The 141,427-nt window shown below is 41.5% G+C and overlaps 8 protein-coding genes and 1 long non-coding RNA gene across 20 annotated transcripts; 3 read left to right on the top strand and 6 right to left on the bottom strand.

Annotated features, from left to right (window-relative positions):
• Nucleotides 1-6,015: 6,015 nt before the first annotated feature.
• On the bottom strand, nt 6,016-13,579 carry cnih2 (cornichon family AMPA receptor auxiliary protein 2). The gene is made up of 7 exons (XM_034550536.1): nt 13,503-13,579; nt 12,429-12,525; nt 10,619-10,687; nt 8,040-8,087; nt 6,394-6,506; nt 6,166-6,309; nt 6,016-6,043 (listed from the first exon to the last, which is right to left on the bottom strand). Exons 1-7 carry the CDS (start codon nt 13,577-13,579, stop codon nt 6,016-6,018), a joined length of 576 nt encoding a protein of 191 aa, XP_034406427.1.
• A 10,237-nt stretch (nt 13,580-23,816) lies between these two features.
• slc8a4a (solute carrier family 8 member 4a) lies at nt 23,817-41,874 on the top strand. 10 transcript variants are annotated; one of them, XM_034550161.1, is made up of 10 exons: nt 23,817-23,879; nt 24,345-24,595; nt 24,899-24,974; nt 27,524-28,945; nt 29,059-29,573; nt 35,575-35,681; nt 36,514-36,632; nt 38,126-38,225; nt 39,219-39,491; nt 40,162-41,874. In XM_034550161.1, the coding sequence occupies exons 4-10, from the start codon at nt 27,602-27,604 to the stop codon at nt 40,539-40,541; spliced, it is 2,838 nt and encodes a 945-aa protein (XP_034406052.1). In that variant the 5' UTR covers nt 23,817-23,879; nt 24,345-24,595; nt 24,899-24,974; nt 27,524-27,601; the 3' UTR covers nt 40,542-41,874. The 10 variants fall into 10 exon arrangements, with proteins under 10 accessions (XP_034406052.1, XP_034406058.1, XP_034406059.1 ...); XM_034550167.1 differs by lacking the exons at nt 23,817-23,879; nt 24,345-24,595; nt 24,899-24,974 and having other exon boundaries at nt 27,752-28,945; nt 35,575-35,676; nt 36,497-36,632; nt 40,162-40,541; XM_034550168.1 differs by lacking the exons at nt 23,817-23,879; nt 24,345-24,595; nt 24,899-24,974 and having other exon boundaries at nt 27,752-28,945; nt 35,575-35,690; nt 36,517-36,632; nt 40,162-40,541.
• A 40,842-nt stretch (nt 41,875-82,716) lies between these two features.
• Nucleotides 82,717-86,215, top strand: gng3 (guanine nucleotide binding protein (G protein), gamma 3). Its single transcript, XM_034550558.1, has 3 exons — nt 82,717-82,911; nt 83,811-83,910; nt 85,380-86,215. Exons 2-3 carry the CDS (start codon nt 83,812-83,814, stop codon nt 85,506-85,508), a joined length of 228 nt encoding a protein of 75 aa, XP_034406449.1. The 5' UTR covers nt 82,717-82,911; nt 83,811; the 3' UTR covers nt 85,509-86,215.
• A 976-nt stretch (nt 86,216-87,191) lies between these two features.
• On the bottom strand, nt 87,192-89,816 carry banf1 (BAF nuclear assembly factor 1). The gene is made up of 3 exons (XM_034551024.1): nt 89,696-89,816; nt 88,630-88,794; nt 87,192-87,885 (listed from the first exon to the last, which is right to left on the bottom strand). The coding sequence occupies exons 2-3, from the start codon at nt 88,753-88,755 to the stop codon at nt 87,739-87,741; spliced, it is 273 nt and encodes a 90-aa protein (XP_034406915.1). The 5' UTR covers nt 88,756-88,794; nt 89,696-89,816; the 3' UTR covers nt 87,192-87,738.
• Nucleotides 89,817-90,439: 623 nt separating this feature from the next.
• Nucleotides 90,440-92,924, bottom strand: prdx5 (peroxiredoxin 5). Its single transcript, XM_034549725.1, has 6 exons — nt 92,597-92,924; nt 91,578-91,712; nt 91,361-91,492; nt 91,180-91,218; nt 91,035-91,099; nt 90,440-90,816 (listed from the first exon to the last, which is right to left on the bottom strand). Exons 1-6 carry the CDS (start codon nt 92,690-92,692, stop codon nt 90,711-90,713), a joined length of 573 nt encoding a protein of 190 aa, XP_034405616.1. The 5' UTR covers nt 92,693-92,924; the 3' UTR covers nt 90,440-90,710.
• Nucleotides 92,194-97,788, top strand: LOC117742408. Its single transcript, XR_004611026.1, has 3 exons — nt 92,194-92,440; nt 96,355-96,625; nt 97,677-97,788. It is a non-coding gene; the product is annotated as an uncharacterized LOC117742408 (long non-coding RNA).
• Nucleotides 93,860-108,313, bottom strand: esrra (estrogen-related receptor alpha). 2 transcript variants are annotated; one of them, XM_034549724.1, is made up of 8 exons: nt 107,738-108,313; nt 106,074-106,177; nt 101,429-101,812; nt 100,820-100,936; nt 100,601-100,714; nt 99,225-99,392; nt 97,619-97,888; nt 93,860-96,604 (listed from the first exon to the last, which is right to left on the bottom strand). In XM_034549724.1, the coding sequence occupies exons 3-8, from the start codon at nt 101,805-101,807 to the stop codon at nt 96,351-96,353; spliced, it is 1,302 nt and encodes a 433-aa protein (XP_034405615.1). In that variant the 5' UTR covers nt 101,808-101,812; nt 106,074-106,177; nt 107,738-108,313; the 3' UTR covers nt 93,860-96,350. The 2 variants fall into 2 exon arrangements, with proteins under 2 accessions (XP_034405615.1, XP_034405614.1); XM_034549723.1 differs by lacking the exons at nt 106,074-106,177; nt 107,738-108,313 and adding an exon at nt 105,077-106,067.
• A 5,315-nt stretch (nt 108,314-113,628) lies between these two features.
• On the bottom strand, nt 113,629-118,630 carry LOC117742886 (potassium channel subfamily K member 4). The gene is made up of 6 exons (XM_034550535.1): nt 118,442-118,630; nt 115,907-116,021; nt 115,637-115,797; nt 115,348-115,534; nt 114,309-114,451; nt 113,629-114,222 (listed from the first exon to the last, which is right to left on the bottom strand). The coding sequence occupies exons 1-6, from the start codon at nt 118,628-118,630 to the stop codon at nt 113,629-113,631; spliced, it is 1,389 nt and encodes a 462-aa protein (XP_034406426.1).
• A 7,406-nt stretch (nt 118,631-126,036) lies between these two features.
• Nucleotides 126,037-134,163, bottom strand: adssl (adenylosuccinate synthase, like). 2 transcript variants are annotated; one of them, XM_034550579.1, is made up of 13 exons: nt 134,072-134,163; nt 132,729-132,831; nt 132,192-132,260; nt 131,605-131,655; nt 131,461-131,527; nt 131,198-131,305; nt 130,581-130,662; nt 129,967-130,093; nt 129,724-129,878; nt 129,024-129,148; nt 128,797-128,894; nt 127,013-127,162; nt 126,037-126,905 (listed from the first exon to the last, which is right to left on the bottom strand). In XM_034550579.1, exons 7-13 carry the CDS (start codon nt 130,653-130,655, stop codon nt 126,853-126,855), a joined length of 783 nt encoding a protein of 260 aa, XP_034406470.1. In that variant the 5' UTR covers nt 130,656-130,662; nt 131,198-131,305; nt 131,461-131,527; nt 131,605-131,655; nt 132,192-132,260; nt 132,729-132,831; nt 134,072-134,163; the 3' UTR covers nt 126,037-126,852. The 2 variants fall into 2 exon arrangements, with proteins under 2 accessions (XP_034406470.1, XP_034406469.1); XM_034550578.1 differs by lacking the exon at nt 134,072-134,163 and adding an exon at nt 133,375-133,970.
• Nucleotides 134,164-141,427: the final 7,264 nt, after the last annotated feature.

The raw sequence follows: 141,427 nt of genomic DNA, 5'->3' as shown, positions 1-141,427 counted from the left end.
GTCAGGGTATTTTATTTATGTGGTTTAATAATGCTTGCTGCACGTGTCGCGGTGTCCATAGTTTGATTCATTATTATTTTCATTTATTTGTCTGTGTTTTGACTGAGTTTTCTGGTTAATTCAATAAAGGTTACAGATTCACTGTAAATAAAATAGGTTGAAATATTTCACATCAAAATCCAAGATAAGGATCAGGAAACCATTGAACTGTATGTGGTTATCTAAGAATTGAATGCGTACGAATACATCACTCAAGGACATTTTCTGCAGAAGGCATAATTTTACTTTGATACTCTTTTGCTCGTAATACCACCAGGGTTCTAATGGTATTTATACATTATTGTATTGTATTTTACTAAAGTACTTATTTCACCACTGATCCAAACACACAGCTCTATTGAGAATGAGAAACTTTGACAAAAACACCCAAACTCAAATATTCTGACCACGCAGTAAATACTTTATTAGTTTATTATTGTCTAAACTGACTAAATATTGTCATAATCAGGTACATGTGTCTCAGTTTGACACTGATCTGATTTACTGCGAAAAATAGCGGTAGCATCTTTTTTACTTCCAAGTGTTAAATCACGGTATGTCTGTCATTGGGGTAAACTGTCTCGGTCATTTCTAAGAGCAGAAGAAGCATTGCAGAAACATTTGTAATTGAAAATGATCTCAGTATTCAGTTACAGATGCAAGCGATGGGTATTTTTGTAAACGAGACAGCAGCTGACAGTCGGAGTGAGTCACGCTCGAGTCTCTGTCTGGACCGACGAGCCGACCTCCAAATAAAAGCACCAGTGCGAACTGTTAAGAAAGCACACCTGCTCCTTTTTGTTATTCTGTGGATGAAAACATGTATTTGGTTGTGTAACTAACAGAATGTAAATGTGTTGCCCGGAGTGTATTTGTGATGAAGGTGGAGATTTTCACTACAGGACATTCTGTGTACGGAAACAATTAAACAAAATCCATTCTGTGTTCGGCAGGATTTTGAGTGTGAAGACGACACACTCCACTCAACTGTTCAATTTCCCCCTTTTTAATTAAATATCTTCTTTTAATCAAATGATTCACCTTTTGATTTAATGTGCTTTCACTCCTCAGAATCATAGTCTTCTTGTTACCATCATTGCCGTAATATACAGTACAAGTATGTCCCTGTGGCCTTATGCCTGCATGTCCGTACAGCCATCATAATAATATGCAACATCCCAGAGTGTCTTGCATAATAATGAATGTGTGTGTGTGTGTGTGTGTGTGTGTGCGTGCATGCGCGCGTGTTTTTGTGTGCGCATCTAAGTGCAGAGGTGCATGTGTGCGTGCGCTTTCCAAATGTGTATGCCAGTCGTGACGTTTCAGGCCCATCAGTTGTAGCCAGTTTCCATGGTAACGTCTCTCTGAGAGCACAGACGTAGGAGAGAGGGGAACGGAGTTGAGACCAAACGGGAAGAGCCCAGGATGATGAGTGTGAAACCGTGGGATGAGACCGAGCGAGAAACAGATGCGCGTGTGTGTGTGTGCGCGTGTGTGTGTGTGTTGCGGTGTGTATCCTGTAATAAACAGGTGTCATGAATAGACGCTTTGGGGTTGTGGTCGTCATGACTACGCACACAAACCTGATATACATGCACCAGATGGAATATGAATTTAAGGAAATGCACTGTGCAGCAAAGCAGTGCTGCAGGCCATGTTAACCAAGTGGAATTGGATTTTTCTGTGTTTTGAGTGAGAGCCTCGCAGTGAGTCAACAGGAATCTCAAACACAATGTAGTTTCCATGGTAACAGCAAATGGTCAGGGAATGATATGTCCTTTTCAAACAGCGGCTTGAAGCCCCGTTGTTGCTCTGCTTTCTGTCTGAATCATTATTTGAACAAGTGATAACCCAGCAAACCTTACAGACCCGACAAATGACTCCCTGAGGCGCATTTTCTGCTCTGTCTCTTTTTTTCCCCTTTTGAAACCAGAAAGAAATGATAATGTCGCGGAGCATAAAAATGTCAGAAGATGTCTTACAGCTGCAGTGACATTCTCATGAGTGATCTCTTGCCGTGGAGATGTACTCGTGTCAACTAACTTTTGTTATGCAATCCATTAGGCACCCAGTGCTCTATAATTTGATATGTTAGTATTCTGGAGGCGCAGACAGTAATGAAAGGCTATCATCCTCTCTCTGCCGCCTCTCCAGTGGAAGCTCCTTTCACATCTGTGAGGCATTTTATAGGCAATTCTGTTATTTTGGTGCTTTATAAGAGTTTGGGTGAACGTCTCTGAGACCACTTCTAAATGCAGCTGTTTTTTTGACAGATGTCGATGTTCCTCTCCTCTACTCCGTCTAATGCACCACTCGGCATCCTCGCTTATAAATTGCCCACATCATGCTCAGAGTTATGTATTTCTTGTGTTGGCAGAGCATCACATCTGAAAAACTCCAACACAGATGGCGAAGACACTGACCCTCAACACACAGGAAGCAAGACACTCGTAGATGATCTTTTTGGCATTACTGTTTTATTAGAATACGGCATGAGAATCGCTGTTTATTAACTGTACATCATAGTGTAACCTAATAAATATATAAAGTAATCCACCAAATTTACTGTAGCGTACATTGATGATAAATGTATAAAAGACAGATACAAATAGATATACTTAAATACAGTTTTCTAAAATGCTTCGTTTAGAGCAACTACATCATGACATTCATCTGAGCTGTTTTCTCCTCCTTTCCACGTGTTCCTGTGCTTTAATAGTGATTGTCCACACACTCATATTGTTGGCAGAGTTTTGAGGTTTCAGAGTCCTGTGATTACTTTCATGGGAGCATCATTTGGCACAGTTTGTCCCGTCTACTGTGTGTCTTCAGGAACACTGACACGTCCGTCACACACGCCGTTTGAGTTGCTCCTTCGGACCTTTTCATTTGTACCAACGTGACATGAAACAGACTGTGATAGACACAAGACGTGTGTGTGTGTGTGTGTGTGTGTGTGTGTGTGTGTGTGTGTGTGTGTGTTCAACGTGAGAATCGTTTGCAGTGAAGCTCTCATGAGGGATTCGTCTCGAAAGGTAAAGCGCGTGTAATGTGCTGTATGAAGCAGTTACTACAGATTCATTTTGAACACCATTTCGACAGCGATGAACATGTTTTTTTATACACGTTTTGATTATTTAAAGATTTCTTTTCTCGTGTGTCAACAATCCTATGAAAAGACCCAAGGCGACTCTGCCTGTGTAGCAATAGCTTGACCTCGCTTATTCCTCTGTGCTATAAAGCATCTAAATGTCAAGATCCCATCAATGACTACGCTGACATGCACAAAATATATTCCAAAAAAGATGATATTCCTACTAAGCTGTTTACATGCCTCATGAAAATTAATATCCCAATAATATTCTCCTTCATATGCTACTGTGCATACTCTGATTACATAAATAATCAGACTTCAAACGAGAATACACAGCCTCCCTCTTTCAGTCCTTCAACCACCTTCTTGAAAAGGGCGATGCTGCGTTATTTATAAACACCCAAAAACCTGTTGATATTCTATCATAATGTTTAAAAGTAGGTTTATTTCACATTCCGAGGCTTTTCTTTTGAGCATGAATCTCTGCAGTGTCGTCTGGTTGGTGCAACACACACAGCTTGCCTTAAACAGTTAAGTATATTCTGAATGCCCCCAAAACTCAAATAATATCAGCATATATCCCACGTGTTTAAAAAATGCTCCATTCAGAATTAGGACTAATTACGAGTATCCAAACATAAAAATAATAGTGGAATATTAGTGGGCATGTGAATATAGTCATTGAGCCGTTCCTGCATCACGATTAACATGAGCACTGAAGTTTGTTTTGTCCTGTGTTGTAAATTCTCCTACAGAAAATATGTATTAATCCGCTGCTAAAAATAGTCCCCAAGAAATACTCTATTTACGCCTCTTTTAGTGGCATTTCCTAATAAACTAAAATGTCCAGCTGTTTTAGTAAATAATTCTTCTTTGAAGAAGTTTGTAAAGATTTATACTTTAGTGGAAACAAATATTTTTGGGGCTTCCGAGGAAAGGGAAGTCAAGACATATTAGCACATTGTTTTAGTCTTTTCATGGGATTTATTGACACCCTTAAAAAACAACAACTATGCCAGTCTTATCCTATTGCCCAATTTGTTTTGGTATCCATTGTTCCAATTGAAATGTGCTTACACGGCTAAAATGTGAAGCAATATTCTGTATGCACTCTTAGCCTATTAGTCTACTTTGTTCTGTAGTTATGTTGCCTAAAAAACACCCAAAACAATATCAGTATCATCACCAATATCAGTGACACAACCACCGTTGAATCATCATGTCAGCTCATGTTGAGGTGTGAATTTTAGTTGTAAAGTTGTTGACATATTTTGAAACTTCGTCAATAGGCTCCAATAAGACATATATAATAGAGACATGTCATCACCACCGTGTACTACATGTGGAGCGTATGACAAACATCACACTTTGTAGTCCCTTTTTCTTTAAGGATGTTCAAATCACACATTTGAACCATCACTTATCGACTGATAAACTAGATAGATCAAATAGATCAAACTTATGAACACGTGATGGCGGAGGCAGCCCCAGCTGATCAAATCTTGGTCATCAGCAACATTAACGTGTCACGTCTGTCCCTCCTGAAGCTGCACGATTATAGCGACGTATTGATATGAGTTTAATGTCTTTACACTCCTGAAATACCTAAAACATTGTCAAAGAGTCCTTATTGTGTCATCTGCCACTGTTATTACATACACTGAATAACACTGCGTCGATATGTCTTATGAATCATATCACGTTGCTAGTTTGCTGTTTTTAATTGCTTTTTGTACATTTCTATATTCTACCTCGGATCAGAGAAAAGTTGCTGAGCTAAAATGACCAGAGTATAAATGCAGATGAGTACGATTAAACTGGAAAGAGGAATAAGGCGCTCCCTGCTCACTATAAATACAACAGAACTAAGCTAAGTCTATTTGTTCAAGAAAGAAAAAAACATTTTGCCACAATGAATGTGTGTGACAAAGAAAGACAATGCATGTCGATGCCCTATCGTGTCCATTAAGATACTGCATCATCATTTGTTTCTTTTCACTGGTCCTAATTGATTTTTTAATTTGGCAGAATGTTTTTTTCTTTTTTCAGACGTAGACGTTTGGCATTAAATGTCTGAGCATGAAGCTCCTTGGAAAGCATGAACCTATCGGCTGTAGCATGAAGTATTGTCCTCACAGCAATGGACATATTATTCTGAATACACGGTACAAGCACTGACCCTTGCAGTCAAACTTATGATTAATTCCTTGTTCTTGTTACAGCGTGACGTTTGACTTTTGGCCGAGGCTGGCATCAGGGAGATGTTTATGCTTCGTCTCACTCTTGGTTCAAAGCGCACACACCAATCTGTTCCCCTGCCAGGCCCTCTGCATCTCTTACAGTGCTTTAAGTTCCTCCCATACATTTTAACATGCTCATTATAGTTTCACATACCTACAACGCGATCAAAGCAGTGGTTCTGAAATTCGAGGTGGTAAATACACAGAATGATACCCAAACGATCCGGCTTTTTAGTACATTTTAAATCAACGAACACAGACGCGTTATTTTTGTTCTCCAGCCCCTAAGTGTTAGGAGATTCACAGTGAGTTGAGCGACTGGATCAGTAAGAGCAGCATGGGAAAACTCCAGCCCTTCACAAATATATTGTTCATTCGTATAATTGGTCAAAGGCAACACACACCTGCTGCGTCCTCGTTGTGTTTTTTCGTTGTCCAGTCGTCCGACAGCAGTATCTGGTTCAAACGGTATTATGGAGTTCAGGCCTTTACATTCACATTATCACTCAGATTGGTCTTCTCGTTGTGTCCACGGTTAGCTAGTGAGAGGGAGGATGGAGAGAGGAAGAGTGTGTGTCCCCATGTGTTCCTCTGTGTCCTTCTTACAGATACTTCCTTTCATGTCACCAGATACCCCGTCTGCTAGAAGCTCACCAGGGCGTAGACCATACTGCAGCAGGAAGATGGAAACATTGGGAGAGAGAAGTCATTTTTGCAATAAGTTCGTAAAAACATTGCAAGACATTTGAAAAGCCCCGACGAAGCAACAAAAGATTGGGATTTTGAACTGACCTGTAGAGATAATAGAAGAACGAGAGCAGGTAAAAGCCCATCTTACACCAGGACTCCTTCTGGCAGTAATTGAGAATGTCTGCGTTCATCACACTGACGGGATCGTACATGACCTCTGACCCGTCGGCTGGCCGATGAAGAAACCTGAAAAAGGCAGAGAGGTTATAGCCTCACACACGTGGCACCGGATCACCGGGAGCGTGTCAGATATCTTTTATGGGACTGTACCTCCACAGATGGTAGAAGAGCAGCGGGATATTCAGGCCCAGTGTGACCCACTCTCCAGCACACATGAACATCAGGCAGAAGAGCCCGTGGATGGAGTACTCTGGTACCACCAACTAACCAGAGCAGACACAGGGAGTCAGACTGCAGCCACAGTAACCAGTTCAACAACAGCTGGGGAAACACTGCGCTCACTACAATCTACGAAAGCAGAATCGCACTGCGAGGCAAACACTTTCACACACAGGGTGTTAATGTTACTCATGGCTCGCTGCTGTTACGAGTGCAAATATAGTTTCATATGCATGTAGGCTGCTTTTAGAAGTTAGTAGAGATGGATGTCGGCTAGTTGCACATGGATGGTTCAGGTGGCTCAGAATCAGTGACATATTATATCCTTTTGAGTTGATTTTCACATCCAGCTGATGAGCAACATTTGTATTCATTTGAAGCCATTTGGTCACGTGATTGGTGTAAGTCCGATATTCACTCTCCTTTTCCCTCGATTTTTGGTCTCCACCAGCTCCTGAGGAAAATATCTGGATATTTAGTGGCTAAATACTCCACAATGTTCATGAGCTAGTTGCTGTTAGTGGTCCTGAAATAAAGATGTTGACACAGCAACCTTTTAACTGGTCCAGGCTCAGTTTATAGCCTCCCTTTAACTGGCAATAGTGTCTATGCTGGAGATATGTGACCACTTATTGATTGGGGCTAAAGCTAATGTGCCATGTCACCATGATAGATTGATCAGCTTTCTATTTGAGAATTGATTAGGTAACACTGCATCATGTTCTTCATTATGTTTTTAACGTAATAAATCCATGATGAAGATATTAAGGGTACCTCCTTTACAGTTAAAACGTTCCACTTTAAAATATATTTGCCTTACATAAATTAGTGGCATTTAAATGAAAAAGAATTAATCAATAAATAAACTACTTAAATCAGTCAATAGCAAACATATGTGAATCAGTAGCTAAATAAAGGTAAACCTCCAATAACCATTTTCCTCTTTATTAACCTAATATTAAATTTTTCAATTAAATTTAATTAAATGTATTTGTATAGCCCAACATCACACATTTGCCTCAGAGGGCTTTACAATCTGTACGCAGACGACATCTTTAACCGACTCCCTGCTCATTCAATTCAATCATTAACATTCATCTTTACACTGATGTAAAAATACATTATGATTCAAATTGTGACCCTCGGAGCTAACTTTGTAAGATGATAATGTACAACGTAAATAAATATACAACATGGGCCCCAATAGTGCAGTTAGCGTGCTACCTTCCCCAAAGCTCATCTTGTATTATGTTCATCTATTGATTTAATAACTTGAGCTTATTTTCCAGTGTTCAACATGGCCTCCACAGCATGTCACGTTTCATATCAGGGGACATTGACTTCTCTTTCTGAAAGCCTTGAAATGGGAAGAAGAAAAAAACTGAAAACACAAAACCTCCCTGACGGTATCGCTGTTCTCCGTCTCCGTGTGAATGCAGAGCGGTTGTGGGGACGGGCCACGTGTGAAAGGAGACGTTGTGCGTCACAACGGTTAGAAATGCAAATGTTCACGGTGGTCTGAAGCCTCTCGGTTTTAGGCATCCGCCATCAGAAGGTAACGAACAACTTGTACTTACTTTGCGGAGCAGGTTGCAGATTCTTTCGATGTTGAGAATCCTTTCCCTCTGTAGAAACAAAGACGGGCGGATTAACAGTCTGCATGTTTCTTCCTCCTCTTTACTAGTTATGAATAGTCTATGCATGAAAATAAACCTCAAGGCAGAGATAATACACACACAAAATAGACCTAGAGATTCCTGCTTAAATATCAATGTTATGACTTGATAAATATGTACAATACATATTGATTATCTCTCGACCTAGCCACTAAAAGATAGATTTAACTAAAGTTAATGAATACAAAATAATTGTACGTCTCAAACTCTCCAGAGTATTTGACATGCAACCAAGTATGACAAATATATATTGTGGGCTTTTGAGAAGCCGAACTGTTGGAAACACATTTGAAGCAATACGCGCAGTGATGCTTGAGAGCCACCAGAGAGGGCTCAAAGATCAGTTTTACAAATGAAAAACATCCGTCTCTTTGAATGATCTTTTTGGGTGCTCATTGATTAGCGAGCAAGACAAATGAGATGTTTTGCTTTAGTTCATCGACCTCCATTAATCTGGGTCCAAAGTAGCAACAGGAGACGGATTGTTAATTAAATGGTTTGCTTAATTTACCTTGTGAAACAAAACTACGTCGAGCAGATGAGCATCGTGGATATGTTTAGCATGTGTAAACCATAATGGTGTTTCTGGCCTCTTTATTTACTGAAGGCTCAGCTGGAAAGAGTCGAGTTGTGACTCATTGAGGCATCTGTCTTAGTTCCAGGATGATGGCTTCCACTATTGAGGCCTCTGTGATGTCCGCTCCTTTTAGGCCACCGGCTGCACATTTTATGAAACTGTGGACATAAATTCAAACTCCCCCGGTGATCTGAAAGTGGATTTTGCCCTGAATCTACAACCAGACACAGCATCACTATCTATTTGCAGTTGTTGGTGTTGGTCTAAGACGTTTTCTTCCTTCTGCTTGCTTCGTGCACTGGGATGTTAAACAGGAAGAGGATGGCGCTCCACCTGCCAGCTAAGCTACTGTACAAATTATGGTCTGTAATTGCACTTGAAATTATTCTCCTGCTGTAACTCTGGTTACATTTTATAGCCTAAAGCCTCCCCGAGATGCCCTGATGAGTAGCAGGTCATACACTTCACCATGAACACCATTACATTGTTCCAACAAGACCAAAGACAGTGGACATTTCACAATATACAGAACCAATAAAATACAAGTAGAGCAATCAGCATCTAGCTGATGAGAATAACATTATTGATTTCACTGTCAAACAAGCCTGGTAATTTATTAATGAAATGTGAAAGGCTTGACTTTTGTACCTTTCTATTTCATGTTATGGCGATGGCTTCGCACATAAACCCGATTTGGAAACACATGTTTAGTCTCTTTAGTCACAATGTTTTGGAATTTCTTTTTCCAACAAATATTTACCACTTTTTTGTTTTTTTGTAGACAACGGCACACTTTGCTGTCTGCTAACATCAGAAAGTAATTACTGTTTTTTTCCCCCCAAGGCTGTTGACATGTATGTCTTTTTCTGTTTGTGCAGTTTATTGATTTTGGGAGGGACTGGCAGTCTCACATTCTTTCTAAACACATCTGACATGCTGACAAATATAGATTGTTAGTTACAGATTGAAAGAGCGGCCTTGTAACGTTGTTACGTAGCCTTCCTGTTGCCAGGAAGCTTGTGTTGCCCACTATTTGTTAGCGCTCCATCTTTGCCTGAAGGGAAAGATAATGCATCCACTTTGAACTGATTAATCACATTTATTTCAGAGCTACTGTTTTTGGTTGCATTCTCTTTTACAGGTGTTGCAGTTATTGTGTCCACCCCCCTGTAGCTGGCATGCCTCCACACTCCCACAGTCTGCTTTCACAGGTTCCTCTCCCACTCCTCATCACTCAGTTCAGATGCAGGTTCACGTGATTGCTAGAACATTAGATAACCTGGAAAAGGGCATTCACAGCTGCTAAATTAATAATGGGAGTCATTATTGACTTATGATGATGTCATTTTACAGATTTTTTACAATGCGACTTAAGTATCTCACCTTGTGCCCTCGTATCTGCACTGTTATTGTTGCGACCACACGGCATCTCATTATAAGAACATCTAATTGATTAGGCAAACTCTGTCTTTAAAGAAGGTTGATTGCTTCAATCTGCATACAAATAAGTGCTTAAGGCAATTGGGGGGTCCTGGAATGGGAGGAATTATATTAAAAGTAGTACAAATATTTGATTTAACTAAATGTAGCTGAATAAAACATTTGAAAGAGTTCATTTCAAAAATCACAAAAATAACCCTAATTTACAAGAAAGATGATGGCTTGCTTTTCCGGTGAGATGACAGGCCACCGTGGCATTGTGCCGTTTCTCATGAAAAGGTCATTCTTTATAAACTCAGTCAACATTACAACATTTACTAAACAGAGTTCAGTTGCAGACTCCATTTGTTCTTTGCATTTAGGTGCAGATCATTGAATGTTCTTCTTTGAACTGAAATGAAGGGTTTTCTGTGTGCACACGAGCGTTTGATGGTTGTTGAAAGGGAAGCGGCCCGGTTCTTACCGCTCTCGTGGGATTGCTCTGATCAATGGGGTTTTTGAAGTCTGTGCGAAGCTCATCAAATGCAATGATCTGAAAAATAACAGACATATGAGTTTGTTTTCAGTTAGTTACTTTCAGAGCTCTAATTAATACACATACTGTAATATTTGTGTATATGCAAATTAAGACATAGTTGGTCTCTTTTCAACACTACACTCAAGTCTCAGCCTGTTGTACAATATACTGTTACAACCATCGTAGAACAGCTTACTGTACTGCACACCCGTATATATATATATATATAGACATTTCTATTAAGCCTGATGGTTAAATTTACATTAGAAACTGTGGAATATCCATTGAGGCATACACAGCTGTCAAAAGAACCAATTCCTAATGATAAATGTATTCATCTCAGATGTACTTGTTGTTTCTTTGGGAAACTAAAGGTCACTGTAGAGAAAATACTGTGAAGGTATGGCGATGCTGATAGTTTACTCTCCGCTCCATGTGAGGCGAGCATGAGTAATAGCTTTTCTCACCAGCTCCCTGATTAATAGGGCTATAAAAGCACTAATAATTCTCAGTGTAGAGGTCACCTGCTGTGCTTATCATCATTTAAGCTTTTAAAACAACAAAGCTCAACTTTGACCTCTCGTGGAGAAGCAATAAAAAGCAGACATTTCTCATCTGATTTGCGTCAACAATGACTGATGACATGAAAACAGATCCGTAACGGTGCTGCAGGTAATTTCCCAATCGGAGTCTAGAAGGCTCCCCCCTCGTCTTCCATCGCACTCAGCGCCGTTGTAAACAGATGCAGTTTCCATGGCGACGTGGTGAGCCCCTCAGTGAGCTCCATGGTTACTACAGCTGTGAACAAACGTTCTGATTGGTGGAGCGCCAGATAGAATTGGGGTGCTGCGCCCGTGGGTGGAGGCAGACTGGGGGAAGGGGCGGACATAATCATAGTTCGATAAGCGTTTCGATCACACGGTTGAACGCTGAGCCAGACACACGCCTCTACCCGTCTCTTTCACACACTGACTCATACGTAGTCTCACCCACTTAGTCAATTGCTACATTAGTCATTTCAAGTCTTATGTTCATAATGATGTGTTTTGTATTTCACATGATTCCTGCCTCCATGGATCCAGCGTTAAGGGCGAGGGATCACAGCGTCTGGCAGTGAGACGTGTGATCCTTGTGTTTTGCCCGCACACATTTTGTGCAGTTTGCTGAAGCCTGAACACCTCGCTTGAGGAACTGTTTATCGTCAGCTCGGTTGCTGCACTGTGAAGCGATGGGAGCTGGTTGGAATCTGTCTTTTTGTTGAATGTTTCAGGGTCGGACAAGCTTGGGTTCATTATACTGCTGATAAACCAGTATGCAAGCAGGTCTCTTAGTCACATACATCTCCTCTGTGGTCTGTTTGAAATTAAAGGGAACAAAGTGTAATTTGGTGGCTTTTGACGATTCAAAATGTCAGTCAGGTACAAATACACTGAGATTCAGTTGACACATTTATGCCATCTCCTAGATACCTAAGCGAGGTGTGCGTTCGCCGTGTTCCTGTCGGTGTTGTACAACGGTGCGTTGGTGGATGCGTTTGTCTGCCTGCGTGGGAGTGAGCGTGGTCGTTCACAGGCCCTACATGTGCCCTATTTTAGTTTCGCTGTGTGTGTGTGTGTGTGTGTGTGTGTCTGCGTGTGTGTGTGTGTGTCTGCGTTCGTGTGTGTGTGTGTGTGTGTGTGTGTGTCTGCGTGTGTGTGTGTGTGTGCATGTGTGTGTGTGCGTGTGCAGTGGCTCCAGTGTGCATAGTGCTACTCACCTGCCATATGACAAAGAAGATGAGGGCAGCACACAACACCAAGGTGAGCATGTAGCAGAAGGCCGCAAAGGTGAACGCCGTGGCGGAGCCCGCCAGCCTGATGCCGAGATGGGTCGAGAGAGAGAGAAAGGGAGGACCCCTTGCTCTCTATCTCTCTGGCTATTGCTCTCCCTACTTTTAGTGGAGGTTGTCGTTGGCCTCCCCCTCCGATGCAAGCGGAGTCCGTGTCGTCCAGGTGGGTAGATCACTCAACCAATAGCCTGCTTGCTCTCGTCTCTTTTTGTCTCTGGGCCAGCAGGACGACCCCGGCTTCGCTTCGATGGAGGAAGCACTCGTTTGTCTTTTCACAGCCACAGTTTGTCTGTCGCCGGCCTGGTGCTCCTTTTTTTCTCAGCCTCTGACAGGCAATATGTCTGTCTCCTCCTCCTCCTCCTCCATGTAGTTTCTCTTTAGACAAAGCCTACACATTTCTTTTTTGTCACAGTAACGCGGGCCACAAAGTGTCTGACAACAGGAGCACAGGATTCTAGTCGATACTAAGCACGGCGCTGCGTTTTAATAACTGAGCGTTATCGTCTCAGATGGTTATGGCTTGTGATAGTTCAGTAGTTTGTCGTATGGCTTTCAGTTCATCTGTTGCTCTAAATCTAGAACACCATTAATGACGCATATGTTCTAAGTCACATTTAACACAGTTGTAAACAACCATAGTTTGCAGATTGTCTTATAATTTACAGTCTCTTGGTATATTACTTGTTTTATTACAACATTTTGATTTGATTTATCACCACCACATGCATCTGGTCATTTGCTGAAGATATAAGCTATTGCTTTGCACATTAGAGAGTTAAGCAAATTTCTGGTGAATTTCTCATAAATTTGTATATTATAAAATAATTATATAATAATAATAATAATATTGGAATCGGCTTTCAAATGAAACAACTATGAATCAAAACAATGCCATTATCACGCAGCCAAGAGGACCTACACATACAAGAGAACAATATAGATAATAGTTTGAGTTAGGATGGATCAATATTTTGACCAATCTTAATATCGAGTAGAGAATACCTGTGTCTGGTTGGAGACGTGTCTGCCACTGAACAGTCCACTCTTTCCTCGTCTCTGTCAATTTGGGTCGGCACCATGTCAGAATTCTCTGATGTGCATCTTTCTCTCAGACGCATCCCTCAGATTTCTCCCAAAACATTGAGATTCAATTATGAAATGCTGGGTGGGGGGAAGAGGAGATCTACATGTTGAGTCTCATTTATTCTGACTTAGAAATCTCTTCTGTTCTGAAGCAAAAATCTCCATCGCCCTCAGAAGTCATGAGTTAATTAGTCCACCTTTCTATGGTCTCCCCCTCTTTATTTCCCCTTCTTTCTTCCTTTCTAGTCCTCTTTTTGTATCTCTTCCAGAGATTTAGAAAACAGACCTGAATGTTTTCCTGAGTCTCCGTCTGTCTCTCCCTCTATTTCTTAGACCGCAAGAGAAATATTTCTATCACGCTTGATGTTATAACGGCCAACCAATGGCATCGCTCTGTCTCCCTCCCTCTTATTTGCTCTCTTTCTCCTCTCTCTCCTCCTCTCTGTCTGTCAGTCGCCCTCTCTCTTGCATTTCCATAATCCCTTGTTCCCCAGGGAGTGATGAGGGGGCAGGGCAGGCTGCAAATATTTTTCCTTTTGTCTGCATATCTCTCTCTCTCTCTCTCTCCATTTCTCTACCTCCCTCTGTCATTCCCTTTCACCAGAGCCTTCAGTCATCCGTCATTTCATGAAATGTACTGTAATTATGTTTCTTAGAGGGTGTTGCCCTCAATCACCTGCCATTTCTTTCAATTCTCCGCTCTATTAGCTATTCACTCAACATCTATTAAATTGCACAATTTTAATATTTTGTAATATTTTGTAATATTAGGTAATATCGTCTTTTTGAACAGACTTTTTTTAAACCACAATTGCCATCTAATGCACATGACTGACACATCTTTCAGTATCACAGACTCTCCATGTTTATCTGTTTGTCAAGTCTGCAAGGAGCTCCTCCAAAGACACCAAACTTCACCGCTGTCTCATCACAGTCGTTGTTCTCTGCTGTTGAATTAATTCAACCATTTATGCATTACTTTAAGTACATTTTCAACCATTTATTATATGATCTGTTATTACTTTTCAAGTAAATATATTTCTATATGTATCTATGTTACCTATAGCTAACCATTTGCTCTTCTTCAGGTCAGGTGGCAATAATGTGTTAATATTACCACGTTATAAAAAAAGGTATTTTTTATGAAAAATAAATTTTTATGACATATACAATGACTTGTATGACATAATACACTATGACTTCTTTATGACATTTCTTTGTGTGACAAACTATACTATGACTTTGTTATTACATTTATTATTATTCGACAAACTACATTAAGACATGTTTTGACATACTATAATCTAAGTTTTATTTTACTTCTTCTGCCATACTATACAATGACTTTTATTCTACGTCAGCATTTTTGGGAAAAACTATACTATTATTTGTTCCGACTTTTTAGTGACATACAGTACGATTATAGTTTTACTGACAGCCATAATATTACATTTTAATGACATTTTATAACATACTATAGTATTAACTTTTCTGCCATTTCTATTATACAATGTAAAACGTTTCTGTTACATTTTTGTGAGATACTATACTAGGATTTTAAATTTACATTTAAATAATGTAATGCTATTACCTTTTTTCTGACATCTTTTGTGACGATATAGTGACCTTTTTATGGCATTTTTATTTTTCTGATATTTCTGACATTGCTGATATAGTGTTATATGAGCTTTTGTGACATACTATACTAAGACATTTTCACGAACTACTACATTTTCAGGAACAAGCATACTATCAGAGTGAACACTTAGCACCTTCACTGTGGTTCCTCATTTCTTTGCAGACTCTCTCTGGTAGACTTTAGGTGAAGGTTATCCATAACTACCTTTAAAGATGTATGCTTTGATGAATATCATTAAACATTCATATTAAAGTGGCCATAAAAAGTACCACTGTAAAAGTCATAGTATATAGTGTATCATAAAAATGTCAGAAAGTCATAGTTTAGTGTGAAATCAAGAAGTCATTTAAATGTTGTAAAAAGTCATAGTATAGTACCCCTTTTAAAAATAATATTATTCCATAAAAAGTCATAGTATATAATGTAAAAGAAATCCCGGCATTGTATGTTTAAAAAGGTAATTAAAAGGTTGTAGTATTTATGTCTAAAAGGTGTCTTAAGAAAGTCATGGTGAAAAAATCTAAATATCTATCCATTTATCTGTGTAAATAAGATATAGACTAATATAAAAAACAAAAAGTCATAAAAGGTCAAAGTATTGAATGTGGGAAAAAAACTAATAAAAGTCAGTGTCTTTTCCCAATGGCAAAAAAGAAAATAGTAAAAAAGTGATATTATCCTATGTTGAAATGTAAGAAAAACATAACCATATACGATGTACAAATAGCTATAGTAGGGTATATTAAATAAGGTAATAGTATGATATGTCAAAAAAAGTAAATAAAAAGTTTAGTATTGTAGTATGTTGGAAAGTCAAAAAAGTCAGCGTAGAGCATGTCATTAAAAAGTCTCAGGATATGTTTAGCTTGGAGAGCAGGCAGCAGCTTCTTCATTTAATAAATGAATTACTTTCAAATCAGAGTCCAAAAGCCAGCCGGTAACAGGAAGGTAGGAGTAGGCAGGTTAAAAGCAGACAAAACTCTATGTGATAACTTAAGAAGGAACAAAGGAGGTATAAATAAGGACTTGGGGAAGTGGGAGCAGGTGAGCAGGAGGTCTGGTGACAAAAGAGAGGTGAAAGTAATCAAACCAAACCTTTCCCTCACCTGATGAAGTGGTTTCCTTTGAAAACGTAGGTATATTTTAAAAAACACTGGGTGCAGAACATTTTGGAGTAACTTTTTATACAATATATACGATATACGTCATAAAAGGTTATTGTATCGTATGTCAAACAACATTTGATATAAAAAGTCATACAAATGTCATAACCTTATGTAATAAAAATGTAATACAGAAGTAATATTGTAGTTTGTCATCAAGTTATTCAGTCCAAAAAGTAAAGTTGAAACATTAAAGAATTTGCTGCTTGTTGTCGAGCGATTGAGATTCAACCTTTTAAAAGCTCGATTGTTCGCTTTCCAACGGTTTCACCACGCGCACACTGGAAAGGGCAGAAAGAGGCTTGCATCCCAATGAGCAACAACTCAAGACAGGCTTTCTGGTGCCATTGCTGGCATTAGGCTGCCCACTAGTGGTGATGATTAGTAACCGCATCTCCCGACCCACTGCAAAGGCATCATATGAGATGTGAGTGAAGCCCCAAAATACTTGAGCAGGATTATCTGGTGAACACACATATGCTGCAATCTGGCTTTATGATTTTTACTTTATTCAAAGCTGCCGGTAACTACATGAGACAGGCATAAGGGGAGGGGGGGTTAAAGGTTGTTAAGTATATATGAGCTCTTTATAAAAATGTGAATGGAAAGACCACGGCTTTTCAGCCCTTAAGCCAATTGTGCAGCTCTCATAATAATGTTCATGTCAAAGTGAGATTATTTAGTCTGACATTCGTCTAGTTTGTTCACTGTATCACTGACAAGCTGCTAGTTTAACACAGTTAACATCAAAAAGCTCAACAATAATTACTTCATAATGAAATTCTTCCTATTTAAAAAAAAATATGTTCACAGTTGGACTTTTGTCAGTTTTTTAAATTTTTTTAAAATTAAGATCTGCATAATATTGCATTGCAATCCCAAGAACATTTAAATGTGTGTATTAATGCAAAATGAAGAGTGACACATTTTAAATTGTCCACAAGATGGCAACATGCGAGCAGCAGAAGCAGCAACAGATGGTCAAATCGGGCTAACGGCAGCATCGATCTTCAAAGGACTCACTCTCAAGGCAGAATTATACATTTCCACTAATGGGTTTATGTGCTGCAAAGTAAAGCTTTAAGACATCCATGCTAATTAATTTGAGGGGAAAGCATCCTTATTGATAATTCAGATGAAGGACCGCAATAAACCTGTTATGTAACATATGGATCGCTATTACCATGAAAAAAAAGAATCAAGGTGAGCCAGCAAGGCACCCAAGGGAGATAATTAAAATAATGCATATTTGAACCTACAGCACTGACAGATGTACAAGGTCAGACAGCTTGATATTGTGGTTAAGAAGATGGATACTGGGGTTAATTGTTCACAGATGTTTCCAGCCAAGAAGCTCCTGGAGTTATTGTGTCTAACAGGAAACAGTCCAGACAAGCTCACTCCGTCCTCGGGACACAGCAGGAGTGTGATGCCTATCTCCACGCCATCCAAGCAAACATCTGTAAAAGCAATGAAGTAAACAGCTTTGAAGCCCTTTTGGTTTGATGAGGAACAATTAAGACACACACAAGTATGAGTGTGTTTATTGACACCACATGTGTTTTCATTGACCTTCATGCTGGAAGTCAACAGAGAATACAAAAAGAAAGCTGGAGAGCGAGCACACATCAAGTGGTTCACTGAACACTATTCCATTTCTAACGAAATGATTCCAAGAAATAAATATAAAAAATACACAAGTGTATGCCAAAGAAAAGCTCAGCAAGATGTGAAACACGTCCTTAACGTCCACGGATACATAGCAGCGGAACGGTTACTATAGCAACAGAACCACATCCTGGAAGGTTGCTTTTCTGCCCTCAAGCAGAAATCAAATGTGTTGTGCTCTTCCAATAACGTCGGGTTCTCCACCTTTTGTAACTTAATGCCCACTAGATGGCGCTCTGAGGCGCTCCCGTGGGCCCTTGTTTAAGAAGAATTGATTTATATAAAGCTCAATATGTTTTAATAGAGGTTAGCTGTATCATTAAGGTATCGTTAACATAAACATGAATTCACATACCATGTCAATTATCACAATGTGTTGCGTTTCACTAAATATATTCCAGGACCTGTCCCTTTCTAAATCACAGTGAACCTCACGACACCTGGCAGCTTCTTTTCACAGATACTGTCCAGAAGAGCTCTGTTACATATCGAATGAATATTGATATGGTAAATGGACTGTACTTGTACGGCACTTTTCTAGTCTTTTGGACCACTCAAAGCGCATTAATACTACATGTCATCATTCACCTATTCACACACATTCATACAATGATGGCCGACCTGCCCACCTGCCCATCGGGACTATCTGATCATCCGTTCTCATACCGCAGGAACAGCCTGCGGGAGCAATTTGGGGTTATGTGTCTTGCCCAAGGACATGTCGACATGGACTGGTGGAGCAAGAACAACCCTGCTCTCCACTCAGCCCCAGGCGCCCAATTAAGAAAACAAAGAAATTGAAGAATGAAACAGTTTGACATGTTGTCAAGGAGGACAACAACAGATATCAGCATTTACATGTTTTAAAGTTGTGAGGAATTTGAGGATTTTCTTTGTAATGAGTACTTCTGTCGTGCAGAAATATTTGTGAGAGAAAAATGAAAAAGGGCTGTGTTGTCGTCCTGCCACCTGTTGCCATCGTTACTTGTAAAGATATATCTCTGGCTTCACACTCTAAGAATCCGAAATGTGTGCTTTAACTATTCATAAATCCTCATTTCATTGTCTTACTAACTAACACAAAAGGTAACACCACCTGACAAAGCATGCAGTACTTGCTGCCAAATGGGTTTGACCCTCAGAAAGATGCAATTCTGGCCTTTGGATTCTTAAAAAATAGTAATTATTTACTCATTAAATAAGACTTAAATAAATGATGAGTCACTTGAGAAAATTGACAATCAAATAACGAAGCAAAGATACATTTCAAATACTCTGTGTAGGGAAACACTTTTGGGGAGACGATCACTTTCTAAAGTTTTATCAAATATAATTTTGTATACTTTGATGCAAAGAGCAACCTAACAAGATGCATTGAAATGCTGCTCAATGGCCAGACCATATAAATGATAATGTAGGTAAAAGGTCTCACAGCAAAGTTTCCATGACGGATGTCGTCAAATTACCGTAAAACTGCAACACAAGATTGCATGTTATACACTGTAAAAATACAGTAATAATAGTATATTGTTGTTAAAAGGGAAAACAGACATTATGTTGAAATACTTTAAAAACAACTACCTTCCAGGTTAATCTCTGTAAATTGAGGATATTTATTAGTTACACCAACCCAGTCCGTCTCCAGTATTTAAAAAAATAAAAATAAAAAATAAAAAACAAAGACAAAAATCTGCATTCCCTCCTTTCATCTTCAATCTTGGGTCCAACACTAGCTGCTAACAGGGTCTGAGCTTCTTCAACACACTGTGCTTGTTATTGATGTTATCTCGACTAAACTCAAGTCAGATATGGGTTCATTATTACAACGTGTTTGTGTGTCTCCTCCACAGCTCTAGAGGGCTCACGTAGCCAAAGAAGACAAGAGACAAGACTCGGGTGCTTTCGTGAGAACCCGGACTCGATAGCGCTGCGGTTTCTCCGTCGACATTTTGTGTCTGTATAAAGATAAAGATTAAAAGCTCATTCACACATCCATGGTCAGTGTATTTGAAGGTCCTTGAGATAAAAAAAAACATTTAAGATTGCACTCAAAATCCCAAGAGTGCTCGGGATCTTCTGGCTTTTATTTAAATTGCTCACTCTGTGCTCCTCTAGGAAGAGAGGAAAAGGTTTATCTATTTACTTTGATATATTATAACAGTATGCAGATCTATAGTATCTTTTTGTTAAACCACATGTTAAGCCATTTCGGTAGAGACATTAAATATATGACAATAGAATGGAAATAATGTAGTTTCCTGGCGTCCTTTGATACATGGTAATCACATTCAGTCCAAAATGGCGGAGGCGTAGTGCTGCTGTTAAATAGAGAAAAGGACCGTACTTTGCACTTGATTTATTACCTCAGTGAACATTGTAAAAGTGTCTCGGCAGGGTAAATAAATCCAAATGGGAGTAGCTTGAGACCTTTGGAGGACTTGGTAAGAAGCTTGGCAGCAGCATGTTGGACCAATTTTAGAAGATTTAAGGAAGTTTTGCTAAGGCAGGTAAAAAGAGATTTCCAGTAGTCAAGATGGGAGGAAATGAACACATGAATAAACATTTCCAACGCAGCTGGGGACACAATGGGCCTGAGGTTAGCAATGGTCCTCGGCTGCTAGAAACAGGAGTGAACCAAACAATTAACCAATTAAAAAGCCCAGAGCCTCTAACTTTCTATTTCAGTCACAGAAACCCACACGTTCAGTTGTTGTTGACACTGTCGAAGAGGCATTATCTAATCCTAATGTATATGTTTTACTATTGAGATCATAGTTATTAATGGAGTTGTATTAGACTGCATTATATTCACAGGTGTTTTCTAACATTCTGTACAGAAGACACACAATTAGAGCCGCTTCACAGATAATGTAATTCAGTACAACACCACCATTAACTGTGACCTGAATAATAAACATATTATTGAATTTACATATTACCAACAATACCACCAAAAAGTGAACCTTAAAAAACTATAAAATGGCCACCGAGTGGATACTTTTTCTCTCAGTGGAGTTTGAGGACCTGTCCATGGTGCTGAATAACAGCGTCAGAGAAACATGAAAGATGGATAGTGACATTGTTGATACAGACATATCTGCTGATTTGAACACATTGGAGATTGTGATAATTTGTGCATCTAGAGAAGCACCCATCAGTATCACAGGTTATCCTGAGTAGCACCTCCTCCTCTCATAAGCGTTCGTCACATACATCTGAATCTGCCCCCATTTAGTAGTATGTCAATGTTCATTTTTCATTTAAAAGATCACTGAACGCGTTTCTTTTTCATGCACATATTTATTCTGATTAAATATGTTTGAGTATGTGAATTCTTGTTTTGAGGCTGCGACCCATACATTTGCAACACACATGGGAGAGTCCATCCCTTGATATTAAAGCTAGGCTCGGTAACTGTGAGAAACTATCAAGAGCATGCTAGATTTATTTCAATTATCCAACTGAAAAGCCCAGCCCAGTGTTGCTAACTCTTTTGCAATGAAAGTAGCTATCGGCAGTAGCCTCAAAAGTCGCCAAGGTGGCAACACTAAAAGGCCCTCCTCCCTCCAAAGCCACGGCCCCAAAATGATTCTTGTGAACATAAACAACGAACATGGATATTGTCAGTACGCCCAGCTGTCAAGCTAGCAACTTGTGGAAGACTCCGGTCCTCACAAGGTGTGTTGGAGTGACACAGTTGGGTAAGTGTCTCGCTCGAGTGAAGCACCTCCACGCGTAACAGCTCAAACATTTCCACACGTTTCATCGTGTCATTTTAAGCCAAGTCCTCTTTTAGATTCCAGTGTGCTGCACCTCCTCGTGCTGTTTGGGGTGGTTCCCCTCCCCCGGCGTTAAGTGTCCTCCAGATCTCAGTCTAATCTCTTTTATTTCTCTCCAAGGTTTGCCATTATCATCGCTACAGGTGGGAGATCCACAGCCTCCATTCTACAATTATTGCAGGCAATCATCCACCAATAAAAACTAAATTAATTTCCTCCAGATGAAAGCTATATATTTTTTGTTTTGGTCAGCGTCGCTCCAGGGATGACGATGCAGGACGTCAGCAGTTCAACATTTCCAAAGTCAACAACCGGTGGAGGCTATTGGATACAGACATCAATAGTACCCGGTGGATTGGTGCTAATGATGGTGGTGATTCACCATCAGGTCAGAATTGCCACTTATCTAATATGTCTAATAATAATAAAACAAAGCATGTGAGCATTAAAATGTGACATGTCATTTGTTAAAAGCATGCATGCTAATTGTCAAGCAATATACCCGTATTGATGATGACCATGGCATTTAAGAAATTAAATATTGATATCATATTAATGAAAATATGATACAGCCCTAATTATAAGAATATGAATGTTGAAATAATACCTTTAAGCATGTTTAGAATTATAACAGCTAAACGGACGCCTATAAGTTGCCAGGACAGAATAGATTAATGAAGGTTTAGCCACTTCTGACAATATTAATACTTCTTTTGATTAATTAAAGGATGATCCAGAGATTTAGAATAGCGTTTCCATAAAGTTAGGGGACTCATAAAGATACATTTGAAAAACAATGAAAAACACTGAAGTCTACAATTACCATAATGCAACTTGATTGCACCTATTAGACTTTCCCTGTCTGTTAAAGCTCATCGTTTAAGCTCATCTTTTAAATTCCATGCCAAAAGACTATAACAGTATTTATTTTTAGTATATATTATTAGTTTTAGAAGTCTAAGGGTGTGTTGCTAAAGTCAGTCCAAGCTCCATAAGCACTCGGTTGTTCAGAGCACCGCTCTCTCCAACTGGGTTATATTTTCACTAAATGCTAACCTTAGTTATTATCGCCTGTGTGTTCTGTATAATCATGGGCATATTGTTAGACTCATGTCTCATCATAATCACTGGCATCCACACTAACAATACACTCTTGCGTAGAGGCGCTATTTTTGCATTATGATACATACGTTCTTCTTGCATCCATTTTACCAGTTCGTTAACTCATTTATGGAACGCTCTGTTTCTTCAAACAGCGCTCGTATTTTAGTCTTGAGCCTCAGATTGGGTTTACCAGAGCACAACCCTGATGACATCACAATGACATCAATCATCTGGGTTATTTTGTCAGACGTTATACTGTTAACTGTCTTTAAAGTCTGAGTGGTACTCTGCATGATCCGTAGAATGACCTTAATTAAATATAATGTTGGTGGGGGGTTTTCTCTGGCACCACCCAAAGGCCAAACTTTACATATTATTGTACTCCTCTTATTTGTGTAAGGCTCAGGATGGCAAAGTTGTCTCACCTGCAGTCATCTTGTTTTGCATGTGTAATAACAACATGAATGCTATACACACCTCTTTCTTCTCTCCTTCTCTCTCTTTTCTTTAAAGTCAAGTTTAGTTTGATTTCTCCTTAATGGTAGCTCAAGTTCTTCTGCCAGCTTTATGGTACGTCTCAAGAATTCAGGGTCAATTCCGAATACGTGTCTTTTTCTCTACTCCGTCTCTGTTCAGATTACAACAACAACACACACAACAGACCCACAAGCAGCAGTCCTTGACTCGAATATCATATATGTAGCTTTTATGTGACGGGAGGTTCATCTGTTCATGATGGCTAATACACGAAAACTGAGCGAATCATGAGAATTCAGGAGAGAGAAACGGTCATTCATCCTGGACTCCTGATGCGCAGTCAGGAGGACCAGCCGTGCGCGTGTACCGCGCTGTTCGTGAACGTCTCCTCCCCTGTTTCTGCAGTGTTACTGCTCGTCCTTCTCGCTCATCGCGTCTTGTGCCAACGCTGCCCACCGCAAGAAGAGTAAGACAAGACCTCCATTTGCATAACACCACACTCCTCTTTCGTGTCTGCCAGCATCCCTCTGCTTGATATCCATCTTGTCCTGATCCGTGTGCTGTGTGCTTTTGCGTCCTCTCGATCCTTCACCATTCATTCACGCCTACTCTCATATACAGTCCTGTTAGGTTCTGCGTTATCCAGCTCAGGCAGAACAAGCAGGGTATTTTTTTTTGATATTTTTTTTTTTTCTTCACTCAGTTTATTTATTTTTTACGAGAAAAGAACATCCTTAAAGCTTTTTTTTGTGTTGATTTTATATATATGGAAGAATTTCTGACTGATACAAGCGGGAGGAATGAGGAGAGAGTCCGTAATTCAATGTGTTATGTTACGCATCAACAATTGCACGTAACGTTAGCCTGGACAGCATCAAACTGAACACGTATTTGGGCTTTTTTCTTCTTCTTTTTTTTTTAAATGACTTAGGTTTCACGGAAGGTCTCGCCGAGCGTGAAGCGAAGGAAATGTATTAAAAGCAACTAATCCGGCGGTGTTAAGTTTGCTGAGGTCGGCTACCTGTCAGAAGGAAAGATAGCGAAGAAGCACCGTGGAGAGCAACAAGCCAACAGCATCACGGCAGCCTGCTGGGTGGATGGCACACGGGGTGTCTTCCTCTCGTGAAGTGGTGCAGGGGAGCCTCACTGAGACCGGGGTCCACGCACGATTCGGGTCTTTCCGTGAGTATCTCCGGGACACTGCTGTGCGCACCAAATGGAGCCGTTTTATTTGTCGGCTTTTTTTTTCTTTTCTTTTTTCTCCTGCATCTGTATTGTCCAATAATCTAGTCGTCCCTGAACCCATTTGTGATTTAAACATTTTGAATTTGTCTGTACACAATTGGTGTTTTTTACTCCAGTTGCTAAACTGGCCCACAAATCTGGCTTTTAATAAGCTTCTTAAAAGTCTCTAATGTGGAATCCGTTCAGGCTAGTTTTCATGGTGATTATAAAACTCATTCGAGATAACATGTCTTCCCACAGAGCGATATGAAAGATAAGTTCATCTCTTGAGACCATAACTTCCACACTGAGCTGACTCACTGACAACTGCACCCAGGTGAGTAATGCAGTTCCTGGAATATTAAAAATAGAAGATATAAAAACATTCAATATATTCTCCTGCACGAGTATCTTGGATTTTCTCCATTATGCTGAGCCCCAACGCTCATACAGGGAGCTGCATGCAAACCAATGAAGGCTACATGTTGGATGTATTTTTGCTTAGCTCTCTGTTGATTGATTATGTTCGTGTTCAACACCTGCTCAAGGAATCCATGTTGTCTGCAAACAGTCAGTTAGGTTTTTTTATGTTGTTGTTCACATTGCTTCTGCTTCTGTTTAGTTTTTTCATGACTTTTCATTCCCCAAGATGGTAGAAATTACATTTATCAGGAGTCTGATTACAAATTGAGACTGCCACCATTTGAAGAAAAGGAATAAAACACAATCTCTCACAAAACGAGTGCTGGCATCAAAGTGTGACTCATTATGTAGAAGTGTTTACTTGCCAACCTGAGACCTCTGCTTAGCAAACAGGAACACATTTGAGGATTAAATCATCATTATTTTTAATTGGGTCAGAGGCAGTTTTTTTTCAGATTTGGATAATTTGGGAATTTTATTAAAGGTTAAATGAGAAACTTAATTAAATGGAAAAGTGTTGTCTTGCTGGGCGTTTTAGTGTTATACATCTTTCACGGAGGCGGTTCATCAAGAAATGAATGTTAAATATCAGCAATGCAGATCATTGTAGTTCGGTAGTGGGAGAGCAGGATGTTTGGAATCTATTAAATGTCTTTGGTGATCTCAAATTATCAATGTAAGGGGGGGTAAGGTATGCTTGGGAGTTGCGTTAAGTAATAAATCCAGGATTCTTCAGGGAAACAAGACAGAGTATCTCTATGTTTCTGTACCTTTTTAGTGTGTTGCTACCTGGTGATTTCAGAGAGGAATGCATATTGATGAACTGTTTATCGCACCACTAGAATGTAGACGCCTTTTGTCTCCATTGTGCTGTTTTATTCCTGTATTACAACCCATTTGGCGAGCTTGCTTTTACCATAGAAACGTCACCCACTCAAAATTTGTGCTGGGTTGTGTGCCCGATGAAGGCAGTATTATATTATATTATAGAAAGGAATCATTGATGAAGTACACAATCGTGTACTCTTGCCTTGAATATATATATATATATATATATATATATATATATATATATATATATATATATATGTATATGTATATATATACCACCACGATTGTGTACTCTTGCCTTGAATATATATATATATATCTATATATATATATATATATATATATATATATATATAGATATATATCTATATCTATATATATGTATATGTATATGTATATATATGATCCATTGCCAGTATTCAGGAATTTCTGAAATGTCTTTGTTGAATAATTATGAAACATTTTGAAAACCAGACTGAGGACCACTCGTTTCTTGTTTCACTGTGTTTGCTCCTTGTGGTTGCAGGAGTCGCTGTCCATGGTGCTGAACGAGCTGACGTTTCACTCTATCTGTTCAGCAGAAATGTGTCGAGTTACAACATAAAGCTGTTATTGCACAAACATAATCTGTTTGTCTTTTGGCAACAAGGCAATAAGGCAACAAACAAACACAACTTAATTTCTGCCTCTCTGCTTCACCCTGAAATTGATGAGAAACGTGCACTCCAGTTATGCAGGTCAAAGGGGAGATTGCAGCTACTCTCATGCTGCATGTCAATGAGAGCATGTGCTGTACATGCAGCATTGTCAAATCTCTTCTGCTGTAGGTAGGCAACCTATTTTTGAGATGGAGATGGGTCTTGCAATTTTAATTAAGAAGCAGCAGATTGCATTCCTGTGCTTTCCCCCTCTCCTCCTCTCTGTTCACATCAATGCAGATGTTAATCCTCTGGACAGCATTGATGCTGTGCTCCCTGAATTGTTCACTCGAGCTGTTTATGGCCACTCTGCTACCCTGACATAGTTTAAATGTCTTGTGTAAAATGCAAAATAAAGGTGTTTACTACATTGTTAGCATTAAACAACATATTACAGATTGTAGTTGAGAGGTATGCTGCACTTTCATCAGAGAGCAGGATTTGTTTCTCCTTAGAATAATCTTATAATATTTATCGGTAGGTCTGGGATGCTGAACAACTGACAGCATAACAACCTTGTTATGCTGTCAGTGAAGATTATTTTTAGAATCCCCTCTAACTCGACAGTGCATGGTGGACTGAGTCACTTTTTCCCTCAATACTACAGGTGCTGAGGGTAACATTTCTACCGCTGCTTAGCACCGAAAATATTATATGAGCACATTATATATGTGTGGGAGTTGGACAAGGGGGTTCAATACCAATGACTCAATGATTAGTAGGTGCCAATATTTCTAGCTTTCCAAACTCGGACCAACAAAACTGTTGGATCCCACGTCATTTGCATACAGAAGGGTATGACTGTGAGTACTTCTGTGATGTCATATGCTTGTCGAGGTTATAGAAGGAATATAACCCTGAATGGTGAACATCTGATGCAGGGATTGTGACGATCTCATCCTACACGCACATTTCTTATTCTTCTGTCTTTCAGATATTTGGATAGACCTTCTTCACATGTGACGTGGATTGAACTCCGGCATCAGAAGACTCCGAGCATCATCTCGCTGCAATGTCTCTGCACAAGAGTATCTTGAAGTTCACTCCCCCTTCCTCGCCATATATGTTTATCTCCTTTCTGCTGGTTCTGCTCCCCGGAGTCACTCATTTCTCCCAGGGCAGCGCCAGCCATGAAGACACTGACAGCACACCGGGCAACTGCTCCAGTACCGAAAACTGCTCCGAGGGCGTGGTGCTGCCCATGTGGAACCCCCAAAACCCTGCGGTGGGTGACAAGGTGGCACGCGCCATCGTTTACTTTGCTGCCCTTATATACATGTTCCTGGGCATGTCCATTGTCGCGGACCGCTTCATGTCTTCTATCGAAGTAATCACCTCTCAGGAAAAGGAGATCACGATCAAGAAGCCCAACGGGGAGACGACGACAACTACCGTACGCATCTGGAATGAGACCGTATCCAACCTGACTCTGATGGCGCTGGGCTCATCTGCACCGGAGATCCTGCTTTCCCTCATTGAAGTGGTCGGTCATAATTTTGAGGCCGGATCTCTGGGTCCCAGCACGATTGTGGGCAGCGCTGCATTCAACATGTTCATTATCATCGCTATCTGTGTCTACGTGGTGCCGGAAAATGAAACTCGCAAGGTAAAGCACCTGCGGGTGTTTTTTGTCACTGCCTCCTGGAGCGTGTTCGCTTACATCTGGTTGTATATCATTCTCTCTGTGGTCTCCCCCGGGGAGGTGGAGGTTTGGGAGGCCGTCCTCACCTTCCTCTTCTTCCCCGTCTGTGTGCTGCAAGCCTGGATTGCAGACCGGCGCCTGCTCTTCTACAAGTACGTCCACAAGCGGTATCGTGCCGACACGACCCGTGGCATTATCATCGAGTCGGAGGGAGATGCCATGTTCACTAAAATGGACTTGGAGATGGACGGTCCGGGTGTGAACTCCCACACTGACCCCAAAGAGGCTCTGGATGGAATGCTGGAGGGGGTGGAGGAAGGTGGAGGGATGAGTGCGGAGCAAGTTCAAGAGGAAGAAGCCCGACGGGAGATGGCTCGCACTCTTAAAGACTTAAAACAAAGGCACCCGGAGAAAGACATGGAGCAGCTGATTGAGATTGCCAACTACCAAGTGCTGGTCCAACAACAGAAGAGCCGGGCCTTCTATCGCATTCAAGCCACGCGCATGATGATCGGAGCCGGGAACATCCTGAAAAAGCACGCCGCTGACCAGGCCAGGAAGGTGGTGAGTTGTCATGAGGCCACTGGGCAAGAGGAAGATCCCCACACCATCTACCTGCAGTTTGAAACCTCTCACTACCAGTGCTTTGAGAACTGCGGCTCACTGAAGCTGTCGGTGACCCGACATGGCGGAGAAAGTGGCTGCACTGTGAAGGTAATAGGAACGATTGTAAAAGCTTATGGTCAATTTAAAAATGTTATTTATATTAATAATTAGATTTTTATTAAACTCCATAAATATTAAACATCTTTGCATGTGCCGCGCAGGTGGACTACCGTACAGAGGATGCGACTGCCAACGCCGGCTCAGACTACGAGTTCGCTGAGGGGACTTTGGTCTTCAAGCCTGGTGAGACGACAAAAGAGTTCACTGTCGGCGTTATTGATGATGATATTTTTGAAGAGGATGAGCACTTCTACGTGCGCCTGAGTAATCCACGTATCGCGCACCGGGCTGAGGTCTCCGTCCTGGAGCCAAGCTCCATCACCTCCAGCAACAGCACGGTGGGTGTCTCCCATGTTCCTCCGAAGGCGGCCCTGGGCAGCGCTCCAACCGCCACGGTGACCATCTATGACGACGACCACGCTGGCATTTTCACGTTCGAGAGCAACTCCACGAGGGTCAGCGAGAGCATCGGCAACATGCAGGTGAAGGTTCACCGGACGTCCGGGGCGAGGGGGAAGGTGGCGGTGCCCTACCACACGGTCGAGGGCACCGCCAAGGCCGGGGAGGACTACGAGGAGGTGTCCGGCAAGCTGGAGTTTCAGAACGATGAGACCATGTGAGTGACAACTGTTCCCTTTTCTTCTTTGATGTGACGACTTGGTTGTTTCTCATCTCTTTGTCAAACATCACAGCCCACACGTTGGCATGTTAGACAGTCCTGCTAGATTACTGTAAATGATCTATTCTGGTAAAGGATAAAAGGACTATTTCTATGAGTCAAAGATACGTTGCCTCTGAGAAGTTTAGATTTTTCAGAGCGATGGCGTGGGAGGATAAGAGGATATCATTGAGAGAGAGAGATAATGAAAGAATGGAGATGATGTAAAAGAGGAAACAATTGAAATGAAGGAGAAGAAGAAGAAGAAGAAGCAGAAGAAGAAGAAGAAGAAGAAGAAGAAGAAGAAGAAGAAGAAGAAGAAGAAGAAGAAGAAGAAAAACAAGAAGAAGAAGAAGAAGAAGCAGAAGAAGAAGAAGAAGAAGAAGAAGCTTCCAATGAATGAATTAACACAGCATGTTTGTGCAGGTTATTTTAATTCAGAGAAATTAAAACTCCACTGGAGAAAACAAAGCGAGTGGATGTTAGAAGAAAGAGAACCAGGCAGAAGAGGGGATGAGGTTTGAGCAGCAACTGAAACAGGTGTATGCCAAAAAAACGTGTGATATTTTCAACAAAAGGATTCGTGGATGCACCAGCAGAGAGAGGCATATAAAAAGAGCAGGGATGAAGAGTACAGAGAGAGAGAGGTGAAAGTGGGATGTTTTCCCATCTTTTCTCTTCAACGTTGTGTGGAAGCTTTGGCTGCATGGCGAGTACACACTTGTGTTTGTTTTATGACGAGCAGAGGACCTGGCAATTATCCACAGAAGTGATTAGCTTTTTTAGTTAAAAAAGAAAATGCACTGTACTGTGTATCAAGCTCATCAAATCAAAAATGATTTACAGCACACCAAATGACAAAACAAAGGAATAAAATGTGTCAGATGCATGCGTGTGAGGAGAATTGCAGGGCTCGTGTGTAGGTGTATTGTGTAGGTCGGCTGAGTGGGAGGAAAGGCAGGTGAATACGCTGGGTCAAAGAGGAATGCAGATCTCCCTATTTGTCTTTTTTTTACCTCGCAGTGAGGTTAGATGTTATTATATATCCGTCTGTGCGTTTGTCAGTTTGCTTGTGCACATTTATCTGCATGTTTTCTTGGTTTTTGTGCCATTCTTCTGTGTGTATTTCTAAGAGTATGTCTGTGCGCCGAATCCACTTTAAACCCACATCAAACAAAATGTCGCTCCAAAGGGGAACTAGAAAGAGCTTCTTGAGCATCAAAAGCAATTAAGGAGAGTGAAGAGGGTTAAAGGAGTCCCACAAGTTCTCAACACAGCGCAGGCGGCATCTGAAGCTGGTTAATGAGACACTAGTGCATCGCAGGAAAATTACAAGCTGGCAGCTTGTATCTGCATTCAAATGGAGACTGAGTGTTAGATAAAATCCTCGCCCACTGAGCCAAGACTCTTTTCATCTGACTGTGGCAAGCTGACAGTGGCACAAGCATCTGCACACTTCATATTATCTGGAGTCATGCTTCTCTCAACAGCCGCTGTGCAGCAGGAGAGGAAGGAGTGTGGAGAGCAGGACCCAACAGAGCAGGACAGTTTGCTCTGGGAAAACGGATGAAAAGGAAACCCAAAAGCAGCGGGGGAAACGCCAAAGCCTTTCTCGCTGCTCCTGTGCTCCTTTGAATAGCAAACAAGGACTTAAAAGCCAATGCAGGGGCACTCTGATCATGAGGTAAAAAAGTCTGGCTCAGATCTTGAGTCAGAGAATGGCCACGTCCAGTTGGGTCAAATCACAGCAGCTTACTTATCTTTCTAGCCAGCTGTATTTTGAATCTAGAGACCTAAGAAGTTTAGAGAATGAAAGGCAGCTGACAATGAGCCAATTGAGCCAAAGCTCCCTGTTGAACAGATGTTCAAGGACCTAACACTTGTACATTACCACATTTTGTTCCCTCTTTAGTGAGATCCGCGAGTCGGACTGAATATTTCATGAGCTTGTTTAATTCGGAGCGTTCCGTCAGTCCTGTTAAAAGATGCAGGTGAAACCGCATCACGGTTAAAGGATTTTGGGCTTTTAGCATCCACGCGTGTATTTGTGTCTTTATGCAGACAATCTTGCAAATGCTCCGTGCTAAATGTGTATCTTCCAATATCTTACTGCTCAGCAGGCTGCCAAAGTTCATCCTTCAAACAAAGCTGGCTTTTCTTACCCGAGTGTTTCCCCGGGCACTCGGGACAAAGAGCTGACACTCGGCAGCAGGCCTCCAGGCAGCTCTGTGTGTGTGTGTGTGTGTGTGTGTGTGTGTGTGTGTGTGTGTGTGTGTAACAGTGTCTCTTGCTTTGCGTGTCTTTCTGTACATATGCCAGTCCCGGTCGATGTTTGAATATGCAGAGGAGCAAAAGAGAAGGAAGGCTAGTTTTTTAAGCTTTTGGCGTGTAGCCAGGAGGAACGGTTTAAAATCCAGGCGTGCAGTTAAGTAATAATTTACCATCTAAATTCTGCACTGCAGTAAATAGATTATGATACAGACACGAACCTCTGAGCCAGAATAAATAGGCTGAACCGTTTTACATTCTGTGTTTATGGATTAGAGGAAGATCTGCAAAGACCCTTTGATGCGTTGTGTGTCTGCTTCCTCTTGTATGTGTTTCCGTCAGCGCCTCAAAATGTGTGGCACTACACACTAGTTGAGGCTGAGGTGGATAACGGGGACGCTTATATAAGCTGAAAGATGAGAGAGATGTGAGGAGATCACTTCCGAAGAGGAAAATCAATACCCTGATATTCTTTACTATTCTCACGCTTGAATAAGTCAACATCAATATCGCTCTGCAGCAGGACAGCGTCCCGCCACGGCGTGTCAGCGCCATGTGGAAGCAGTGGTGAGCTAGCCAGAGGGGCCAATCACATGCACTAAAGGCGCGACCTGCCGGCCCGGCTATGTCAACAGAGCAAGCATAAGCTAGGATAACAACACACACACACACACACACTAGTGACGTCACAGAGACTACATCCATATTGTATAAAGTCTATAAACTGGATACAATCTGGATATACTGAAGAAGAAGAAAAACGATTTGAGGTGGCAGTCTGAACAAGCCCAAAAGCTGCACTCGTAGATGGAGTAAAAAGCGGGCCGTCGCACTATTGTTTAAATATGGGGACGCTTATTTCTGCAGTTCTGAATGACATAGCTGCTTGTGTTATATGTTAAAATTGTCCTCGCTCACTAGTTTAAATATCATTCAGCAGCCCTTAATTATGTTGCCACACAATATTTGCAAGTTTATATATATGAGTCGTATATCATCATCAATGTCAATAACCTTTTGTTTCTATATAAATATCCTGTACATGATATACCCAACAACATTTTACAGTAGAGATAATACAACGGTCATATTTTAAGAGAAACATTTTTATTCCCTTTGTGTTCATCTTCAGCTACAATGCGGTCTCTCTGGAGCTGGTAGAGTTCCGGTATCTTGCTCAAAAACCCTTCAGCATGCTGACATATTGGTTTGAGCCATGATCCTTCAACTAAATGGCAGCGCCCTGTTCAGTCGTAGACATTTGCAATACTGTCGTGCTTTTCTGCATTCGCTCGTTCTCCCTACTGGCGTCCTCTTTGTCCGTCTCTCAGGAGGCCGGTCCCGGCATGCAGAGTGCAGGGGGAACATGGAGGCATGAAATCACTCACACTTATACCTGTGGGCAGTTTGGAGACTCCAGTTGTCATGACTTACTGGATATGTCTTTTAGCTTGTGGGAGGAAACTGGAGCATCCGACGCACTAAGTGGAGGACCGGGAAACTCCAAATAAAAAGTTCACATAGCTGCCTGCCCCTTTTTTTCTAGAGGTGACAGTCTTAACCGGAGTGCCATATCCCCGTAGGGCCCCGGCTGCTTTTGCCTCTGCTCAGCCTTAATTCAACAGGATAGTCCAGCGACCTAATGCACTAATGAAACATATTCACATTTCCACAGTCAAAAAGACTGACTGAAAAAAAACACCACACTGTGAACACATATTTATTTTTCAGTCACACTCTTTACCAAAATGAATGAGCTTTATTGAGCGTCATTGGACGTGGGTTCAGAGTTCTGGCACATTCAGAATTGATTCCTAATTTATCAAAAATCCAAACTGAATTGATTTTTGACTCTACAGTGTTCAACTTTGGCCGTCAGCCTGTTAACACAACGGTCTATGCGGGTTTGTTGTTGACTCATAGCTCACTTTTATTATTATTTCAACGAGCCAGTAGGTTTTCATTCGTTGTACTTCAGGTGCAACCAGGTGAAGAAGGAAAAAAAAAACTATTTTATTTGCAAAACTTCCATCATAAAATGAATCTCACCTTCACCTTTTATTCCCGTTTTGCAATCTGCGGGACATTTTGGTCTGTTCACTTGTTGTGTTATTATCACCCCGCTATTAGACTCAGGCAGAGGTTGAGATTTAAATGGCTGCAGTAGGTGGACCTACTTCCCTGCTGCTTTTGGACAGCCTTTCATTTATAGCTTATATTTTAGCCAGAGGTCTGCGTAATGTAAATGTTTGTTTAATCCCTGCCTGTTATATCCTTTACATCTGCATACACATGAGAAGGACAAACAGACTCTGGTTAAAATGGGATGTAGACTTATATAAAAATGACTGCTATGTGAATACAGTCCATAGCAACTGATCCACATTTCATTTTTAAGGCCTTTCCACGATCCTTTAAAGTAAATTTACTGTGTCCTTGTGCAGATCGCACTAGAAATAACATCTTGTTCAAAAGATGAACTATGTTTTTTTCCATTGTGAGGACTGTAGGCTGCGATTCCCTTTGCTCCCACTGGTATGACATTTCTTGACATTAGACTGCAGATGACGTATCACTCGTGTTTAAAATAAACTTCTTCTCTTCTGCAAGCAAAAAGCTCTACCACCGTGTTGTCGAATTCTGAGTGTACATGAGTAGACAGAAATAGACAGCCACCCACATATCATTAGGGAGATGGAGGGAGAGGGAGAGAAAGACTCACTGTGACAGTGTAGGAGAATGAAGGCAAATATGTCGGCCAGTTTGACACCACATCTTTACATGTTTTAGTAGCACAGGACAAAAGCTGTGTTTTGTAAATATGTCTTAAGAGTTGGCCTGACCCTGCATGGATTCCTACATCGGTGGTGCTTGATTTCCACTGAGAACAGGATCATAATCCAATTTCCGATGACTAGGTTGAAGTGTGTGGGAGAGGTGTGGGCTATCTCTCTATGTTTCTCTTGCGCTTTAATGGAATTAATGGTGTAGAAGGAGTCCGCCCTCTTGTGGGGTGCTGGGAAATATGATATGTATATACATGGTTGTGTATATATACACACACACATATACATATATATACAGTATATATACACATATATATATACACATATATATACACATATGTATATATGTGTGTGTATATATATATATACATATATATATATACACATATGTATATATGTGTGTATATATATACATATATATATATATACACATATGTATACATATATATATATACACACATATATATATACACCTATGTATATATATATATATACACATGTGTATATATACACACATATATATATACACATATGTATATATATATATACACATATATATATATATATATATACACATATGTATATATATATATATATACACACACACACACATATATATATATATATATATATATATATAATGTTTTACTTAGTGTTCTTTATGATTTTCTATTTGTTAATTTCTAACAAATCTCCAGTTTCCATCTTTTTTTTTCCAACACAATTTTTTTTCCATCTTTTTTTTTCCAACACAATATTTTCACAATTCCTTATAGGCAGTAACAAATGCAAACTGCGGGTTAAAGCATATTAATCGCTGCTGATATTTCCTAAATAATGCAAATGAATTAAATCACGCATCTCTATTTGTCTCCATCCTTTCCTTGTTCTCTGACCCCTTTCAGGAAGATGCTGAATGTGAAGGTCATTGATGACGAGGAATACGAGAAGAACAAGACTTTCACAGTCGTGTTGGAGGAGCCCATCCTGCTGGATGTGGGAACGAGACACGGTGAGCTGAGCACGCAGCTGGAGGCCACAGCAGCAGAGAGATTTTCCTCATCATTATACGGCTGGACTGAATATTATTTCACATCCTCGGTCGTTTATATTAAGTTTGAATTCTTGGTCTGGAGCAGTTTATATTCATTAATACAAACTCTGAGGTGTGATCTCTTAAGTCCCTTTGGTGCATTTCATGCTTAATGCTGGAGGACTTGAGGTTTAACTGCTGCACTCGAGTTCAAGAAGTAAGTTCAACGTGAGAGTTAAAAGGCACAAAGGAGTTATTCATAATTTGTTCATTTTTGTATATACCTTACGCAGTTGTACATCAATTATATATATATATTTTTTTTTTTTAAGTATTGTAATGGCTGACAATATTGCAAAAGAATATCTAAACACAATTCATTTCTGATTCTGTATTTTATCCTTTAAATATTGCTAATATCCGCACATCCATGACATTTTTCTCCATCAAATTCGTGATATTGATATTAATAAAGGCATGCCCACTCAAAAATAACTCAATTAAGTCAACAACGTCACGTCCACGAAATAATCAAGCTGCTTTGGTCATACAGCAGTTATTGGATTCATGCAAAGAGCATTTTAGGAAGGATCAAAAACTAAAATGGAATTTTTGTTTTTATCTAAACTACCTGAAATGAATCAGGCCGTACTTGTACATATAACTGATGTGTTCATTTCACAGCACATGTTTTAACACTAATCCTTACGTCCCATGTGATCCTTATATGCTTTGTTGGGGTTTGCTTTGCGGTACCTCCCCATGTGTGACGACCGGGCTGATAGTTTACACACCTGTCTCTCTGGCACAGGAGACACCAACGACAACAAGACAGCAGTGGGCTCGGAGGACGTGTCAAAGATGGGCTGCCCCTGTCTGGGCGAGCACACGAAGCTCGAGGTGGTAATTGAGGAGTCCTATGAATTCAAGGTAAAATAAGCAAGCTTTTAAAACATTGTTTTTACCACACTCACCTTTCTCACTGATGTTTGCTTATTTCAATACTTCTCAAAAGCAGCTATGAATGCCAATATTTAGTTTGTCTTTAGAATATTTATCTTTTTGTCTTCATACTGAATATCCATGAAAGCAGTTCTTTGGACATCAATATTTTGAAGACACTGAGAGTGCATCATTCTTTATTAAATATCCTCAGTTTTTGGTCCATGGTGACAAAATAAAACATTGATATTTTTGACTCTTACACCAATATCTGTTATGTCACACTATTTGGGGTATTCGTATTTTACTTTGTACTCTAACGTAATGGATTATTGGTGAAGTGCATGTAACTAATTGTATCGTATAAACGTAATGCAGAATTCAAAGGGCCACTCCATCAAATTTGTATTGCGCTGCCTTAAAGATAGAAGTTTTGGTTTTTTTGCAATAGAGATCAAATAAATTCTCAAAATTGATGCAGCAGAGCCCGAGATTTAAAACGACTCAAACAACTATTACCGCCTCATGGTTGTATGCCAACTAGTGAAGTTGCAGTTTAAATCAATGTTGTCCAAAATGTGATCACTTCATCATTTTAATAGACATTTGGACAGAATTGTAGAAGTAGCATATCAATTATTGAGTTATGGCCAGAAAACGTGTCGTCACAATGACATTTGATTACCAAATTCTAATCATTTCATCCTTGCTTCCAAATTTGAAGAAATTTCCTGAAGACATTCCTGAGATATTGAGAATTGTGCATTACATTTCATTTAGCTAACGCTTTCATCCAAAGTGGCTTACATTCATACACCGTAGGCACAGGTACGGGGAGCAATTCAGGGTTAAGTGTCTTGCTCAAGGACACATCGACCGGGGCTAGCAGAGCCGGGGATCGAACCGCCGATCCTCTGATTGAAAGACGGACCTGCTAACCACTGAGTCGTGCCGAGTTGTACGTATGTACGGACAAATGGACAGACGTACGGACAACCCAAAAACATAATGCCTCCCACCACGGCTGGCCCCTCCGCCTTTAAAGCGCTCCCGTCAGAGCCAATTTTCAACTGTTTTGTGTCACAATCTTGGAAAAGTAAACTAATCTTCATGTATACAATTGGTGGTGTTCCCCTTTAAGACCAGATTCAAGCTGTAACATGATATTGCACGTACACTTTACAGTTTCATGTGCTAATACTAACAGTTCTGCGTTCTGCACTGGTGTGAAGCAGCTTTATGATGGCGACTTGCCTCTTTTATGGGATACAGTGGAGTTTATTCGCTCCCCTGCATCACTTTTGGTGACTCACTGTGCACCACAGTGGGAGGAGCGACTCGGTTAATTGCACCTTAATTTACCACATCAGCATCATATGACAGTGTGAAGATGATATTAATACTGTATATTGCGTAACTGTACAGAGATGGCGACTACCAAGCTGTCCTTTTGCTTTCTGTGTCCTTGTGGCCGTCTGCAGAGCACAGTGGACAAGCTGATTAAGAAGACAAACCTGGCTCTGGTGGTGGGCAGCAGCAGCTGGAGAGAGCAGTTTGTTAGTGCGGTCACTGTCAGTGCAGGTGAGTCGCAGCTTTGCGAAATGTTTCATCTGTTCATCCCTCTGAGACCGGACCTGTGGAAAATTGAGTCTGCAGGCTGGATCTGGCCTCCCAGCTCCTTCTGTTGTTTTTCTTGTTATTTTATAGATACATGTTAAATACAATCCGAAATGCTCCAGTTTGGCTGAATAATAATAATAAGGCCTGATTTAATGGATAATGAATGAAAGAATACAAAAACAGCCTGTTTTAATATATTTTATTATTTGCTGCTTCTTTTTAACCCAGACGTTTTATTAAAAATGCATGATGTGGAGAATTCCTCATGTGGCTCAACATAAAAACTAAACTGGCCAGCTCTGCCTGGACAATTAATGGCTCTGAAGTCTTTATGTAGACAAATGTGGTATGGTGAACCCCTTTTATTTTGTTCTTTCAAAAGCCGTTCACTTGGCTTTTTGAACCTTACGGTGCTGCACTAGCGCACAAAGCATTGGGGCTAAAAGCTGACATGCAGCATGTCAATCTGTTAATACACTCCTGTCTCGCAGTTTCATTCTTTCTCTCGCTAGTTGAGGTCACTCACATTTTTATGCAGACATAGACATATATAGACCAGAAGCTTGTCTATGAAGTATGCTTCCTGTCGATATGTATGTCTCAATCACTGAGTCATAGCTATATTTACAGATTTAATGTAATGAGCTGAAAAGGTTAACTCCCACCCATTCGTCAAATGGCTTAAATGTAATGGAGGTGGGCATCTTCATGGTATCTAAGCTTGATTGAAGCTTAAAGCCAGAACTATTAAAAAGTTTTATGATTTAATATTAATTCAGGAACTGAGATGTGATGTCACAGCGAGATCAGATGATGCTTAACATCTCATTCTCGGGTCTGATTCAGTTTTCCACACTGCAGGATGTGGCCTTCAGATGTCAAAACATAAGGCAGACGCAGCACGTCTCGGTACGTAATTTGCAGGCCTTCACGCATCTATTCTGTCCCTGCCAGGTGACGATGACGAGGAAGAGAGCGGGGAGGAACGTCTGCCGTCCTGCTTTGATTACATTATGCACTTCCTGACAGTTTTCTGGAAAGTCCTCTTCGCTTTTGTCCCCCCCACTGAGTACTGGAACGGCTGGGCCTGTTTCATCGTGTCCATTTCCCTCATCGGCGTTCTGACGGCTGTGACCGGGGACCTGGCCTCTCATTTCGGCTGCACCGTTGGTCTCAAAGACTCAGTCACCGCTGTGGTGTTCGTGGCCCTCGGCACCTCTGTTCCAGGTGGGCGTCTGTGGTTTCTAACGGCTCTAACGTTAGACTTTTCCTGGGTTTCCTCTTGGGGTTTGTGCGTGCAGGAAAAGCAGCTGCCTGGGAAGACTTGTGTAACCTCGGCCTACGCCTGTGCTGTCAGAGTAATTCTCTCCTGAGCTTTTGTCTTAACAAGTTGTAAACAAAGACAAATCCTGTGTCACTTGTGTGCCTCTCTGTGCTGCTTAATTGTATTCCTAAACACTGCCACAGCACAGGGATTAGAATATAAAAATGAGGCGTTGACAGGTCATTAGCCCTCACACTCCTTCAGTGATCCTGGGAATCGCGACCTAATGAAGGCATGCAATTTATTTTTCCTTCCGTACTTATTACCAATCATCTAAAAGGTGTCTTATTATAAAGTTGTACCCATTTTCTACCACACAGATTAACTTTTAATGCTCCATATCTCGTGGCTTATTTTAAATGATCTGGCTCACGTTGTGCCCGATGAGTTGTTTAATTTCATATTACCTGCAATATTTGTTCTAAAGTCCCTGGTAACTGAGTGTTTAAGGGAGGGTCCCTGTCAGAGTCTGTGCACACCACGAATCTCCATCAAAAGCTGATTTGGAAAAATAAATGACCCGTTTCCTATTTCTTTCTTCATGCTTAATTCATATCTCTCTTTCTTTTACAGATACATTTGCCAGTAAAGTGGCTGCCATACAGGACCAATACGCGGACGCCTCCATCGGCAACGTGACGGGCAGCAATGCAGTGAATGTGTTCCTGGGCATCGGCGTGGCGTGGACCATCGCTGCCGTTTACTGGAAGTCCAAAGGACAGGTGTTCAAGGTGGACCCAGGCTCGCTGGCCTTTTCCGTCACCGTCTTCACCACCATGGCGCTGGTGTGTGTGATGGTGCTGCTCTACCGCCGGCGTCCCAGCGTGTCAGGCGGAGAGCTTGGGGGCCCACGGACACCCAAGCTCCTCACCTTCTTCATGTTCCTCTCCCTCTGGTTCGTCTACATCCTGTTGTCCTCCCTGGAGGCTTACTGCCATTTGCCTAGCTTCTGAGACCGAGGGAAACACACAGACACGGCTCCTCTCCTGGTTTTTACAGTTTACTGAACGTGTTTTTTCTCTGTTTTTGTCTATTTTCACAAAGGTTTATAACTATTTGTATCATTAGTTGTTATTGATACCGCGCAATATTTGATTGACTTTGAATCTTTGGACTTTGGAACTTTGCTACCACCCACTATGCTGTGAAGTATAGCTTTAGCCACTGAAAATAAACCGCCTCTCAACTTTCTTTCCTTTTTTTAAATACTATGTTCCACTGAACATCTATCTAATCATTGCTATCGGCATAAATCGCATCAAACCTTCTGTCACTTGGGTTTTTAAGTGTTAAGAAAGCACAAGATTAGAGCAGTATATTTCTAAGGGTGTTGTGAAATGGAAAGATAAAGATAGTGCATGGGATGACGTTATACTGACATCGACATCAAATTAAAGCCATTACTGAGGCTGAAGTGACATATTTGTGTGTTGATATTTATTACTATCTATACATTAATTACTCATTGTATATCATGTAAACGATTAACGTTGTGCGTGGGAGTTCTGTGAAAGAGTAGGTGTGTTTACTTTTGCACGTGATCAGATTAAGAGTTTCTTGGTAATCTATTTTAAAGTACTGTATGTAATATTTTTGATATGGCTGTTGACGTGTTGATGTGTTGCTGTACATGTGAATCACAGCTGTATCATAATCTCTTCGCTGTCTGGTCCCCTTTTCCACGACGCTTTCTCAATCAGTATCATGTTTGGCATTTTTTACAACTTAAGTCTTAAAATCTATAAAAGTATAAATTCTTTGAGCACATTTAGGATCTTTGGGTGTGTGTATGGTGTGTGTGTGTGTGTGTGTGTGTGTGTGTGTGTGTGTGTCTGCGCGCACCTCCGCTCTCCAGCACAAATTGGCGAAAGGCATGTCACTACTTCGTCAATGTTTGCACAAATGGTACGTGTGACAAAAACAGTGCAGTCTGTACAGATAAGAGATTATGAGATGGACATCCGTTTTCGTATATCTGTTACATATTTTAACATAAATTTAGAACTCAATCCTAATAATTGCACAATCACCGAACAGGTCCATCATCTGGGATGAAAAAATTTTGGCAAAAAGAGAAGACATGTAGAGTATTTCCTGAGAGTGTCTCCTTGTGTCGCACAGCAGTTGATATTGAAGTTTGTTTTTTATTTAACCTAGAATATGTTGAGCCATATTTATTGTAACAGTATTACAGTAAAGGTATTTATATGATCAATTTTAGTTTTATTGATGTGCATGTTTAATGTACAAAAAGTGGAAATAAATGTTGCTCATTTCTGATGCTGTAAAACTTCTTGTTGTCTTAATTTCACATCAACCAAATAACCAAAACACATGGTTAAAAAGTGAGTTATTACAAAACCAGCTGGATTGTTGTCTGAGCAGACAAAATAGGATTTTCTGACAATATAATAGAACGCAGTGCAAATAATCACTAGGTTCATACAAACAACAGAACAACACTCCGAAAACATGTTCCATTACAAGTGAAGATCCTTCAGCCAATACAGTACAGACGTATTATCAGCAAAATGTACGCCATGTATCAGAAGTTAATGTGCTAAACAGATGTCGGAAAGAGGTGGGGTGGGGTAGAGGGCGGTAGCTAGTTAACCATCTGACAAGCAGTTCTGAAGTAAACTGGCAGCTTAATTCTGCAGAAAAATGGGCGCTGTCAGTGATGTATATTATTGCATTATCAGATTGTTAATGTACCAAGTCCTGAAACGTCTGAGGGGTCATAAACCAAAACAGTTGGAGACCACTGATTTAATCTTTATTACACTGTATAAGCTTATAATATTAAGTCTAAATATGACAAGTATCTAAATGTCTGTTGCATGAATTACAATACTTCCCTCTGAATGCAGTGGAATTTAGCAATAAATTAGCATAAAATAGGAATTCTGAAATAAATATTAATATCATTGATGACCGCAGTCAAGGAAAACTTGAGCTTAGAGATGTTTAGTGAAAAAGACATCCAAGCTCTGTGATTTTAGGTTCCAGAAATTACAGAAAATTATTTGAAGCAGAAACACATGAAATGGTCTACATTGTTGTTCTATTTACAAATAGCTCTTTATTTCATCAAGGCTTACACATATTGGATTACTATCTGTCATCCCTATTTCCCAGCCCTACCATTTTACTGTATTGAACAGGAATTGAGCCATGGACTTAATATGCATACTCACGGTGAGCTCGATGGGTTTCGTACTTGCTGCAAAGGGCATGCTGGGATATGCTCCTGACCTGAGAAGGAATTAAAAATTTTGAGTGTAGTTATTTTTCCAAAAAGCACTGACATAGTCAGAGCGGAGACCCTATTGTTATTCGATTGTTTATTTGTCGGCTTTACACAGGGAAAAGAGGTGCTTTGGCTAAACCTCCGTCATTCAAAATGTGCACACCAATCTGACTGAATCGGCCGAAAATAGCAAGTTGATTGGGATGTCGGGGAAAAATCTAACGAAATAGCTCGATAGCACCTCTTTTAGTTTGCCCACATGATAATAAAACTGCACAGCCTGTAACTTATTTCTACCTCCACCTCTCAATGTAATAAGATGACGTCTTGAGGGGCAGTAAAAGGAAACCAATATTTAACATTAAATAGCAAACAACATTTTAGTTATGTGTTGTTAATGTTACTTAAGCTGTTACCAACTGTTCGACAATCTAGTCCAGAGGAATGTAGGTTAACGTTGGCGTTACCGACATTTATAATACGGGTAGATGAAATCAAGCATTCTGATTGATTGAGAGTGAGTCACGGGGTGTACTTTATTGAGCCATAATGTCGCGTACACCGGTTTATATTTATCTGAGCAATCCATATCAGTACACACTCAAAATAACAGGTAGATTTTGCGCAGCCGTTAGTTGTCATTTTAAGCTTGACAGTTACCAAACATGTTTCGTGTGAACTTTGATATTTTGGGGGAATGACTTTTGATGAGTGGTTAGCCGAAGAGGATTCTTCAGGTGGACGTCATGCTACCATAGGTAAGAAAGAAATTGAGACCTATGACATGTTGCGCAACGAAAAAAACACTGTCAGCCAAACGAAGTGGGCAATTAACTGCTTCACCAACTGGTGCGAAGAGATGGGGAAAACAGTCGACCTGAAGACCATAACCAGAGAAGATATGAATGAAATACTGCAGGATTTCTATGGCACTGTGCACATTGGAAAGGGTGACCACTACGGAATCAACAGATACATCAATGATCCACCATTGAGTCGGTGCTGGTGTTTGATGAAAGACAACAATGTTTTTGTTGGCGTTGTAAAAACCCGTAGACGACAGAAACAAAACAAAAACATCGTGGATCCATACCAGCCTGCGATCTAGCCACAATAAAGGCCTCACTGGATCCCACCACACCAGAGGGTCTAGTTCAGGGGTGTCAAACGTACGGCCCGCGGGCCGGATAAGGCTCGCAAATGGGTTTAATGGCGGGATGATTTAGCAAAAAAAAAAAATTAGCTGCAATTTTTCAATAAAAGAAACTGCTGTTCTAAATGTGTCCACCTGATGTCGCAATAGCATGTCTGTTAAGCAAGCAAAACGTTTTTACCGGGGCCGAGCAAGTAGGCCACAGCTAGTCCGGAGCTAGCTTGTCATTCTGCGTGCCCGATTTGAACATTACGTGCTTTGCCACCCTCATTGCTCCAAAATATCTGTCAAAAAAAGAGAAAAGTGGACGCAGAGTGCAGACTGTTCCTTGAAAAATGGTCATCCTCCTATTTATTCATGGAATTGAATGGGAAAGCTGTGTGTTTGGTGTGTTCACAGCATGTTTCATGATTCGTTGCCACTATGAGACTCTTCATGCCGACAAATACAACAAGTTTCAAGGACAACAGAGAAGACAGAAGGTGAATGAATTGTTGGCAGGTCTGAAGAAACAGCAGTCTGTGTTTACTCATAGCCGAGAAATCAGTGACGCTCCAGTGAAAGCCAGCTACCTTATTGCTAATGAAAATGCAGTGGCTTCAAATGAAAATGCAGTGGCTTCAAAGCCAGTGAGGGGGAATTTGTGAAAACATGCATGCTGGTTGTGTGTCCTGAAAAGCGCCCGGCTTTTGCAAATATCAGCCTGACAAGAAACACAGTTGCAGACAGGATTTCTGATCTTTCGGTGGGGCAACTCGCAGGTGGTGATGCAGCTGAAAGATGTGTGCGCGACCCAACATGCCGCAGACATGAAGCGGTTCAAAGATCAAATAACGGGACTATTGCAGCAGTTTGAGCAACGCTTTCAGATTTTTGGTGAACTGGAGAAAGACTTTCACCGCGAATGCCTCTGATCTGCCCATCAACATCCAACTTGAAATAATAGACTTGCAGTGTGACTCAGATTTGAAGGGCAAATTTGCCGCAGCTGGCTTGGACACGATTTATCAGTGAGCAAGTTTTCTCTGTAATGAGCATGAATAAAACAAAGCTGTGCTTTGACACCTGATATTGATGCACTTGTGAAAGCTAAAAGATGCAAGGTTTCAGGAGTGAAATTAACAATCCTTAAAATGCTGCATGAGACACTGCACCCTGATATAGTTCTGTGAAAATGATTGTCTTCTGTGGAAATTTAAAGAAACTGAACAGTGTTTGATTTACTAATAAGTCACTTCAGTTCATAAGTTTGGTTTGTTGAAATTGTTCCTGCATTGAACAGCTTTTATTTTTCTCAATAAATAGTGTAGCCTACAAGTTTCTACCTCAGTTTGTATATGGTTTGTTGAGTTAGCACAGGATTAATATGTGGAAATGACAAATGAGGTATTTGATACCTAGAAGTGTTTTATTTATTCATTTATTATTTGTATTTTGTTCAATCCCAGATAGGCTGTGACTTAAAGTTTAATGGCTTTGTAGATCCACTGAGACAAAGTCTAAGTTCCAGACATTGTGTTCTTGAAATTTCTTTCCTCTGAATTTTCAACTAACTTGAAGTGTTTTATCAAGAGGATTATAAGTAGTACAAGCACATTTTCAGAATGTGCTTGTACTACTTTGGACCAAAGTAAAAACAACAAAAGAAAACAATCTGAAGTTGTTATGCCATGATTTTACCGCACTGGAGCATAGATTTTACTCCATGCGGCCCACTGAGCTAAAATGAGTTTGACACCTCTGGTTTAGATTGTTTGAGCGGAATATTAGAAAAAAAGCAGGTCCTCTAACCTGCGTGGTGAGGCTAGATTTTCTTCAATTGGTTTCCAAGATACCGATACCTCTGGATTCAACCAGATTGAGTTCTCAAAACCAAAGACCAAAATTTTGATACTGAAAGACCACCTTTCGTTTTATGCTTTTGTAGTGTAGACATTTTAACTCGTGGTTGTTTCCCGCTCCATATGAACTTAGACATTAAGAATTGAAGTTTATTCCAATAATTAGGTGGTGGAAGTAACGTAGATGCAAAACAAGTAACTCTCGGTACAACGTCCATCTTCAAAATTGAAATCCGAGTCGAACTCTGAGTCCATCTGTTAAGGTCAGATTTAATACATTTATAAATGTCCATGTAGTTTTTTGAAATTATTGTATTTATGGATTTGAAGATTCAAATTCCAAGTTATTTGAAATGTTTAACAATGGGAATATTAGAAGGTACGGAACGCGGTATTAAATGTTGGTTTAATGGTAAAAGAAGTGATTTGGTAAAAGATACATTTTATAACCTGACAAGTAACTATATTCTCCAAAGGTACTTAGACTATGAGGAATGGAAGTAGGAGCTTTGTGAACATATAGTAAAATGTCATCAGCATATAAGGAAATTGTATAACTGGTGTCATTGAAAATTATTGCAAAGAAAGATGGATGTTCTCTTACTTGTTTGAGGAAGTGGTTTAAGAGACAGCCAATAAAAAGGCAAGAACGTGTGATGTGAAATCGAGGAGCGGCAATCCCATTTGTAAATACAGTAGCAGTGGGATTTATATAAAGTAAGTTGGATTAATTTAATAAAGTTTGTCCCAAACCTAATCTTTCCAATACGCCCCAATAGATTATCCCATTCAACCTATCAAAGGCCTTTTCTGCATCTAAGCTAAGAACGGCACTAGGGGACACGGTATCTTTCACAGCATGAATTATATGCAAAAGGCGACAAATGTTATCAGAAGCCAGTCGTGACTTAATGAAACCAGTCTGCTCTCAGTGAACTAATTTAGTAATATGTGGTTCAAGGATGGAGGCCAACATTTGCACGGCAGATGCAGTCTGGGGGGGCGGGGGACGACCACCAGGCGGACGGACGCACACACGGTGCCGGAGCCGGGACACGGGGAGCTGGGATAGGCCGGGGCGGCAGCTTAGAGGTGGCAGCGGGGACCTGCAGGGGCTGTGGCACGGAAGTGGCAGCCGGAGACCAAGGGCAGAAGCAGGCGAGCACCTGCTGCGTCTCGAGGCTGAGACCAAGTGGCAGGTCCCTCACCGTAGCTAGGAAACGGTCGAGGAGCTCCTCGCACCTGCTGGCCGTAGGGCAGCTGTGGGCGTAAAGATGTCCTCCTGGAGTCTGAAGAGCAGTAAACATGGCGCTGTTCTCCGCTGAGCTCGTCTTGGCCAGATAGTACTGTCACGGGGTGTGGTGACGCAGAAGCTCAGGTGCAGAGGAATTAGGCAGGAGTCCAGGTAACGTGAAACAAAAAAAATCTTTTTACTAAGAAAAAGGTAAACATGAAAGGCGAAGTGACACAAAAGACTAACAAACAGGGACTATACAACGTGCCTATAAACAGGGAATCAACGACATGACGAAACACATGACAATCTGGCAGGGGACAAGGGAAAACACGTGTGTGTGTATATATAGGGGGGAAACCACAGGTGTAAGAAGGCAGAGGAGTGGCTTTGGGCAGGTGAAGGGAATGAGTAATTAACAGACACTGGGGAGACAGACACAGAACTAACGGGGTGTCACATTATGACTTGTAGTAATAACTACAACTTCCTACAATTGTCATAATTTACCATGTATTTAAATTAAAATGTATGTCAATTTAATCGTTACAAATGTCTTACTTTTGCGCGACGTAAATCTAGCCTTTTTAGTAACATTAGAAAAGAACTATTGACACGAGTTACCATTAATATTCATTATTAAACAATTAATACAGCACAGTATGATAATCAACTAAATGTCTTTTACATGGTTTGGAACACAAGTTAAGCAATGCAATGAAACGTTCTTCAATGATACTATTTCTGCACTGAGGAACACACCTTTCCTGACATTTGCGGTCCCCATTTGATCCTATCCCCAACCCGCCGCGGTCACGGAGTTTCAATCCTCACCCTCAGAACATCCGTTATAAAATGTATATTAATATGTATTATAAAGGCAACCATTCAAAACTAAACTATTGTTACAACTCATGATCTATTGTTACAACTCATGATAGTCAACTTAATATGCTTTTTATAAAGTTTGGAGCATCAGCACAACTTTGTAAAATGTATTTATAATTAAGGTTATTAAAAACGTATCAACGTATTTTTTCTTTTGAAGCACTGATGTTTTGGTTAAACACAAATTAAGCAATGCAATGATAATATTTCTGCACGTGCTCAAAGAAGTAAGGGATAAACACACCTTTCCTGACATTTGCACTCCCCATTTGACCCATCCCTCACCCACCGTGGTCACGGAGTTTCAGCTGCTCACCTCAGTGGGGACATGCGTTATAATATTTATCTGAATTCTAAACGCAAGCATTCAATACTAAACTATTATTACATCATGATAGTCAACTTACTATGCTTTTTATATAGTTTAGAACATTAGCACAACTTTGTAAAATTAATTTAGATTTAAGGATATTACAAACGTATTGACGTATTTATTCTTTTGAAGCACTAATGTTTGACCTATACTGGTCACGGAGTCATGGAAAATGTATATTAATCTGAATTAGAAACTCAAGCATTCGATACTGAACTATATACAGCTAACTATGAAAGTAGACAGACTATAGCTTAATGTTAGCTGGTGTTCGGATATTAACACAGACCATGACTATATGTTAGCTAATGTTCGGATATTTCATTTGGTGGAATGTTTTTATAGAGATTTTCAAAGTGTGATTTCCAAATGTCACCATCTTGAATAGGTAATGCCTGTGGTTTTGTTCTCAATGTATTTAACATACTGTATGTTGTTAAGAGATTTCAATTTCCTCCAATCTTTCATTTGTATCATTTTGTTTTTTGTTCCTAATTGTGTATTTATATCTTTTGAGAGTTTCGCTAAAGCTGATTTGTAAGGCTTGATTGTTTGGTTGCCGATGTTTTAAATTCGATATTTTGTGTAGATCTTTTCATTTTACATTCATTGTCAAACCATTTTTCATTATTTAGCTTTTTATTGTACTCTGCCTTGTGAAAATAGTGTATTGATGTCAGCAGTGGTCATGTTAACACCAACTTTTGTCGTGTCGTACTGATTTCCCCTGAATTCCAACATTTTCATAATTAGATCAGTGGAATTTAGCGCCATGGAAGAATTTGTCCCCACTATCTTGAACCCATCTGTAAGTTGGGTTGAGTTTGTACAGCTTACTGGACTCCTTTTTGGGGGGTTTGAATTTATTCAAGGTTTTAAAGTAGACATTTATGTGATTGTGGTCTGACAGTGGAGATGATCAGTGGGCCTGACATATGTGAATCTCCCTAAAGAGTCCCCTCTGAACCTACCATTAACTATGTACAGGCCGGCCCGACAGATTGGCACTACCTGCCATTTAGATTTATTTGGCAGTCAAGGTTTTTCCAGTTGATGATGGTTGGTGTGATGTAGAGGGGCTTGACCAAACACATGGCTGTTGCCCTGTGGATCCAGGAAGTCAGGCTCACATCCAGTCCTTGTATTTAGGTCTCCACACAGCAGCACAATTCCTTGGGCCTGGAAATGGCTGATCTGTGTTGAGAGTATCAAAGACGTCCTCTTCATAGTAAGGAGACTCTGCTGGAGGAATGTAGGCAGCACATGTCTCTGTCAGCTAATCCGTAACTTTTATAAAGCTTTAGCCATACGTGTGACTTCCCTTGTTTTACTGGTGAAATGTGATTGGCCAGCTCTCCTCTATACCAGACCAAGATCCCCCCCAGAAGTTCTGCCCTTGCGTATTGTTTTGGCCTTTATAGAGGGCACCATGACTTCATGATATCCTGAAGGACAGTGAGTGAGCGCATCATTCTGACTCCATGTTTCTTTTAACACAAGAATATCACAACATTTTCAATAGATTTTAGGAATTCAGGGTTCGTGCTCTTCAGCCCAAAGGTTGAGGAGTAGAGGCCCTGAATGTTCCGGCAGCTTATTTGAAAAGAACGCATTTAAATTGGTCAAATGAAGACAAAACAAAAAATAGGAACCTATTTGGTGAGACAATTGTGAAGATTACTCTTCCATAAATAAAGAGTATTACATTTCATTCATAGAAAGTCTAATCAAATCAAGCGGGTAAGCTACAATGGAACAGTAATTATGATAAAATGTCATCAGAATTATCATCTATTGCTGTGTGGCTCTTTACTTATCAGTTCAATAGGAGGCGATCACACCGGATGTCCTTGCTGATGTTTCTAGCCTTCTTGTGTAGACGGCTAGCATACACCGTGTCCAGAGTTGGGAGCTTGGTCCCTATGATCCTCTGTGCTGTCTTGACTACCCGGGCCAGGTCTCTCCGGTTCTCTGCCGTGCAGCTGGTGTACCACACGGTGGCGCAGTGGCAGAGAATTGTCTTTATGGTGCTCCTGTAGAAGTTGACCAGGAGCAGAGAGGTGAGTTTGGCTTTGCTCAGAAGAAGAAGAGCCTCTGTTGTGCTTTCTTCACCAGGTGGTGAATGGCCCATTTGAGATCCTTCGTGATGTGGATTCCCAGGAATTTGATTTTGCTTACACTCTCTACCTCCTCACCGTTTATGTGGCGAGGGGGAGGTGTGGTCTTCCTGGTTCTCCTGAAATCCACAATGATCTCTTTGGTTTTTGTAGTGTTGAGGACCAGGTTATTGTCAGTACACCACTCGACCAGATGTTGTACCTAACTCTCTGTAGTGCGCCTCCTTGTTGTTTAATATCAAACTTACTATAGTGGTGTCGTCAGCGAATTTCAAAATAGTGTTGGAGGAGTGGATGGGTGTGCAGTCGTGAGTGTAAAGTGTGAAAAGGGCCGGACTGAGCACGCAGCCCTGCGGAGCTCCTGTGTTCAGGATGAGGGTGGAGGATGTGCTGTTTCCCATTCTGAAACCCATTTCCCATTCATTGAGGTCTGTTTGTTAATCAGTTTATGGGGGGCAATTGTGTTGAAAGCGAAGCTGAAATCAACAAATGCTCCAGATGAGACAGGGATGTGTGGAACGCTGTTGAGACAGCATCTTCTGTTGATCTGTTTCCCCGGTAGGCAAACTGGTTGCTATCCAGATCATTGGGGATGCTGGCTTTGATGTGAGATAGTACAAGTCTCTCAAAGCACTTCATCACAATTGGTGTCGTTGTGACCTTTGACTGTTTTTTTTGGGGGCACGGACTTAATGGTAGTGTATTTGAGGCATGTGGGGACAACAGACTGTTGCAGTGAGAGGTTAAAGATGTTGGTAAATCAGACTTGTTCTGCAGATTAGGGGTTTATAGGATGGGGTCATTTTCAGTGAGATGTGGTCTGAAAGGCCTAGGTGGGGGGATGGATATATAGGAAGAATAAATCGCTTCTTGTTTGTCTCCCAGTTTGTTGCAATCTCTCAGCAGGTTGTGACAATAGATAGATAGATATAGATATATAATTAGAAAGATAGATATATAAATAGAAAGATAGATATATAGATAGATAGATAAATAGACAGAGAGATTGGTAGATTGTGACGGTTCCCTAGCCTGTTTACTGGTCTGTTTGTCTCCTGCACCCAACTGGTAACTGGAGGCGTGGAAAGCCCTACATGGAAGCACCTGGGCCCGGTGAGACATCCCTCCCTCTCTCCACCGCTGGGCATCGTCCGTGTGTGGCCAGTCAGGCAACAGCAACTTATCACTTGTAACCGTTCCCGATTGTTCTATGTTTTTTGTGGTGTATTGCCACCCACCTTTAGTTAACTAATAAATTCCCCTATATTTTGCCTTAATCTCTTCGTCTCCCTCTCATTTGTCATGGCATTAGAGCCGGGTCAGGACAAGATAGATATGGATATATATATATTAATAGATAGATAAATAGGTATATAGAATGATAGGTAGATAGATAAATAGGTATATAGATATAGATTGATAGGTAGATAGATAAATAGAGATCGGTAGATTTAGATGGATCGACAGATAGATATATAGTTTCAGTTAGATTAATAGATATATATAGATCGATTTTGGCGGCCCATATTCAACATTCGGTGGCTGTACAGTGCCTACAGAAACCTGACCTCGAAGGACTGCCTCATTCACATTGATTTTAGCGAGAACTACAATTGCAAATAAGCCAGAGAAATACAGTCTGTTCACTTCGGGGTCACACCAGCAAGCGACCCTCCACACTGGAGGTCTCTATGTGCATGACCAGCCACCTATGTCCTTTACCACCATCTCACAGAGTAGAAGGCACGACCCAGTGGCTATATGGGCTCATCTTGACCCTATCCTGGAGATTGTAAAGGGGCAAAAACCCTGTTGTCCAGCGCCTTTATTTCTTCTCCGATGAACCTCCAACATAATAAGCAGAAAGGGAACTTCTATTCGATTGGCTCTGAACTTCACGAAAAAGGCTTCAAACAACAACGGCAAGGGTGCTCCGGATAGGGTGGGAGGGGCTTTGATGAGGTCTGCAGACGCCTTAGTCTGCCACAGAAGAGACATCCCTGATGCTGAGACTCTCTATCCGCCTGAGTCAGGCACACATGTGAGACTGTTCTATGTTAGCAATGTAGATGTGGAGTGAAGGGCAAAGAAGATGCAAGAGGTCCCTCTTTCGTTTGGTCTTGGCACTAAAATGTTTTCAACTTCAAAATAGGTTACAAGGCATTTTTTAAATCAATTGTTTGAAATATTAACTGGAATTAGATTAAAATGTATTATGTTAAGAATGTAATTGGTGTTGTACTGCGTCACTTGTGTTACAACATGTTTGCAATTATTAACTGTTAGTGATGGTGATATTATAGATATTTTTTTTATTTCTATCAGTTTTTTATGTGTTGATTGGTGATGCAATGATATGTTTTCCATGTAATATCTAACAATTTTTCTTTGAATATTCTCCATTTGTTGGTTTTTCAGACAAAAATGATCGTGGAAATAAAATAGATTCTTACAATGTTGTTTAACCAGGGGCAGTTTTATTAAAAATGTAGGTAATAGAATAGACTTAAGTAAAGATTTCAGGTCGTAATGATACAAAATATGTTTCTAAACATTGTTTACACTATAGGTAACACCAATGACAAAGAAACCATTTATTAATTATTTATTAAATGTATACAAATTATTAAAATAATACATTAAGCTCAACTTTTTGTAAATGTATCAACTTTAACAGTTAATGTTATTCAATAAATCGTAGGTATGTAAGGAGAAATGCATTTCAGAAGATCTGTACTACCCAGATTCCAGCCTTTCTATAGAATGAGCTACAACAGCATGAGTCAACAGTATGTGTGGAAGTTAATGTTGGCGTTTTTATGCCATACAATACAATCACCTTTTCATTTACTTGTTCCTCCATATAATTAGTATTTAGCACAGATCCTTAATACAAGGTCCTTTTTAATTCAATAGGTTTAAAGGAGGTGTCACTTACTTCTCATGGGACCGGATGAGTGAACAGAACTTTGGCCACAGATCGCGAACTAACTTCCTGAACAGATATGAAGAGGTTAAAGAGGCATATTGAAATTAATCACTGTCCTTCCATTCCTGCTGCTCTGAAAGGAAGGTGTGTGAACCGCTCAATGAAATCCCTGTAGTACAAGACACAATTCTCGAGGGAAGGTTAGATCATTTCAGCAACAGAAAATTGGTTGCAAAGACAGAATACATATTTTCTGGATACTTTATGTAATCATAAGTATAGCTAACAAGCATCACTGAAGGGTTTAATTGTGACACAGGTCTACAGATGTTTTTGAACACTCACATTATCTAATTCCCAATGCACGTGTCAAATGTGATCGTTCATATTAGCAGATTAGCACATCATTATATTACCAAGTACAGCAGGTGCAAACACATCCCTAATTATACACTGGGATTTGAAATGCTGTTAATTTGGGAATCTGAGAGACTGTTCATTACAAGTTCCAATCACAGCTGCGAATGGGCATGCATTTAGTCTGGTTGGTAAAGTGGATCAATGTGTCAAGAAGTAGGAGCATTTGTAGCAGTAGCATTACAAGAAGGGCGGGCTCTGATTCTCTCTGTGGAGGCTGAAGTTGCAGGAGAAATGCACAACTCCAATGTAGCGTATAGGGGAGACCGGGTCATGTTTTAACACTGCTCAGTTGTAATTCCTCTAATCCTGAGCAAGCTTGGGCGATCAAAGGTGTCGATGCAGATGCATGTGCATCTTGTGAGACCCTGAACCACAAGAGGGCACAGTGCCGGCCGGTTGGCCGACTGTTTGAGCCAAATTGCTGTTTGGCAACAGTCGGTGATGTCTTTATCGAACTAAATCAGCATCAATTCAATTCAGTTTACTTTGTATAGCCCAATATCACAAGTTTAACTGGAACTCACATGCAGCACGCTGTCATGTGCACTACGAATGTTACGCATACATGCCGGTCAGGAGACAGGCGGTGACGGACAACCGATGAAAACCGTATGTATTTCTTTGGCACAGTCTTTGTCATGTTTTCAGCAATTATTTTCTCACATGCATAATGTGTATTAAAGCAAATCTTAACAAAAAGAGTTAAGACTTTACTTTCCCCGGACTTTAAGATGATCAAACAACAGATGACCATCTACCAGGGGCTCTTGCTGACCGCGCACGTCGGCCTAAGAACAAAAAGGCCGGAGCGGGAAGGGTTGTCAAACCTATAGCTAAACATATCATCCCAGGATTTCTCACTTCTGGCTAAATTACTCTTCTTGCTGTCTTTTTTGTAACCAGTGACAGCCAAACTGCTAAAATGAGTCTATATTCTCCTATTTCAGATGAGAAGATCATTTTCTTGTCAACATGACATCTGTGTCCATCATCTGTTCTCAGGAGAGAAATGTGGATTTTGTTCCTGTTCAATGCATCCATTAATGTTATCAAAACAAAATGAGGAGTTAGTGCTAATGTTTTTATAAGCATAACTTAAAATGGGAATGGAATATTATTATATTAACTGTGGTCTCTTCATGAAAAGTACATATCTATTTTATTTGTCTGTATCTTGTTGTATATATATATATATATATATATATATATATATATATATATAATTATGTTAATTAATTATCAATACAGCCATATAAAGCACCCATTACAAGTCCCCTTCCCCCCCCCCCCCCCCTCCACACACACACACACACACACACACACCCTCTCCTCCACCAGCCCGCACGTGCTGCGTGCTCGCCCCTGAGCCCTCCATCTCGTGTGTCGCCATTGGTCTGGGATGATGTCATCCACAGTAGAGACAATAGAGCCCACCTCCCCGTCAGAGTCTCCTCACACGCGCACTGCAGCTCAGAGTGACACACGCTCAGACGTGACGCCAGCAGAGTTAGCCAAGCACTCCTGATGAAATGTATTTATTTATCTTATTTATCTAACGTCCGGCAGAGCTGCGCATTCCTTATTGTGTATCTTTTTTGTATCTTTTTTTGTATTTTTTTTTAAATACATGAACAAACGAGCAAGCAGGGAAGGTGTTACACATCTGGACCAAACCAACGCAGCGGGTCGTGCTCCTCGAGCCTCCACACACACACGAGGACCTCTAATTCCGCCGCGCGCGCAGGATGAAAACACTTTGGGACCGCCGCTCTTGATGTAAGTGACGCTTCTTTTCTCTCTTTCTTTTAGGGTCGTTACTTATCGCGGTAGTCGGTCCCGGTCGGCCTCGCAGCCCGTGCGTGCCGCGGCTGTCACAGCGCGACGTGCCGGTCGCTCATCTTCCGCAGGCAGCGCCGCGTCCACGTTTTTAATTCGCAGTCGAAATGATGCCGCGCGTTAAAAAAAAAAACAACAACACGCAATGCAATCCTCGCGCTAATCGCCGCCGCTCGAAGGAGGTCAGCAGTTGTGACCGTGTGCCCGTAATGCGCGTGCATTATTATTTATGGGGAAGGAGAACCGCGGCCATGTGAAAGAGCCAAGCGTGGAACAACAAACGGACCCCGATGATACACATCCACACTTGATCGGAGCCAGAGAGCGACGGCCTGCTGGCCCGGGCCCTGTAGTTGTCATCATGTTAAAGGTCCAAAGAACGTGCAGCGTAGATGCGGTTAAAAACACGGGGGAACTCGGCAGTGCGCCATCTCGCGAACCGGATAAACACGAATGGATTTTCCATTGCCGGACCGCAGAGCAGCCTGGTGGACAACAATGCAGAGGAAGAGTAAATAGTAATACTGCTTTATTCCGGGTGCTGATGAGAGGCAGAGCAGGAGAGATGTGCGTTTTAGAGCGAAGTCTCCCGTCTCTGTCAGCATTCATTGGCAGTATATGGTTCACAGGTCAAGCAGAAACTGAACGACAGTGGCAGTAAAAGGATGTGTTGTAGATGAAGGAGATGCAAGTGACCGATGTAGTCTACATTTAGATCACACGTGGCGTATAGTGATGGTTGAAGCTTACACGTTACATGTGTTCAAATAGGAGAAAAACAAACATCAGATGGTGAGACTATAGGTGAGTGTGCGGCAGTCGAGGCACCAACTTCACAAGCAAGACGCACAAGAGTCACCGCAGTGCATTTGTGGGGAGACCGAGCAGTGTCGAGACATGCAAACCAATTCAGAACTGGAACCAGCATGAGGCAATATGACTGACGGTCATACGGCTCTGTCACCTGAAGAGTAGTTTAAACTAATCCTCCAGCCCTCCAGCTCACAGCGTGGAGCTGCTTTTAGTTCAGAGTGGCTTTCTGGCCTGAACAAAAGAGGCTGTCAAGGTGACTCACTGCTTTCCCCATTTTAAAACCACGGTGACAGCGTGATGCTTCAATGGAACATGAATTAAATCCACTTTGAATCTGTGAATTAGATGCAGTGCATATTCAGATCGTATTCTCAGGAATGCAAAAAGGTAACACAAACAACATCTCCTAATCAACAACCTCTTTACGCTGAAACAAAGGGGTGGTTCAGGGAGAGGGACTAAATGGCACTGACATTATTTAGAAGCTTTTTTAAAAAATATATTTTTGAAGTATACAGCTATGGACATTAACTTGAGAACGAACACAAGGCCAAAGATGATTGTGTGGAGCGACGGGGACAGCATAGTCACTCGATAATATGAAGTTTTTGAGCCCTCGTCTTCTCTGTGAGGAGTCGATGTTGGGCTCACAAGTAAGGATTATTATATCCAATTTAGAAAAATGTGAAAAATGTCCGTCATATTGCCACAGTCACATGTTCAGGGCCAAGATGACATCTTCAAAAGTCCAAACCCCAAAACTTTAGTTTACAGATCTTCCCACTTGTTTGTAATTTCTTTTTTTAAATAGTTGATTAATTGTTTCAGCTCTAGTTTGCATATTCTATAATGTTCTCGAGCTGCTCCAGTCTACTCACGCAGGCACAGACGCTCATTCAGGTCGACTAGAAACTCTAAACTGCTGAACAGATGTGAGGAACCTGCCTTTTACCCAGTGCATGCTGGGATAACCTTTGGTGACTCTGAATAGGAACAAACACGTAGACCGTGGATGGATTATTTTTGGACCGCACTATTGAAGATACGTTCTGTGTGGCTTTGGAGCGGAAAATTAAAATGATCCATTTAACCTCAGATTCACACGCGCCATTAATAATGATAATTTAATTCAGCGGGCCTTCCTCTAAATGATGGCGCCGCAGGCCGGCTGTGACTGCCTCAGGGTTTCCTGTGTTATTGTTGTTTTCATGCATACTTTTACTGTCTTTGAGGTTTTCTTCGAGGATAGGAAGATGGTCTTGACTGATTTCCAGAGGGGGGAAAAGAAACAGAGTGTTGTCGCCACACTGCAACTAACAGATGTTGCTGTTGATTTTCTTTTACATTTTCAGCAGGCTGCTGTCAAATAGAATTGTCAGATCATTTTCGGTGTTATTTTTAGGGGAAAAGGCCTTCCGGGGGCCTTCCATATGTTCTGGGGACTCGCTGGACGTGTGCCTGCTCGATCCAACAAGTTCCTGGATTCTTACAAAGCAGAAACTCCTTCCCTGGTTCGGATCAGAATACACTCTGAAACAAACAACGATCAAATAACGAGCCCACGGAGGCGTTCGGCGTGTAATATTAGACCACGTTTGTTCGGCCGTTGTCTCAACAAATTCATCTGAATATGGTTATCATGCCTGTCCGTCTGTTTGTGGACAGAAATCCGTCATGTCATAAAATTCCAGTTTGAGAGGACATTTGGTGGACAGAAAGGCCCCATCACCACACTACATGTTGGTGGTGTTCAGATCTGTGATGTCAGCTGATTGCACAGCACCCGTTAACCATGACAATGTGCTTTTTAAATTCTTCAAAGATTTTAAAAATATATTCAAAGCACATTACTGTTCTTCTTATCTGTATGTGACAGAGCTCAAATCCTTTCTTCAAGCTGCTTTTGTCACTTTCTATTCTTGGTATTCTATTTCAGGATTCAGTCTTTTTTCTTTTTCTCACAAATTAAATTACTTTTAACATCACAATGTGCCATGACTTTGTGCAGGCATAGAGTAGCTTATGTATATATATATATATATATATATATATATATATATATATATATATATATATATATATATATATAGGCTACTCTATGCCTATATAAAAAAGCACTGGGCTGTTGGTGCTGATTAGCATTGGTTTGCTCCTTGTTTAAAATATTTGATTGAGTGATTTATTTTCTCAATATGTGTAAATTGGGGCACAGGCAGGAAATCTGGGCCACGCAGAAAAAGATATTGCTCTGTAGCCAAAGTGCCACCGATCTCATTTCATCTCCTCTAAAACAATATAATACAAATAACAATTGCGTCGCCTTGGATGTGAGGATTATGACACGGTCCTCTAAGTCAGGTACTCGTCTCAGTGTTAAATCAGTTTGACTGAATAGACGAGGGAAATGAGAGGCGTTCATAGTCACGCTGCCCACTGATTGGCCAGTTTGTGCAGTTGCTTCCGTCGCTTTCTGTCCGCTGACTGTGGAGATTAGGTGATGTAATTATGTTGACTTCCCCTCAGTAGCCTGTAGTGGTGTGAGTTCTGATGAGACAGTGAAACACATCTGTTTACAGTGAAAAGGCACATTTGGCAGCACGCTAACACAGATTAGCAGTAACGATGTAGCGTTATTTGTCTTTTCAAGTCATTTAGGATTAATGTAAAGTTGACATGTGGAATGAGAACCAATGAAAGAATAGGACCTGTAGACACAAAGCAACATTTTAAGAATGCTTACTAATCAACACATGGCTCGTCCTTGTGTGTCATTATTGTACCATTAGCATGGCATTGTTGACAAAACACACTATCATTTGGGCGTCTGGGTCACAACCAGGTCCTCACGCCAAGCAGGACTTCAAGTTGCAAGTCATTTTCCTTTGTCCCCAAAATCTTACATCATGAGATGTTTGATAAGAGTGCTTTTTCAAATGGGTCTACTTTGACAGTTTGATCGGAGTTCAGGAGCTTCACAAGCAGTGATTGACAGCTGCGTCAGAGGCTCCTCGGCTCTGATTGGTCATCTTCCATCTTGCAGATGCCGTCAGTAGTGCTAAAAGGAGGCCGAGGAACCAGACTATCCGACTCATGTACTACTGCGAGGATAGAGTGACAGTTTGACAAATACAACAAAATGTTCATTATATTTAAGTTACCAACGATAGCTTTTCATCCATAGTAAATACAACAAGTTGTAGTTTTAACTGCATTGTGTATTACATTGTGTAATTGCATTATTTAGCCCATGAAGTTACGTAAAAATCAAGAGTTTATTACTTTGTTTTAAATAAATTTCGCAATGTGGCTTACATATGAAGTGTTATTTGTAGTATTACGATTCCACAACTGCTCTGGCTGTTACAGTGGCTGGAGGCCAGCGACACCTGAGACCCAGTTAACGCCGTCCAGCGCCTGTTAGCTGTGCAGCATATCTGGTCAATAACCCGTGTCAGTGTGCTGACACGGGTTATCCATCAAGGCACTTTTTTTTATTACACTTCACATGTTGAGGAAACTGTCCCTTGATGGATTTCAGTTACAACAGCAGCTCCACAGCAGCTCAGTCTGCGTGTGGCTGTAATGAATACACGCGCTTGCTTGCTTGACCCTCGATGCTGTTTGGTATTTTCTATTGTGAACACACTAGTGCCTTTCCCCTTTGTGCCAAGTGTCCATCCGTCAGTTTGGTTCTGTGTGTGTGAAGGACCATAAAAAGAGAGAAGTGGACCGCCTTCTGTCATTTTATGCCAAACACAAGCACAAATGTGGAGCTGCTGATCGTCCTCTGACAGAAACGCTCATCAGCCCCTGGAAACAAGTAACTCTGATGACTAATTTTCCTGCCATCCACTTGCACTGCCTGCCATCTTTTTTTTTACTGTGATGAAAAAGAATCATGCTCAGCAGCAGAGGAAGACATTCTCTAACTCGAGCAATTTCACAAGCCCATAATTGAGCTGCACATTCTCACATTATTGCCTGGTTTTCGCTCCGCCGTTGGCCGTTCCGCTGCGTGGGTGTTTGGCTGTCAGGTGCCGTTTTGATGAAGGTGCTGAATTAAGCCGGGGCGGGGAGAGGGAACCGAATGATCCCCATCAATCTTGCACAGGCAGACAACCATCTGTTCCCAAAAACATCAGCCCCCTCAACAGCTTGTCCACGGAAACACTCACTTCACCGCCTCTGCAGCCGGAGACGCACTGTGCAACCCCTACATCTAAGATTATTTACCATAAGCACTGTCCTATGGGTCCTCTCATTTCATCAGAGCACTCTGTAATCCACTCTCTTTCTCTTTTCAAGACAAAAGTAATGACTTCATGTGGTACTCAACTCACGAACTGACACCAGCTCTGATTGAATTGTGTTAATATGTGAAATATTACACACTTCAGGTGCGCTAAAGTAAGACCATTATAACTATTCATGATATTGCAGGTTTTGCTCAGGTGCACGGGAAAGAGTTAAATCGTCTGGAAACACATTAGCATGTGTACCGCTCTCCTCTCGCTGGCGTATGCCTGTGACTGTAAAGCTGTTATCTTTATTCTGCTGGTGGGGTAGCAGTGAGGCGAGGGAGGGCGTCATGATCTCCCCCGCAGGCTGCTGCAGTTCCCGCTAACAGGGACTGAGTGGCACTCTTCTTCTTTTTTAAAGCATTTCCTTTCATCTGAATGACTTTGCTTTCACGCTTTCATGTGCTCGAATTCCGAGGCAAGCTAACGCGATTGCCGAGCTTAACAAACGTTAGCCTTTTCCCTTAAATATTAATTCACACCTAATCATGCGCATACATTTTCCTCTCCGCTGCTCGAACCATCCTGCGTCATTTTTGGGTTATTCAGTTATTCCAGTAGCTAACTCTGTCAACACTTTTTCTAATCGGATACTCAGGGGCTGTTATGTCTCAGTTATTCTGAAAGGAACTCATAATTTATTCACAAGTTACTGTAAACTTTGCATATCAATTATTTTTGGTAGATACATAATGGAAACTCACATACTGAACTGAGCTGTCTGATTGAGAATGGCACTCAGGTGTGACTTTTACAAAGAGCGAGTGAGTACAAACACACATAGGTTTAGGAGTTCATTATTGCTGTTGTAGGCCATATGTCTACAATATTACAGTTATACATCACAGACAGCCCTGGACTCGGACGACATCAATGTTGGCTGTCAAAGCTAGTTCCTTTTTTGCTGGCTGTTGTTGAGCTGTCAGATGGATGCCACCTCAGCTGTGGGGCCTGGTATGCTATTATAACAAGAGGGCAGAAGGAAAACGATGTCCATGCACCTCGTACTGTTTGGCTGTAATTGTAAAATGAATCAGATTGAGGCCATTTTTTAAAGACAATCAGTGCGGACACACACATGTTGGCAGAGTAAGTAGCTTACAGCCTTTTATCAGATTCCATCAATGTGTTAGAAAGACCAACTGGAGGGATTTCACACAAACACAGTTAATTAAACTCCACTTTAATCAACTTCTAATCAACAGCGCTCACACAATTTTACAATTTTATTCTCGTAGGTGTAAACTATAGCTGCCCTCAGGTACAGGGAACAAATGGAAACAGTTTTTCTCTTGTTCCCGTCAACATTTTAATTAAACCAGTATCTTTACTATCCAAAGAAAAGTTACTCATTCTAAGAAAAATGTCCCAAGGGACTAATGTATTTATTATATTTTAGATTGTTTGATAGATACCGATGCACCAATGTGTATATAGCATTTAACGGTTGTAGCTGGTCGAGGTAGAACTGTTTTTTACTACTTTATACAGGATACGGCTGAATCCAGTGGTTCCTAAACTCGGGGTTAGGCCCCCTCTAAAGTGTCACAAAGCAAATTGTGACATAATCAATGGGACAGGAAAGGAATTTTTGATATTTTTGATACGAATTTGAACGGAGAAGATGAGAAAGGAATTGTCTTTCTGGTGGCACTGCTAGCAACTCACAAACATCTGAAATGAGACAAGGTGCCCCAACCAGACTCAGGTTTTTATGTATCATAAATATTCTTTAAGTAAAGTCTTAATCTGAAAAGTAACTAATAACTGTCGCAGAGAAAAAGTACAGATGAGAAGTCACAGCACAGGCAGACACACAACAAATGCAAAGTCAAACAAAAGCTCTTTATAAGCATTTGATGTTGTGTTTGAAGCATCATTAATAAATGTACCACACACAAAATAAATTATGAAGATTTCTAAGAGTATTTGACTGAGACAAGGCAGCTCCTTGTCTGGTTGTCTGTATTCAGCAATACTTTTTAATCGTCACGGTTATTAGCCCATAAAATGGGGAAATCATTTGAGATTAAGGAGTCACCATAGTCTGTAGTGCATTATAAATGATGTTTGCTGTGAAGTATCATATCAACATGTGGCGGAGGCATTGCTTTATGTGAATATTTTCCATCTCTCTGTGGCCCTCACTGTCTGCTGAAGCTGTGACGGTGAGTGAGTGAAAAGGCCACTAGTCAGCCTGCAGTTTACAGTGTGTGAGAGCAAAGTGATCAGAGTGATAGTGACTTCCACCATGATAAAACTGGGTCAATGTAACCCCCACCCCCTCCACCACAGGCAAGGCTGAAAAAGGAAAAAAAAAGATGAGGATACCATCACCAGACTCTGTGCGTGGATATAAGCATGGGGACACTGGAGCGTGGTTTGCTTTTTCCATGGGTTGGTATCTGTGTTGTGTTGGGACTTCCCATGGGGCATCCCCAGATTATTTTTGACATGTTCCTTCCTCCCCTGTAGTCTGTGGTTTACCGTGTCACGTTATGATCTGTGCCCCTGTATCTTCTCTCGACCCGATTTGTTTCTGTCAGCCAGTGTTGTATTCAGTATCTGTTCTTCCCAGTCCCTCTTTTAACTTCTTGGACTTCCATTCCCTGAGATATTCTCGCTAAATATGTCTTCAAGGGCTTCTGCTTAAAATAGAAAAATCCACCATAACAAACACTGTTTAAAAACAGTTATATTTGATGTACATTGCAATTACAGGCTATCATGTTTTTCTTTTGGTGGCCAAATCTGAACAATGTTATGTGGAGTTTAAAGAGTGGCTTTATCTAAGTGATACACCATATTCGTTCTCACATACTCTGGTCGTATTTAGCCTTGCAAATTGATTGTGTTTTACTTGTCCAGGTTTTCAGATATCTATCTCTGACATGTCTGGCTCAATCCCAATGCTAGATATCGCTAGGAGTGCATGAAAATATGTGTTTTGTAATGTGAACAGGCTACTACATTTTAGAAAACATGAAGACTAAGAGTGTCATGCTATCTTAAACTAAAAAGCTGGAGCTGATGATGGCGCTAAATGAAAGGTTCAAGGATTCATCAAAAATACTACTATTAATCCTGGGGCAACACGTCCGTACCGAAATCTACGGTAATCCATTAAATGCTACGTCACAAGGATTCACCTCTGGGGACCCCATGGATGTTTGTACAAAATGTCATGGCAATCCATAAATTAGTTATATGAGGCACTTCAGTCTGGACCGATAGTGGTGGGCTGATCGACAACATTACCATCCCCAGAGCCACTAACATGGTTCAAATGGGTCCTTTTGTCACGTTTAAATTCAGTAAAACGGTTACTGATTTAAAACATCAAGAGCAAGTGCTTCTTTCTCGACCAATCACCAACTATGTTGCAAAATGCCTTTTTTCTAAACCGAGACGTCTTTTGTCTCCTTCAAGCAGAACTCTGTACTTTGATCGTCCTAGCTGAGCTTTGAACTCAATACTAACGTTAGCATGCTAATATCCTCCAAACACACTAGCACAGCCACCTCTACAGCTGCTAGTGTGGCCAAAACTAATTTAAGTTCTTCATCAACCAAAAAACTCCCGGGTGCAGTGAACATCTCAGATTGATTGTGAATAACAGTGTGTGTTTCAGAGGGTGGATTTTTACTTTAACGACAATCGTTTTTCATCTTGAAGTTCAAGGAGCAGCCAAATAATTAATGTACTAAATTAGTATAAAATGTACTGTCATGAGGGCAATTTAATGATAATTACAAATCTTCTCTAAGTATTTTATTACAAAATGCATATTTATAAACTACATTCACGTAATCTCTTTTTGCTGTGTCACGGTGAGAAAGCTTTCTCTCCAGCTGAGTTGTATTGTTTTGTCCGTGGTGACCTGTTTATATCATGACCTGGACAAATGCTCGTCTCTAATTGGCCCAAAAGGTTCAGTTAATTTAGTCTAATTTAGTTAACTCCAGGGGTAGGATGCACGGGCCAGATTGCTTGGAGCAGGACAAGTTTCATTTCAGGTACTCGCACGACTTTTCAGCATTAGACTTTAAAGTGAAGAATCCCACTCAGACTTAAGTTAACTTTGAGAGCCACCGTGATGTTTGACGGTGCAAAGAACGCTGTGCAAGATGATTTTTGTCCATTTTAAGTAGTGCATAAACATAAAAGGAATACGTCACAGAAGCCATCGCATACACAGGGTTGTAGTTCAAAACCTCTGCATCGCACATGCACAGTCCAGTTATGTTTTCCAGTATATTAATCTATTTTTACCATCAGCCATGACTTGGCTTGGCTTATTATTTCATGCAACTGAATGTGTCTCGTTAAGAATGAGGACTCATCAGAGGGATGCAGTTTGTTGCAGCTCAGTTGATGGCGCTTTTGTCACTGAGCTTTTAAGAAGCATCACTGCCATCAGGATTAGCTTGGATTATATGCTCCTAACAGCAAACAGGTACACACTCTTGCACTTTTGGATTTGGAGTTTTATGTCCTAAATGGTAATGATATCACCGGGAAGTAGTTTAAATTTGAACTTCAAAGTCCGACAAATATAGATGAGCATTAATCATGGCCCTGTTATAAGCAGGTAAAAGACTGATGTGCATGTTGGAATGGATTTGGCAAACGTATTACAGTGTTATCCATTAAAATCAAACATGCACCTCAGTGGGTTTTCTCTTTATGCGAGTTCTCCTTTCATTTGCAGCAAATGCAAAAGGAAATATGTGTGACATGTTCATGAAAAAACCTGAGACATTATTGGTTGTTGGTTTTGTATTTGTTCTTGTGTTTTGCAGATAGAGATGAGAAATGAGTTAGACTGAAGATAATTTGCAAAAACATACAAATCTTTGTGTCATTATTGTGGTGGATTCTGGGTTTTACTTTACATTCCACAAATAATGTACCTTTATTATTTTATAAAGTAATTACACAGTATTATAACATATTATGTGAATAGAAAAGCTATGCTCATAGTCATGCACTGTATCATATAAATATTACATAGCTGTAAAACAATGTTCGGCACTTTGCAGCATGCGCTGTTTGTGTCTAAAATTATGGAATGTAAAGTGCTGACCACTTTTCCATTGTGTGTGAAATTACAGTCATTTCCTGACTACTCTCTTTCTGTCTCTCTCTCCCTTGTCATTGGACAGCTTTGCATAAACCCAGATGCCTCCCCTTCCTCTTGATGAGCGTATAGTGGTCATTCAGCGCCCTAAAAACTTGTGTGAATCTTCCCCACAAACCATCCCGCAGCACTCCTCTCAAATATCAGCCTCTTCCAATGGACACCATCCACACCTCCACTCTTCGCAGTCCCATTTCTACGCCCCCTCGTGTAAACCTCTGACTCTGGAATGCAAGCGCAGATCCTCTCGTGTGCAGAAATTCAAGAGCGATCAACCTGTCATCCCATCAGGTGCCAGACACATCCCTAGCCACTGCCATAGCAATGGCACAGTAACTCTCGGCCCACGGCTGCCCTCCCACACACATACTATTGATATCAAGGTGACAGTGGACAAAGGAGGACGGGGAGGAGGAGGAGTCAGCAACTCGTTAAGGCGCAGCGGTAGTGTAAAAGGTGGCAGAGGGAAATGTGTCTCTTCACAGTTGGATGAAGGACAATGTGAGAGAAGGACTGTAACTGCAGGGAGGCCAGGTGGCGCCGAACACAAGCCACAGCGAAGTCGCCATAGTCAGCCGTCGTCTTCCCCAGTTGGCATCCTTCAATTCGTCCCAGCACAGGCGCAGCAGCAGAGGTTGCGGAGTGAGAAGGAAAACACTAGTTTTCTTCAAAGAAGCGACCAGGAATTTCTCTCTCTAGGTCACAAGAAGAATTCCAAACTGGGAACTGTCTATCAAAGCCATAATAGCCCCAGTCTGCCCTACCAACAAAATCCCGTCCCTGTGCCCCATGCCGCCGTCCTAAATTCCAATTATCCGCCATCCCCTCCCTCCCAACCCGCCCGTGTCCCAGGCCCATTGCAGCAACTCAGCCAGCCGCACACGTCCCGCACCAGGGATCTCCGCCCTCACATTCTTCATGGTCTACCCATCTCCCCCTGCTCCTCCAACGCCGGAGGGTTCCCGAGCCCTGACCACACCTGCACCATCGACTGCACCCACCCATTCAGTTGTGGCTGCTGGAGGTTGGTAAGATGCATTGGGTGTAAGGGACACTGTGCCAGCTGCCAAGGAGGAGGAAGCTCTTCCACCTCGTTTTCCTGTGTTCATAATGTCGGGGCGGTGAAGAAAGGAGGCAAAGAAATGGGCCTGAGAAATCTGGGTGGGTGTCTCTCCACCACCTCCACCTCCAACACCTCCTCTTCTAACAGCACTGCGTCTGACTGCCGAGCAAACCTGTTCAAACCTCTCCGCTGTGCCTCCTGCTCTGGTGAGGCCAGAAACTTCGAGAGTCCTGCTATCCTTCGCAAAAAACTGGTCGGGGGATGCCTGCCCTGTACCCCGCTGTCCTCTTCGGCCCCTCTCCGGGCGATACAGAGCTGCGTCACAGGCTGCAACCCCAAAGCCTCTCAGACAGGCAGCTCCACCTGCAGCTACTGCAGCAGCGACCCCATAGTGGTGACATTTAACCCTCGCAGAGGCAAACCCCCAGGTAGAGGCACTGGAGCAGCTCATCAGATGGGTATGTTTCAAGCCGATGATGATGACTACAGCGTGCGCACTATCTGGCCTGAAGAACTGGCCAAGAAGATGACCCACTCCAAAGCCCAAAAGAATCACTGTGGAGTGGGAGTGAGGAAGACTTGTGCAACCCAGGGCCAGAATGGCAGTAACGGAACAGGCCTTGCCCTCCTGGACTGTCAAAACCTCCAGGAATACGCGCAGTCTCAGCTTACAGACCGCGCTGGCCGACGGCGGCTTCAGCAGGGGAAAATGGCTGCCCTTGATTTTATGGGCCGCAGGTCAGGATCTGGGTGTGACGAAGGCCAGAACTCGCTGAAGAGGCTCTTGAATAAAGCAGAAGATGTAGGAACGGAGCAAGACGGAGATGCAGCATATCCACGCTCCCCCTCTCCCAGCTCTGCCTCTCCACCGTCACCTGTGTCCTTTTCCCCACCGCCGTCCGCCCCGGGCACCCTCATCAAACCCAAACCCTGGCAGAGAGACAGGGAGGGAGGACATTCCCTGCCAACAGCTCAGTCCCTTCACCTGGCCCTCAACTCCCTGAACAGAGTGCAAGATGAGGAAAACAGCAGAAGTAAGAATATCATACAATTTACCTAAAATATTCAATATATTTCACTGCCACCACTTACATAAAGCTGCGTTGAATGTCATTTAGAAGTAAAATTCCTGTTGGTTAGTTTTTAGTTAGAGATGTGCAACCTTTCTGAGTTTTGCATACACTGTCACGATTCTTACCACGTTCCCCTCGAGGTGTTGAATTTGCTGTTTTTTAAAAGATTCACCAACATTTGGGAACATCTAGCTTGTCTTGATCTCTGCAAGTTGCTTCATTTAAGTTCTGAAATAATCAAAGTGCTAACGACCAGACCTCTTTTTTTGGCCAAATAATACTGATACTTAGCGTTCTGACTATTTTGACCCAGTTTTGAATCAGGGATCATTGGTGATTCAGTCACAGTTTACTTTGTTAGTTTTCTTTTCCCTGCACATTTTTCTAAAGTCTTAATTGTGTCATTTCTTGCCCTGCGGCTCTGTTCTTCACAGTGTTTCTTTGTCTCGTCTTCTTCCAGTGCACCTCTCTCTGCCGCTGTCCTCTTCTTTGCCGGCTTCTCTGTCCGATGAGACCGCGATGACTCCTGATGCGGAGAACGCCGTGGTCAGTCCTATCCTGCCCTTCCTGTTTCTAGGCAACGAGAGAGACGCCCAGGACTTGGACCTGCTGCTTCGCCTCAACATTGGCTTCGTGGTCAACGTGACCACGCACCTGCCCCTCTACCACGTCAACTCTGGACTGCGCTACAAAAGGCTGCCGGCCACCGATAACAGCAAGCAAAACCTTCGCCAATACTTTGAGGAGGTTTTTGAGTTCATTGGTGAGATTCATGTGGTTGTTTTTCGTGAGTTCATTTGGAGGAGAGAGACTGCATTGATCTGCAATCTGATCACATTTGAACATCAATCGTTTTCTGCTCATGCCGCCTGCAATGTGGTAGAGGAGATTCACCTTCAGACATGTTTCTTTAGTGACAGAACTCTGTTGTGTTTATCAAAAAATGTGGCGTATGGAATGAAATGTTGAGAAGGACTATTGATCAATACTAGTTTATAGTTTAAAAGATGTTCACAAGGAGAAAGATGCACGCTGATTGCCTACATTTCAGTTATAAACTGGCTGAATTACTTATTGAAAATGTAATAATACACATATATCATAGGGCTTGCTAGATGCATGTTTGTTTTAAGAATTCCCCAGTGAGTGTGACATTGGGCGATCAAGCGAGTCGTGCTGTTCCTACATGTACCAAGATGCGCAAGTTTACTGCATCTGATAAATAAACAAAATAAATTCACAACTGATAAATACAACAGTACACCTTCCTAATTCAAGTTGCTTCCTTACACAAACTAAAGCAGGCTTAAATGCCTTGTAAACTCATCGTAATACCCGAGCCAGCCAAAACACTGTAGAATGATATACACTGTAAAAAACGCCGTCAGTAACATCCTCTGCGCTCATATTTGGGGATGCCATTTTCGCTGTTGGAAACAAAACACAAGCGAAGAGAACAAGGACGTTTTTTTTGAGAGGCGTTGCGCCCCACAGCTTCCAAAGCTGAAGGAGCACTCTGTATTTCCGTGCCTCCAGCATCGTCACTGTCATGTCACTGTACGCAGAAGAACAAGGGATGTTGCAGCTGCGCCCCGAGAGACAGAGAACGTCGGCAAAAAAAAGCTGCCGCTTTTCACAGGATACCCCTAACTCAGCTCGAGATGGGGCGGACAGTTACGATACTTTCTATATTCTCAGCGTGTGACGTTTTAGCCAGTTTTTACTGCTTTCATTCTTATTCTGTTCAATTCTAAATCCGTTTCGTTGTTCTCATCCACAGAGGAGGCATATCAGAGTGGACAGGGAGTGCTGGTACACTGCCAGGCGGGCGTGTCCCGTTCCGCAACCATCGTCATCGCCTACCTTATGAAGCACACCCTCATGACAATGACAGATGCCTACAAATACGTGCGGAGTCGTCGTCCAGTGGTGTCCCCGAATCTAAACTTCATGGGCCAGCTTTTGGAGTTCGAGAGGGACCTCAACTCCGGCGTGACTCCTCGCATCCTGATGCCTAAGCTTAACGGTGTGGAGACGCAGGTGTGAGGAAGGTCAGGAGCGCGTCTGTGTTACTGCCGGTAACGGAAGAGATGCAGCACATTGTAGCAGAGCAACGTATTACAATGGGAAAAGGGTGGTGTTTAGCAGTTAGTGCACTTTTAATACTGTGAAACATGAGATAAAAGACTGGATGCTTCATCAGTATACTGTTTATAAGATTACGTGCCAATATTTTGTACAGACCTACTAACATTACTCTCAGATATCTCGTTTCTGTTTTTTTCTTTTTCTTTTGCCTCTTTCTTTTTGTTCCCATCGTTTACATTCACAGCCACAAACGGAGATACAATGGCTGTGCTGCCGTTAATCATAAACGCATGCAGAACGGATATGCAAACATGGAAAATGTTCACTGGTAATGTACTACTTCCTCTGCAACACCACTCTGATGTTTCCACCACATGTAGCAACAAGGTTATTCATACACACTTTACTTTCCATGCATTTGTTCCAGTATCTCCGGCTGAATTGCCATGAAGATGAGAAGAATTCACGACACAGACCTCAGCCACTGTTTTTGGTTAATTTTATAATGTATATGTTTTTTTCTATTTGGAAACTGTGCAATATACGTAGGGGTATGAACTTATTAGGGACGTGAGCCGCATTAACGTGAGAAACTTACTGCAAAAAGGCCAAACAGCTCATGGAAATGTATAAGAATGGTTTCAGTTCAGTGCAGCGGCCGGAATATTAGCAAAAGAAAAGAAGTATTGTAAGTGTAAAACAATACTGTGCACTCACAGGGTTACAGTTATAAAACACACAATATAATTGTAGTAATTTGTGGGACAAAAACAAATTCCATTTAATACGTGGGTTAATACATTATAATAAGCTAATTATACACACATTTACTGCCGAGCTGAAACCACAACTCAACAGTACTTTCAGAGATTTATGCACACTATGAGTTACAGTATATTTGACCGCAGGTGTTGGTTGGCAGGTACTGTCCTGCGGTAATATATTGTGCTTTAAAAACAACAGATCTTCTCCAGCTGTGCAGAATTTATTTGTTGGGCTAATTCACAAGGGAAATATATTATTTAGTTGTTTTTTTTAATTTCTTTTTTGGTATTTAGCATCAGGTATTTCTCTGAATATAAAAAGCACATGGTAGTTTGATTTTGGAGACGACACAGTAATAGGGAAGAGGCCACATGTAACATCCTCCTCAATGTGTGTGGTCGGGAACACAGAGACAAACTGCTTAGAAGTATCATCTTTTATTTGATTTAACATCCTGTGGCACATTACGCGTGTTAATACCCACAGTACCAGAAAGGGACGACATAGTTTAGCTTCATGGCGTATCCTATCTAACCTACGTCATGAACAATCTTAAAGCCTACTTCATATTTCATTATGGTGATACCTTTGTGAAGGAGTTAAAAAACATCACCGTCTTTTAGAGATGGTGATGTCTGATAGCTGATTGGTTGATATTCATTACTTCCTAACTGTCCTATTGCCTTATTGTCCTCACTGTACTTCTTACCTGTGTCCCTTGTGACTATGCATTGCTGTTATTGGGAAGGCTTTGGTTTGATTGGAGAATGTTTATTCACAACTCTTCCACTGTATTGTTAAGGTCCTAATCAATACACATTCAATCACCTGCATGGTTTAAGCTTAAAACAGAACATCTCTCTGGCCATAGGAACATATAAAAAATGAGAGTAGTTAAAATATTTTAAAAAACAGTGACAAAGCTCTGGCTCATAAATCAACTTTAATATACAAAGCCAGTGCAGAGAGAGACTTACATGTAGGGCTGTAAATAGTATGAAACAATATCATACAATCTGCAGTTCATCCAGCTTTCCAAAGCAAACTGTTAAAACTCCATAATATATATCAGTTATTTTACTCTTTGGGAGGAATCAGTGATTCGTGGATAACTGATGTTTTCTTATCTGGTAGCAAAGGATGAGAATTATTTTGCACATTTTCTAAACTAATGCCATACACATAAATATAATGCTGTTAATAGGCAGTACTTAATGACTAGCGTTTGCAGAAGAATCTTTTTTGTTTTTTGATTGCATCAATTGTCATATATGACAGAAAGATTCAGGTGAAGGAAGAGGGTACACTTGTATATTATTTAGTTTGTTTGTGTTGTCTTCTCTTGGTTGTTTGGCCTGACAGGGACACCTGGGTGTTCAGGGTAGTCCAGGGACTCGGCACACATCTCTTTCAGATTAAAACTAACTTGACCAAACATTAGGTTAAAGGAGGAAGGTCTATAGTCCATAAACACACGGACAAATCAAACTGAGTGTACGCGACTACATGCACACTTTTACACCTGAGTCCAGAGTTCACATGATTAATGAGTATTTGTTGTTAAGTCTTAAAACATTTTAACCAAATTCCAGTTGCCCCTTTTCCAGATTTGAGCAAAATACCCTGTTCCAAGTTTCTACAACCAAAATGCCTTCGGTTTCGCCCCGTGTAATCTGGTCCTCCCGTGTTGTCGTTCTAGATTTATGACTTGTTGGATTGATTTTCTGTCAAAGTGATTTTTAAATAGGCGATATATATTTTTCTACAGTCCAAACTGCTTCATCGTGTTTCGGTAAACAAACGTATTGACAGATTTCTTTTTTTTTTTTACATGACTCTTTGTTTTGTATGAAAGGCTGTTTGCACAGAACGCCATCTTCCAACTGTGCAGCGACAATAAGGATCTGGATGTGTTGCAGTACTCCGGTGTCACTGTTATCAGACCTCGGTCAACGTGGGTCAACATACCGCATTCCTGTTTTTACCTCTCGCCTTTATTTCAGCTGGAGAGACTTCAACCAAACATGCTGTTCTCTCCTCCGGTCTCTCCAGCTCAGCTCACAGTAGGTGTCGTATTTACCTGTGAAGAGGGCCTGTTGCTATTGCTCCTTGATTTTTATACAGACTTTATATGCAAAATGGCTGTCGAAGCAATTTCTTTAATTCCGGGCTGTATGGACTTGCTGTGCAGTTGAGTCATTTGTACTCGGGACACGCATCGAAGGCTACCGAACATTTCCTCTTTAAATCATATAAACGTTGTTACAGTCTGTATGACGAGCTTCTGAGAACATTGTATATCCGTGCATCGCTTATTCGTGGGGACTTAATTATTCCAGTTTGTACTTTATCGCTAATTTTTAAACACTGTGTTATTTCCTGTACCAAATATTGAATTCAAGGCTATTGATTCATAAGACTGATGATGATGACGATGAAGAAGAAGAAGAAGAAGAAGAAAAAAAAGCAGATCACCTCCTCCCTTCCTAACGGGGGTAAGAACTCTTCAGGTACGACTATCATAGTAATGCTGTGCTGTTTCACCCCGCCGCCTCCAGAGACCCAAAAGACTCATGTTATCTAACCTGTGATGCTCTTCCTTTTCATGATGGATTGTTTCTCTGAAGCAAATGTCATATTTTCATATTGTAATAACTGGTCCTTGTATTTAGACAATGTAGACTATACTCTTCATAATTATTTGAGGTGCACTGTGACTAATACGATGCTGCTATATCACAAGGACTTTGATTTTGTATTTTGGCCGATGCAAAGGGGTGAATATCGCTAAAGGTGACCGTTGCAAAGTGGGCTTGAATACAGAGGCCCTGCTTATATTGTTCTAATTCAATCCAGGCTTTATTATTGTGCTGCCTGTGTGCAGTGTGTTCATCTCAGAGTGTGTGCACAACAACAGGATCTGTTCCGGTTGGTCTTCCTTTAAATGCATGACGCAAAGGAAAGGGAGAGTCAAATGTAGCAGTAACGCATTTCTAACAGCCCATCGCATCGCTCACTGGGGTCAATAAAACTGTGACGTTGCTTTTTTTGTTCATTTTGTGTTTCATGATTGACTTATGTTGCAGCATACGAGTAAATGTCCATCCACAGGAATATTTGGCACAAATTTAGAGTCTTATCAGAAAACGTACGAGGGTCAAACAGCTCCAAAGCTGTTAAGGTAAAACATGAATCCTGCAACTGAACTTTTGACAAAATGCACATTTTTATCACATGTTACTCTGTGTTATATACGGTGTTGATATGAGCAGTATTAAGATAAGTTTTAAGTGTTTAGGTAATTTTTTTAGTCAAGTTGGTGATGTCGCTCTAGGGATGGAAATGATGGTCTGTCCACCACGTTGGTCCTGAATGAAATATCTCAACATCTATTGGATGGATTGCCATGAATTTTGATGCAAGCCTTCATGGTCCCCAGAAGATGATGTGTAAAAAATATATTTCATGTAGCGCCAGTCAAAATGGGTCTGTATATCCAATACTTTGGTTCATGACCAAATCCCTGCAAAGCTTTTGTCATTTAAACTAAACTGAATCAAGATGTTAAATAAATACATGTGTACAGCCATAAGCCTGCAATATGGCTCCACACACTTCAGAGATTCTACTGCTCATATTAACATAATTATGATACAACATGCATAAGTGTGAGTTGCAAGATTTCAATTGATTTGCGCTCATTAAGGTCAAACTGCGTGTCATCTTTTGAGTGGCGACAAACAAACCTGTTTAAATCCAGTAGCATCTACAGTACACAGTACATGTATTGGACGGAGTTTAATGGGCCTCATTATACAACAACATATATTGTAATCGTACATGGGTGTTGAGCCGTATAAACCTTGAGTTGATCTCGGACATAAAAGCCCAAAAAAAGCATTGTGTAGCACTAAATAATATGCAAAATGTGAAGTTTTACTGAAATACAATTCAGAGAATCTGTAGCAAGTCAGCCAGTGTCAAGATGAGTGTCTCAAATATACACAGACCTTCCTTCCAGAGAAGAGTGGGGTTTAGAGCATCTAACCCGTGGCGTTAGAAAGATGTAGACGACGAGAAAAGTGATCACGGTTTAGATGTGACTCTACTTCGATGACGTCAAACTCCCAGCCAGGGAGACCACTTGTGCAACACACGGACACGCGAGCTGCACGAAGACGTTTGAGGACGTGCTCTCTGGATAAACGCAGTTCACACATGAACCTTCTCTTCCATTCCTCACATGTTTGATTAGCAGCAGCAGCTCTGGTTGATCTGGTTCCTGCGTTGACTGAAGCTTTCCCATCAAGTGATTTAATTGCTGTCTCGTCTTCTTTTTTTTTGTTGGTTATAGCTGAATATGATCCAAAATGTTTTTTACCGTAGTAGCATCCTAACGTGTGCAGTGCAAAAACCTGATGGCTGGATTGTGAAGTTGTTCTCCATGTTAATTTCTCGTAAACACACTGGAACTGGCTCTTTTCATTAAAAAACAAAAAAAACTGAGAAAATAACACTTCCCGAGAGTCTGTTGTTTTTATTCGTGTTGTCTTTTCCTGAGTGCACTGAGAGCTCTGGTGAACTCAAACATCCAATGAGCAGCGTGCGCCGTGATAGGCCGGAGCCGACTCTGCCGACAGATCACCAGCACTCTTTGAATGGAGTCAGGAGTGTCTATTTGGAAAGTATTGAGCAGTTACATTACCGTCGATACAAACGGCCAGTTGCAATTGATGATTCAGATGATCACCCCACCCAGATCTGCTTTGCCCATCGTGACATAAGAGCTCGTTTGGGATTCACAGCTGTGTGATTGAGCACCCGGGGCGGATCGATGAGTGAGAGAGGTTAAAACAAACTCGCTGCCTGGCAATAACCACTGTGACTAAAAAGCACGAGCAGTGAGATGCAGGACTGTGCTGACTGCATGCAACTGTGAGCACTAGTATTTCATATTGACTCCGCAAATTTGAAAATCCCAGTGCAAGTGGTCATCTGGAGTTTTCCCGTGTTTCCAATGTCACTGTGCCTGAATCGATCCACCACATCCGGATTTAAATATCTCAACTTTTGGATGGATTATCAAGAAAGTTTGTACAGACCTTCTTGGCCCTCAGAGGATTAACATACTTTGTTGATCCCCTGACTTTTCCTCTAGCGCCACACTGAGGCTCACATATTGGGTTGCCATGGAAGTTTGTTCCTCTCAGGATGATCTAACTTTGGTGATACCTTTTCATCTCGCGCTAACATCAGGTCAACATTTTTATTTGCACCTACAATCATACCAACATCGGTGTCAAACCATGGCATTCGCATCAGCCTCAGTTCCACCACACTGGCCAAACGTATTAGACAAAATACATCAGTATGAAGGAAACACGTTGACACCAATAAGTCCGTTTGCAAAAATCTAATTATGAAACTAATCGTGTGGACACAGAATTCATGCCCCATGACTCAACATATAACATATGTATATAAATCTTGGATTTTAATTGAATATAATACACACAATTGGTGACGTCTAGCTCAAAGGAAATCATCCTCCATGTTTCCATAGTAACGTTCTGTTGGCACACACCTGCATCCCAATTGCGAGCAAATCTGTTGTCATCTCTAACGCAGGTTATGGTGTGTAAATCATCTCTTCACTACATGTCATTTATTTAAAAGAAATGTGTCTGTCATCACCGGTTTACTGAACAATCAAAGCGCAGTCGTTTACACAAGAGCTCATCAGCCACTGCTGCATGATTGGTTATCACAGTGGACGTTTTACTCGATTCTGGAGAATATTGAGATGCAGCAGCTGTTAAAGCCCCCGGGCATCAGGCGTATGGCCCAGAGTCACACACGTAATGCAGCATGCATTTTGTTCTTCAATATCAACACCTTACCATTGAGCTTCACACCCGTCCAGTATTCCAGTGTCCGTAAGCCAATCATGGAATCAATGGTCCAAATGGGTTGAAATGAAAATCAACATTGTTTCAATATTTATTGACGTCAACCTGGAGGCTGAGAACTGCATTCAAAATGTCACCAATGTGTTGACCGGGTGACGCAAGTGTTATTTGAGAGGGCGGTGATGATCTGACAGCGTGACACAGGTGGACAACAAGAGAGCTTCATGGTTTCTTTCTCCGTTTATTGTATGAGACAAATCAAACTGTCTAGTCACTTAAAATCTGTCAAATTTAGATTTGTATTTGCGTCACAGAATATAACTTTATATTTTTATCAAGCGAGATTTGAATCAAGTGAGGCTGCTTCTCAGCATTGAGGCCTCCAGACTTGAAGGCTCGTGTGCTATGACAGTAATTAACTTCAACTTAATTAGGATTATTAATTAAATACAAAGAAATGCTCTAAGTGTTAATTAGTTGGAATATTTATAGTAGAGTTCATAATCAAAATTCCAACAGTTTTGCTGAAAACATTGATGGATTTATGTATAAAGCATTTTGCACTCTTATTTTGGAAAGACCATTTTTTCGTGTATCATAAATTGGGGTTGCACAGCTCATTTACACATGGCACCATATTATTAAATGACTTATTTGCACCAACACTAATTACACCTGACCATAACCTGCAGAGATGAAACAGGAGTTCTCGGGACCATCTGGGGAGTGTTTTGGACACTTTGGAGTCATGTACTGAGTTGTACCTGCTGCTACTGTTTTTCAGAGCGTGTGCCAGGACAAAAAAAATAAATCACAAGGATTAAAACTGGGCTCTGGCGGTCCCTGCTGAATTAATTAATATGGGTTTAAACTAGATTTGTTGCCTGAAACCAGGTTATAAATTACTGCAGCAGAACAACCTGCTCAGAAGAGCAATGCATGAAATAAATGTCCATAAAAACAATTCTCAAAGCGAGTGACAGTCGATAGCTGCTATACAAACAGCCACAGGGTATGTCATTATTATTCTGTGCTGGCAGTTCATTTAGAAAGTGTTAAATGTTGTGCATATGGAGAGCATTTACTTCTCTGCAAGTCATAACAATATAGCAGTATATAAAACAAACAAGGTTTTTAATACACTGTAACCCAGCTGTATGCAGAAATAAAGACATTTTTAATTGGCTATTAATGATGAACGGTGAATGGTCAACCCATCTATGAGGCGTTCACAATGTATTAACAAGAATGATAAAACATATTCAGAATCATCAGAATCATGTGTCTCAAGAAGTTTCACTTATGCATTAATAACCAAATATATTGAAGGTTCAATTACTTCCTTTTTCCAGAACTGTCAACTCTTTGAACTTTGACAACAGAGCAAACTCTATCATGAAGAGGACCTCAAGATGCTCCTAAAGCTCCAGAAAAGCTACTAAGTGGACCTTAAATTAAGATGTTCTTTCTGTCAAACTCCTGACATGTCATTTTATTTGATTACAGATGTGTTGTATTGTGTTATTTGGCATTCATCACGTGTTATACACTGGTTTGTTCATTTGGTTGCACAACTAAACGGACCGCAGCCATTGATAAACGTTGTTGATTATACCTGTGCAGTGTCATGCCTTGGTGTTGTGAATGCATATACTGGGAACCATTGAGGGCACACATGGAGCAGAGACATCTTTTATGTTATTGCCTGCACCTTTGCTCCTATGTCAAGAAAAAACATGTGTGAAAAAAGACCTAATGATGTAGAACACTACAGTCTATAGATTCTATTAACATGACTTATATGTGTTTGTATGTACGTATGTTCTAAATATCATTTTAAATTAATTTAAGTTATGTTTAACTAACGTGGGATGCCAAATATGTATTACTAAAAACATATGACTATAAAAGTAAATACAACTAGAGATGCATTTGGAGCTCCAAAGTATCACATGATGTTCAACATCAAACTGCAACTGATTGGTAAAAAGTCACTGCGGAGGAGGGGCGTGGTTAGGCTCAGATGCAGAGGGGGTGGAGTGGGGGCGTGGTGTAATTAACCCCAGCTGCAACGGACGTGTGGTTTTGTGTATCTCCGCGACATATACATATATATTTCAAATATTTCACAACAATTAAAATGAATGAGGCTTTTCAACTCATGCCTTGAGAAGGTGTCATGGGTTTTGTACTTGATGACCTTCCTTAAATGTTCTGTAAAGTGAACTATGTTGTATTGCAGTCTGCTGCTTCTGTAAACCAGATTAATATTGGTCATTGCATTTCACTGTGTCGCTCCAAAGGAGCTGGTATCGCCCAGCTTGTCGTGACGGTGGACTTTGCAGATGAGCGATGCCGTCATCATCCAGCAGAGGGAGTCCTTGTGCCGCAGTTTATGCATCCAAATATTACTGCTGTGCATCATGAGGTTCATCTGCAGTCCCTGGCAAGGTCATACAGATTGAAATGGGTCAGTTAAACACAATAAAAAGCCAACGTGTTGAGATCAAGCAGAGCATGGAGCGCGTGTGCAGATCTCTGCTCTCTGATGTTTACATCATGCTGGAAAAAGTACATTTTCATTACCACCTTACATCGCCATGAATTTATTACAATTAACTAGAAGACAATCCTTTCATTTACACAAATCAATTATATATTTTACATATTGTTGTGAAAATTCACAGGAGTGTATTAATCTTTAATTAACAATATTACTGAATAGTACCTAGAACTGGTAAACTGTGTTAAGATCAGCTACAGGAGGAAAGAAAAAGAAAGAAAAAAAATAATAATCAAAGGTCTATCTAACTATGTGTTTAGTGGATTCACCAAACACCTCATCCTGATTTTAATAAACTCTTCTTATTATATTATTATAACTGTATTTATTATTAAAATGATGATAAATTCCCCAAAATGAAAAAGTTTTCAAGACTTCAGTCGCTGGTTTGTCCGAAAAGGGAGCCTGACGGGACCAGCAGGGTTGATGATGCTCTCGATCTCGAAGGGCCCGATGAATCTATGGCCCAGTTTCTTGGACTATACCTTGAATAGGGAAGGTAGAGCCGTAGTAGCACTCTAGAAGCACTTAAATGTCCCTTACCGATAGCACTTTGTTGTTTAGCACTTTAGTAGCACTTACGGATAGTATTCTGTAGTTTAACGTTATTGAAGAAATTGTACTTGCTTGATTCTTGTTGTTCTGAGTTTGGACTCATGGTTTAATGCACTTATTGTAAGTCGCTTTGGATAAAAGTGTCAGCTAAATGACATGTAATGTAATGTAATGCAAGGGTAGGTCCCAGGTCGACAACCACACCTTCTGCCTCCCCTAGTAGATGGGTCTGGAGTGCGGTGTCGGTTAGTTGTTGTGGTGAAGCGGTCGGCAGACCAAAGCAGGGTTGCTCTGGCCTTTGTCCAGGTCTGACTGAAGGGAAGGAAACTTCCTTTTCCAACACAGAGGGGGCTGAAACCCATACGTGCACAGGAAGGGTGACAAGTCTGTGGCAGAGCTGGTCAGGGTGTTGTGTGCGTATTGCACCCAAAGCAGTTAGAGGCAGTCAGTGTCAGTCAGTCACTCAGTCTCTGTCTCAGTCTGTCAGTCACTGAATTAATCATGGATTGCAGTATTAAAACACGTTTGTAAAGCACATGTGAACATAGTCCCTAACCATTGGTGCATGTCTAAATCCTCTGCCTCCTGTGTGATTGCAAGCCCCGTCCTCATTGTTTCCTCCTGTGTCTCGTTCCCCTGTGTATTCAGTCTGCGTCGACTTGTTCTGTACCAGATCGTCTTTGTGTTGCGTCGCCTTCCAGTCTGAGATCCTCGCGTGACTTTTTCAAGTAAAGAGAGTTTTTTTTTGTCACCTCACCTCATGTGTTGCTCTGCTCCTGAGTCTCTGCTACTGCCCTCAGAAATGTGTTAATGTTGAACCAATGCTTTATAAATTATGAATTAAGTGTTTAACTCGTACTTATCTAATGCTATATAGCGTGTGGTTATTATAAAGTGTTTTGATTGCCTGGAAGTAGGCCACAGAAGCAAAGACCGCAGGAGTCACTTCACTCTCAACAATTTCACGGTAAAATGCTGGCAGCAGAGACGCCAGTTATTTTAAGGTGCAGCTACTCTAATTTAATGGAACAGTGTATTATTATATACTGGATTATACTAGAATAGCTGGGTTTACGGTAGTTTTACTGTATTTATTTACAACGGTTAATGAAGGCTGATACTTTTGCATTTAATTCCCCACAACAAAAAAGTCATATAGAGTCATATACAGTCACTGTTGGGTGAGGTCATATACAATATTGTTAAAGTGTATTACTTGTCCTCAATCATTTATACAGCTGACTTTTGTCAGACAAATAATATTAGATACATAGTATTCTAAAACTGATGAGGTAAAAATTACTTACTTCATCCAAATTTAAACTGTGTAGAGCCTAAAAATAAAATTTTATAAACATTGGGCTCCAGCAACAGCGCATAAAAATGCCAACATTAACTTCCACACATACTGTTGACTCATGCTGTTGTAGCTGGGTCATTCTACAGAAAGGCTGGAATCTGGGTAGTACAGATCTTCTGAAATGCATTTCTCCTTACATACCTACCTATATATATATATATATATATATATATATATATATATATATATATATACATATATATATATATATGTATATATATATATACACACGTTTGTTTTACAGTGCAAGGGTTACAGCTGAACGAATAAGGCTAAGATGCTGTTGTACACAGATTCATTTAACATAATACACACATGTAGTTAGTCAGATGTATCGTGCTCTATGAAGCAGTGATATTATAAATCTATTAATTTACACACATTCACACACTCAGCGATTTATCTCCAGCTGTCTGCATTTCCATGTGTCTGATTAAATTGTGTTCCTTTTAGTCTGAATTATGACTTTGACTTCTTAGTATTTATGTAGTATTATCCAAAGATCCACATACAGAGCATTGATTGGTCAGTAGGTGGAGCTTTCACACGAGTAGATCTCTTATCAATATCATCAGTTAGGTGTTCAGCTTCAGTGATCACAGCGATCTACCAGATGAGAAGTGACCCTCCGTCAAAGGACTGAAAACGCAGAGTTAAACCTGGTTACCTGCTGACCCCTGACCCTGCTATGCAGTACAGGGCCCTGGTCTCCCTCTGTAATGCTTGTTATTGCAGAACAAGTCAAGAAACTAAACCAATGTGAACATTATTGATTACGTTGGAATCAATAATCTCAGCAGAGTATCTAACCAGTGCAATCACTCCGTCCTTCTGAGCAGTATCCACTGAACACTTAAGATAAAACCCACACCGGTGCTTATGAAGCCTTTCCCCTCACCCAGAGTCAGAAACACATCATCTAGGGTCTTTAATCTGAGAGCGTCATAAGAGTCAATGACGAAAATACACCAACGCCCGAGACATTTAATATTCTCTGTTTTAATAAAGCATTGAAGAAATCAGACCTTCTGCTCATCTGTGGGCCATCACAAACACAGCCAAATGCCAGCAGGACTTTCACAATGTTGACAGTGATGTAAACCCCTGAACCAGACTGCAGCAGTCCCCATAGCAACAGAGGAGAGGGAGGGCATTACACAAGGCAGAGAGACACATAATGAGTCAGGCCACTTGAGTTCACATCCCAAGCTGTAGAGAATCTGTTAGCACTAAAAACACAACCACACACCACACAGACCATCATATTCCCTCTGAGAGATTGAAACTTGAGAGATATCAGTTGGCCCCAATTTCCACACAGGCACAGATATGGTACGATCCACCCTCATAATAAAACCCTCATCGATGGTTTCCCCCTCCCTCCGCCTGGCAGGTACCACTTACTGCCAGGGGAGGGGGGTGGGGGGGCATCCTATCCATCCACCACACATCTAGGGCTCATTGTGGATGGATTGCAGTGCACTGAACTGTATAGAGCAGGGTACCATCCAGGCTGCTGTCTGTGAGGGGTGGGGTCCGGCTACACTGACACCACCAAACGTACGCTTAAAGAGGGTCACAGAGACGCAGGAAAAGAGAGGAAAAGAGAGAGAGAAGAGGGGGGAAGATTGTACCTGAGGAGGACGACCAAACGGGTAAGGAGAAAAGGGGGTGGATGGAGATGGAAGGAGGAAAAAGACAATGGAGAAAGGTCCAGAAGGGTTCAAATAGATTCGCTCCTTTGCTGCTCGGTTTTTTTCCCCCCTGTTGACAATCCATCCTACTCCTTTTTCATCTGTGACACGTTCTTTTTTTCTTCAATCATTTGCACATCTGTTCATATTTTCATGAATGTCAACGTCTGCAGTGCTTATTTCAGTCTACATTTTATATTTGTGTGCTTAGTCTTATAATCTGTTGAATAGATCTGACCATTTGGCCCAGTTAACATGTTTTTTTTAGCATTTGATAGAATGTACTATATGCTTTTGTTGCAATATAAGATGACATGATGGATCAGATGTGACGATTTTACGATACAATGTTGACTGATATTCATACTGCATTACTGGGGACTGACTTGTTTCATGTTATCTTGCTTGCTCTGCAGCCAAGGCTGCCATAATATTTAAATATATATATATATATATATATATATATATATATATATATATACACAATACGATATAGCTTTTATCATATGACATAATACTGTACGTTATATGTTGTCTTAGTTCACACATTTACTGGAGTTAGTTGGATGAACCACATATTGATAAGCTAACTTTGCCATCAATAACCATCAGTGTGTGAATAGAAAATAATAGTGTCAACCATAAATTATTGCAACACCATTTATACGATTGTATCTATTTAGAAATACATTTAGTCAAAGTGACGAATTGTATTTCTGGGATATATGGATCAGTCTTTCCTGGAGAAGCGGGGCTACAAGGGAACTATTTCATAAAACACTGAAACAAACAAACGCAAAGGTTTACAGAACGTGTTTCCGTCCATGAAGCTTACACACTGCTTTGTTGTTGTTGGCCAGGATGAAAGCAGACACCCCGGTGAACAGCGCCATGAGTGTCGGCCAAGCCAGGAAGCTGGTGGAGCAGCTGAAGATAGAGGCCAGTTTTTGCAGGATAAAGGTAAAAAACGCCTCAGATTCAGATTCAGATATGAAAAATAACAAGTGGAATGCGCTTAAACAGGGCTAGACTAAGGGAAACATGGAGGCAAGTGATGACTAAAAAGAACAACACAGTGGATGAATTAACACACTCAATCTTAATTAGAATTCATTAAAAAAAAGCTGAAATATTAAAAAAATAAATCCTGCTCTCTCAATACATGTCCAGATATTTCTGGTGCCCAAAACTGAATTCATAAGTGCTTCTATGTCCCTGCAAGTCAAGTACCTGTCCACACAAATCATAAGTTAGAATATGACTCCCACGATTGATAGTGCTGCACCTGCCCTCAGGTTAAAAAGAGACAGAAAGCCTCAAATCAAATTAGTTATGACAGCAATGAAACATTTTGTCACGTCAATGCTTTCCATTGGATGTTCAAAAACATCTATCCATTGGTGAATATATAAAACTAATCATAGCAATTTAAATATATACCGGTATGTTTAAAACGCTAATAATATCAGGTTTTAGAGACAGTTTTCAGCTACTTTCACTTCTGGCAAAGCATAAGGGGGAAAAAAGAGCATGAAGCATTTATTCTCTTTAGATGTGTTGTACATTCATAAAGCAAAACTAGAGGTTTTCTTCTTTCTAAAAATTGCTATAATTCAAAGCAAACCCAATTACTTATGTACTGATGCGTGTACTTTCCACTCAAACTCAGAGTTATTGATTCTGCGTTGTTTCTCTGCCTATCTGTGTGCTCATGCTCGATGACTCCGGTGTACGCTGCTGCACTGTGATACCAAACATCTGGTTTCCTTCAAATTAATCCATATTTCACTCGAGCATCCCGTTATCCCGTTTGCATGTTTTACATCCAGACACATTCTCAACTTCTTTGCATCTTTGATAGAGAAACATTTGAAACTATAAATGTCAGGGTTTTGACTCGTTTAATCCTCATTAGCCAAATCTGAGCTGTCAAAATTTAAGACACGAAAACATTCAGACTAAGGATTAAAAGCCCAAACTATCAAATTATGTGAGATATTATTACGACCACACACTTTATAATGACAAGCATATGGACCTCAGACCAAAACATTAAAACTGGGGGAATACACTGATTACACTGATCTCCATGAGGGGTTTATAACATCTGTCTTGGCTAAATATGTGGCACCCTGAATAAACTGGTTTAACAACAACAACAACAACAAAAAAGAGAACAGAGCAGAACGTAAAGAAAAAAAAAACCAAAACATTGTGTATATATTCTAGATATACTTCAGCAGACAAAGACAACCAGCTTCAAGGTTTCCAATATGTAGGAATATAGTTTAATTTCTCGAGACGTGTGAATCCAAATGCCGAGGGGAATAATGAAACCACAGGGAAACAGAGGAAATGGAATAAGATCATGGAATATAATAATCCATGTTCATGAACCGTCCCCTAAATCTGAGCGTCCTCATCTCTAGGTATCAAAGGCGGCCGCCGACCTGATGGCGTACTGCGACACGCACTCCTGTGACGACCCGCTCATCACCCCCGTGCCCACCTCGGAGAACCCTTTCAGGGAGAAGAAATTCTTCTGCGCTCTTCTTTGAGACCAATCAGGGATTGTTGTCGATTCACGGTACAACTGTACAGTGTGTATAAGTAGTTCTGATCTGAATAAGATGTCAATGTACTGTAGTAACCTTGCATAAAAGCTGCCGATGTACATAGTACACAAAATCCACAACATGTCTCGAACTAAATTCTTTAACCGCTGACGTCCTTCTCAATGTGAGAGGAGAACAAATAAGAAGAAGAAAGAGAACGTTAAACTAAACCTGAAAGCAATTAGTAAAGAGTTGTTATTATTATGAAGAAACAAGACTAAAATACATTTAAGAAACAGCTATCATCTGTTTGGAAACACATTTCAGTGTCCATACATTTGAGATCTGGTAAGTGAGGAAAAAAAGAAAAAAGACAAGAGGTGATGGAGGAGTTCCCATGTGGTGATTACTTGTAGGTGCAGGTAGTAACACTTTACTTCCAGGTAGAGGTCTTCATTCTCTCTCCAACATTTAGATCGTCCTTAAAGAGCGACGTCCCACCTGTTAATATATTTTGTATTCCTCAGCCACTTTCCCCATTGTGGGCGGTTCAAGACAACAGCTGTTCCTGCGTACAATTATCAAGATTTTAGCATTTTGCTCATTTGTGGAAATAAAACCTCCCGTTAGCAAAGAATTTCTCATGTGTGATATTATTTGATAATGTAAATCATTTTTAAATGGACATGACAATAAAACATGTTTTTAAAACCGGATGCGTGTATGTTATGTTTAATCAGAGCAAAAATAAAATGAAACTTTTATACCGGCATGCGTTAAGGCATCTCATTTAGAAGCCATCGACGATGGTGTCAAGCTCACTTATGAAGCCGTGACCTAAATCAGGCGTGTTGGCGTTACAAAAGATATACTCATACTTTATTTATTTAGAGACGGGAAACTGAGACCAGTGAATTACTTTTTGTTTAGAAGTCAGTCAAAGACAAGCTACAGATTGGGTGCATTTGCAGAATCATAAATGAGGTCATCTTCTCCTGAAGCGTCGTATACATTCTATTGGACATAAACTAAGTAGCTTCTTCACTGTTAATAGACAGGTAGAGGATGCTTTAGCGGTATCCTCCATCTTATCCAACAGACACGTACTCCACCACCTCACCAGCAACAGACCGACACGTTTCTGACAGCGTTTGAGTTTGTATGTGCATTTTTATTGATATACTTTCCCCATCAGTTTCAAACGAGCAGACCGTTAAGGGGGTCGGGTCGGATCAAGCCGCTTCTTCATTTGCAAGATAAAAAAAAAAAAAAAGAAGTGTAAAAGGTTTGTGTAATAACATTTTAAAAAGGTTGAAGTCTTTGACCAGGGTAACGTACGTTGAGGTTTTGTTTTTGTTTTGCCGCATCTTCAGCAAGACACTTCAAACAATCCAGCCCTTCAAGAAATCCTTGAAACATTGTTGGTGATGCCAAATTGTTAGCAACTTTAAAATGGCTTTAAAAAATTTTTTTTTAAAAACAGGCAATCGGGGCACGAACCCCAAGAGTTGATTACAAAAAGCCTGGATTGTACTGGTAAATCACCACTTTACACAGTAAGACATGTTTGCAGAAATGAAATGCATTAATTCTGAAGGCAACGGTTTAAATATAGAACAAAGCAGCCGTGTTTGGCTTAAGAAATGTAAATCCCCAGTAGACGAACAACAATGGATGAACAAAGAATTTCAAATTCAACCTTTAATAGAAAGTACATGCAGTATTTCAATGATCTCCGACAAATGTAATATTCCGCACGTGAGATGCATTTTCCTTTTCCCAAAAACTGGACCGTTTCAGGCCAAAGCACCTCTGTAGCCTGCTTTCCAGTTAGTGTCCTAGTCCTGCTAATGCGTATGCCGGCTCAGTGGTATGACTTATTGGGGGACATAAATGGACCAGAGCCATCATTATTGCTACACTCTTGCTTTTACTAAAAGAAGTTTAAATGCTGCGAGTAGACAACACGTTTTGTGATTCTCTACCCAACTTTAAAACCATGTCAATTTGAAGAAAGAGTTGGCAAGTATTAGTCTAGACCTACTACGCAGAGACCATGAGACGGGCATGTGTAAAATATGTAGGGGGGAGGGGAGTTCATAATAAATTGACTTCAAGAACCTCAGGCGTGTGAAGAGTGTCAGTATATAGTGCGCAGCTGAATTGAATTAAGATCACAGAAGAGGTAATGTACAGTTTGGACTTCAGAAGTAGAAAACGATGGCTGAATGCTTTACAAGAAGGCGTCACACCATTCTTTAAGGCAGCCAAAGCAGTCACCTTGTTGTTTGACATTAGCCTTGCAAGTGTCCTTCAGCCAATCGCGGAAAAGCTCTTCGTCTTTCTTTAGCACTAGAAACTGCCCGAGGACAACGTACGCCTGTGAACGGAGATGAAAACAGAAAACTGGATCAAGACAGGAATACGTGCTTCACAAGATCTCCCACATTGTCGTCTGGTGATGACTGCCAGAATAGATGATTATGTAGAATTGGGATGCTTGACACACACACACACACCTTACAGTACAATGTGAATAGATCTTATGACCTGTCACACAGTCAAATATGTCTAAATGATACCCACACGGCCCTGTTGGATAACAGGGAAAAGAAAATAACCCCACCTAATAAAATGTTGTGCAAGCTCTATTATTTGCTGCGTTTACTTTAGGATTAAGCTATTTTTGCCGGTGAATGTTATTTCTCTGAGTAACTGAAAAGAAAGCTGAATAGCTTGTTAGTCAAGATACACTTGATTTGAACCAAACTGCAAGTATAATAAACTGGCCAGTGTTAACACGACCATACACTGGTTCATGCTTAAAATACTGCTTTTAGACAACAATTCTATGTGACTTAAATTTACAACATTATACAACCTTGAATGTTCATGTTACTTCAATAGAGAGGAGCTAATTTAGCAGATCTGAAAATTACTGAATTAATATGACCGAATTTCTTAATAGGCTGCATTTCATTTACATTAATTATTATTTTGTATTGATTTTAAATAGATAGTGATAATACCACTATTGTGGCAAGGATATAAGCCCCCTCTGTAGACAGTGCATTTTATTTATGGTAAACATTTTTACATTGCTAAGAAATCAACTCTCCATTACCTTATCAAAACCTTTCCCCTCCAGTCTTTGGCCAAGGACCTCTCCGATGCCCGCAAGAGCCGTCACAGGCTTCTCACCCATGGGCTCGGCCACAAAGTCTTTATGCTTTTGGGATGTCGACGACATGGCTGCTGTGTATGCGGTCAAAGATCGCCAACTACTTATCTGAAACACCAAAGAGGATAGAATGTAAAAAATAAATAAAAATAATTATATTATATATATATGCTTCAGAGAGAACGCAACTCCATAAAGTACTTTTATAAAATAATAATTGTGTTTCCCCTTTTCTTAGGCTTTTAACCACCACCTTCTTCTTCAGGGATAAACTGCCAGTGTCATGATAACCAATAAACCTTCTGGATTTTAATACATGTCTAAGGAACTTATGTGAAAAGGAGACATTTTGGTGGTAAAGGGGGTGTTATGTATCTGCTAAAGCTTAATCGTCATTACTTTAACCTCCTCAGTCGGTTTCATTGAGACCCAATAAGAAACCTGCATCACGTGACAGGACACACTCGAGTCTAACCTGGTGTCAAATACAGTACGATGAACTGCCAGATCACGAAGCGGGCTGTAAAGAAGCTTTACTACTACGATCAATACTTTAATAACGTGAATGTGTGCATAGTATTCACACATGACCTACTACGCTGGATAAACATGCACGTGTTTACATTCATTGAGAAAGCAACAATGCGGTTCAGGGTTCCCCCACTGAGGATTTGCGCGCGCATTGCATTTCTGTGCTAACAACTGTAGCACAAGGAGCTAACGTTTACTAGTCAGACTGCGTTATCGGTCATTTCCCGACGCATCGCCGCAGCTTGTCACCGGGGGGAGGGTCTCTTTATTAAACGTGATAATCCGCACCAAAACGTTATCGATTAAGTCAGCACTGTGAAGCGAGAGAGTAGCGTAGTTAGCTCACAATTTAGGCGCCTTCAACTTAATTGAAGTAGCCGTTGATACTGTTAAACTGTCGCACGGCGCTACCTTTAGTTTACGGCATGTTTCAGCCAATGACAGCAACGTGTATTGTGGCTGAGTATTATTAACTTACTAATTATGCCCCCGTCCTGGCTGAATACGTAGATGGCTGGAGAGTAGTTTGGTTTCTGTTTCCGTCAGGCACCGGCGACCACAATGCAATGCGCCCGCTTCTTGCGTCCTTACGTCACCGGGGGCCCATGTGATTTATACCCCTGATCGTTGACTTACAGGATAAGCAGCTCAGCCGTGTGTTGAACTGTCACAGGCTTCAAGTACAAGTAGATTACCATCGATCCATCCTTGTTACCTGCAATACAGGTAACTAACAACTTATATTTAATCATTAAAAGAACGTTGAAGATGTCATTATATCATACCCAATACTGAATAACCTACTTTATCCATTTATGAGACTCAATATCTATATCATGGGATCAATACATAACCCAATGTTGCATAGATGTGAAAAAATATGGCACTCTTTATATACACCTTTCCCCATCTACAGACCGATCAAGGATCCATGTAAAGCGGTGACATTCAGATAAATGCAAGAGTCTAAATTAGTCAAAGTGCATTTCAGTATATGAGGTGCCACTGCAAAGTCCTTGATACGTGAAGGTGATGCATACATTTGTATCAATAACAGTGTGGTTAAAAAAAAAAATCTGGGTGTAGGATGGATAAATATTGTTCATACAATGTGCTGGTCTGGAAAAAACAGTCAGATTCCTTGTATCATTCATCACAAGTGGTGGGATATTTTCATAACACACACACACTCACACAATAACCGGTATTATGAAAAACATGATTATTGCTTTCAGGATCAATTTATTTACTCACAGGTATCAGCATACAGAGGAGGAACGCTGTTCTTTTGGGTCGCCATTCATATCATAGTTGTGCGCATTAATAACATCCCAGTTCTGGTTTTGACAGAACTGGGGGGAAAAAAATGTCATGTGACTTTCGCATCCATCTTTGGGGAAAAGAAGAAGGGTTGAACAGGGCGGTACTGGGCTTTGTTAGTGCAACTTTTACAGTGACCATTTGCAGTTTGGGTTAATAAGCTCTAAATAAGCCTACAGCTCAGACAGCACATTGGAAGCCAGGCTGCAGGTCAACCCAGTGCCGTCAGGCTCCACATTGATCTTCTTCACAACTCCATCTTCCACCAACATGGCATATCTGAAACACAGGATGAAGTACACAGAATTAAGGATCAGGGTTTTTTTTCAGTATTATTCTAGAATTATTGTTGTACTGTCATCAATCGCCTCTGGTTCAAGAAGTCTCAGAATTTTCTCAAATATGTATATGTGAATTTCCAAATTTAGACACTCAAAATCAAATTGTGGACAATTAATATTGACAGTTAATACTGAAAAACCAAAATTGATCAATACCTCTTGGATCGCTTGTTCCCAAGGGCCTGCACAATCGGATCACTGTCAAGTAGCAGGTCAACTGCCTAGGAGGCAGAGAGAAACACACAGTCACAGGAAAAATAACTGAGATATATATATATATATAGACCAGACATTTATATACCTTTGTAAAAGCTCCAGTAGGATCAGCCAGCATTCGAATCTGCAGACGACAGACACGGTAAGGTCAGCATTCTTAATCATAAAAGGTATCTGATTTAATGCAGAATGATAAGTGCTGCGTCATCAACCTCCCTATTCTTAAGCACGGACATTTGGTCATTGCACAAAAATGGCACCCAAACCTTGCCATCTGTTCCGTGCTCCTTTCCCCAGGCAGCCATGACAAATGCATCATTGACAGAAATGCAGGCGACCTCCTGCACACCTTTACCCTTCAAGTCCTCTGCCTGCTGCACAAAACCTGGGAGGTGAGTCTGAAAGCAACAAGACAAATGCAACGTCAGCCGACGTTAAAGATGACCATGCACAGCAAACAAGAGATGGCAGTGTGTTCTCAACCTTGGAACAACCGGGGGTAAAAGCTCCAGGTACAGCGAAGAGGACTCCCTTCTTCCCCTTGAAGAGCTTATCCATGGCCACCTTATTTCCTGGGTCGCCCTCATGGACCTCCACCGCAGGGAGATGTTCACCAACCTGTTGGGGATTGAGTACACAGTAATGCAAGAAAGCAGATCCACATTATCAAATTACCATAGAGAACTATACCAACATAATGAAAGGAGCATGGTGGTTTAGCGAATGAAGAGTAAATATTCTGAACAGGATAGAGTTGTAAAAAAGGTGCACACTTGCTGCCACTGGAGGGCGACAAATCACCAGGGATATAGACGCGTGTTTCGTTAAAATGGCCGAACACCTTAACTAAAACTAACCAGAATACTTAACATTGACCAACGTATATGTGACACTTTATCACAGTTTTCAACAATATCCAATACATTTGATATAACTTTCTATGTTATCTTCATTGAAGATATTTCATTAGGACAATATTCGCAAGGTCACTGTGTGCAGCTGTGACGTGCAGACACCCTACAGCTGTAAATTAACTTAAACAACTCGGGGAATAAGTAATACGTGACGTAGGCATTTCACAGACATTTACTGACGCCAATATAACAACACGAACACACGAAGAGGTCACGTTAATGCGAGCTACGCAGGACCGTATCGGCTATCGACTACGTCACGTCTGGAAGGCGTAGGACCAGCCGGACGACCGCTGGATGTTAATCATTGACAGTTTGCATAACGCTGCGTTCAAATCCCCCAGCAGCCAGAGGACGGGAACGGTTCCAGGAAACAAACAGACACATTGTAGCGCTCCTGCACGGTGGCCGTCATGGCGACGGGTTAGCATGGTGAGCTACGGGAGGGGAAGACGGCGACGCACATGACTGGGAGTCGTGTAGTTTCGTTAATTCGCAGTGATACATCTCCCTCTCTCTCTCTTTTTGAGCCGTGCAAAGCGCACGCGGCTGTAGTTAGTTCGACACACGCGCGCGCTCGACTCTCACCTGAATCGGCATCTTGACAGCAGGAGAAGTGTGTAGCAGTCTCACGCGCTGGATGACACGGGTGTGCTTGACGACGGCGCTTGTGATGGATAGCATTGCGGCTATTTAAGCAGCTCGTGTAAATGTCCCTCGGTCGGGCTCCGCAGAATACGACGAGGCGTGTCCTCCGCGGCGGTTGTAGCTCTCGGACGCACCTCAGGCGGCTGTCACTCTGATTTATTACCGAGCACCTTGTTACCGACACGTCCCACGTCGAGTTTGGCTGTTCGGATTATAGCTAGCTTCCAGATTTGGGCCTGCTAAATCTTTACTTAACTGCGCCATCTGCTATCAGGAGGTCACATGTAGCATATGTTAGACTGATTGATACATGTGCAGCTGTGGAAGTCGAACATACTTTAATTAATAATGTAGTAATTCATTAATGAAAAAAAAGAAATATCATGATCCAAAAATAATAATGAACTCAAAATGGTGCTTAAGAAGAAGAGCACAGCCGCATTTAACGTTGTAGTTTGTTAAAGTGGAGCCCATTTAAGGTACTTTGTTTTCTACTAGGTAGATTAGCGTAGTGTCGTATCGCATCGTGTCATATGAGCATAGGAGTTTCATATGTGTGTTTAGGTAAAGTAACTTCAGCTCAAGCACTCTGGCCCTCCTACACAGGCAGACCTGACCGGTTAAGTCGAAGGTTAAAGCTTCCAATGTGTTTTCACAAAGCCAAATAACGAATATACAAACACATGAAGGCCAAATTTATTCCAGATGGCAGTATGTTCAAGTATGCAAGTGACTATTGCACCCGTGGGTGGTTTAATTCCTGTCATGCTCAGGAACTGTATCTGAAGTCTGTGTCCAGTGTTTAGGGTCCAACCTTTTGAAGGACTGTCAATGGTCAAAATTCATCAAATCATGAAGTTGACAGTTTCAACCATAGTCTTCATCACGCGGCCCCATCTAATACCCACAAACACACATCCATATACACAGGGAGAGATGAGACCAATGATATGTGGTGGTGGTGTGTCCATTTATTACACAACACAATGCACCTACAATAATCCACTCCCCGTTGCGTCAGACAGTGGATGATCTCACTTTTTTCACAGTGATTTTTATGTGGACATGTTTAGACAAGGACATCACACTGTTTTTATCTGAAGGAAAAAAAAAAAAAAGAAGGAAAAAAAAGTCTACACACACGGAAATTCACAGCCAATATCACACGCGAAAAACAAAGCAGTGTCAACAAACAACAGTAAATTGAGTAAAAAATAGAATTTAATCATTTAAATAGTCTTTCAAAATACAAACATTGATTTGAACTTCTAAATAATATAACATTTAGTAGCTATTCTTCATTATAACTGGCATTGTTACATGTACACTGTGGCTATACAAGGAAATGTGAGGTTTGGTAATTTATTGTATTGCTCATTTATATTAATGCGCACATATTTATTAAAACTACAAGTGACTGTATCATTTAACAGTGGCACTGCAAATGACCCTGCCTTCGCCCCGAAACCCCTCGTACCTAAAACATATCTGTACGCTAATGAAAAAGCCTCCATTGTGTAAATGGCCGAGTCAATATGAAGAAACGGTAACAGCTCTAGTTTGACCCAGGCATCGATATTTATTCGCTTGCTAGAAAACCGGAACATGTAAGCTGTAAAGCATGAGTAATGAGCCGTATACGAAATGAAAACAGAGACATAAATGATCTCTGTTGTTTTCACAACTGCAAAGACGTTCAATGAACCCAATGCTCGAATTTAAGTTAACGAATTAAAAGATCAATAATTTGTCTCCACAGTTATTTGGCCGTCCGGCTTGCTCCGCCTCCTGAGGTAGCCCTCTGTAGCCTCACTGTGCCGCTAAATCTATAGAGCCAGGTCGATTGATCCCTAACATGACAATCAGATTCGGAATAATACACGACTGCTTACATTAGAAAAAGAAGGAAAAAAAACACACACACAATTAGTATATATATTATCCTGAATAGAAAGCCTTATTTCAATACCAAACCCACAACAGTGTCACAATGTAAATAAAATACCCTTGAATCCTAGAAAGGAAAATATATGAAAAAAGCAAGTTTCAAGTCTTTACAAATGTCAGAGCACTGTAAGCTGCACAAATATAATTGAAATGGGGAATTTGTATCACATTTGCTGGCTTTATTGTCTTCCACTATAAATTGCATGTTTCCGTTTATTTAAATGGAACTGTATACGGCTGAACGTCTCGCTCTGACTTTGACGTCAGTTGCTGCAGCCTTGCATTGCATGTGAAGCTTACTATGACGATGATCATCGCAAGTTCTCCAACCTGCTGAACTTTCAGGATGTTTTCAGACACGGTTTCAACATCCAAAAGGAAGATGTTGCATATTTTGCATTTCTTGTAGTCCTGAGCCCATGACGGACACGTGCACGCTTTGAGTCCAACAGATGTACAGATACAAAGAAGGGATCTCTCATTGAAACACTTGAGATCTGTTCTGCAACAACGCTCCTCACGACTGCGGAAAATGCAGCAAAATCTCACCACCGCTTATCAATGGATGTGGATTAGTGTTACAGCCCACAAATCAAATAGGTCAGACTATTATTCTTGGCTGCTGGAGTCAAAAACAGTGGTTAGATCTAGTGGCGGAGGACAGTATATTTTTAAAAAATCAGATGAGGCATATGCATTTATTTTCTGACCGATGTCGTTGCCGCGCTTTATTGTCAAAGAGTTGCGTTCTTCCCTGATCTCAGTGTCGCTCATTGGTTTAGAGTGCACACCGACGCACACGCCAGTTTTTTTCCTCCCGTGTGCCGACAGGATTTACGTACAACACTGAATATATCACCTTCCAAGTAGAGCATTCTACACAGTCTTCATATGCACTTCTCCTGGACGACAAATCAACTGCACAACCTTTTATAAAGAGTCCTGCACCTACTCGGTACATCAGTGGTTCCCAACTCCGATGTTTAACCCCAAAAGTGCTGGTGTTTTTTTTCTTCTTTTCTCTTGCTAGTGTTTTAAATCTACTCACCTGGCATCCCAGACCCAAACCTCTCTCTACTAGCAGCGGTAATTTCAGTAATCAGCACTTGGGGGTCCTGAGAGTGGAGAACTACGGATATACACCCACACACACACACACACTAGATGTCTCACCCTTTTATCCACATTTAAAATGTGACAGACAACAATCGAGTCGTTATATTGCTTTTAACATATTGCAAGTAGTTCCTATGAATTTTTGCCGACACACTAAACTATAGTAAATACAAGCACTCCATGTGCGTGTTCATCTGTCTTTCGCCGGGTACGCTTTCATGAGTAGGTGTCGTTTTAAAAAGTTCAAAAGCCACACGTTGTCAGTCTGTCCTTGGGTACCTAAATGTTGTTCTTCGGTGGTAACTGCAGATCAATGCTGTGATGGAACTCACCAGGAAAATGGTTGAAACTGAGAAGGATTCTGGTATTCGTGTTAAATGTTATCCCTCTTGGAGCCTTTTACCGAAGTCTTACTGCAAACAACCACTTCCCGCTTAGGGACATGAATGCATGAGCTTTATATTTTCCTCTCTTCATGTATAGCCTATGGAAAAAAAGGGGAAAATAACCATTTCCCCCATTATGAATTCTATAATAAAGTCTTTTGTTTCTCACAAACCACTCATCCACTGTTGAAGACTCGATCTCCATTGGGTCTTTCTCTGCATCCTATCCACTGCTGCGTTCTGCTCTAGGGAGAGTCCATCATGGCTTCCAGCATCTCCAGGAATAGTTTGTGCATGGGGACACCACCGCGGGTCTTGATGCTGTAGAAGGTGGTAAGAGCACGACCAGCAGTCTGTCGGAGGAGAGGCAACGTTAAAAGGAGGCGTCCTGCCCGCTGGGAGTCGCCTGGGCGCCGCTGACATTCCAGCTCCAGCAGGGCCTGGTGGAGGAGGTCCCGCAGCTTCTGCACAGCCTCCATGTCCTCGATGTAAACAGAATCTAACAGGACAGAAGGACATGGTAAGGCATCGCATAGGCTGTTTACGTTCACTCAGCTTTTGCCACAGAAAGACGAATGGTTGCCTTTATTTGCAACACAAACAGTGCATGTGTGGTGCAAGCAGGACATGCTTCATTATCTTCTGTTGACAGTAATCTTGAGTCAATCTCCAAGGGGAAAGCTACATAAAGGTGAAACTTATGACCTTGCAACAACTATTACACAACAGTCGACTCTATCCGGTATGTTTCTGAAATGCCACATCTGCTTGCTGAAGACTAGAATACTTTTATTTTTATTTTGCATTGCTTATTGCCTAAGAACTGAACACAGATTCACTGCACTGCCACGGGCCATGCGAGAGTTTTCTCATGTTGTCATGGGCCTTTGGCTGCTGACCATTCGTCAGCTTGATGGGGTAATGCACATTACCCCATCAAGCTAAAAATCGGAACAACGGACATCGTCTTCACCCTTTCCTGTTGATCTACAGCTTTAATTGCCACCACTGCCACACAGTTTAAGAGGTCTTAATTAAACCTTCGGTTCATGTTGATGGCTGTGGTTTGTGTTGCTGTTGATCTGCATTATGTTATGATGAGATTATATCAATGTGGGAATACTGAATATTAGAAACACCTCTCTGTGGTACACAGTACAATTCAGCAGCACCACAAACTGCAGCCTTTAAAATGAACAGTTCCAACAAAACGTGCACATTAAAATAATAGTAATAGTTTTATTAAAAATAATAGTTTTATCTATAAACTACTACTACAAAGTGCATTTTTTTCTATACACGCTATTAATATTCCACTTACTCATGTGCAAGGTTTCCCAAGAAATGTGTCAGGTGCCTCCACTATAAAAAGGCTGCAGGCTATATGATCAATAATACAACTAGAAAACACTTTCAGGTAGTTTCAGTTTGGTCTCATGACAAGTGATATGAAAACCCACACCATAATTAATAGTTATATACTCTTTAGATTGATAGTTCTATGAGTTAGTACCTGAGTTAGTGAGTGCGATGGCTTTAAGCATGACAAATTCCTCCCGGTCCACGTTTAGTGCCCGGAAGCGGCGAGCAAGTTGACTTATTGCGGCGTTCAGCTCCGTCAGTCCAGCAACACGTGACATCTCCTCATCAAGGACGAAATCCTCTGCAAACACCACCTCATCCTCGCAGCCGAGCGAGCGGTACGCTACGCCCAGCACCAGCACCTCCAGCCACACCGACTGCAGCACGGACATCTGGTCTGCAAGGGACAGCGACAGGAAGCCTGCAGAGGAATAGATGAAGATGGAGGGGGGGGGGGGGGGGGGGGGGGGGGTTTAATGGGTTCACATTCTGACACGGAAAGAACTGGTCCCATGTCTTCATAGCGGCCAGATAATGGGCTACATGCTGTAGGCGGCTGGTGAACCAACTCTAGCTTGTAATGCAGTTAAGCACGGCATCGGTTCAGTTGAGCTGTCGGCAGACATTTTGTTCTACCCATTTGTTTTGTTGTCCCCGTCAATCGGGTCCAAACAGGCCTGTTATCAAAGTCAGAATTATAATTATATATTTTAAAGACCTCTGTGATGATAATTCTTCCAGCTCTGACTCGTAATGTAAAACTTAATCTGCCACATTCAAATCAAATCGGTTCCGCTATCTTCGGGTCCGTCCCATTGTTCATGCAAAGTTTGATTCCTCTCTCAGGCCCCCTCAAGGATCCCTATGGGAGGTTCTTTTTAAGCTATCTCCTACTCAGAGGGGGCTTATAACTAAAATGGATCTAAAAACCATGTCTTTGAAAAGCGACAACTAATCAAAATCCAGGTGGGAGGGGGAACTGGGAATGGAGCTGTCAGAGGACTGGTGCGAGGTGGCATTAGGCACCTTCATCTTCCTGTGCTCGACGCAGTTTGATCCAGTTAAAGGTGGCGCACAGATCCCACTTTAAATCCAAACTGCATGAAATTGACCCGGATTTTAATCCAAAATGTGATTACAGTTTACAGGCAGACCTTTCACATTCATGTTCTGGTACTTCCCAAAGCTTCGATTGTATTGGTCTTTTATCTTTGATGTATTCTCGACATTGTTGAATAAAGGTTTTCAGCCGTGCCCATTACCGGCCAGTTTCGGGGTGCCAGTGGAGAAGTCCAGAATTCTGCATTTAGAGAAGATCAAGTTTGCTCAAAGAGGGTCTCCCGAACGCTTTCTTCCGAAAGGCCCTTTGTCTAGTATTTTAATGGCTTGTCTTTTCTCCCTCCTGACTGATTGCTTATGCTTTAATGCCATATCATCGGTCTGTGGGAGGCCCCTGATCGATATGAATACATTTAATTAACTCCATGGCTAAATATAAACCAGTTGAAGCAGCAATTTTTATTATGATTCAATTCATTTTAATATCTATTTATTTTATTTCATATAAAATATTATATGTGTATACATGTGGATGTATTTTTTTCTCTCCTCTGTAATGCATGTTGGGCGGATGGAAGGAGCAGCAGTGTGTTTATCGTTTGTCATCAATAAAAACAATTTAAACAAAAACGCATATTTCTGCCTGGCGAGAATACATCTCTACTCCTGCTGCCATGCTCTGCTCTCCACTGTCTTACCGGGAATGTGTTTGGCCCAGCCAATGATAACAACCAGCTCCCGGTCAGCAAGGTCACAGAGGGTGGTGAGCGTGCGCTGGGCGGTGTCCGGCTGCAGAGGGTCCGGCATGGCAAATAACTTCTCTGGCTCTGCCACGAGAAGGTGGGACACAATGATGTTGGAGGAACCTATGGCCCAAAATAGACATAAAACAAAAGGGATTAATATGATGTACGGATAAAAAAGAAAGTGCAGTGTACAATAATAGACATGCAGATACACAACATCTGCAGTAGTGTTTACTATACTATATACGGCACTACATGATGTGTGTGAAGTTAGTTCACCAAAACCTAAAATAAACTGTAAAACAAGTATAGGCTGGCACTGAAACCCTTTGTTGGCAGTAGAGGGCGCTGTTTTCTTAGTGTTTCATGTGTTGCTTTGCTTGTGTGCTCTGGGCACCTCACGTTTCACCCACCCGGCATGTCTCAGATCTTTGGGAGGAACACTGACCCCCTTCAAGTTAAAAAAAAATCTAGAATGACTGCCTTGTAGTTGTATGCCGTCCCCAACCAATTGGTTTCAGTTTACTTCTATATCTGTCCAACATTTTAGAACTTTTTTATTTTATGCTGTTTAACATTTGTCTTCAATTGTGATAATTAGCTTTGCATTCTTTTTCTTTTTTTTTAAAGGTCAGAGTGGCCTTTGACCACCAAATTCTAATAAACGTATCCTTGACCTTCAAATTCACAAGAGTAGGACAGAAGGGAGGTCACAGTGTATTTGACCTCGGACCTCTATAATTCAATCAGTTCATCCTTGAGTTCAAGCGGACGTTTTTGCCAAATTTGGAGAAATTCCCTCGAGGCGTTCCTGAGATATCGCGTTCACGAGAATGGGACAGAAGTGAGGTCACGGTGCCTTTGACCTTTGACCTCCCCATGATCCAATCAGTTTATTCCGAGTCAAAGTGGAAGTTTGTGCCAAACTTGACGACATTGCCTGTAGGTGTTCCTGATATATTAGGTTCACAGGAATGGGGCGATGACGGATGGACGGACGAGCCCGAACATAAAGCCTCGAGCCAAAGCTGTCGCCGGCGCAGAGGAATAGAAAAAGGTGAGACTCTGAACAGATGGACTCTCTGTCTCTACTTCTGAATCAGAAGAACACAGGAGGGACGTCCCAAATGAAGTGTTGCCGACTACCCCGATCTTAGATTAGATTGTCTGTGATTACTGGGTTGTTAATTGCCTGGACATTGCTTCTGTTGGTGTTGCCAGCACACGGACAGTTGATTAAAGCAGTTATTTATGATACAAGTTGTATCAAACTAGGCTGCCTGTTGTAGAACAAAACACTAACGACAAGACAGGAGTATAAACAACACCTTTTTCACTCTCTTTTGTCAGTGGTAGAGGGGCACTCTGGTATGTTGCATTCTCCACTTCTGGGCGTCTTTTGTACTTCTGCCGTCCCCCTCTGACCCTGTCGAGACGAACTCCTGCGTTGGGAAAACACAGAATAAACATATCACACATTAAAAAAGGCCCTTAGGACATAATATCAAAGACTGGCTCCAGAGCTTCTGCAGACCAAGAACACTCACCCTCTTTCAGCATGCCTACTTTGAGGCATTTGGTGAAGCGGCATGCTTGACAAGCCTTTCTGCGCCTCTTGGTGATCTCGCACTCATTCGATGCTGGACAGCTGTATTCAATGTTACCTTTATGGAAGAACGGGAAACGGTCAATTCACCGTGAGGAAAATGATTAAATAATACAAATGCGAATGAGCATTTGGTGTGAAAAAAAAACGTCTTCTATTTCGCATCCTGTTTTCTCTACAATGTGTATGAGGTCACAAACACAAGTAAATACAAGAAAGGTATTTTCAAATCGACTGGGATCAAATAAAATACAAATTGTAAATCTGAACTATTTAATGTATTTTAATAGTTTTAACTAGTGTAACTGACAGTGCTCTTATGGTTGAAAGTTCAACGAAAGCATTTCATGGAATACTCGAAAATAATCTGTGGGCCCTCGTGTGTGCACGTATATCTATAGAGGCCGGGAGGGGCCCTTGGCGAATGCTTATATACAGGGCCCAGAATTTAGTGTTGCGCCCCTGGGCGGAGGTTAATAGCAGTGAGTGACGCACAAAAAGACCTCACATTTAACATGAATTGTTCCCTGCTTGTTTTGCCAACACACACCTTGGATGGTTCTCTTGAAGAAGGCTTTGCAGGCCTCACATGACGCCACGCCGTAGTGGTATCCAGAGGCCACATCCCCGCACACTAAACACAGCCTCTTCGGCAACGTGCTGAGGGCGTACTTGCATCGCCCCGCTCCATTTCCAGTGGAGCCCTCCTCCGCTCCATCCCCAACCTCGTCTTTGAAGTGGCAGCGCAGTGCCGGTGTGTAGAGTGGCGGGGAGTACCGCTTCACGCCTTCTCCTCTGGTTCCTCCACCTCCACTGTGAGAAGAGTCTGTGGAGACCCCGCCGGGGCTGGTCCGACCTCCCCCACCTCCCTCTGGACTGCTTGGTTCTGCCTTTATGTAGACGTCTGTCCGGCGGTCCCTGGAAGACATGATGTCTACAGAAGGGGGGAGAGAACATAGTTAAATAAAGGCATAAACATTTTACCTTTGTCTTTGAAAAGACCTTCAAGTAACCTGCTAAAAAAAAAAAAATGTACGAACCATTACTGATAAACCCTTGTTTTCACTTTTACCTTCAGTTTATACATATGTAATAGTTTGAGTATAAACACAGGAATCAGAGGAAACAGGCAGCCAAGAAGCAAAATGGATGCAGGCGAGACTTAGAAGTGGGACTGAAGAGCTGCAGTGTAATTGTTGCCTTAATTAATGTACCTCTGCTTTTAACGTCTAAAATCATTTACAGTCAGCTTTGGTTGAGTCACATTAGGATCATGGTCCGTTTTCTTCATGTACTGTGAAAAGCACCCGGATTTTGCATTATCAGCATGCTAACGTGACAAAAGGCCAGCTTGTTCCTTCTCTTGTTCTTCAGCAGCACTTATTTCCTGTGTTGTCTGCGCCTCTTCTTTTCTTTTTTTTTTGCTCAGTAAGGTTTTTTAAGGCGTCAAAAACACCGTAGGTTCACCAAACCAGACCCTTTCACGCTTAAAATATAACTCTACAGTCCTCAAATCATCCCCGCGGTGTGGAGTCTTTGTCTGTGACATTTCTAGACATGAAAATAGCCAAGGTGACTGGATGAAGGTCACTATGCTCATAAACAGTGACCGCTCTTCCCTATTCAGACACATAACTTATAAGGCAGCAAGAGTACTGCGGCAACCTGCTTGGCTGCCAAGGCTGTCTTTAGTTCTCAATATAAATACAGAGACAGGCATGGTTAATTACTTCACACAGAAGACTCACTTACTGTATATATCAACCATAATTAATATCAGGAGTGACAACAACAAACAAATAATAATATTTGATGAAAATACTTAAAAAGACACACACATATGTACTCTCACACACACACTACCGCTCTGTTTCAGCGGAGCATCAAAGCTCAAGATTGCCACAAATGTGAAAATCGAATGGCCAGTTTTATGATTTAATGAAATGTATTTGAAATGCTGCCAAAAGCTATACTTTAGGAGAAATGACAACATTATGGCAATTAAAAGAAGATATTTAATGTCTTAAGTGAATGTGCAATGGACCTTCCACAACCAAATGCAAAGCCTGAATGGCCGATGTGAATAGTGGGTCATATCGCCAAGAATAATTTTGTTTCATGCTTTTTAAGCTGCGATTGAACTTCCAGTAACTTACTTCTAATGTCAAATCTCAGTTCTCTTAATGGCAATCATACGTTGCATCATTTATAAATAAGACAGCTAAAGAGTCTGACCTCTTTGACATACAGTATAATGTAGTGACATCTAATGGGCCTCTGTGTCAGGTGGTGTCTTACCTTTAAATGGTCTAAATATTTGAATATACGTGTGAGCAAAAGGGACCACCACTCTGCCAGGCCCATAATTAATTCAGAAATAGGTGAACCACATCTGTGCTCACCCACTTCTGAAGGGACCAATTCAGTACATGTTTCATTATTGGTCGGAAATTAGCAAATGATGATGGAAATGTATATTACGCTGTTGTTAAATTGGCCCTGTCAACAGGGATCTGGGGAAAAAAAGGGGATGAACAACGGGGGCATGAGTTGTAATATGTCTCCGGGCTTCAACTCATCAGCGGATACATTAATGCAGCGCCATACTCCAACGATTGTGCTCTTGTTCCCACCTAATAGATCATTGTGCGAGGACGATCTCTGCAGCCTAAATAGCTGTAATCCATTCCATTCAAGAACCGAAAGAGACTTGTGATTTTCTCATGAGTACATGCTGGCAATAGACTGCTATTACCAACCCATTTCCCCTTGATTATCAGCGATAAAAACTGGATTATCAGCGATGCTGATAATCCAGTTGCAGCCTGAATGTTTTTCGAAGTGGTGCAATATTTAAAATCGCTTATCGGTTCAATGCTCCAATCCCTCACCCTGCCCACAATGACAACAGTACATGTGGTTGTATGCTTGGTACACACTGGTTTGGGTTACTGACACAATTACATAAAAGTACAGGTGTTTGGCATAATTCACAAAAACGCTCTTTTATATACAGTACATACTGTATAGACTAGATATCAAATTAGTTTTATTTACATGCAGTTTTAAAACATTAGAACCACGTCTGTGTGTCAATCGATCTGTGTGTTTATGGCCTATAATCAATGAGAGCTCACTGACCTGAGGTGTATGTTATCTGTCCATGCCAATCTGCTCTGAATATATGTTGTATTACTCATGTATAGACATTTATAAAACCAGGCATCTACTGGACAACTCAACATTCAGACACACGTCGCATCACTGCGTGCATTTATTGGACGACATGATTTTGTTGTACTTTATTGCATAAACATACAACTAGAAACGGTATGTTAATGTACATTCAGTCAGATCATGTACGTGAAATGAGATGAGAAGGGGATCAACGTTGTGTTTTTTATATCGGGCATATACAACTGGGTGAAAGGCCCAGTTAGGAGGCTGTCTTTGCATTGATACTATGATGCTGTGCCAACAACATCCCAGAATGTGTACGTGCTTTTCATATACGATGCAATACAGTGAAGGGTGGCTGCAGACAAAGACGTTTTATACATCCGGGAACGTGTAACAGCCATTGCATGCCAAGTGTCCCGTTATCACATATATTGCTCCATCTGATAATCCAATCCTGAAGTGGCTGACAGTCTTCTCTCTTTGGAGTTTGCCCCCTCGGGACTTGATTGCAGCGCTGGTGGTTTGGCACGCATCAGCAAAGGGGGGGTCACTGCAAACTCTGCCCGTTTAAAGTTGAGCTTACTCGGGCTGAGTGTACAGGCTCCGTGGCTGGATCAGCCAACAACAACAGTTCGAGGACACGAGCCCACACCACCAACGGGGCTCAGTTCAAAGCAGACCCAACAAGTACAACTCAACCATGTGCACCTCCGGCCAGTTCTGCATCTCCTTTTGACAACAACAAAAAGAGGAACTGAACGGGTTCAGAAGAGAAAATGTCCCGAAAGCCAGCCATGTGGTGAACTCGTCTCGCTCGAGCAGGTCCACCGTGTGTACAGTAGACTAACACAGCAGTAGCACGGTTAGCATTAGCTTCCACACACTGTGATGACCGCAGGTTAGCTCGTGGCTAACTAAGCTAGTAGCGGCTAGCGGTAATCCCGACTGACCGCGCGCTCTCCTGCTGGGCCCCGGGGTGTATTTATGTCCCTCTAACGCGGACTAGGCTGCGTCTTACCTGGTAGCGGGACTAGGACAGCATGAAGGTCTCTCCGCGGTATCATGACACGGGTTGGACGGGAAATCCTACTTGCTAGCTTGTGTTGTGTTGTGTGTGTGTGTGTGTGTGTGTTGGCTGTGTGTGTCCGTGTGTGTGCGTGTTGAGATGGGCCGGGCTACAATCGGCTTTCTCTAACAGCTGGCAGATGATAATGGTTGGATATGCTGAAGCTACCACACATTAAGGTCAAGGACCACCCTGTAAACAGCCTGACACTGTTATCCCTACAGAAGCCCTCATCGACATGTGAATTACATGTTAGTAGACGTTTATTTTCACATGGGCTTTGAATGCCATGAAATAGAGGATACGAGGTGTCTTTGGATGCATACTACACTTGATACAGGCCTATAATAAAGCTGAGCAGAAAGGTCAGACATGAATTCACAATCAGTGTATGAGCTATGAATCCAGAGTAGTCCCACGTTAGCTGACAAAGAGATTCATATCGATGAATGACTGGTGAGTATTGGATATTGTATTAATTTAAGTGGTGTTCATCTGATCGCCACATTTGGAAATTCCAGGCTCCTGGCTTAACAAATTAAATACATGTGTGCCCCTTTAGACTGATACCTGGACTGTGTACTAGTTAAGCAGAGAGCAATCCTCTCTCTGCCCACTTGTCCTTTGTTTATCCTTTGTTGGGGGTCTGCAGGGCAATCGCACATGCTTTCCACATGCCCCATGAGTTTCTTGATCCCAACAGCTCCGTGCCATCCCTGAGCCACTTGTAATATTTTGGATGTGAAATGGAAAACCAACACCATCAAAATCCTTCTCTGATGTTTTTGAAGCATTTCTCCCTCCACATCCCTCGTATGCCCATGAGTGTTTTCAAAAGGTGTTCCCTTTGTCAGCTAAAAGTCCATCAAAGCCTAACAAGAATGAACTTTACAAATACAATACATTATCTAGCATACATATTTCATGAAATGTGATGTGAAAACATTACCTGTTTGCTGAGCTGGAGATTGAAGCCTATATGTTTATGACTCCCAGTGGTAGCTCAATGAAGTGCTGTTGATTTGGTTTGAACGATGCAGTTTATCAGGACACCTGCAAAGCAAGCAAAAGTTGTTCAGTGCCGTCACAGAAAAGCAAGCAGCCGAGTCCCTTTTTGTGTTCATTTGTCATATAAATGATCACAACAGAACATTTCATCCAGCCTATGTAGTTATCGGGTTATTAAAGGGGCGTAACAGTGCTCACAGTTTGGTTTCCTCTGTGCTAAGTCATGCGTCTGATGGTAACACTGGCTTTTGCTTCCTAAAATACATATTCCACTGTATCTATCCATATTTCTGCACGCTGCACAAGCACCCTCCCCCTTTCGCTGCATGACACACTCCAAAGGTCACAGTCACAGGAATGCTTGAAGGACAGACAGAGTAAAGCCAACACCTTGTCTCTCACTCCTACAAAGTTATAAGCTTCAGTTTGGTGATAGCTCTCTGTAAATAATTAAAGAGACTAGTTTTAATGCAGAAAAAAACCCTCTGCAGAAAACATCACTTTAGTTACTATTTAAAGTTTACACATGACTCTGGCTTTTGACATTTTAAAGACTAGACACCACTGAATGACCATTTTCTTCAAGCAACTTCCAACTTGAGCAACAAGAGCTGTAATGTGTGACAACTTTAGTTTTCAAAGGGGACATTCCAACAAAGATGTAGATGTAACATTGTATGAGCATAAAAACAAATACTAATACTACATGTTATCTCTGAATAACCTACACTATGTCGACATGCATGCAGAGTTAAATGGATATCAACCAGCCCGTCCTTCGTCTTTAACTCTCTTCTCGTTCTTGAGTTAGTGGACATCGGCGGTCTTAGTCACTGATAATACATCACACTGACTGCTTGGCCTATAAAAACTCAGTTTGAAGGTTTTAAATGCGGCGCGCTGTGGAGACGGCGAGAACAGCACCCAGGGGTGACCTTGTCTACTGATCTCGGACCGGTGAAAGGTTAATTGACATAGTGGATTACGCTTTAGGATCAGTGACCTCAATCCCGGTGCCGCAGGCTCGGTGTCTTGCACAGTTTAGTGTGTTAAGACCCAACGAAGAATAACTCCGCGGGCTTGAAATACATAAACAAAACCAAAAATCCAGTTTGAAGAAGTCATGCGAGATGTTTCAGGAGCAGCACTCGTCATTTTTAGGTGTTGACCCCCGGCGGTGAGCTAAGACAGTCACCCGCTGCATCGAATCCAACCGCGGCCATGCGTTCTTCATTTACTCAATAAGTGAGCGTGCATCGCGTTCATTAGGACCTTGTGTGAGGGGTTCACCGGCCAGCGGAGCTTCGGCCATCGCGCACGGCGCCGTATGGCACGCAGTTGCACGTGAAGTAGACGGATGTGTAGTTTGCGAGGAGGACGCGCTGGAGCCTGCTGAACCGAATTATGACACAATGTAGCCTATTACATGTTTATTACGGCGGCTCGTGCCACGCGAACTTAGCTCTGCCAGGCGAATCGTGGATGCACATCAGGCTACCGCCGAGGCAGCTGACATCTCCGCACCGAGATTAATAATAGCCCGAGCCCACCGAGGGCTCTGTCTCTGCAGCGTCGGGTAACGAAAGGTAAAGCTAGACTACTTACTGGGAAATGTAAAAACATCACAGGGTTGTTGTTGTATTTTTTGTTGTTTTTTTAAATCTGAAGTCTGTCAAGTCTCTGCGGCTGGTAAGTCCCCAGTCGGTGTGACCGGTTTAACGGCGCTGTCCAAGCCTCGCGGGGTGTCTCACGTCGCATCACTGTGTGGCCGTTTAATGAGGCGATAACAACAACCGGCGACGGTCCCGTCCGCCTTTTCCGATCCGTACACGGGGTGGTATAAATTCTCGTCTTCGCCTGCCACAGCTGAGGTTGTAGCTGCACAGAAGCATCGAAACTTCACGGAGGAAACGCCGAATGTCCGGTGAGGCAACAAAAAAGAAGTTTCACAATAAAACGTCGACCGACTCGCGTGACGTTTTAATTTTACTCGAGCCAGACAACGTCCTCGAGCCAAAGCGAGCTGTCATATGAAAGAGTCGGCCTCCATTACTGTAACGTGATACATTATTGACACAATGACTGGCAGTATTGCTAAAATGAATACAAATCACGTTTTTTCTTTGAACGAGCTCTGACTAAGTGACTTCCGGTTTATCCGTGGCTTCTTCCTTCACCATGTGCAGCTTGACGCAGCTCAGTGACGTCGCCTCTGTCCCGTGTCTTTTCTCCTCCCTCTGCCCGATTTGCGTCCGCTGTGTCTCCGTTACGTCCGTACGCACCTTCCACCCGCGTCATCGGCATTATAATACGGGCCTGCAACTCGTGAAATAAACATGACCCAGGCTACGTTAATACAAATGTTGTACAGGTATTTTTATTAACATCCGCTGCTTGAAGAGTTCTGATTTCAGATCAGTCGTGTTCACCACTGAACATTAAAAAGCATTCCCAGAGGGATTTCTACACACTATAAATATAGCCTAATTTTGTCTGTCCTTATTGTAGCTATATTTTCTCCTCGCGTTGGTATTTTTGACATATATGTCAAGCAATTAACCTAAAAATACTAAACAATTCAATATTATTTCAATAATATTGACGTTATGACGTCATTTTTATTGTAATTATGCCACAAGCTTTAGGGGATAGATGTCTCTTACAGCACACATCTATGGAAAATGCAGTCGTGCTGTCGGTCTTGTGACACCGAAGCTCCCTCCACCACTACACTATTGGGCAGGAGCCAAGGAAGAGGAGATCAGGAGATCACCATTGGGATGAGACGGGGAAATAATCAAGGGATAGTAGTTTGGGGGCTAAAACAGTAGCCGGCAGTTTGCCAGATGCGTAATCAAAAAAGTGTACCATCGATTCAGTCTCAGAGATCTCTTGTGTGTGCTGTTTACTGTTTAATGTAGCCGATAACAACGATTAAATGATGTTTCTGGTTAACTGAGAGGCTGCTGCTTCTCGAAATAGGCTGCGACCATGCGCTCTCCAACATGCCTAGTAACAGCTGGCACAGAAGTTGTCACGGAAGAGTAGACAACCTTGTCCACTAATTAATAAAAACAGGACGTTGGATGAAAAGCACATGCACAGCAGCCCAAGGTGTACTTTGGATAAGTGAGTATTTCCCCAAAGAGTGCAGCATTATCGCTCTAATTATAGACCAATAAACGTTAGTCTAGTCTGTTTAAACCAATAAGCGCGAGAGCCTCACTTGCATTGAGGCATTCGCATGAAGTCTGCGCAGCGGGCTCGAGGCACGGGAAAAGCTTTCCGTGGTGCGCGCACGAGAGGAAAAACTGACGGCAGTGTCATTGCGACCTTGAAGCAAGGTCATTCAGTCTCTGCTGCAGACACTGCAATTCTGCGGGGCTGCATCACACTGGTGCAGAGTCTGCATTATCATCCCGTTGGAGGCGAAACCGGTCATGCTATAGTCATTAGATTCAGTTTAATTTTTTTAACAAAAAAAAAAAAAAAGGGTTAGTTGCAAACAATTTATGTTTTGAGACCCACTGCGTTGTAATGCTCTATAAGTACAACGCGTGTTACTTTTGACAGCGAGTCGTCGCCTCGGATATGTGTTCAGGCCGAGGTGGAGGAACAGGCTAAACTGTGAATGCCAGCTGGGGTCCCCCAGGGTGCTCCTTACAGCAGGTCCTGACCTCAGACAGGTGTCAGCTGATCGGCTACATAAATACCAAGACGCCATTGTGCCTGACACACAAATAGCATTGGGCACTGCATCCGTGAGTCATGGATAACATAACTGATATAGAGAACAGTCTCCACCTATTCTATCAACACATTGATAGTAGATTGAATACACAGCGGGTTTGAGGATTTTGACTATAGTCAAATTAAAGAACATGGTCTTGTTTCAATTAGCTGAACAATCTGAGACTTAATGTGTATAAAGGGGGAACATCCTAAAACTGGGCATTACATATTATACTGATTATCAATACTATGGTAAAAGGTCTAGAAATATGGACTCAGATCATCATGGCTTGATAAGGCCATCAGGTTACATTTGATGGAGTTTCACTCCACTGAAATGACTAATGCCATGAGTGCAAAGAGGTTTTGTTAAAGAGGTCTCATCTCAATGAGTGCAAAGTGTCCATTTGGTGAATTGTAGAAAATGTCCCCCTGATAGAACCGTTCCAGGATCTGTCTCTAAACGACCTGATCTCTGCAGTCTGTGTTTCTGTCATAACACTTGGGGCGTGCAGACCTGTGTTGTATATACATTTATATGGTGGATTTTCCCTTTAACTGCAGGTCAGGAGTGTCGCCTACATCAGCACTACGAACACCAACCAGTATTCTCCCTCTAGTGGCAGCACGCGGGGAACTGCAGCGGTGGAACTGATGACGTTATAGCAGCTGAGTGTGTGTCCTCCAGGAAAAGGTCACCCACTGCCACAGCACATCATCACTGCCTGCTGACTTCCGGATCGCAATGCCAGAACGCTGCCTTTACTTTTTACATATCCTGCAGTAAAGTGTCAGATTTCTAAAGGGCACTTGGTTTTTGCTCCTTTGAAACACTTCGCTTACTCACCATAATATTCTGCTTACTCATCAGCAAAATGCAAAGTGCAATTTGTCTCTAAATTCATTGAGGCACCAACAAACGAACGCAAGTTCCGCCAAAAAACCTTGTATGAATGTATGATGCATATTAGTCTTGCACTCTCAGAGGGAGGGAGACGTGTCAGTGTGCCATCTGCTGGTTGTGTTGAAGGAGAATTAAAAAAATCTGCATTCATTTACTTAGCGAGGGAGAGGGGGGGTAATCATAAATGACCATCAACTCCAACTTTTATGCATCCGATATTTTGTGCTAATCAACTTTTCTCTGGAAAATAAAACACAGACAACAAAAGAACTGCAGAGACCGTTTGTCCTTGGTGCCATTTTCAGATTGAAACACCAAGGTAGAGTTTCCTGCAGAGTATCACTTACATGGATCAACTGAGGAGCGACAGCGCATGCTAAAAGGTCCATATTGACAACCTGAAGGGCATTTATACAGTCCATCCATAATACGGTACTGTATGTATGCTGCTCAAATCCCGCAGCACGTCCCGCCTGTCTCCACCAACCCCGGAGCCTCTCTACAGGGATCATTTAAGCCGCATGAGTGTTTTCATCCTCACCCCCGTCTCTGTGCACCAAGTAAGGCCTGTGTTTCTGTTTACTGACAAAGCCATGACAAATGCAAAGCGTCATTTAGAAACACATGATATTGCCTGGAATCAGTTTAAAGCCTGGTTGGTTTCTCTCTGCAGCGGCGTCTGCACTAGGAGTGTCGGTCGGTTGAGGCTGTCAGGCTGAAATATTTCGACAACCATTAGACGGATTTCCTATTCCTACTTTCATGGTTTCTGGAGGGGGAATTCTCGTGTGTTCGGTGATCTCTTGACCTTTCCTCTGGCGCCATCTTCAGGTCAGGCATGGCTGTAGTGTAGACTCTTCATGTTCTTAGACTTAAATGAGTTTTTGTCTGAATATAACAGCTATTATATCATTTTTAAATAATAGCCCGCCAAATTAGTAAGGACAGTTAAACTTGTGCCAATTTTGGTGTTTTTTAGACACTATATTGATAGAATTATATAACAAGTAGTGGATTTGACATTTTATATGATGACAAGGTTTCATAAGGCAAGTTTATTTGTATAGCACATTTCAACAAGGCAATTCAAAGTGCTTCACATAAAACCATTAAAAAAGCATTAAAACATAATGCAAAAGAAAACAAGATTTAAAAACAATTCATTAAAACATTAAAAACTGTAAAAAAGCAAGAAATATAATAAAAGTGGCAGTGCAGTTAGAGAAATAAAATGCAGTAGTGAGATGCAGAAATTGATTGATATCCTTGAATCTTGTTCAATTAAAGGCAACAGCAAACAGAAAAGTCTTCAATCTGTATCTAAAGGAGCTGAGGGTCTCTGAGGGTCTCTGAGGGTCTGTGAGGGTCTCAGCAGACCTGCAGTTTTCAGGGACCTTGTTCCAGATGTGTGGAGAAGAAGACCTGAACGCTGCTTCACCGTGTTTAGTTCTGACTCTTGGAACAGGAAGTAGACCCGTCCCAGTCGACCTGAGGGATCGGGATGGTTCATAAGGTCGCAGCAGATCACAAATGTATTTAGGCCCCAAACCATTCAGTGCTTTATAAACCAGCAGCAGGATTTTAAAAGCCATGAGCAAAGACCTCAGAACTGGAGTGATGTGATCCACTTTCCTGGTCTTAGTGAGGACTCAAGCTGCAGCTTTCTTTCTGATTGACTTTTTACAGAGACCTGTGAACGCACCGTTACAGTCTTCAAGTCTACTGAAGATAAACGTATGGACGAGTTTCTCCAAATCCTGTTGAGACATAAGTCCTCTAATCCTTGATATATTCTTCAGGTGATAGTCGGCTGATGTTGTAATTGTCTTGATATGGCAGTTCAGGTTACGGTCTGAGAAGCTCACGCTGCCACCAACAGATGTAGGACATTTTCTATGTGTGACTGACGGATTCTATGACCTGGTTTTCTGCAGAATATATATATACATAGAGAGAGAGAGAGAGATCTATATATTTATATATATATTCTATATTAAATATGGGACACATATAGTAACCAGATCCTTGTTTGGTCTCTGGGAAACACACATCGTGATTCAGCTCTCCCTTATGCTCAGCTTTGTCAGACATGTTGACCTACTATTTCATATATGGCATGCCATACTTGGTGCACCAGGGCACTAACCCAACACGTGACGGATACAAAATATGTTTGTTCAACAGATTGCCATGTTTCCCAGAACAACAGCATCTCTAAAAATCAAGAGTACAGTACTTTAAAGATGCAATGCAGCTTTCCCTTTTGAAGAAAAACCCAAATGTTCATTACATATATGCAGGACAGTAAGATGAATGCGTTTTGGCCATCTACAAATATTATGGTTGTACACAGTATTTAAAAACACGTTTTATAACATACCAAAGATGTACAATACCCGTTTACTTGGATTCAAGAGTATCCGTCTCAGACCCACGCTACCTCTCTTCAACATGAGCGTCACACTGCTGTGGCAACTTTCTGAACACATAGTGTTTTGGGGGGGACTTTTCGTGTTTCTTGCACTTATTCTCTGATTATTTAAAGGTAGGGAACCCTCATGTTAAGAGAGTGGTAGTGCATTTCTGTCTTGGCCCAGTAGAGAGCAGTAACTCCTCAGAAAGTAATGGGAGCATTGGCCTTCATCATCTTTGGTTGAGGTATACACACTCGCATGCTAAGAGCATTAAATGCAAGCCATGGCCACGGCTTCTGCTGCATGTTTTCATCTTGTCTGTAAGTAAGCAGTATATACAAATAAATTGCTACATTGACAACTCCTTGGTCAGAACATGAACATGTCTCATATCTCTCAGGGCGATACTTGTGCAAGCGGTGGAGTTTCTGTATACAGCTTCAATCTTAAGGCTTCACTGGGAGAGCTGGAACTGGTGGTGGGTTTCCTTTGGGCTCCTTCTTGTCACGGCCGTTGATTTTGGGGCTTCTCTGAGGAACGGGTCTTCTTTGACGTCTCCTCTTGGGCGGCCGAGAGCGTGCACAGTTGGTTTGTGATTTATCCAGCAGAGGATCCAAATGTAGTTTACCACTCTGGGCATCTGAGGACTCATCAATGAAGGCGAGGTTCTCCCCAAAGTGGTCCAGAGGCTGAGACAGGTTGGGATCTGGAGGAGTCTCCTCCTTTTCAGGCTCTGCAGTTTTTTCTCCAGGCACTCGCTCTGTCTGAGTGACCTGAGAGTCTGTTTCTGATCCAGACCCCGATTCATTAGAAGAGGAGGAAGAGGAGTAAGATCCAGACTCGGTCTGACTATCACGTTGCTCTTCTTTCCCCTCAGTGGCCCCGTTAGGCGACACAGTGTGACCGTTGCGAGGGCCGTGGCGATGCTTTCGCCGACGCCGTTTGAAGGGGTCATCGATTTTTCCTGGAATTCGAAAATCCACCGACATATTATGGATGTTTTGAGTCCAATCAGTGGCGTGGGCTCGGAGCTCCTCCATCTGAGAGAAGGGGATACAACCAGAGAGGATGGAAGGGAAGTGGCAGAGACATGACATGATAACAACAGACACGAGTGGAGAAGTACCTCAGCTCTGGTCTTCTTAGATAGAACCCGAAGCCATTTACCAATCATTGTCAGGATTGATGCAAAGTAGGCCAGACCCAGCAAGATCCAGAACCACACCAAAGGCTTGTACCAGTGGTCACTCCCCGCATTTCCTGAATCCCCTTTGAGAAGATACAAAGACGCAGTATGCAGTAGCAGTGTGTAAAGGCAACACATTCATTCACCCATTCGTCTTTTTTGTTTACAGAAACACATTTAAGATATTTCATCTCTTACAAGAAAGTAATGCTCAAATATTTATGAGGCAAATGAAAATTGTTTGTGCTAAGTGAAATGAATGCATCACAACTGACATATATCAATGGATGGCTAATTAAGTCATGCTCATACTCATCTACCGATCAATAAATTCATCGAAAAAGCAAAACGATGTAAAAGGAAGCGAAACAAATAAGATTGAAACAAATAAGACTACAAAAGAAACTACGTTTTTACTTCAGCTGCTTTGCACAAGCAGTAGATATTGATTGATTTGTGTATTAAATGATATCCAGTGAAGACCAGTTTGGCTTTCAAGCAATGTAAAAACAAAGGCTCTCGCAAGAGCCAGCGTTTGGTTTGTCCGTTCAGGGCTACTGTAGGAACATGGCGGTGCAACGCGGCAGAATCCATAACTTCTTGAGTAGATAACAAAGACACAACAATTCCTACTTTCAGGTGATTACATTGAAAACGTAGTTATGAATATTGTATTCCATTTCCGCTAATAGATAATAATAAAGACTGGTGCTTTAAATAAGGAATCTGAACATTTCTGGGACTAGTTTGTGGTTGCGTCTTATCTCTCTCTCTTTCTTTCTCTTTTCTTAAATGCAGTTATAGGACAGGTGTCTAAATACATACACATTATGTTAGAATGGGAACATAACATAAATGTGTTGTATGTAAACATGCCTTCCAAGCCTAATGGTAAAGTCTCCCCTTTGTCATTTCAGAGTCTGCACACCACTGCCAGCTATGTTAAGAAATACGTGGGTGATCGATTACTGATATATACCTGCAACATAGTCTCCAAACCCCACTGTTGTCAGGGTGATAACGACAAAGTAGGCCGACTCCAGAAGAGTCCAACCCTCCACCTCTTTGAAAACCAGGATAGGCACAGCGACAAAGAGCAGGCAACCCATAAGGATGGACAGGACGGCGGAGATCACCCGCACAATGGTTGGACTAACACGCCATTTCTGTCAGCAGGTCGAAACAACACAGTGGCATGAGACAAATAAAGCAAAGTGCATGTGCAGTGCAAGCAAAGAAGACATTGGAAGCTCTGTTAAGGGTCTGACCCGGAAGAGAGTCTCTATTTTGGCAACAGCTTTCCTCAGCCAAGTACCCAGATGGTCTCCGACTCCAGCGAGCAGGATACCAAACATCGGGATTCCCACCAGGGCGTAGAAAATACAGAACAGCTGCCCTCCTTCCGTCTTGGGGGAGATGTTTCCAAAGCCTGAACATGTGGGGTGAGAGGTGGAAGATCAGCCGATTTGAGGACACAAAATGTAAAGGTCAAGAATGTAATGATGTTGGCAGGCTAAATGCTCCTATTGGACACCCACCGATGGTTGTGATTATGGTCCCTGAGAAAAAAAAGGCACTGGCCAGATCCCATTGGCTGACGAAGGTGAAGTTGCTGTTAGGATCCACACCTGCACCGACGGCCTCCACTACTTCCTGGGGTAGTAAAGTGGAGAATGGAAGAGTTTAGTGGTTAGTTATTACTATTAGCACACACGATTAATTTCTGAAAGTTTAAAAGGCACAAACACGGGTGTGAGTTTCTTTTGATTATCCAATTAAATAGTCCAGTAATGTTGGCAATGATGTAGAAAATGCACTGTCATGGCATCAGCAGCTGGCAGTCAGTGTCAAAGACTGGTGATGTACGACTGTGACGGCTCCATTCTGTCCCGAGGGTATCGAACCACTTCCAGCACAGATTCCTGATCTAATTATCAATTTTCTGTCTGTTGGTGCTTGAAGACATTTGTTAACTCAAAGCTGTTCAATTCAAAGCTGAGTATGATGACGTTGTGATTGAACGTGGTCTCTGCAGACATTATTACTTATACTTATAGTTTACAATCCCAGAGACAGGGCTGTGTCTGGTAGATGCTGCCTATTGGGCTGACTCTGCATGCGTCTGTCCCAACTCATTTGGGATAATGGATTCATTTCCATTGTTTTACAACTGCGCATTTACTTGAATTGCTGAAGCTCTTAATTAGTGCAAGCATGGCCAAACTAACATAGCGCATCTTGAGTTGTGAAATTAGCTGAACATCACTAAACCTGACTTTTACTCAAAAGTTGAGAAGAGATTGAAGTAGGAAGGAACCTGTTGAAACATCAGCTGACATTGGTTTAGTGAAACCTGACCACAGTGCTTGTTGAGCTGAAAAACATCTGAAGAATGACTTTGTAACAGCTGCCTGGTTCACTCATGAACGGGACGACTTCCATTTGTTCTTCTGACAGCACCTAACAATAGATACAATAAATGTTTATCATATTCGTGTATTGCTGTTACTACAATAATGTGGACAAATTGCATGGGAACCCTTCGTTTTAGAAAGCCACCAGATGTTTCGTATTAAGGGATTATATATGAATAAATTGTGCAACATACATAGACATAAATTAAACAATATCTTTGGTATGAAATAATTTGAACTCAACTTATTATAAGATATTATTAAACCATTTTTATTTTTGTAAAAACAGAGTTTCACAGGAGTGCATTTATATTTTAGAGTATAGATTTGACTTTTAAATGCCCTTTTTCCTTTCATCTATATAGCAAAGCTGTGCACGCATCCTACCTGGCTGGCTAACTTGCTAAGAAAGACAATGTCATGAGCTGTGAACATTAGCTGGTTAACTCAGAGTTACAGCTGCAGCATTTTGAATCTAAATGTTCCTCAGAGAAAGACAAACAACTAACACTAGAAACTGTTAACAGCTAGCTCGTTAGCCGGCTAGGTTGGTACCATTAGCAGCCTTGGTAGGCTAATGCTAAGGCGTACAAAGATGAAGGGGTTTACTTTGCGTACTGTGTTTATTTACAGCAGGAGCATTGTTATTGTTCTACCTGACGGGAGCGAATTGGCTATTGTCTGGTGAGCTAGTTTCAGAGAGGCAAAACGGTTTGCCTGGGATTGTCTGAAAGGTAAAGTATAAAAAATGCATTTTAAATAACAATGTCTATAACTAAATATAAATTAACTATACAATCCAGTTATCATTAAAATAATTGATGAAATATAATTTAATATATTAATAATGGTTTTTCATTTATGTATTTTAAAACAATGTATTTATTTTCATATGGAACACTTTCCATCCTAATATTATGAACTGTGATAAATGTCCTCATTATCCTTCCTGTCTTTTTTTAAAATTAAACCAGTAAACTCCAGATCTCTTATCATCATCCTCTAAATAATCCAAAAACAAAATGTGACTACCTCGGTTACATCTGTCATGTCCTTCAGTCCCTTTAACCGTTTTGCAATTGGTTAAAACAGTGATAAACCTTCAAGGACAAACATCTCAGGATCACAGCTTGTGCCATGGTTGCCAACATGGCTCTTAAGGCTCAGCTTTCATGCACTTGCACACACATGCTAGAGCTGACCCATCCTAGCTGCTCAGACACCTGTTATCAGACCCACAGTCGACAATGCTGCTCCACGGCTCCAAAACACTGAACAAGTCTGAAGGGTCAACATGAAGATCCACAACACTGATTCAGTGCCATACGTTACATTTTCAATTCAAACAAGTGAATATAAAATGTGAAGCAGTCAGGCCAAAATGTATTTGTAGCCAGATATGGGCTGTCTCTAAGTTTTAGAACCTGTTGGTAGATAGTGAGTAAGAAGGGTAAACGTACACACACAAAAATCTCACCACACCATAATAATACATAATACTAAAGAACATATTCCATAAAATTATCAGTTTGACTCATGGCAATTAAAGGAAGGAAATACTGTGGCGTTATTTTGTCCATCATAAGTTGTGTTTATAATACTTTTCAGTGGCTCCCAACCCAGATTAAATCTATGCTGTCATGAGAAGATCTGCTGTACCTCTATAAGGGTCTGTAGGTCGTCTGGGCCCATGCAGGTGAAGTTCAACAAGAACTCCCGCCGTGTGTTCTGCAGCTGCATGTGCTTGCCCTCCTCTCGCGGAGCCTCCAACGAGCGGAACACCACAGCTCCCAGCACCAAGTAGAGAAGCACCCCCGTGAGGATGCCGAGCAGGGTGGAGCAGCGCATGGCTGCACCTCGACTCAGTGCGAACGCAGGCTGCTGTTTCCCTTTGCCGGCCTCGGCGCTGGTGTGGCTGGGATCCCAGCTGCCGCAGCTAAAACATTAGCAACCACACGCACACAAAGGGTTCAAGCTGGAAACAGCGCCTGACTGCAACGCAGGCGGTTTGGCACATGAGGCATTAAGTGGACTCAGGCCTCACCACACGCTGACACACTGTAAATGAAACATCCTCCATAAAATGCCATGCAGCCACCTGACCTGCCTGACACTTTGAACGGATTTGGCTGCATGAGTTAAGAAAAAAACATGTGATCCACGTCATGAATACAAGATGCAGCCGTAATAGTTGAGCTTCTACCTATCAATCCGCCTCAGTTGCCCACGCCTTCGTCTTTTCAAGTCCTTGTCACCAGGCCTGAGGATGGTGTCCCTGGATCCGTAACCACTGGGGAGCCCATCCACCTCGCACTCTGAGGGAGGGGACACTATAGATAGAAGCAGAGGCACATATTTCCACGTGCTATTCAGCATTCACAGCATTTATACGTCGATAATTTTGAACTAGACAAGAACAGCGATACGTTCACTTTCTCCCAAAAGCTGTCAGTAGTGAGGGTAATCCTCCGTGACAGGCAACAACAAGGTGAAGCGGTAAGGCGTGGCAGCGTCACACACAGAGTCCCTCACGTTCTGGTACAGAATCCACCTGTTGTTGCCTTTTTCTTGATGGTTACACATTATCTGTAGCCATCTTCTAATCATGTGCATCATGTAAAGCCTTTAGATTGTGATGAGAGACGGTTCAGCTTGGTTACATTCCAGCCACACCTTTGTAGAGTCAGGGGGGAGAAAACAACTGCAGGAGATGTATCTCCTTTAGGTGATGGAGATCAGCAGCTGCAGAATACATATAAAGTGCAGGCATACCTCCAAATACATCAGAATGGACTTCAGAGATTGTTGTATCTTTGGAGAAGCAGAAGCTTGAGATGTCCAGAAAGGAAACCTGATAAAACTGATAGATGTGTCCAACACTCCCTTTGTCCCCAAATTTCAGAAATGATTTGAGAGTGAAAGATTTTTATCATTTGGACCAGTAAACCTGCCATTTCCAATTCCCTCTGCATCGCTGGACTGCAAACCAGAACAATAAAACCAGCTACCGTCTCCTTAAGTTCGGTAGCTGCAGCTCTTAAAAATAGAGCAATAAACTGTTACAGGGTGACAGCAAAATATACACTTCTCTCCACAATTTTACAGCTGCTGGGAATACACAACAAGACTGTCCACTGACCAAATTCAGCCAGAAGTTAACAGAGTAACTCATACCTATATTGGTAAGATTCGTATAAATGTCTGGTTCTTATATAAATGCAGGGTATATATCGGCACATAAGGAGACCAACACAACGATACATGTGTGATTGTCCACGTAACAATATACTAACATTATAGTAGTTCATCAATTACTTAGAGATTATCCACTTTTCAACACCAAATACATTATTAAAGCATGTTGTTGCCTAATAAGACATTTAAAAGCAGCAGTTATATGTTATACCTACCACAGACAACACAGAAAGCCAGACAGATAATACACCACTAGACCGAAGGACATTGTTATATAGCTTGCATTAAGTGCTCTACGGCTATGTCTCGGTTACAGAGACATAGCCGTAGTAATCCCGCTTTTTACCACTTAGGGTCCCTGCTGGTCCGTAAAGATGTATGATACCGGAGAGTCCAGCCCATGTGTGCTTACCTCAAAATGAAGGATCGTAAGAATCCAGAGAACCAGTCGCCTCACGCATAGTGTTTCATGAGTTCAGGCAGCCGCATACAGGGAGGTGTGTGTGTGTGCGTGTGTGTGTGTGTGTGTGTGTGTGTGTGTGTGTGTGTGTGTGTGTGTGTGTGTGGAGGGATGCTGTTGCTGAGGACTAAAAAGAAGAAAAAGATACTCAATCTTGCTGACTTTAGATAGAGTGTGAGAGAGTGAATTAAGAGGGAGGAGAGAGCGCAGCACAGATGACGGGGGAGATGATGATGCAGTCAAGTTTTGGATCTATTCAGTTTCTTCTGACTTCAGTTAGATCAGTTATTATTATGCAGTACGTAAATATCTAATTCATTTATGACATGAGCACATCATGCAGCTTCCTTACGTAGAATTTTTCATATTCCATAGTTCCTTCTGTGTTTAACTGAATGTCCAATGCAGTAGAGGCCGGAGTCATATCAATACTTCTCTGGGATTAATGTTTGAGATTCATTGAGATCTGCCAACTCTGCAGACTGAAACCAAGCTCAGCCACCCTTCACTCTCAATGTCCCATCTTCAACACAATCTGCTTGACAGAACTGCTGCTGCTCTCTTTCGGTGTGTGTGTGTGTGTGTGTGTGTGCGGGGATACGGTTTCTCAGGCAGATGTTCCTATGTTACTGTAAATGTGTAAGGTTATTATTCCAGGATGCCTAACAATATCAGGCAAAAGGACTGTTGATGAAACCATAGCCTTTCTACTGACTCAGGTTTACATTGTCCCTTTTCAAACTAAAAATAAATTAAATGAAATCCTCTTGTCACTATTACATGTAATAATCAGCCTAATCATACAGTAGTATAGTTTGAATAACTGCAGGGAGTTTGAGGCTTCACTTCACCGTCCCGTACTGTGAACTGCAGCCTGTTCATAATAGTTTGACAAAAATAGTTTCAGCAGAGTTGAACAAAACAAAGAGTCTCTTGTCAGGCTTCTTTGAGCGAAATGCTACTATCAGCATGCTAACATGCTGATGCAAAGGAGGAAGCCTGCAAACCTCTTAGCTAAACCTGTTAGCATGCTAACATGTGCTAATTGATAATATTCTTCATATAAGCTATACAACTAAATATATCATATATACAGTATATCATATAAAATGTTGCATTACTGTCACCAATATGCTTGCAGTACCTTCACTGAACTGGCTTAAAGACAACTACTATCGCAGGTAGGCTAGGACCAGAGGAAATGTAGCCGAATGACGTCGATGTAGAGAGACAAATGGGCGGCACAGACGGAAAGCTAAGATCTCAAATCCAAGTTGGCAAATTCCCATGATGCTCCTGTGCCGCCCATTACTGTGTATGGAGAACAGATGAATTGCTCAGTTAAAATAAGCATTTTAAACACAAACGGGAACTTGATGCTGAGTAGCTCGCCACATCGGTTTAATCGAACATATAAAATAACTTTTTGGATGGGGCTTTGCCTCCTGACTGAATCAATGTTTTTGCTTCTGACCACAAATGATGTGTCATAGCTGCTCGGATGATGGTGATCTATCAATAATCAGTCAAACAATCAGAGACATCCCCAATCAATAAAATTCATCCTAATCAGAAGCGGACTGTAACTAACTTTCTGCCAGAGACTTTAGCAGAGCTTCCTGGATGTAAAGGGCAAAGTGTGCCAATGCAATATATCAGGATACGAGGGGCGGACAGAGTTATTGTTCTCAGAGGAACCTGGATTTGGAATTGGAGGTATTAAAAGTAACAGTACAAGGTCAGTGCAAAATTATTTAACGTGGCATCCAGACAGGATCCATTTATATATATATATATATATATATATATATATATATATATATATATATATATACACACACAGTATATACTATATATACATACATACAGTATATATACATATATATATATATATATATATATATATATATATATACACACATCTATACAGTATATACTGTACATATATATATATACAGTATATATGTATGTATATATATATATACATACATATATGGAGGTTTTAGGGTCTGTCTGGCAGAAAAGCTGGTCATATACACACATATACAGTATGTATACACATATATATGTACATTCAATTCAATTCAGTTTATTTTGTATAGCCCAATATCACAAATTCCAAATTTGCCTCAGAGGGCTTTACAATCTGTACACATACGACATCCCTGTCCCAGGACCTCACATCGGATCAGGAAAAACTCCCCGAAAAAAGGGAAGAAACCTTCAGGAGAGCAACAGAGGAGGATCCCTCTCCCCGGATGGACAGATGCAATAGATGTCATGTGGACAGAATGAACAGAGTTACAGAGTTACATAAACACATTACATGAATATGACAATGTATGAATGGAACTCCAATCCATGAAAGCGAGATACATAAAAAAATACATACACATATACAGATATATAGACGTATACAGTATATACACATACATACACACACATATACTGTGTATCTACATACACATATATACACATATTTCCATATACTTTTACTGTATATATACACATCCATATACATGTACATGTATACACATATACACATGCACACACACACGTATTTACATATTCACACACACATATATATATATATATATATATATATATATATATATATATATATATATATATATATATACTGTATATTTTAATCATTCATTTCAAGCATTATTCAATGAGAAAATTCAACCAAAGTGGATTCCTTGAATATATATATATATTTTTATATTAAAATGTTCTGTCGACTGGAGATACAGCTGTTATATTTGTTACTCATAACCAAAACCTTTTGGGAAATGGATCCATCACATCCGATTGAATGAAATGTTTGACACGCCCTCCTGAGCGACATGAGAAATTGACTCTTTACAGGAACCGAAGAGGGTGGGATTTCACGTGACAAAGAAATATAGATGCATGCAGGTTTTACAATATTGAGGATTTTTGTACATGTAAGCAACAGAAAGACTGAGATACTATACAATCTACACTTTGTTTTGTGCTGTATAGCAATTAACATGCATTAAAAAAGGTTTGACATACACTTCATATGTTATTTACTAGTTTAGTAACTGTAATAAACAGATGATCTGGTGAACTTTACACATCATTCTCCATATTTCCCTGCAAATTCTTTGTACTTGGTCTCTACTTGCTCAGTTGCAGAATTGGATTTACTCCATGCACTCACCCAATAAACTGTAAAATACATTTGGCTTCTTCAATTCAATCTGTGTGAGAGCTGCCGTCTCTCTGTTCACAGAACTGAACACAGTCCCACCCCATTGAACCAGATGTCTTATTGCAGGGGCTACACACATCACGACACAGTGCAGGACGAGGAAAGACTAAAGGAATGATTATTAATAAAGGCAGTGATCAAAGTTATCATCAGAGAGCTCTGTGGAATACACGGGGAGAACGTTCGACAACCGTGGTCGTTTCTGCATCGCTCACACACTCTTCATCGTCGTAGAAAAATAGTGAAAATACTGAAAAACAAGCATTATTCTATAGTTTCAACTCAAAGGTCATGCCGATATCATGAAAAATGGATCTAATTGGACCTCTACATCACCTCCACGATCCCTTCTGGTCACCACAGAAAAAAAAGCATCAAACACATGCAAAGACAATCTAAAAATCCTTACTTCTAGTTGGTCGGTGGCGTCAACTCCAGGTGTCCTCTTAATGTAATGTAGGATTTATCTGGCAGTGTAAAGGTAAATTAATTAACATCCAGCCGTTGGTGGTGGGGGGGGGGGGGACAAGACAGATCTGGAAAGAGATCTGATGAGAGATGACCGTCTGAGAAGTAGCTACAATTGAATAAAAAGCAAATTGATTGACCTGATGACAAAATGTGCTCTCAATTACAAGTGAAGGAAGGTGGTAGTAAACTAAAGGGAGGGAGGGGGCCGACCCACCAGGGGGAGGAGGCCTACACTGCTATTATGAGCACTTTATTTTCAATTAAGCCTTCTTGCATCTACTGTAAGCTCACTTTCTGCCATTTGTGATGATGCAGTGACTTCTTGGACTGGAAATTGTTTGATTAGCAAACGTCGGCAACTTTGCTCATTTGACGGGCGATGCACTTTTGACGTACAGCAGAAGGCAAAATGGCAGAAAGTTATATTTACTACTCTAAAGGGCGGCAGCACAAAAACAACAAGTCTTCTAATGATTTCAGTAATGTTCTTATGTATAAAGTAAAGTAAGTTGGGTTTCTTTGCAACTCTATTAGAACTATTAGTGCCTGTTACCGTGTATATTACTAACCTCTACATTATTAATCCAAAAGCTCATGGGACTGCTATCCAGGTTTTAAGCTAAATGCAAGAGGAGGTGATGGGCGGAGCCACAACATGTTCAATGCTTAGTTATACTTTCATAATGATTTAACGATTTTATTGGAGGCAATTTCCAAATTGAATATTGCATTTGAAGTCGTCCGTTTCTCGATTGTTTTTATTTCATGTCACATTTCATTGACAGTAGAGTTATCCCTCCCACCCCTTCCTCTTTCAGCCAATCACATGCCCCCAGCCATCCAGCAACTGTCCTTGTGAGAGTTTTTGTTTGCTACAACCAAAAAAAGCCACTGTAGCTAATTAGCTGCTATTTAGCCTAGCTGATAACATTTAGCTTGATACCAAAATAAAAGGGAGGGTTAGTTATCGTGTCAGCGTTTATTTACAGCAGCAGCTAAATAATTGATTCTGAATGGCTTTGTTTCTGTCATTGTTCTGGCTACAGAGTGCTTACTACATCTGTGTGGTTGCACGCTTTTTACTTTCATCTGCACGCAGACTTTAATAACATAATTCCCGAGCACATCTCTGCCCAAAGTCCACCGGAGCGGCCCGTACGGCTGATAGCACCTGTGTGGGTGTGCAGGGCCCTCAACGGATTAGACTGCAATATCTGAGAAGCTCCAGGACTCTGTTACACCTCGAGCATTGATCTGCCAAGGCATCCGCTTCACACTTTAATCTAATACCCCACCCCCCCCCCCCTCTCCAGCTCTGAAAAGCTTTTAAATCCTCAGAGGAAGTCGGCTAACTAAGGAGGGTGTAAAATAAGAAAGGGTGAGAAAAATGTTTCAGGTTGAAAAGGAGGAGAGTGCAGACGTCTGTCCGCTAACGCCTTGTAAAGTTGACGAGGCAAAAAGGTGTCAGCAGACCGCCGACTTTGTACACATTCAGCAGCAGATTCTTCAGCTGCTAAACGCGCCACTTTGTTAAGAATGAACCGAAGCTCCGTAGAGCCGAGGGGCTTCTTATTATACCACATCTTAAGATCCATCAAAGACAATACAACTCTTGATCAGAGAAGCTTTAAAACTGGCTTACTTGACATTCAGAGACGCAGCATAATACACAGCCAGTAAACAATGATGATGATAATAATAATAATAATAATAATAAATGCATAATGACCATAAATACCTACAAGAAAATAAACTGCAGCTGCACAACAGGAGCAGAACAATGGAAGGATGATACAACAACCCATAATATTTACACCCGAGAACAGTTCAACTACCTGCTCAGAAACGTGTTTCTTTACTAAAACCTGAATGAATGACAAAACAAAAGAATGTTACTTTCCTTTTATTGGTAAGAGCAAGCCGAGTCTTTTACGCCACTGACAATGAATGAAATGTTGTAGGAAACATATTGAAATATACTCCGAAACACGACTGCCAATCGGACATTTTTACATCAACACAAACTTATCAGAGACCAGCCAATGTCTGTGTGAATGTGGAATTCTTACTTAAACTCAATTATCATCAAGAAAAACAGCTATTCAACCTAGAGTTGTTTAGCGTCGATTTATACATTTTGAGGAAGATTTAAAAAGCACTAGGTTTATTCCAACAATATTGTAACAAACTGAGATGCATTCATGTTTTTAAAGTGTTTTAAAATGGTTCAATAGAAAAAAGTTCACTGTCGGACTGATCGCACAACGGCTTTCAATCCTTTTCCCCTCTCATTACAAAGCCTGAAAACTATCTCTTGCTATATTTTGTTGTGCCCTTTAATACGTCTTCTGTTCAGCAATGGCTCTTCAAATATGTGTAAAGAAAGAAGAACAAAAACACGGAGAACAGCTATCAACTAAAAGGTTAATTAGAATGTTAAAAAAACAAAACTGTGCTTTACTGCATGGAATGGAATAAAGAATCGATCGATCAGTGTGCACCGTGTTTAGAAAGATTAACACCCGAATAAATATAGGAAACGTGTGGAATGCATAAATTGTAACTGGGAGAAATTATTGCAAAATGTGATGCAAAAGCAGCAACAAAATGTTTCACAATTGGCCTCGCTGGCGAAGGGTTTACTTGAGGAGAGTAATCCCATCGAAACCTGAAACCAGCCGAGCCTACAGGTGGGCAGACGGATCAAAACAGTTTGATCATGCTCTCTCTGGACTTGCCGACTCCAACCCACTTCACTGAGAAGAAAAGAAGAAGAAAGACACGGTGTGACCGGCAGGTTTGGCAAAGTGATTAACGAGCTGGCTGCAGTCGATCCATCAATGCAAAGTGCCTCTTTACAAACCTGGCACTTGCAGGAAGTTCTCGATGAACCGAATGTATTGTTGTGCGCGTGGCGGCAGCTCCTCGAAGCGCCGAGCGGACTCGGTGCTGCAGCACCAGCCGGGCAACGTCTCGTACTCCACCGACACCCTCGTCAACACGTCCATGTTCGCTGCGGCAGAAGCACATCGATGGAACAATGAGTGAAAGGCGATGTTTGCATTCTGGTTCACAGTTACGGATTCATAAACAAATCTGAACAAAAACACACTGGACAGCGGCCCTTTAGTGGTATTTATGGTCCACATGCAAGCAGGATACAATGCATTATCGCATAGGATGTGACGTTCCGGTCAGTCGGCCACCGGTCGTCATCAGCTGCTAATTAGTTCTAAATAGTTTGATCGGTGGTCTCTATAAAAAGAAGCCGACCACGTGGCACAAAGACCTTTTCTCCATGCGCCGCTGAAACGGCTTCATCGGAGTCGCACGTCTCGAGCAGCGGTTCAAGGCGGGACTGTTTACAGCAGTCTGTGTTATTAGTAGTCGACTCATCTTTCATTTTCGTCCAAGTCGAGTAAGAGTTTGTAAGTTGTTTTTAAAAAAAATGCTTTTTAGTGACAAATGATTAATTTCCAAGAAAATGACAAGCACATTTTTGATAAACGCAACATTTAAAGTGGAACTGAGAAGCTCACGTTTTACAGATCTGTCAATTAAATCGTCTAATCTACCAGATCCTGTCAGTCGGCGGTGAATTTCTTTGATCGAGGCCAGCCCTCGTCCAAGAGTGTGAGGAAAATATGTTGAATGTGTTGTCTGCAAATACTTTCTCATCTCTAACAGTGTTGTTGAATAAACGCTAACGCGTTGGGATCGGTGAATGGCTTCGGCAATCGACACCAAAGATGGTGACCGGAGCGGCCGTGCTCCTAACCGCATATCTATCCGGTTGTGGAAAGACTGCATCACAACCAGAGAGCACTCGAAGGCCCAAATCTGGATCAGGATAAGAGCCCCCTCAAACATTCAGCGCCATAAAGATGATGCACGTATGAGGGAAATCGGTGATGCCGTGCCGACCGAGAGCAGCTGCAGTGACACAGAAAAAGATAAGTCGTCTCATCATCCTCCGGTTCATTAGCTTAACAATTAAAATTGGCTCCATTTGGCGGTGAAAGCCGAGAGAAGATAAATGCGCCATGAAATCTGCTGCAAAATAGGTTTTCAAAAACCCAAGATGTTGCATTTCCGGCTGGTAAAAGCTGACCGTGTAAAATAAGACATTAAAAAGGAGCATAAAAGCTACGTTCATCCCCTTTAACCAAATGCTGAGTAGTCCTTCTGAAAATCATAATCCCTTTGAGAATACAGGTCCTCTCCTGCGTTTACAGTAATCCTGTTTCTGCTATTAAAACGGTTTGTGGATCGATGAGTTTCAGACGAGAATGTTTTTCAATCAAAGATCAAGACACCAAGATAAAACGTGACCAAACATTTACACCTTGTTTTGTAGTCATCTAGTGCATACAAAAAATATTTTTAAAAAACGACAATTGATACGACGACGTGACCAACAGCTTCTCAAATGTGTGAGGATTTGCTGCTTTATCGTTTCATCTCCGATACCGGTAAAACTCAAATGGGTTATGTTGCGTTTACGTAACTTGTGAGGTGCATTTTTCACTATTACTTACTTTTCATCAATCTCTGCCCCATACATAAAGGCAATGTTAAATCAAATACTATTCTGTAATGGGCAGACAAAGAACTGATCTATAAAACATTGAAATGGTTATGACCTACCGGGGAAACTGGGTAGAGGTTTTCCATCGACCGAATAGGCCACGCCCACTTTGATATCAGACAGCGTGTCCAAAATGTCCAGCTTTGTCAGGGCAATTCTGCAAGGAAAGAAGTCACTTTGTTCAACTCTGATGACGACAGACAGCGTGCATCATAAAGCTTAACTGCCGCTCCAGTAATTACAGCAGCAGGTGGGGGGATAATATTCTGGCAAGACAGTTCCTTACGCAGAGAAGCCATTGACCATGTGGGCGTATCGGACCAAAATCAGGTCCAGCCAACCGCAACGCCTCTTCCTGCCCGTCGTCACACCAACCTCTCTCCCTCGGCACTGGAGCAGTTCTCCAGTCTCCTAAAATAAAAAACAAGAAGTGTACTTTTGACTGTGGAAGGGACAAATAAAAAAACACATTTACTGGGGTACTTTGATGATTCTGCTTGTTATGCCTTCATTTGTGTAGGACAGTCAGCTGCACTCCTGCTTCAGTTTACACACTCTTCACACGTCTGACCACAAGACTGAACTGATGTCATTTGAGACTCATGCGATTATCTTGTCGCTCTATTTTCCAGTCATTTCAGAATTGGGAGAATCAAATCTGTATGCAACTCATGTCAACAAAGTCGACTTTCCCATTTGGAAAGATATTTTATTAAGTTAAAAGGTCCTTTATTACTAGAAATGACAGTTTGATCACTGAATGTTGGATCAACATCTAAAATACTTCCATTACGAGCATCTGAAAACCAAAACATGCTTTGCAACGTCACATATCTCCTTCATTCTGGTGGAGTATGTTGGCTATTTCACAAAAAGCTGAGAAGTAGGCATGATGAATTTGATTCTTTAAACCACAACATGAGTTCTTCTCAGCCTAATGACATTAATCTGTAATTAGCAGAAGCTTCTTCATCAACTTTACTCACATCATCCTGCTCTGTTGGGAAAGCACCAACGCCCACCCGGGTGGTGTAGGCTTTGACGACGCCGTACACTCGGCCAACGTATGATGGAGGCACGCCGAGGCCAGTGCACACTCCGCCCACAGTACAGTTAGAAGACGTCACAAAAGGATACGTCCCTGGAGAGAGAAACGTAGGTTAACCTGGGGAGGCAAAAAAATCCAGTCCGCCTTCATAATTAAATTTCACAAACCCAGTGGTGCTCACCAAAGTCAATATCCAGCAGAGCGGCATTCGCTCCCTCCACCAGGATTTTCTTATTGGGACCATTAAGAGCTTTGTGCATGAAGTACACCCCATCAGTCACTAGGGGGCGCAGTCTCTCTGCATATCCCTGAAAAACAAGTTTCCAAAATGAAGAAAAACACTGAAACCAGTGAGGCCACACCCATATCATATGACACTAGCAAATGAACAATAATCTTCATAACTGCATCATCCTGATTTCTTTCCCCGTATTACATTACTGCAATAAGATTTAAAACATATCAGAATTACAAAGATTGTATAATTGTTTTTATACGCAAAATAAAGTTACTCGTCACAGCAGTGATTTGAAATAGTCACAGTAGCACAAGCGTCCGTTAGAACATTAATGAGTCCTGTTCTTGAGTTTCACTGAGCCAGTACGCACAGGACCAAGGCCATGAAACTGAAGCAGCTCAATTCAGCAATCATTGTGTCGTTTACACATGCGCAATCCCGACTGACATGTGGAAATGTCTTCAATGAAAAAAAAGAGGTCTCTCGTCGCAATATCGATGCCAAGCAGCCGTGTGAAAAGACCCCGATGTCATTCCGTCAGTTCTTCCCGTCCTCACCTTTAACTGCTCCAGTTCACCGTCAACGTCCAACTTAAGGTTTGGATACATCGTCAGGAAATGTTCTGCCAACATGCGAAACCTGCGAGGAGGGCAGAGTTAGAGAGGCTGCTTACACATGCATGTCAAAGCTTTTTATGCAAATGCTCCTTCACCATGGCTATCATAATGCTTCCGTTTCAAGTGCTGCCACCAGGTGGCGGGAGAAGGTACAGAAACTACAATTGTTAGGGCAATGCATTACGACACTCAGAAATAGAACTATGACAGCCTAATTAATGTCAGAGGTTTTTGTATAAACATGACTTAAATGCTCTCATAATGTCATCCTAGACTCAAACTTGTATCTTGGGAAGATTTTCACATTTAGGGATTGAAATACACCTGCTCTTTAAAAAGAGATACTTGTCACAGTGCTGCAACACCAAATACTGAATACACAAGATATTGAATGCTGATCAAACTATGAAGTTTGAAATATTACATTGGACATAGCAATAGTATCCCATCAGAAGCCTCTAATAGTTCATCTAATTTTAGATCACTTATGAGTTGGCAACATATGAGAATATGAAAATGAACAAAATTAGAAATAAAAACCAAACAGGAAAACTCACTTGCCCTCAAAAACCTTGAAATCTGAGACAAGGTCACAGACTCGCAGTCCGTTGCGAGCCGCTTTGGAGGAGTAGGCAGGACCGATACCCTTTTTAGTGGTTCCCAAACTGAAGAACAAGTAAAAGCGCAACATTAATAAGCAACACAACCCATTTGTGTGATAGAATAGAATCACTCCAACTTGAGAACAGTACTCATTATAATATAAACTGTACCAGTCTAAAATATATACAGTATTTAAAACAATTAAGAGTAGATTTACTTTTTCCCTTCTTGTTGCTGCCGCTGCTGCTCCTGGATTCCATCAACGGCTTGGTGGAAGTTGAACACTAGAGATGGAAGGAAGGGGCCGTCAGTACGAGGCCGTGTCCAATTCAAAGGTCTGAATGAGGAAACGTTTACTCACCAAGGTGGGCACGATCAGAAATCTTTAATCTCGTCTCCCATCCTTGTAATCCTGCACAAGAGACAACACATCCCACGTTACACGCCTGGTCGATGAAACATTCATTACCTCATCCTACACATTTCATTGCAGGTTTCCAGCATATTAGGGATGCATCCATGTTCTTGAAGCCAATACTAATATTGTTTTTTGCTTTCATGTAGTATGGTAATGCTGCACGTTTTCAAAAGTATTAAACAAATGCAAATACAACATACCGTGTACTTTTTAGACCCACCTCTAATGATAATTAAGTATTTAAAAACTTCAGAAAGTTTGATTAGATTTCTATTCGGACCATTGTACTCAGTGGTAAACAAAGTGTCCTCGGGTCAGATACTGAACCCCAATAGTGTGATGAGCAGTTTGGCACATTACATACACTGTGCCATCAGTGGATGAATGAGAGTGAAAGGGGTGAATGTTGACACGGAGCGGTCGGAAGACTAGAAAGCCCTTTTACCACACGGATACAGACACCGCTTTCTAAAAAAGACATTGTATATTTATAACACTGCATCTCTCCATCTCCGTTAAGACAACTTTACCTTTGCCCTTCTGCAGGTTCTTTTGAGCTTCCTCAAACAGACCCGGAAGGTGGATCACCACTCCGTTGCCTGTAACGAAAAATAATAAAAAATCTAAGCGCATGAGAAGTAAAGTTATGGACCACTTCCTAAGACATTTATTATGTGGCTCATGTTTTCCCTGAAGTTTCATTTATATAAAACCAATGGCTCCATTAATGGTTCCTCTTTCCATGCGTTCATAGAATTAGAAAAAAAATAGACCCAAAAGAGGAAACACTAAATCAAGAGTACACTGCTGTAAGTCTTATGTGCAGTATGTGTTGATTTCCCTACATGTTACCATGCATACTCTTTGTTTAGCTCTGCAGTAAAAGAACAGTTGCAAAGAAACAGACACAACAACGGATAAGGCCGTCTTCTGTGCTTTTGATCAGTCATATACAGATTGTTATTGTTTTATTAGGATCCTCATCTTGCCACCAACTTCCAAGTCCTTAAAAAATAAAAACACACACACACACACACACACACACACACACACGGATCGCCTCGTACCAATGAAGGAGACAGCGTTCTTGTTGAGCACTCCGCTCGGCAGCAGGTGGAAGTCGTACTCCACAGAGTCCACGACCACCGTGTGACCCGCATTGTTGCCTCCCTGCAAACAGCACACACCACATTAAGTGTTACACCGACCGAGCGCGAGCGGCAGAAAGCCCCGACATGACCCCTCAGCCCGTGTGTCACTGAGAACAGAGTCCGTGTTAGTTGGTGAGCTACAAGCTGATATGAACAAAAGCACATTTCCGTTGAACGTCACCGGGTTGAAAGAGCGACAGGAACAGCTGGCCAACAACGGGGTGCGTTACATAAGGTTCACTGGATACGGTTATTATTATTAGCATAATTATTATTATGTGGATGTCAAGTGATGGATTCAGAACAGTTTGTTACCAACACAGCAGATATAAACAATAAAAACAAGATGAACGGGCAAGCAGTTCTCATTAGCATCAACTTAGCGCTTCTACATCCGGGAGGTCAGACAAGGTTGTTGACGTCGGAACCCGATCATTAATATTAAACGGCTGCTCGAGGAGACCGGTTACGGTTAACGGCGGGGTTGCGTAACAACGTCGTTGTGCCGAGTAGTCGGTTTGAATGTTAAGTGCGCCGTTAAATCGACGGTGAGGTTGGGTACCTGGCACCTGCAGACAATATCCGCGTCCAATGCGAGCAAGTCCACAACTTTCCCCTTGCCCTCGTCGCCCCACTGCGCCCCGAGCACAACGGTCACTTTGTTCTGAGGCTCCTTCGGCGCGCGGAGAGAAGACTCGTGCGCGACACTCTCCCGTGACCGCTTCACGACCGGCTCCCCGTTCAGGGAGACGGCCTCTTTTCCGTTAACGTTCGCCATGGTGCCGTCGGATGCCATGCTGCTGCTGCTGCCGTGCTTCTACACGCAGGAATATCGTTTTACCGCGTTTCTCTGCGTCACGGGAAGTGCTCGTCTGTCGCGTGGCCACCAGGTGGCCGTGTTTCTCTTTATAGGCCTGGCTCTGAGTAGCAAATGACCGTACACGGTTATCGTTAATCATTCTAACGCACTCTCCGTACAACCAATTAACTTACACACGGGCATTGTATGTAACTCGGTGTCTTTGTTTGTTTAGCTTGTGATTATTAAAATAAGATTAAAGTATTCAAATAAAATAAAACGAAGAGTACACGAATGATTCACTCCTCTCTACTTCCGCATTCGCTTTTTATCGTCGGACAGATTACGCGGCTTGAACGTGCCTGACAGTAATATTCGACGTTTCGCTTTTAACGGCTCAAATAAAATGCTTCATCAGCTGTGTTCACCTAGTCTCGAGCAGTGTGTTGTTCTTTGATACCTTCGAGTTGTAAAGTGCAACAATGTAAGGCACGTCGTCATTTAAAACGAGGAGAGCATGTCTAGCATAGCAGTGCTGTCGCGTAAAGAGGTCACGTGTCAAAATGTAGTCTTAAAAGAAACTCCACGCTGACCTCTGACCACAATGTCGTGTACATATTCCTTCTGAACCCAACACGGAATCATCATAGCAGTGTGTCCATCAGGCCGCCAGGTGGCAGCAACGATATTGTATATCGTGTGGATGCTCCTGGTGCATATTCCAATGTAAATTTTGATTTAATAATACAGCAAACAAGCAGTGGCGGCTGGCCAATAGAGGGCCACGGGGGCCTGGCCCCACCCACCTTGAGTCACAAAAGATAAAATAAAGTATTACAAAATTATAATAATATTAATAAATTATACAAATTGTCAATATTAGTTTTTTGGAAATATGGAATATATACCCAGTAATATTTGTAAAATAGGATATCTGGGCAAAATATATGCTTTTCCTGCACTTCCTGCACATCCTCTCCGCCTGTCTGCGTGTCTCCGCTGCGCCGGGGCCGAATCGTTTTGGCCCAGAAGAGACGGGTCTAAGAAGCAGTTTAGTTAAATGAGTGATATACAATTCAGCCTATCAGTGTCCTAAAATAGGTTCAGCTTTGGGCCAAAGTCATCTGGCCCATAAATCAATGGGGACACATCCAGCATGGACAGTGACGGGAGGAAGGGACATGAAGCACTTGTCAGAAGAATTAATACAACATGAGGACACCAGGAGACACATGATAACTCCTCAAGCAGCCATATTGAGCAAAGTGAACGTCGCTACCAGCTGGACGACGGAGAGGATTGAGGAGAAGAAACACAATGAGGAGGTGGATAAAAACAGGCACACTTTAACCCTAACAAGGTTCATAGGGGCATCTTAATATTTCTATTTATCTATCTCTCTATTACATGTTCTATTATATTTTTTTTATATATATATATATATATATATATATATATATATATATGTGATTTATAATATACAATATTTATATTGTATATTTTATTTATATTATATGGTATTTATATATCATATTATACTGAATATTATTATATGATATATATATATACATTAATATACTGAATTGTATGAATAAGATGTCCTTATTATATCAGTGTTGGAATAAATGTTAAATATTTAACTACAAAGTAGAAATGCGTGTTTGATACTTTCTTTGCATTGAATCGTACTGGGATGTTTGCTGAAATTGATTGGATGGCCCTACCAAAAAACAATTCCACCAGCCGCCACTGCAAACAAGGTGACCTAGAGCGCACCTGTGACCAGTCATGTTCCAGCACATGGCTGCGAGTTGGTTTTCTGGACCAAAACTTACTTCCTCCGGTTGTGTTTTTGTCTCATTAGAACGTGAACCCAATGATTTGTATCTTCTTGTTGTCATTTTGTGGTAATGCATTCAACTAAATCTTATTGCTCATGACCATATGGTCGGTGCACACATACTTTATCAAATACAAGTAGCTGATTGTCTTCCACCCCATAATTCACTGAAGGAGCTGTTCAGAGTGCACGGGTCACTTCACTCAGGTTACTTGACTAGTTTTACTTCTTTGAGGTAAATACATATACAATTTTATTATATTAGAATAATATAATTTTGAGATTTGACGCCCCCCTGAAATGTCAAATAGATAATTACGTTCGCTTAACCTTCTGGTGTCTCAGTTGCAAAAATAAAAGTGACTAAAAGTGAATAATAATCGTCCACACACCAACAGAGGACACACGACAGACTCATCCATTCATAAAGTGACACATTCAGATTTTATTCATCGTAACACAATTGATTCACGCACAAAGCCACACACCGCAATCGCGTCGTGCATACATCCTGTCGGCATTCAGGGGGACGAACACAGCAGTGGCCTACAGAACTGACAGGCAGATGTTACAACCACTGGCTGTCAATTCATAGGTCATCGCCTTGTGACCCTTCGCCCTCGGGCTCCCCGGGTCGAGCTCAGGCGTTGGCGTTGCGTTGGGCGTCTCTCCGCAGGTAACAGCACCTCCACTGGAACAGACACAGCTTCCACATGGAGTTGCTGTTACATCCAGCGAGCACCAGAAAAAAAGCCTTCCGGTTGTTCTCCAGGTCGCTCCCGTTACAGATGGATGAACCTACAACGACACCTCCAGGGTTTGGAAATACCTGGGATGAGAGAGAACGAGGAGCAAAGGAGCAAGAGGTTAACTCAGGGTTTGGACGTGGGGGCAGTTGCTTTAGTACGAGTGGAGTCTCTCCCCTCGCAAGTGACTTTGACCCGGCAATTTCCTCCGCCCAGTTTTATTGCCTCAAGTAGACGGCATCATTGCTCACACTCCTCCAACAGCGCGGCCAAAGGGCCAAGGCCCGTATAGATAACACCCATTTTATGGCAGCTGTCAACATGAGGGCTCGTTTCAATATGTGAATATCTGGGTGTGTCTGACCTATGTACCTATGAGCCCTGCATTTCCTGCTTCCACTGACATTTGTCCTCCATAATTACGAAAAGATTGGCCTCATAGTTTTCCAATATGCAATCAGTTTGAACCTAATCGAGTTACTTTTCCAATCTCGGGATACATTTTGTTCTTGTTCAACCGGCCTCGTTCAGCTTACAGAGTGATATCTCTGTTAGACTTTGCCTCGCAATAAAACTCTGGAGAAAGACAACAGAACAATAAAGCAATTAAATGGTTTGCAGCTCCGTTGGGCCGTCTCTGCTTGCGTTTCTTTTTATACTGTTGAAAAGACCAATCAGACGGCATCCATCGCTCCTCCAATGACTTAGACGTTGACATTAATCAGAAAAATACTACAATTACATTGAGTTTGTTTTATTCAATTTTTCTAATATATACATATTTTTTTTTTATTAAACAAAGAATCAGTAAGTCAAATTCTTCAGTGAAGAAAGTCTATCAACTGAAGTAGACAGACTTTGTCTCAAAATACATAATGAATCTTGAAATATAGAGACATTTCAATGTAGCAACATGCGAAACACTCAAAATGTTTGTCGTTCCTGGTTCACCACTTACTTTTGTCCGGTATTCTTTTCGACAAAAAAGGGAAACATGGATTTGTCGTTGTACATTGTTTTAATGCCAAACATTTCCAGGCTGAGAGTTGTACTCACCTCGAGGCCAAAGGTTCCCAAGAGCCGCCGGGGCGTCGGGACGCAGGGAGCCGGGGGGGCCGGAGCGGCAGAGGGTGCAAGCGGAAAAAAAGAAGGAACAGAGCGGACAAGACAGAGACAGGCGGAGACACGGAGGAGGGAGACCGACGTCCAACGGCTGCCAAAGGAGGCTGGATCTGGATGCAGCCGGCAGCACAGACGGAGAAGCAATGGCAGCGAGGCCGAGCCGCCCGTTTAAGGGATCAGGAGTTGGGGGAAGGTTAATTATTACACCTGCAGTCAATATTTAACAGGCCCAGCGCCCTGCCCCTCAGTCCAACATCCTGATTCCACACTGACTGACACGGAGGGTAGGGCCAGCGGCTAGCACATCTCTTTTGTCCCCTGCATGAAATATGTATTCAAGGCCTGCAGAAAAACCCAGTGCACTCTGCCCTTGTTGCTGAGTTTTTTTTGCGATTGTGATCTACCGTGTCATAACTCACGAGACTTTATCCACGTTAATTGATATTTGTAATGCAAAAGAAAAGAACAAACCGTAGAGGTCAAGGCAAAAACAGTTGAACTGGAACTCTGCAGTTTGTGCTTTGAAAATGTAGCGCAACACAATGATGCACTGTAGTATCAGCACGTGAGCCCAATCTACATTTACTGTTGCGTTCCTCTCTCTCACACACACACACACACACACACACACACACACACACACACACACACACACACACACACACACACACACTTATGCACAATTACCGGAACAAGCCGATACTAAACTCAGGGCTGCTAGAGATTGGGAGAGAGGAGGAGGGAGCGAGGAGGGAGCAGAGTGCACTTTTTGATGCATGAAGATGATACAAAATATTCCAAATAATCATAATAAGTGTACAGAAAGCGGACTCTTATATTATTAAATCTATCAAGTTTTGGTAAGTGAGCCTGAATGATAAACTCCACCAGATGCGTAATTCTTTAACTTTAGGGCACCGTAAGTGACTCGTGACATGTGACACAATCCACTGGTAATAAACTGTTCATCAATACTGGTTTAAAGGAACTCTTACCATCAGAGGGTTATATTTATATTATATATATGTATGTGTGTATATATATATACAGACATCAGCTCATATACATACATATATATTATTAAGTTATGTACCTGTTATGTATCCTGGTTTTCTGGGTCTGCTTTTATTACTATTTTAACATCTTCCCCCTCTGATAAAGGAGATGTTATCTGACCTCACGGGGGCAAAAGTTTTATGAACAGTCATAATGAAACAGAATGTATATTAGCAGGTCAGGCGGTTGTCCTCATGTGGGCTCGGTATTTCCTCACGAGAATCACAGCTTTGAGGTCTTCACGGTGCGACTGCCTCACAAACTCTTTTAATGTCGTTAAAGATAATTCATATATTGGGAAATATGGACATCTTCCTTCAAAGTTCCGGCGTTTTCGCACACGCTCGGCCTCCTCATTTATTCATATACTCGGGCTATCTTATCTCAGAAGTTCAAGTGGTTGGTATGGAGTGCAGAGTCCAGTGTCTCAGAGAGAGAATATGTGCACAGCATTAATCCGTCGTACAGATAAAAGCCTTTTGTTGCTCCTTTGAATCTGTGCTGCCTAAGGTCATCATCATTGCTGCTGCACTTTGGATCAGATGACATCAATCTGCTGACCATGGAATTATCTCATGCACGAGGTCACGTGCACCGCCCGAATCTCATTTCATTTCATAAAAATGATTGACTCTATTATGCTGTTCTTTCAATTTCTTGTAGATAAATCAAGTGCCGAGTTTTGACGAGAGGGACGCTCACAAGGAGCGACCCACCCCCCCCCATTTCCCCCTCGACATTTTCCTTACTTCACTTTTTATTTCACAGTTTTACTGGACTTGGGTTCAGCGTTGCTAAACTTCCCCGAGAAGCTGAGATCAAAAGAAAAAGTAGTAATGTGTGAGTGTCAATAGATATAACCGAGTCAAGCATGTGACAATACAATTAATTCCACTCTTCCTTCTCTTCATGCTACTTCAAACACATTTCCCCGTCACACAGCCAGGCCTCAGATCAAATAATGTTTCTTACCGTTTTTATTTATTTACATCAAGCCCAGAGAAATGCATTAGTCCTAACGTCACATTGGAGTAATCCACCTGCAGACTCTTCATATTTTCATGCAAGCGCCCGTTTGAAAACACATTTAAAGGGAATGCTCGTTGGATCGAGGATACTGAATGAATGTGTTGCAATATGAGTGGTTGTAATGTCATTTAGTGAAGGTCGCTTTGTTTGTCTGTTTCTTTGTATAGTTACTCCTGTGGAGGCACTTTGGGAAGACAATATGTTCTGTGTGATGTCGTGTGCGCAGCATTTGATGTCCAAGACAGATTTCCCTGTGGGGCCCATAAAGATCGTATCGTATGAAGCCCGGGTCGCGGTCTACGGGGTGTAAGGCACAACTGGAGCTGCGATGTTGGAGTGTCAACGCAGATGGTGCTAAAAAAAATAAAGAGGCGGTGTCCTCTCAGGTCCTCTTTGGTTGCCCCTCGGGGCTCACAGAGTTCTTTGGGTACTATTGGATCAATGGAGGGCAGCTGATATGCAACCTTTCCACCTTAAACCTGCATTCTTTCTACTTGCCATGAGGGGGCGACTCCTCTGGTTGCAATTGTGCAGAAGTCAAGGTCAAAATGACCCTACACCTCAGTGAACAGTGCAGACATGAGTTTATGGTCTCAAATCGCTGGTTTCCTCTTCCACGCTGCATGATGTTCATTTAGTAGACCGTGGCCCCATTCGCAGGTCTCTACCACAGAGTCGTCCGTGTTTTCATTGTACAACTTTAAAATTCACCGTGCTTTTTCCAGTTCATAAAATTTCATTGTAACATTTTGGTTGCTTGAAAAAAAAAAAGGTCTTAATCATCGTTTGGGTGTACTTAGCTCCACCCTCTCTTGTCACTTCTAGTTTCAAAAAACCTCAAAGTGCTGAGTCTCCTTCTTCGATGCTTCAGGCAAGAGTCGGCCAGGCTTCACTGCATGTGTTGATGTGTTGTATGTCTGATGTTGATCTCCTCTTTTAATTCTTCTAGCTACGGATATGGAGGATTGCCAGAAGATCCAGGTAGTTATATCTGAATTTTTGAGCGGACACCGTCTCCAACGTTATAGTTCTCTTTACTCGCCCACGGGACATCTCTCCTCTCACTGCTCTGGAGTGGGCGGGGCTCAGTTGGAAAAAGGTGTAGTGCACATACGTCTTTGCACCAATCAGGATTTAGCAATATTTAAATCAAACCCGGTGACTGTTGGCTTGTTTGATCGCTGGCAATCTGATCAAACCACACCTGCACATTCCTGGTGACACAGATTAGTGTTATGACAACGTAAGATGATTTTCAGCTGCTTTTAAAATATCTTTAACAGTGTTTGTGTCGGTCCCCATCTTGGATTCACACCACATCACACCCTCGTTTCTTTTTCACTGGATCACCGCCAAAAACTATTGAACTATTAACTTGTGTTATTTTTCAACTAATTCTTTGCCACGTGGTCCTCGATTAACACAAAGATGTGCACATAAAGATGAAGAGCATGTCATGGAGACAGAAGCAAGAGCAAGCTAACGGGCTAAAGTGCCTAGGCTGCTGAGTTTAGACACTGATGCTATGGCAACGCCCGTATTCTGTCGCCCTCTGTCGGTGACCAGAATGCATTGCAGCAGGAGCAGCAGCATTAGGCCTCTGGCCCAGTGCCAGCTCCTGAGCAGTCGGACACATTTTCAGTCGAAAGAAACTCCACGGTCGAGAGCTGAGATCCATCACAACTAATAATATCGCAAGTTGTTGCGATGTTCTCCGGGGTCTCGACTTTTAGTAACGAGATCTGTATCAGGGAAAATATTTGTCACAACGAGAGGCCATCTTAAATAGGGAGAGGCTGCAAGTATGCAACCAATCGACGCATTGCATGCCTCACGGGGAGAACAACCAAATATCAATTCACTATGGCAATCAGCAATATCAGATTTGGAGCTAGAAAAGCTAATGTGCTCCAAAATGCTTATGCTTTAAATGGGAATAGATGCCTATAAAAGGAACGCTCCAAAGCACAAAATGTATTCGCATGAAGACGCTTTCCTAAATATTGCAGGTTTGTAGTTTGCT

This window comes from Cyclopterus lumpus, chromosome 14 (assembly GCF_009769545.1).
Source record: "Cyclopterus lumpus isolate fCycLum1 chromosome 14, fCycLum1.pri, whole genome shotgun sequence".
Classification (NCBI taxonomy): Eukaryota; Metazoa; Chordata; class Actinopteri; order Perciformes; family Cyclopteridae; genus Cyclopterus; species Cyclopterus lumpus.
Note: the sequence above shows the minus strand (reverse complement) of the source record. Positions and strands in the feature narration are given on the sequence as shown.

Bases quoted from the DNA above. Each gene is read 5' to 3' on its own strand.
- cnih2 (XM_034550536.1), bottom strand. From the start codon at position 13,579: ATGGTGCCGACCCAAATTGACAGAGACGAGGAAAGAGTGGACTGTTCA. The intron at 10,688-12,428 runs GTGAGTAGCACT...GTTATTTTTCAG, and splicing joins TCTTCTTTGTCATATGGCAG to ATCATTGCATTTGATGAGCT. The intron at 6,507-8,039 runs GTAAGTACAAGT...TGCTCTGGTTAG, and splicing joins TCTGCAACCTGCTCCGCAAA to TTGGTGGTACCAGAGTACTC.
- slc8a4a (XM_034550161.1), top strand. From the start codon at position 27,602: ATGTCTCTGCACAAGAGTATCTTGAAGTTCACTCCCCCTTCCTCGCCA. The intron at 28,946-29,058 runs GTAATAGGAACG...TGTGCCGCGCAG, and splicing joins AAAGTGGCTGCACTGTGAAG to GTGGACTACCGTACAGAGGA. The intron at 39,492-40,161 runs GTGGGCGTCTGT...TTTCTTTTACAG, and splicing joins CCTCGGCACCTCTGTTCCAG to ATACATTTGCCAGTAAAGTG.
- gng3 (XM_034550558.1), top strand. From the start codon at position 83,812: ATGAAAGCAGACACCCCGGTGAACAGCGCCATGAGTGTCGGCCAAGCC. The intron at 83,911-85,379 runs GTAAAAAACGCC...CCTCATCTCTAG, and splicing joins CCAGTTTTTGCAGGATAAAG to GTATCAAAGGCGGCCGCCGA.
- banf1 (XM_034551024.1), bottom strand. From the start codon at position 88,755: ATGTCGTCGACATCCCAAAAGCATAAAGACTTTGTGGCCGAGCCCATG. The intron at 87,886-88,629 runs GTAATGGAGAGT...CTCCGTTCACAG, and splicing joins AGGGGAAAGGTTTTGATAAG to GCGTACGTTGTCCTCGGGCA.
- prdx5 (XM_034549725.1), bottom strand. From the start codon at position 92,692: ATGCTATCCATCACAAGCGCCGTCGTCAAGCACACCCGTGTCATCCAG. The intron at 91,713-92,596 runs GTGAGAGTCGAG...AATCCCCAACAG, and splicing joins CTGTCAAGATGCCGATTCAG to GTTGGTGAACATCTCCCTGC. The intron at 91,100-91,179 runs GTATATAAATGT...TCTGCCTCCTAG, and splicing joins CTACTGGAGCTTTTACAAAG to GCAGTTGACCTGCTACTTGA.
- esrra (XM_034549723.1), bottom strand. From the start codon at position 105,122: ATGATACCGCGGAGAGACCTTCATGCTGTCCTAGTCCCGCTACCAG. The intron at 97,889-99,224 runs GTAAGACAGTGG...ATTCCTCTGCAG, and splicing joins CTGGGCCAAACACATTCCCG to GCTTCCTGTCGCTGTCCCTT. The intron at 96,605-97,618 runs GTACTAACTCAT...CTGTCCTGTTAG, and splicing joins CATCGCACTCACTAACTCAG to ATTCTGTTTACATCGAGGAC.
- LOC117742886 (XM_034550535.1), bottom strand. From the start codon at position 118,630: ATGCGCTGCTCCACCCTGCTCGGCATCCTCACGGGGGTGCTTCTCTAC. The intron at 116,022-118,441 runs GTACAGCAGATC...TTACTACCCCAG, and splicing joins ACCTACAGACCCTTATAGAG to GAAGTAGTGGAGGCCGTCGG. The intron at 115,798-115,906 runs GTGGGTGTCCAA...CCACATGTTCAG, and splicing joins GACCATAATCACAACCATCG to GCTTTGGAAACATCTCCCCC.
- adssl (XM_034550578.1), bottom strand. From the start codon at position 133,608: ATGGCATCCGACGGCACCATGGCGAACGTTAACGGAAAAGAGGCCGTC. The intron at 130,094-130,580 runs GTGAGGACGGGA...CTTGTTTTTCAG, and splicing joins GTGAACTGGAGCAGTTAAAG to GGATATGCAGAGAGACTGCG. The intron at 129,149-129,723 runs GTGAGTAAAGTT...TTTTTATTTTAG, and splicing joins TCCCAACAGAGCAGGATGAT to GAGACTGGAGAACTGCTCCA.